General features: G+C 37.1%; 2 protein-coding genes across 4 annotated transcripts; one reads left to right on the top strand and one right to left on the bottom strand.

Annotated features, from left to right (window-relative positions):
• Window positions 1-61420: 61420 nt before the first annotated feature.
• On the top strand, window positions 61421-101824 carry HSF2 (heat shock transcription factor 2). 3 transcript variants are annotated; one of them, XM_061131461.1, is made up of 14 exons: window positions 61421-61615; window positions 78918-79026; window positions 79192-79319; window positions 80162-80286; window positions 82508-82583; window positions 85651-85712; window positions 86636-86723; window positions 88453-88601; window positions 89028-89267; window positions 89910-90015; window positions 94119-94172; window positions 97320-97401; window positions 97830-98003; window positions 100245-101824. In XM_061131461.1, the coding sequence occupies exons 1-14, from the start codon at window positions 61523-61525 to the stop codon at window positions 100247-100249; spliced, it is 1491 nt and encodes a 496-aa protein (XP_060987444.1). In that variant the 5' UTR covers window positions 61421-61522; the 3' UTR covers window positions 100250-101824. The 3 variants fall into 3 exon arrangements, with proteins under 3 accessions (XP_060987444.1, XP_060987441.1, XP_060987442.1); XM_061131458.1 differs by lacking the exon at window positions 100245-101824 and having other exon boundaries at window positions 97830-98859; XM_061131459.1 differs by lacking the exons at window positions 94119-94172; window positions 100245-101824 and having other exon boundaries at window positions 97830-98859.
• A 2502-nt stretch (window positions 101825-104326) lies between these two features.
• On the bottom strand, window positions 104327-135979 carry SERINC1 (serine incorporator 1). Its single transcript, XM_061131867.1, has 10 exons — window positions 135841-135979; window positions 120556-120717; window positions 117668-117837; window positions 111739-111818; window positions 111394-111531; window positions 109461-109630; window positions 109261-109351; window positions 107589-107733; window positions 107244-107474; window positions 104327-105868 (listed from the first exon to the last, which is right to left on the bottom strand). The coding sequence occupies exons 1-10, from the start codon at window positions 135877-135879 to the stop codon at window positions 105733-105735; spliced, it is 1362 nt and encodes a 453-aa protein (XP_060987850.1). The 5' UTR covers window positions 135880-135979; the 3' UTR covers window positions 104327-105732.
• Window positions 135980-144179: the final 8200 nt, after the last annotated feature.

Genomic DNA, 144179 nt, shown 5'->3' with positions numbered 1-144179 from the left:
TTCTCACAGCTGACACTTGCTCCTATGCCATCTCCTGGTCTTTCCTCCCTTCCTCAAAACTGACAGACAGTAAGATATGAGGATGGATGGTGTCCATCGCCTCGGGGTTGAGATCGGCAATAGCAGTGTGCTGGAAAACAACCAAGGATTGAGTGAAGTTACGATATATTTATCCAAAATGAACCAAATGCCCCAACATAAAGGTACTTTCTCTGAAGTTAGTTTTGCTAAATCATTGAAGGGTTTTTTATTCTTCTTCCATGGGGGAAGCTGCTTACTGAAAGAATCTGTGTATGTGTTTAGTGATGTGTCTCTACACGTATGAGGACAATGATGTGACAAGGTTCTGTGATCTCGAGTGATACACTATCATAGTATATGGCCATGATTAAATAAAACTAAAAATTTATCTGTATTAAAATTGTCAAAAGGATGAAAACCACATACAGAATTAAGCAAATGCTGTTTATTTGAACCTTACTCTAGTGAAAAAGTCAGCTACTATGTTTAGTTCTGGTAGGCTGAAGGGACTTGAAAGGAGAGTAAATTTTATAGAGCAAAAGGAGGCTATCTTAAGAAATCTTTGGTTGGCCAGTGTTCTATTAAGGTGGGATTTTCTATTGGGTGGGATTTGGCGAAGTAAGATGAGGAGACTTTCCGATTCCCTTTTGGCAGCCTTAGATTGGTTCCCTACACTGGCTCATAACTTAAAGCTTTCCAGGTTGGTAAAGGCCATACGAGTTTTCCTCTTTCAATAAAAGACTGTCTGATGTTTAGAGGTCAAGCAATTCACAAAGGCAAATTATTTTTCTAGTAAACTCACTTTTAATGATTTTTTAAGAAAAATATGTTTATTTCCAATGTGATTTTCACAGATTTTTAGATCAAACATCCTGTATTGGTTTTTGGTGGTGCTGTAACAAATTGCCACAATCTTAGTGGCTGAACACAAATTTATGGTCTATGGCTCTGTGGGTGAGAAGTCCTACACATGCTTTTCTGGACTAACATCAAGGTGCCAGAAGCCTGCAGCACAATCAGAGGTTATAGAAGAGAATCTGCTTTCTTGCCTTTTGCAGGTTTTAGAAGTTGCCTGCATTCCTTGGCTCTGGCCCCTTCTTCTTCTTTAAAGCCACGGCCCATTGAATCTCTCTCATATTGCCTCTATTGTCCACAAGTCTTAAATTTCTTTTTATTTAAACTAATTTTTATGGAAGTATAGTTGCTTTATCATGTTGTGCTAGTTTCTTCTCTCTTACTGTACAGCAAAGTGGATCAGTCACGCATAAACATATATCCGTTCTTTTTTAGATTTCTTTCCCATTTAGGTCACCACAGAGCACTGAGTTCCCTGTGATATACGTTAGGTTCTCATTAGTTATCTATTTGATACATAGTAGTGCATATATGTCAGTCCCAATCTCCCAGTTCACTTTTAATGATTTCTATTACCTTTATTGCCACATACACTTCGTATCTATAAGCTTTTACAAAAATAGTGGTTATTTCCATTGTTCAGAACTCCTTACTCAAGCACTATATAGAAAGTTTCTGAACAAAAATACCATTAAAAACAGTGCAATAAAATGCTTCTGTTAGGTCCGTACCATTTCTGTCCTTTATTGAGTCCATCTTTGCATAAAATGTTCCCTTGGCATCTCTAATTTTCTTTAAGAGATCTCTAGTCTTTCCCATTCTATTGTTTCCCTCTATTTCTTTGCACTGATCACTGAGGAAGGCTTTCTTATCTCTCCTTGCTATCCTTTGGAACTTTGCATTCAGGTAGGTATATCTCTCCTTTTTTCCTTTGCTTTTTGTGTCTCTTCTTTTCTCAGCTATTTGTAAGGCCTCCTCAGACAGCCATTTTGCTTTTTTGCATTTCTTCTTCCTGGGGATGGTCTTGATCCCTGTCTCCTGTACGGTGTCACAAACCTCCATCCATAGTTCTTCAGGCACTCTATCACATCTAGTCCCTTGAATCTATTTGTCACTTCCACTGTATAATCATAAGGGATTTGATTTAGGTCATACCTGAATGGTCTAGTGGTTTTCCCCATTTTCTTTAAGCCTGAATTTGGCAATAAGGAATTCATAATCTGAATGATAGAGATCAAATTGCCAACATCTGCTGGATCATCAAAAAAGCAAGAGAGTACCAGAAAAACATCTATTTCTGTTTTATTGATTATGCCAAAGCCTTTGGCTGTGTAGATCACCACAAACTGTGGAAAATTCTGAAAGAGATGGGAATACCAGACCACCTGACCTGCCTCTTGAGAAACCTGTATGCAGGTCAGGAAGCAACAGTTAGAACTGGACATGGAACAACAGACTGGTTCCAAATTAGGAAAGGAGTATGTCAAGGCTGTATATTGTCACCCTGCTTATTTAACTTATATGCGGAGTACATCATGAGAAACGCTGGACTGGAGGAAGCACAAGCTGGAATCAAGATTGCCGGGAGAAATATCAAAAACCTCAGACATGCAGGTGACACCACCCTTATGGCAGAAAGTGAAGAAGAACTAAAGAGCCTCTTGATGAAAGTGAAAGAAGAGAGTGAAAAATTTGGCTTAAATCTCAACATTCAGAAAACTAAGATCATGGCATCTGATCCCATCACTTCATGGGAAATAGATGAGGAAACAGTGGCTGATTTTATTTTGGGGGGCTCCAAAATCACTGCAGATGGTGATTGCAGCCATGAAATTAAAAGACTCTTACTCCTTGGCAGAAAAGTTATGACCGATCTAGACAGCATATTAAAAAACAGAGACATTACTTTGCCAACAAAGGTCCATATAGTCAAGGCTATGGTTTTTCCAGTAGTCATGTATGGGTGTGAGAGTTGGACTATAAAGAAAGCTGAGTGCCGAAGAATTGATGCTTTTGAACTGTGGTGTTGGAGAAGACTCTTGAGAGTCCCTTGGGCTGTAAGGAGATCCAACCAGTCCATCCTAAAGGAGATCAGTCCTGAGTGTTCAGTGGAAGGACTGATGTTGAAGCTGAAACTACAATACTTTGGCCACCTGATGCAAAGAGCTCATTTGAAAAGACCCTGATGCTGGGAAAGATTGAGGGCAGGAGGAGGAGGGGACAACAGAGGATGAGATGGTTGGATGGCATCACTGACACAATGGACATGAGTTTGGGTAAACTCCAGGAGTTATTGATGGACGGGGAGGCCTGGCGTGCTGCAGTTCATGGGGTCGCAAAGAGTCGGACACAACTGAGCGACTGAACTGAACTGAACTGAACTGAAAATGCTAATTTTTGGAAAAATGAAATAAAACAATAGTTTTGGTTTAATCATATTATGGATTAATAAGACCACTAAAATATTAGGAAAAACAGATACAGTTCATTATTTTCACTCCTACTGCATGGCATTTGAAAAATAATAATAATCTCAGAACATGGATCTCTGATGAACTCCATTTCTTACCAAGTCCTCAATTTGTTGTTTCTTTGGTTTTTACAGCCAAAGTCCCTGGGTGGTTGTTTTCTTTTGTTTGTTTTCCTTAATTTATCAACAAAGAACAGCATTTTTTTTTTTTTTTGGCTTTTGTTGAAAATGTATTTTAGCAATTTTTTTAGTGTTCCTTTTCACATGTCAGGATAACCATAATCCTTTCTACCATTTGTTAGGAAGACTGTTGCAATTTCCATTTCCTTTCTTTAATTGCATCAAATACTCTGATCATCTTATTCTGCATTTTGGTCAGTAGTGGCTTCTTTATGCCCTTCAGCTATGTCTTTTCCCACAACCACTCTAAACCTTTTAACTTTTTACAGTTGTAAATGCTGAATTATTCCTGCCTTTCACCATAAGTCAATTCCTCCTAGACTCTTCAATTATCCCCAGACTCCTACTTTGAACATTTTCCAATTGGATTGCACAAAAGTAGTACAGTTGATCCAGATTTGCTTTTTAATACTAACAAAGGCACTCTGAGTTTCCACCCCAGATGAGGCCCTTTGCTGAGTACTTTTTATACATCTTCTCATCCAGTCTTCCCAATAATTCTATAAGGTAGGAATTTACAAATAATTCAACTTAGACTCTGTGATTTCAAGAACTAGAAACTTTCATTTCATGCACAGATAGTATCTGGGGTGTGTGTTAGTCACTCAGTCATGTCTCTTTGCGACCCCATGAACTGTTGCCTGCCAGGTTTCTCCGCCAATGGGATTTTCCAGGCAAGAATACTGGAGAGGGTTGCCATTTCCTTCTACAAGTAACTGGGGAACCAGTGTATAATCAGTCTGATCCCACAGTCTGTGCCCTGCCTTAAAGCTTCATCAAGCTATTCCTGACAAAATTTAGGCTCCTGGGCCCAGCCCAGATCTTTTGAATTAGTATCTCTGAGGGAATGAATGAGCAATATACATTTTTAACAGCCTCCAGAATGATTCGTAGGCACATACCTTTGAGAGTCACTGAACTGCGAGCCCACATTTTACATGCTCCTGTCTGTATCTCCATCACCAAGCACAGTATCTGGCTAATAGAGAGTAAGTGATGATGAACTGAAATCCACTGTGCCTACCATAAGTAAAGTATATTGGCATTGACTCAGCATCTTTGGCTCTTTAGGAAAAGGTTCTATAAAAGTACTAAGAGAGATTAGTACTTTTACATTTCAGTTGGGTACTCCTAGCACTGGTATTGTGCCAGTTTAGTGAGCACCACCCTCATTTGACTCACACCACAGTAAGGCCTTGCAAAGGCTTCTGTTATTGGGAGATCATTGGAAAGCTGAGAGAATATCACAAGATTGTTCAAGATTTAAAATTATGTAAGCCTAGATTTTTAAAAGGGCTTCCCAGGTGGCTCAGTGGTAAAGAATCTAACTGCCAATGCAGGAAACACAGGAAAGGTAGCTTCGATCTTTGGGTCAGGAAGATCCCCTGGAGAAGGAAATGGCAACCCACTCCAGTATTCTTGCTTGGAAAATTGCATAGACAAAGAAGTCTGGCAGCCTACTCCTCTCTCCTCTGTACACGGGGCCACAAAGAGTCAGACACCACTTAGCAACTGAACACACACCCACAGATTTTTAAAAACCTCTTGTTCAAGATGTCCTATTCTAGCTAACGGTTGCATACTACTAACTGCTAACAATATCCTGTGGTCTTCCATAGTCTGATAATAAATTGATAGTTAAGAACATTTACTTTGACCCATTAACTGAAGTAACCATCTACTAAAGACATAATTAATTATGTACATAAATAAAATTACATCTAGCCAGCAAAAGCCTTTGGCTTAAAGTAATGGGAGAGCTGGTGACTATAAAAGACAATATTTTAAAGTATGCTTCTTATTAAAGGAAAGACGAGGGTTTTATCTTTGTGGTATTGGGGGCTGTACTGCTGTTTCTCTTTAACATTCTGCTTTATGGAAATCAGGAGGTACTAAGTTGATCATCAAGATAATGATAAAATCTTTTCTAGGTAATTTGGAATGGTAGAAAAATCAAACCAATGAACTCTTAAAGTTTCAGCTCTGTTTATCCATTCAGTGTCCTGCTGGCTAGGTTTCATGAGAGATGGGAAATTGGCACATAAATAAAGTAATATATATTATTATAAATATATAATATTTTCTATTATAACTATAAATGTATATTTATTTTATAAATGTAATAATATATATATATATATGGGATATTCCCCGGTGGCTCAGACAGTAAGGAATCCACCTGCAATGCAAGAGACCTGGGCTCAATCCCTGGATTGGGAAGACCCCCTTGGAGAAGGGAATGGCTACCCACTCCAGTATTCTTGCCTGGAGAATTCAACAGACAGAGGAGACTGGTGGGCTACAGTCCATGGGGGTTGCAAAGAGTCAGACACGACTGAGTGACTATCTCTCTCTCTCTCTCCCTATCTATCTATCTATATATTTCTTCCACTGCCTCTTTCCTGCTTTAAGATGAATACAGCAGATGATAAAGAGGGCTAAAGGAGGCTTCATAGTCAAGATTATGGCCTCTGAGTAAGAAGCAGTCCAAATATAAGCAGGAATGACTCAATAACAGCATGAGGCTCCCTTGACCCCTCTCCTGGAGAAATCACAGTCTTGGTCTTCCTCTTAAAGCCTCTACATTAGGCAGCTGACAGTAATCGGTACTACTCCCTCCGAAGGAGTTATCGCCTTTAGATGTTTTTCTGGTCCAGTTAAACGTCCCCTCTTCCTTACCTGCACACGTAGTGAAGAAGACACTGAGCTCTTTCTCCTTACCTCATTTTCACTAGCACAATGTATACGAGAGGATCATTTATGCAAGTCTCTTTCAAATTAATGATCCAAAATTTAAATTTAAAATTCTACCTGGAATTTAAATCATTGTAATTTCATCTCACATCTAATTGACTACGATAATCACAGAACTTATTAAATTGCTCTCAGAGAGTTTATACTGTATTGAAGGTTGAGTACCCCAGCTTATCTGAAGCCCCCTTAATCAGTGGCTGCTGCTGCTGCTGCTGCTGCTAAGTCGCTTCAGTCATGTCCAACTCTGTGCGACCCCATAGACCAGGCTGCTCCATCCCTGGGATTCTGCAGGCAAGAACACTGGAGTGGGTTGCCATGTCCTTCTCCAATGCATGAAAATGAAAAGTGAAAGTGAAGCTGCTCAGTCGTGTCCAATTCTTAGTGACCCCATGGACTGCAGTCCACCATGCTCCTCCGTCCATGGGATTTTCCAGGCAAGAGTACTGGAGTGGGGTGCTGTTGCCTTCTCCACTTAATCAGTGGAGACAGTTTATATTCATTCTCTTGAACTTTCTCAACAGTTTCACACTCACAAAAATTCTCCAAAGGTTTATGTGGTTATTTCCCCGCTGGCCCTTTCCTTCCTAGTTAGACCACAGGCCACATGTGGTTCTAAGAGTTGTTGTTTTTTTCCCCCATCATTTCTTCAAGATGCTTCAGAAGCTGCGGGTAACTTTTACCTGCTTCTCTTCTGTGCAGTAGTCACTACCAGCTGCTTTGCTGATTCATTTCTTGAATCCTTTAGCTCCCAGGATTTGACCAAAGTGTTATTAGTCCATTGTCATGGGATGAGACACAATTAAGTTGCATCCATGTGCTAAGGGAAAAGGAGTGAAGAAGTGTCTGAGGCTGAATAGTCCTAAAACTTAAGGCAACCACTAGGCAAAACTCTTCAAATGCAAGCTTTCCGGGCATCAGATATATGCAACATGGCTGCTAAATACTACAGAAATTAAATTAAATCATCAGAGTAAGGACAGACAGATCAAAAAAATAAAAAATCTGCCGAACAAAGCTCAGATACCACAGAGGAGACATCATAAATCAGAGATGAAGAGGAGACAAGGCTGAGGTACTTGAGTTTGGGGAAATATACAATTTGTTGTTTAGTCACTCAGTTGTGTCTGACATTTTGTGACCTTATAGACTGTAGCCCACAAGTCTCCTCTGTCCATGGGATTCTCCAGGCAAGAATACTGGAGTGGGTTGCCATTTCCTTCTCCAAATATACAATTGAGATACTCATTGAGTATAAATTACACATGGATTCAAGATTATATTTAGTCATTAAACATATATTTTAATCTATGGAAAGGAAAAGGTTTTATAAAGTAAAAGCAATAAAAATAAAAGTTTAAGGTTTTTGAATAACCCAAAATTTAAAACTTTGCAACATTAAATAATAAATAAAATACTTTGCAAATACAACAAAAAGTCCATGATTACAAATAAGAAAAAAAAACTTAGCCCTCATTGATAAATGAACAAAGGTGTGTGCTAAGTCACTTTAGTTGTGTCCAACCCTTTTGCACCCCTAAGAACTGTAGACCACCAGGCTCCTCTGTCCATGGGATTCTTCAGGCAAGAATACTGGAATGGATTGCCATGCCTTCCTCCAGGGGATCTTCCTGACCAAGGGACTGAATGCATGTCTCTTAGTCTCCTGCATTTCCAGGCAGGTTCTTTACTACTAGCACCACCTGGAAAGCCCAATAAATGAACAAAGGTAATGGATGGACTGGATGAAGAGCTGACTCATGAAGAGCAATGAAGAGGGTCGCAAAGAGTCGGACACGACTGAGCGACTGAATTGAACTGAACTGAATGGATGGACAATGTATAAAGAAGAATTACAAATGAATAATGAATATTCAAAAAATGCAAAAAAGACCAAGTAAAATGTAATACTACCTTATTTTAACCCACCAAATAAGGAAAAAGATTATACTCAAGCTTGTATATTTTCAAGAGCTTAATAATGTGAGCATGCTCATAAGTGCTGATAAAAATGACAACTAGTAGAGCCTTTCTGAAAATAACTTGGCAATGTAGTTCCATGACTAATAGTTTATCATAAGAAATAAAGTACAAGACAAATATTTATGTACAAAAGGGTCTAACATTATTTATAACAAAAATTACTGTTGCTGTTCAGTCACTAAGTTACATCTAACTCTTTGCAACCCCATAAACTGCAGCACACCAGGTTTCTCTATCCTTCACCATCTCCCAGAGCTTGCTCAAACTCATGTCCAGTGAGTCGATGATACCATCCAATCATCTCATCTTTGCTCTCTTCTCCTGCCCTCAATCTTTCCCAACATTAGGATCTTTTCCAGTAAGTCAGCTCTTCACATTAGGTGGCCAAAGTATTGAAGTTTTCAGCTTCAGCATCAGTCCTGCCAGCGAATATTTAGACTTGATTCTTTAGGATTGCCTGGCTTGATCTTGCAGTCCAAAGGACTCTCAAGAGTCTTTTCCAACACCACAGTTCAAAAACATCAGTTCTTCAGTGCTCAGCCTTCTTCATGATCCAACTGTCACATCCATACATGACCAGTGGAAAATCATAGCTTTGACTATATGGACCTTTGTCAGCAAAGTGAAGTCTCTGCTTTTTAATGTGCTTCCTAGGCTTGTCATTGCTTTTCTTCCAAGGAGTGAGCATCTTTTAATTTCATGGCTGCAGTCACCATCTGCAGTGATTTTGGAGCCCAAGAAAATAAGGTCTGTCACTGTTTCCCTTTTTTCCCCATCTATTTGCCATGAAGTGAGGGGACCAGATGCCATGATCTTAGTTTTTTGAACTTTGAGTTTTAAGCCGGCTTTTTCATTCTTCTCATTTAGCCTCATCAAAAGGCTGTTTAGTTCCTCTTCACTTTCTGCCATTAGAGTGGCATCATCTGCATATTTGAGGTTGTTGATATTTCTCCCAGCAGTCTTGATGCCAGCTTGTGATTCATTCAGCCCAGCATTTCACATGATGTACTCTACATAGAAGTTACATAAGCAGGGTGACAATATACAGGTTTCTCAGGAGGCAGGTAAGGTGGTCTGGTGTTCCACAGTTTATTGTTTCAGGCAGTAAAGAATCTGCCTGTAATGAGGGAGACCTGGGTTCGATCCCTGGGTTGGGAAGATCCCCTGGAGAAGGGAATGGCAACTCACTCCAGTATTCTTGCCTGGGAAATCCCATGGACAGAGGAGCCTGTTGGGCTACAGTCCATAGGGTCACAAAGAGTCAGACACAACTGAGTGACTTTCACTCACTCACATTCACACAGCCAAAGGCTTTTGCATAGTCAATGAAGCAGAAGTAGATGTTTTTCTAGAATTCCCTTGCTTTTCCTATGATCCAACAAAATTTGAAAACAACTAAAAAGTCTAACAATAGAGGAAAATTAAATAAATTATGATACATCTATAATGGAATGTTACATAGCCAATACAACTATGTCTAAAAGAGTTAAATGAAATGCTTCTATTATGATGATGATGTAAAAAAATCACAAAATTGCTTGTAAAATATTAACTCAACTCTATTTTTAAAGAACTATTTTTAAAAGTTAAAAGAAAGTAAACCAACATGTTAACTGGCCATCTCTAGGCAATGGAATTAGGTGTGATTTATTTTTCCAATTCTTTATCCTGATTAGTACTTTCCACATTTTTCCACAAAAAAAAAAAAAAAAGCCAAGATATAGCCACATGCCAAATAAGGAAAAAATTTTGCTATGTTTTTTAGGTCAATAATAATGTATTTGAGAAAAAACAAGTAAGGTACAAATTTTAGCTCAGTTTGGTCTTAGAAGTCTGCTTTAATAGTGAAAGCTGTATAGACTATTTCAGACATACAGTGTAAAACATACACATCAAACACATTAGTTATTGGCTAATAAGAGAGCAAGAGTAGGAATAAAAGGGAATGAATAAAATATAAAAATAAACTATTCTAATAAATACATAAAACAGCTTCTTTCAATCATTAGCAAATATGTCCCAGACTTGACTGTATAAACTAAATTGCAATTTTAAGATTGTGTGTATGTTTAGGTTTCATTATTTACTTTCCAAAGGTTAATATCTACCTTGTAAAGTTAGATTTGTAAACTTTATACAATGAAGTATAAAAACAATGCCAGACCTCATTTACAGCATAAAAGAGTTTCCAAACTGGTTTCTACCATGAAATTTTTTTGTGTCTTCCTTTCATTTTTAGCCTTGAAAAGCGGTGGATCTACTTATAGAACTTTATCTGAACTAATAATATTTTTCTTCCTAAAAGACATAACAGCTCACTAGAAAAGAGTCTCAAAGGAAAACAGTCTCACAATAACTATCCTATAAAGAAGTACTAAGAGAAGCAGGACATTTTGAATGTCATTCAGCCAACTGCGTGATTGTCATTCATTCAACATTTCATTCGAACTCTGTAACTTTGTGCATATTCTTTCCAAACACATGTTTGATATGTAAACTAAAAATCCAAATCAGTGAATACTGAGCTACAAGGTTTGGTAAGAATTTTTGTTATATACAAATTAGGAAAGTAGCTAATCATATTTGACATTAAAACAATACAAAAGTTTAAAAATAAAGGAATAAACTATTTGTGAACAGAATACTACTGCTTTATGGTAGGCATTAAGTACATCCAGAATAAGTTAAACTAGTAAGAAGTCAAGAATGTTGGTTTTATTTTATTTTTTCCAAGATTATGTGGTCTGTACCATTCACTGTGTGTATTGAAAACGCTAGTTTAGAGATGGTCTTAGATACTGCGTTTTGTACCATATGTTATTTTACTCTCTTTTTTCATGAAAGACATTTTCTAGGGACTTGCATATATGGTCTTTTTTTCCTTTGTACATTGAGCTTCATCACAGCTCTTCTAAATGTAATCTCTTATCCCTTCTGAGTAAATCAGGAATCAAGAAAAAAATATTTAATTCCTTTAGCTGCTCCCCATTGTCTATAGGATAATGTTCAAATTCTTTCTTTCTTCCATTTAAAGTCATGGACCTTGTTTTCTTTTACTTTCCTGCATATCTTTTCACTCAGGCAGAAAAGCCTCACTCATTCAACTCTCCATTTTGTTCATATTCAGATCTGTATCATCCTTCAGTAGAAAATTGTGATGATGGTCCAAGTGTAAGTTGATAGAATAAATAAAAGGAATGAGACAGAATAGACACTCAGAAGTTATTTGAAGGTAGAAACCACTTAAATTTCTTTCTTGCAAAGTCCTAAATTACAGAGGCAAAGAATATGAAGGGAGAGGATAAGGAAATCTGAAAAATGAAAATAACACTGTCTTGTACTATTGTTTAAGACTTCAGTTTAAAATCTCCTTAGAGTGAAAATATTTTTTTATATTTTTTCTTTATATACTTATATGTTTTTCATAGCTGTAGGCATTCAACAACACTTGAATGAATGAACATTCATTTTTCCTTGATTGCCACTTTATTACTATTTCCTTTTGTCTAAAAAATATCTATGAATATTCACATTTATAATAAAATATTTTATTTATGACAATTTGAATGGAAAAAGTTGAGATGCCTGATAATATCAAGCATTAGAGAAGATAATGGTCAAACACAACACTTGTATGAGGGCTAGGGTAAGTTGAAACAACCACCATGGAAAACAGTTGGGCATAATTTTATAAAGTTTATAAATTTTTTAAAAAGTTTAAAAAATTTATAATTTTATAAAGACAGAACGTGTATAGCCCGTAACCTAGAATTTCCACTCCTGGAGAAATTTTTACATAAACACAAGAGAAGCTCTCACACATGTCTTCCCAAAAGCTCACAGTGGCAATGTTTACAGTAATAAAATAGAATTAGAAAAATCCAATGGTCATCTAAAAGAAGCTAGATAAACTGTAGTGTGCTCACACAAGGAAAAATAAAATAGTATAGATACATAAACTACAATTTGCAACAATATAGATGGCCTTTTACATACAATAATTACAGTATGATGTTATAGCTCAAAACAAGCAAAAATAATACTATATCATCTAGGCATAGTACATTTTTTAAAATTTGAGACAGAATGACATATCTCTGTCGAGTCTCAGGGTGGAGAGAAGAGGACGGAAGCAGCTGGTTCAGATGTAAAACACTGGTAGCATTTTTTAAAACTCAGTGATGAGTTCCTTGGTGCCCATTGTATAATTATACTTTAGAATTCACATATAAGTTATATCTATTCTTGTTATGTAGCAAGTACCATATTTTTTAACTGATAAAAAATGTTCAAAAATGGCATCCTAAAAAGATTTTGTTTTATAAAAAAACTTGTTACAGTTAAATGTGAACATAATCTGAAGGGCCTACCCTAGTGAAATGGCCATGTAATAACAACTAACAGCAACATCTGACAGCGTGAGACTTGGGATTATAATGAATTTACTGGCTTCATTACTTGTTTTTACTTCATTAACTTATTTGCTCCATCAAAGTACTCTAAACAATAAACTTGGTTTTTCCAACATATGGGAAGAATTAGATGGAAAAATCTTTTATTCACATTGTCATGCCCAGAACAATCTCTTTGTTCAAGAAGAACACTGGCTTTTTCCTCGAATCTATCAGGAAAAAGGAGGAGGGGAAAAGTTATGACAAACATCAGTTCAAGTAATTTTGTTCAATTTTTCTATGCATTTTCGCAGCAACTTTGTTACAAGGAACTTTTCCAGAACTTTATGTTGTCTGATTGTGATACAAAACCTTTACATTCTGATTTAATATGAAGTTTATTAGAAACTGCAGTGTACCTTGAAAATCTTGAGCCTATTCTTTCCTGTTTTCTACCAAAAGATTTTGTCACTATTCCTTCATCTCCTTAGCTATTCTAGCATACCACCATCATACCTGCCAGTCTTTTTTTCCCTCTCCCTTAGGAAATCGTTCTAGTCCAGAAATGATGTTTGCGCTATAAGGTCACATCAAAAGTAAAGCATACCCTTGAATAACAACACAACACTTCTAATGGAAGTGATCATTATATCTAGGAATTTTAAATATCCACTTTTCTATTACAAGAATAAGTTTTGTGTCCCCATGTTTTGGGGGATTGTGTCTTTAATTTTATTCTTGAAAGTAAAAGATATGAGTGAATGACTGAACCAAAATTTTTCAAGCAATACAAATCTACTACAATGACTAGGAATTAGAAGAGACCCAGGAAAGTTTGCTTCATTTGCATCTCTAAAGTTTTTACTTACTTGCTATAGGAGAGAAATCAATAAGAGGATTGCATGGAAATTAAGCAACCAAGGGTTAGAAATTTCTGAATCTCCTAAATGTCTTGAAGAGTTCTATTCCTTCTTATTTCTTATGCACAGTAGCCTCTCCCTTTGTCTCATTCAAATTTACAGATGCAAATTAAAGAGATACTAGCCCCATAAACGTTAACAAGTGCCAAATCAATAAATATTTCCTGAACAGTATAGTAGATTAAAAATAAAAGTCTGCACCCCGTGCCATAATGTGTTTGAGAATCAGAAGTCTTGTTTTAAGGCATCCTTCCATACCCAGAATCTCTGACCAATGGTCATACAGCCTCCAGTGACAGGCAAAGCATCACCATTAGCATCACCATTAAGGGGGCCCATTCCATCACTGGACAGCCTTGTTAGAAAATTCCCACATTAAATTGTAATTTATAGCTTTATAATTTTCCTACTTTTGCTTTTTACCAACCTATTATAATAACAAACCTGTCCTCATGTTTCAATAAAGGTTTCAAATTAATGACTATTTAAAATGCCCTCTTTCTCGCTTTCCTTCCACTGTAACATTCCCCTTAGGGATGTTTTTTTCAACAAAGTTCTCATTTTGTTCTCCTGCATAGCATTTTTTCAGTGTAACTCTAAAAATATGATACCCAGAGCAGATATACTATTTTGGGTGTAAATTATCTTACACCACAGACTCTAGACTTGTATTATTACAACCAAACCTAATACTAGCTTTTGGTAATTCAGTAATTATTCACTCAGCAAATGTTTACCAAGTAGCTAAGTGCCATGCTTTAGGCTAGGCCTTGGGGATTCAAAATCAAATAGTCTCTGCCCTCAGATAACTGTATTATACTATAAGCACATGGGAACTTTATGATCAGTTAGAACCCTAGTTCTTTTTCATTGGTATTTCTACAAGCAAATCACCATCTTTGTCTATTAATAAAGTAAAGAAATTTTTCTCCAGCACTGATGAAGCTCTGACTTCAATCACAGCATTCCCTTTAAGAATGATAATTTTTAATTCTGGTTCGCTTTTCTGTATATTCTATTTATTATTCCTTTAAACTTTTAAATCAACTATTAGGGAAAAAATCACTCTTTCCCCTTCTTAAGTGGCTTTTATAAAAATGAGTAGCTTGGAGTCAAGGACAGACGCCTATTTCTACCTCTCTGCTCTATGTAAATCACCAGGCAACACACCTTGGGTACAATGTTTTTAACAGATCAGAATGTATCACTTCTGTCATCAAGCATATCAAGTGCTCTCCTCAAGTTATGCTGTGCCCATGCTTTCCTGATTTATCATATTAGCAACTCTAATACAGAAGGATATAAAATAAATTATGCCTTGTTTCCAATGAACTTATTTTGAAGCCTTATGATGTCACAATTCTCTAAAATTCTCCAAAGTGCTCACAGTTTTTTTTTGTTTGTTTCTGCATTCTAAACTTTTGCTAGAGACTATGTTCTTAAATTTTATTCTCAAGATTTAGGAAACTTCCATTTTTAAGTATATATGCTGACATATTTATTAAAGCATAAAGATATAACAAAAATAATTCACAATAATACATATAGTTGAGTCACATGGAAAACATTAAAACTTAGTAAACATTATTAAAGTTATATATAAGAATAGCATATTAAATTGAGACTGAAAAAGATATTTTCAAATGGATACATTGTGCCAAAAAAAGAGTCTGATAGAAACCAATATATTAGAAAGAGATAGATAATAAAGTTGAATTTGCTCAGGGTGTCACTAGACAGAGCTGGATTCTGAATCCTTATACTGGATTTAAACATCTCTTTTTATCTTCTGGAAATTTAACAATGAGCTGTCTACAGTTTTCTGTCACTTTTCATCTCCCACCCCTTCCCAGCCACGACCCCCCATAAACAGAAATGTCTGAGAAGAGGACACCTCTGCAGCCTGCACAGCCGAGATTGTCCAGCTTTTCTTTTGGTTCCCAGCTTCTTTAAGAGAAAACTTAGTAGCCCAATAACCAAAGCACATACAACTGAAGTTTCTCTGATTGAAGGAACAGAACCCCTCTTCCAGAACCTTGTCTCTCATACTTTCATATGCATATGAATCTCACTTGAGAATTTTCCTAAACTGCAGTTCCCAAATCAGTAGGTCTGTGGTGGGGGTCCAAGACACTGTTTTCTAACAAAGTCCAAGGTGATGCCCATGTTCTGACCCATGAACCAGACCTTGTAGAGCAAGACCCTGGGCCATCTTCACAGTGTTCCCAAGTTTCCCCCAAAGAATTATACTTCATGTAGCTTTAGTATTTCCACCTGTTTTCTCATAACTGCCATCATCTCCGTGTATGGTAGGCACAACTATGCTCCCACCAATGACATGTCCTAATATTTAGAACTTGTGAATATGTTAGGTTTACAGGGCAAAGGGGAATTAAGTCTGCAAATGAAATTAATGTTGCTAATCAGCTGATCTTAAAATAAGGAGGTTATCCTGGTAGATCCAATGTAATTGCAAAGTCCTTAAAAATGGAAGAGTAAGTCAGAGGAAGAGAGACCTGAGTCTTGAAAAACTGTCATGGTGATACAGCATTGCTGCCTTTGAAAATGGAGAAAGGGGGCCAGGAGCCAAGGAATGTGAACAATCTCTAGAAGCTAAAAAAGGCAAGGAAGCAGATTTTTCCCTAGAGCTTCCAAAAAGGAACATAGCCCAGCTAATACCTTGATTTTAGCCCAGCAACTGGTGTCAGACTTCGACCCTACAAAATTGTAAGGTAATAAATTTTGTGCTGTTGTAAGCCCCTAAGTTTGTGATTATTTTTTACAGAAGCAATAGAAAAACCAATATACATGTCTCATGATGTTTTTCACTGAGTAACTAAAGAGTCAGCTCTAATGATCTGTTATAATATCATGGCTCGCTCTCTCTTTTAAAAACAAGTAGAAAATACTTGAGTGACACTTTTTCCCTCAATTGCTACTTCATTGTAAGCTATGAGTTATATGTTCGCTGCAGAGTTCTCTCTATAGAAGTCAATGATTCCTGCGTATAACAATACAGTATACTTTATTGTACTAACTCAGCATCTGGCTTTTTTTTAGCCCAATTGTTTTGCTGGTTTTAGAGTAAAATTTACTACTCATACTAATTGCCTTGACTCTGACTTTAAATATAACATTTCATTGTTTTTTAGTGTTCAAAAATGTGTCACCATTACTGGTTTTAAAAAAAAAAAATTTGAAAACCCATAAAATGATTTTTGTTAGTATTCTTCTTCATGGAATTTAAAGAGACATTTGCCGCATTTACCACCAAATTAGTTTAAATATCAGCATAATAAGTTTTCCATGATTCTAAGCTAGTTAGAATTTTGGTTGAAAAGAACCAGTACAAGTATAGAAATTGAAAGCATCAGGAATTGGGCCTCTTATGTGAACAATCTTTAGCTGCCCAGAGATGAGGGGTGGGAGTGTCAGAGGACAGTTACCATTTTTTAGCAATAATGTATTTTCACTTAAGGTATGTACTTTTTTTAGACATAATACTATTGCACAGTTAATAGACTACAATATAATGCAAACATAACTTTTATATGCACTGGGAAACCAAAATATTAATGATTCACTTTATTGCAATGGTCTGAAACTGAACCCACAATATCTCTGAGGTGTGTCTGTACGTGAGTGAGGAGCCCACGAGGTCACAAATTCTCTATAAATAATTCTGACTCCAATCTAACTAAATTGAGGACATTGACACTGTTTTCCTCCAGATCTCTTGAGCCCTAGTTTAAATATCCTGCTCCTCCTGTTAAATTACATTTCAACCAGTATTTTAAAATAGGCAGTATTTTGACAAGTGCCTGTATGTTACTGCCTCAAGAGCAAATTATTAGTTAAACAAGCAATTAGATCAAATACAGCAGTCAAGAAACACAATCAACTAAGTATTTGCTAAACAATCTTGCCTGAGGTTGAACAAATATATACCCCAGCTGACATGTTTGATTCTGTCCTCCTAGATAAAAACTGGTACTTTTGACCTGATATTTTTGTGCTATTAACTGTGATCAAAGCATCTTATGACAAATTGTACATGGATCATTGGAAAAAAGAAAGTCTGCTGAAAACTAGTTAGATCAATTCAAGGAGAGAAAGATTTATTTATTTTAGACATAAAATTAATAATGTTGAAAGGTTTCGTGTTTTCCGAGTTTATTACATCTGTAGTGAAAACAATATGTTTAACACCACGTGTTGAATTTTGTTACTTTCTATGATCTCATGTTGCCTTTTTTTCTATAGGGCAATACAATTAATATTTTATCTGGTTTTTTTTCTTTTTTTTTTTTTAATTTAAAACAAAAAATTTATCATTAGTCTTTTTCAACCTGTGACTTCATGTTTTCCATTTTTTCTTGTTAAGTAACAAAATTTTAACTAGTTAAGTGTCATTTCCAATTTAATCGTGAAAGCAACCAGAAAAGCATAACCAAACTCACCTAAAGACTTGGATTGCAAAGTTTTCTTTTCCATGAAGGGAAAGCTAAGTAAGGTAAGTGGCTACGTGTAACTCGAACTGTGAAACACCTTCTCTAGATAAATAAATGCTTATTTATACATAGCTACAGAAAACTGACGCATATGAAGAAAGAATCAGAAGTACTCTCAACAAAGAATTTCTTTAATTTTTGATACAGGCCAAGCTCTTCATCTTTGAGAAATAGTTTGTACAGAGAAGTGTCCCAAATTCTTCCAACAGTGCAGTTCTAGCTGCTCCAAGTAATACATCTTGTCCTTTGTACATGAGAAAGTGTTTAGTAAAACCAGATGGCCAACTGTTTTCCTGTCCTGAAGCACTTAAAACTGGCAAGAAGACATTTGAGGTCAAAAACCTTACAGATCATAATGACATGAATAGACACTTGAAAACTCTGTTTCATCCATAATTAGATTATTTCCATTATTCTCCACCCAACTCTTATTAAATCACAGTTTGTTATCTGAAAAATATTATTCTAACACACATAGAGCTCAAATCTCCTCCATCTCCACCTTTGTGAAAGTCTGTACAAGACCTACACCATCATTTGAAGCACTCAGGAATCAGTGAGGAATTAAAACTAGTTTTCAACTCAGCATTTAATCAACCTACCTTTATTACTGGATATCCTGAAGGTCATCCATGAATATTTAACTCAGAGAGGTCCACCCATGTGACAGGACCCAGCTTGACTGTAAAATCTATATGCAAAGACAAATGGATATTTTAAGCCAGGGCTTCCCAAAGGAATCACTTAGTAATCTTATTAATAAAATGACTCTGACTCAGCAGGTCTAAAACAAGGCCTGAAGATATGCATTTCTAATAAGCTCTCAACTGATACCAGTGCTTCTGGAATGTGGCACATTTTGCATAACAAATTTCCTGGGCTAGACAATGTTCAGAATTCTACTGCTGCATTCCTCCCAACTTTTCCCATGATCTCTTCCCAGCCTACTTATTCTCTTCTCCATGACCCACTTTTACTACACCACATCCCAATACCCCTTTTATTAGCTATTGGTGCAGCCATTCAGGTTGTCACTTTATCTCTCCAGCTCCACATTTTTCTTCTTAGTGGAGGAAACATTTCATCTTTTCTCTTAGAGTCTCTTGCCTCTAGATTCTGTTCCTTCACTTTGACATCACCTCCAAAGCTTCTTGTCCAGATAATAAGAGTGAAGAGAAAGAATAAAAGAAGACCCTGATGTACCAAAAGGAAGGATAAGTTAAGAAAGATGCCTTTGGAGAATCTGAAATCCATTTAAGAGTTAATCAGATAATTAAACCTAAAAAATTTGGTATCAAAGAAAGCTTACATGTGATCAACCAGTGATTAGAGAAAGGAAGGTAATCCCGACAGACTAAATAATGGGGCTTTATCAGAAATAGGAGGAATAAACTCTGCTTTAAAATTTGGATAGGAATTAGATTGGTGGAGTGATATGAGGATAACATTCAAAGGAGAGAAAACAGTGTTAGCAAAGGTGCAAGGGTGGAAAAGTTTAAGCAAAAGATTTGAGGAGATCAGTGAGTATACCCATCAGAGAGATACAAAAAGTTAATATAAAGTTACTGAATGCCAAGTTAAAAAAAATTAATTCTATTCATTGGTTATGGAAGGCACTGAGGTTATAGCTCAGAGTGACGTGACTAGAATAATCTCCCCACATTGCCAGGGACAGTCCTAGTTTACACCACTGACTAGATGTAATTATCATAATTATTAATATCCTCCCTTTCATTGTTCAGAGTGATCCAGTTTGAATAGTAAATTACATAGTTGCCTTAGACATAATGAAATTAGTATTTCACTCAAAGGGATTAGAATAGTGGTATACAGGGTATAGGCCCAAAACGTGTGGTTCACAAGTGGAGGATTGTACGGAATGCTAAAAGAGTATATTTTCTTGGTGCGGTTATGCTGATTGTTACATGTGGATCAAAATTTTATTGTACTCACATATTCCATGCCTTGGATTTGTAAAATGTAGATAAATTAACCAAAGTGTGTTAGTCTCTCAGTCGTGTCCAACTCTTTGGAACCCCATGGACTCTAGCCCACCAGGCTCCTCTGTCCATGGAATTCTCCAGGCAAGAATACTGGAATAAGTTGCCATCCCCTCCTCCAGGAGATCTTCCCAACCCAAGGATCAAACCTGGATCTCCCACATTGCAGACAGATTCTTTACCATCTGAGCCACAAGGGAAACCCCAAATTAACAAAGTACCATGTCAATTTATAGATTCCGTTTATTTCATGAACTTTCAAAACTTGTGTTTTGAATTTTTCAAACTACAAAATTCAGAACGAGAAGATCAATGAAAGGTTGTACAGAAGTAACCTCTGAATTAGAACATAATAGAACATATCGAGAAAAATTAAGAAGGCAATGGTAGTTTGGGAAACATGCATGAAAAGAAATAAGTCAAATGAAGAATCAACAGGACTTAGAACTTACCTGGTTACAAAAGGCCAGGGACAGAAAAACATGAAGGACAATTTTGAGTTTTAGGCTTAGATGCCTGACAATAAGAAACATAAAAGGGATTAAGAGAAAGTAGGAGGAGAGTTTAGAAGATGAGTTGATGGCATGATCTTCAAAGGGACATATCAAATAGGCACTTTAATTTTTTCCTAGGAACTGGATCCTTCCCATTCATTTTTCACTTATAAAAGTCATATTTAAATTGTCTGTTATCATTTACATACCTTTTGATCTAGAGAAAGCTCAGTAAAATGATCCCTCCTGCTTCTGTGGAAATACCAGATTTCTGGTTTATAGGCCCAACATCAGAGACACGGAGGGTCAAAATATTTATGTGATTAACTTGACGTTGCTTTTTGAAAATAAAATCATCAATACCAGGAAAAATTATGAATTTCAAGGAATGGTTTACAGTATGTCATCTTAGATATAAAAGCCATGTCTGAATTCTATATAAGAAAGCAATTTTCATTAAAAATCGTAAATGGAAAAGAAAAATGGCTTGATGTACATAGGCAAGGATTAGTCTGTGTTCTTTTTTACCTAGATTCAGTTTACATCAGCAATATATTCTTGCTTTCTTCTCTCTTCTTCCATTTCCTAAGCCAGATATAATTGGGGCTTGTTATTACCTGAACAAGAAGCATATGAGGGATTGAGTGAGTAAAGTGTTGGAACGAGTGCTTTAAATCTGTCTTTCTATTCATTTGTCTACCCTTATGGCTCTTGTCAGTTCCCTAAGTCCAGATTGATGAGACTTCAAATCCTCTAACCTGGGCCATATGTTTCCTCTTGAGTCCGACCAGACACCTGACATCCATACTTAAGTCCACCCTCACCCTTGTTTTCCCTCCTAGGTTCTAATGGCATTTCAAACAAAATCTTTTGTACTCTTGGATGCTTCTGGCCTTCTTACCACCCGAACCTTAATGTTAAAGCAGGAAAAATAGCTTAGGGAGCACACACTCAAAATAGATGAGGAAACTAAGCCCAGATAGTTTAATTAGTCAAAATCATACAACAAATTTCTGGCAGAATTGAGTCTGAAGTCAAATGTTGTGTCTTCTAGTTCAAGGATTTGTTTACCACAAAAACCTATTTCCTTAGCTGTGGTCTCAGCACTGAGACTAAATTTAATAATAATTGTATTTTGATCTTTACCATTTATATATATATTTCATCCTATCATCTGTATCTTCTTAGTAAGCTTCATTTACAAGATATTGGTAATTCATTTTCACCTGAGATACTCCTATCGTAAAATATAGTAGCTCCTAAAGCAAATCACTAAAATCAAATTAAATTCAAGCAACAGAGAAATAATATATTACCAATTTGAAAGGACATGGGAAACCTAAACGATGCTCAGTAACTATTAGAATGAAAAGTCAGATATGGCTCAAATACACTATCAGCTTAGTAATGTTCTTGGAGAACTGCTACCATCAAGGAAAAGTTTCATGGGGGTTTTACAAGAAGTCAGAACTTTAAGATTTCCCAGAAGCACAGAACTAATTCAGTTGTAAAATACTGATTCAGAACTGTTTTCAAAGAATAATTCCCTATTCTAAGTTGCCAACGCTGATGCTCTAACAAGCTGAAACCCATTCTGTGTACAGACTTCAATTCCATGTAAAGATAAATTAAACAAGCAGCAACACAAATGCTATAACCCAACCATGATCACTGCTACCAAAAAAGAAAAAAGAAAATCATAGAATTCCAGAGTCTCAAATGTACATCTTGTTCCAGCAATAACCCACATGAATTTTGTCCTTTCCCACTGAAAACCAAAACACTAATTTAAGTGCTTCAAAGCTAGTATGGTTTTTGTGCAAAAGACTTATTGGAAGCCTGACAGGGAAATAAATCAAGAGATGGTGGGGAAAAAAAATGTTTTGCACAAAAGAGTAAGGGTTTAGAATCCAGGTCAATGTATTCTTTTCCTCACCTTTTTTTACTTTCCGTTGTGAGTCCCAGAGGAGAAGACTAGGCATAAATAATGAGACAGGAAGAATGAAAATTTGAACATCTAATCTCTCAAAGCCTCAGTAGAAATATATCAATAGAAAAGAAAGATAAAAGCTGAGGCTTGCTTGATCTCCCAGTTACTCTCAGGAGTGGGTGCTGGGTTTTGCTAAAAACTCTTTTATGTGTGCATCTTTAAATAGAGAAAATAGAAATAAAAATAACAAGGCTTCTTATAAAATGCTTTTATAAAATTAATAAAATCAACTTCAATCAGAAGAATTATTAGTTTGCTTTTTTTTTTTTTTGCATTGAGGAATATACTATATAAACTTCTGAGTTAAGGAAAGGTAAGAAGATATTTCACATTTATGTCCAACATCAGGAATTATTATATCTCTCTTGGATGTTTTCTCCATCAGTAAATTAGAGTGGCGTGGATGATCTTTTTTCTGACAGTTTTAATCCTGCAAATATTCATAGTAATGGCAAAAATCCCAGGTGTATATGAATCCCCCCTGCTACACTTCTGAAAAAAATCTCAGGATGAAAAGTAACCCAATTCATTGAAAATCTATTGTGTTCCTGGTTTTGATGCTGATGCGTTAAATGCAATATTTATAGCAACCCTAGGAAGTAAATATTATTGACCTTCTGTTAGAGACTATCAAGACTCAACCGAGCCAATGAGGAGTATGAGAATTCAAACCTAAGCGTTTCTGACTCCAAAACCCATTCTCTCACCATAGCACTGTGCTGCTGCTAGTAACTGCAGGTAATCAAACAAGTATGTGAATTAGACAATGATTTATTCCATTTACTGAAAAGACCATATAAGCTCATTTAATTCCATTGGCTGATAACTACAGAAAAACTACTTGCATAATAACTTTAATAGGTAGGCTACTCTGAGACAGCACCATGATTATTTTTTCCTTAAAACATCACTGATGACATACAAGTAATAAATTCTTCTAAGTAACTTAGCAAAATCCCCATGCTATTCAGTACGTATTTGTGAAATGCTTTTAATTGCTCTCTTATTTCCCCCTACATTTCCTTATTAGAATGAATAGTTGGTGATAAGATGATTTCACAGATGAGATTCCAAAGAACTGTTACAAGATGAAACTTGAAGTTGATTTCTATTAATAGATGTGTTTGCTCCAACCTTCAGTTTTGCACAAGCGTGTAAGAAACAGCCAACCAGAAATTCAAATACAGCCTGTGACCAAGGATCAGTGTGTGTCTCTTCACGACACTCTCAGCACATAGAGAGAGCTAAGTCATGTTGACCTGATTGAAATCAAGCTGTCATCAAGTGAACTGTCTGGATAGAACAATCTATGAACTCTTGATGGCCTCTCCAAAAACCCAAGAGTTCTCTGTATGCATTAGTTCCAAATATAATCATATATTGAGTTACCAAAAACCTCAGACATGCATGAAAATGTTAGAGAAGGGCCTCAAATCTACTTTCAATCCAGAATCACTTTCTGACTTACAGGAAGAGGATGACAGTGTTGGTTACTCATTTATCTTACTGAGAAGGCAATAATCCACATAACATTCAATAATCAGAATCTCTTAAAATAAGATATTCCTCTCCTTTAAGACTCTGAACTTTACTTTCTTCAAAAAGAAGTGTTTGGTGTTAGATTCCTCTTGCTCAAAGGCATGTTACTGCTGAGTGAAATAACAAAACTATATTATTTAAGCATGGCAGCCTGCTAGGCAGCACATTTCTGAGGGGTTATCACAGACTATACTTCAGGTGGCTCTTGTAAGGCCCGAGGTCAAAAGCAAAATGATTCACAACAATTGCGTAAGTCAATTAGAGATTATTTTGTTTGGCTTTCATATTGCTGTTATAAAATGGAATTAATATAGACTAATAAAGAAAAAATCTAGTAGGTACTTTCTCCTTAAGTTCACAATGTTTCGTTAAATGTACCACAAGGTAGAAACCATGAATATAATTCTCCAGCTTAAACAGAAATTCTGTAGCTTGTATTGGTTTCTGGCCACATACTAAGTAAATTAGCCATTGATACCAAGAACATTGTCAAAGTCACTAATGTGACAAGTGGATTCGCCACTAATGAGGCAAAAAGACCATGTATGCAGTGAGGCAATGGAGAAGGACATGGCAACCCCCTCCAGTATTCTTGCCTGGAGAATCCCCATGGACAGAGGAGTCTGGCGGGCTACAGTCCATGGGGCCGCAAAGAGTTGGACATGACTGAGCGACTAAGCATAGCCCAGCACAGCACCTAGAAAATTCTGAATTAGTATGATAGCTTTTAAGTTGTGAGTCTGCTTTCTTTCACAGTTAAATATGTTATTTAAGGCATTTCTTTTCTTCATTTGCTTAAAACAATTTCAGGATTCATCTTTGTCAATAGATGTGGTCTCAACTCTGTTGAGAGTCCATTTTCCTCAGGTCTACCACAGGTTCATCCCATGAAACAAAGCACTGACTACCTTTCCATACTATCCTTTCAAGGATGTTTCTACAGAAGATAGAAATAACATTTCTTCCCCTGGAGCAAAGGGTAGGCATGCTACTTTCTAGTGTAAAATATTCAGGTCCCCTAAACTTATGAATCCTCTTCTGTAATGAAACATACTATGTGTAAAGGTGTCATTTGGCCCTCTTTGCACCACCCTATGGGAATAACAGCTCAAGGAACCAGCACCCAAAATACTGATATTTCTATGAGTAATAGCTGATATTCTACAAGTAATAGCTGATATTTCTTTGAGCAATATACTGATATTTCTATGAATAATAAGTTGTCCTTCATCTCTAACTAAGGAATTTCATGTCTTACGCCAGCATCCTTAAATCTGTAGCAGATTAAGATTTTAGTTAGCAAATAGAATAAAATTTCAGATTCTTCACTGTTCTTGAGAATTACAGTCATCTGGGGAGACATTTAAAAACACCATATCCAGTTGCCATCAAATCAATTAACTCAAAATCTCTGGAAATGAACCCTAGATTTTGTCTTGTTTAAAACTCTTAAAGTAATTCCAATATGCAGCCACATTACAGTGATCTAATGGATAGAATTTGCATTCAATGTCTTCTAAAATCTAACTCAAGTTTGCCTTTTCAAATTCATTTTCCAAGTAGAAAATAGGACACAAATAAAAGAGGAGACTAAGCTAGGAAAAGAGAGACATCGTCACACGAGAAAACTGAAATATGGAAGAAAGGCTAAACAAATACAATGGGGAGATTCTGAGGGCAGGAAGAGAAACACATAAAAAAGAAAGAGTTGCACCCAGTATTGTTTGCTACTAAAGAAGTCATTAGAAAAGGAGGAGATATCTGATGATTACTAGAGCCCAACAACAAGTGAAAGAGGAAGACAGAAGTAAAATCTCAGAAAAGAACAAAAGGAATGATTCCCCGAAGGAGGACAGGATCCTGGAAACTATTAAGAAGTGGTTTCTTAAGCTACAAATACTGACTCCATCGTAAATGTAATTGGGAAACAAACTCTTGAGGACAACAATACTAAATTGTTAAGAACATAAAAATCTGCACAGATTTGAGAGGAGAACAAAGGGATTATCACAGTAAAATACTCCAAGAATTATTAGGTGAGTTTCAGAGCAGTACAGTGCCCTGAACGCGCATGCCAGAAATATGGGTGAAATTATGACCCCAGGGGATGGCAAAGCCAAGAAGGAGCACATTAAAGCAGAGCCAGGCAGGACCAAAGCAGATGAAGTCTGAGTTAGATGTTGTTCTGATGGAAGAGTAGCTCCTGGGTAGGATTAATCAAGCCAAAACATATTGGGGAATAAATATTTGGCAAGCAAGGTTTTGGCAGTCCTGGAATCTCACTATACCACCATTAGCATCTACAAATAACCTGGATGAATAGGGTAGAAATAGAAAGAATAAATTAAAAAGGAAAAAGTGAACAGATCAAGCAAACAGTATTAGAAAAAGAAAAAAAAAAAACACTTAAGAAATTGATTAAAAATTCAGTTGAGATTCTCTGAAGATGCACCAAACAGTAGAGATAAGTGAAACTAGAGACAAATATTCTACAACTACAGAAAAAGATTCATGGGAAAATAGTGTCACGCAAGGTCTGGAACATTTAAATACAATGTCCTAAAGAATAGGTCCTGAGAGGTACAGGTTTCAGAATTATCAGAAGGGTCTTCAGTTGAGAAATCTATTAAAAGTGATTCTCGGGCAGGTACCAGGCAAATCTTTCCTAGCAACAGGTCTCTGGAATCAGGGAGTTCATATTAAAAGGAAAGAACAGGTACAGGTCTGAAAATGCCTGCTGACAAGACATCCATGACTATAGCTCTGGACAGAGTCCACACTCATTAAGCTCTGGAGTACCAGAAGCACATGATTCAAAAAGAAAACAAAAATTGAAAGAGTTTATATACTCAGAAGGTAAAGAAAAATACCTCAAATGAGAACCATGGGTCAAGGTTGCCACCATAATAGCTTCTAAGCTTGGAGAAAAAAATACAGAGTACATGAATACTTGGGTATGTGTGTGTGCCAAGTCGCTCTGTTAGGTCCAACTCTTTGCAACCTCATGGACTATATAGCCTGCTAGGCTCCTCTGTCCATGGAATTCTCCAGGCAAGAATACTGGTGTGGGTCACCATGCCCTCCTCCAGGGGATCTTCCCAACCCAGGGATCAAACCCGCTTTTAAGTCTCCTGCATTGGCAGATGGGTTCTCTTCCACTAGCACCACCTGGGAAGCCCACGTGGATACATTCCACTCCCCAATTCTGGCCATGGGATTGTGACAAAATTACAGTTTTATCTCATGCTAGAAGAGATCTTAGGCTTTCATGTTTCCCATTTAAGGATCTGAAAGAACTAATGGTGGACAGGAACTGCAGCAAGTCCAAACAGAGTAAAATCTAACTTTCTCCTCTCAAATACTACTTGGACTTTGGCAACACTATGTGAAAGGCCCTGGAGACACACTTTTGCTTGGGATTATGCTCTAGAAGATGGGAGCTGGCCCATTTTCTAAATTGGGTGAGTGAGGGCTTGGTGCTCAGATGAGTTTTTATTTTGTTAACTATTTGAACACTTTTTTAAAGACAAGGATATGGAGACTTAACTCTTACAACTCTTACATGTTTTTTGGTGAAGAAAACCTAGCCACAGATGCTAAAGAAAACCTGACTCAACCCAGGAACCAGAGAGAGAATAAAAAATTGAGGGAGACTTAAGGTCCTTTGATTTTACACTAACCTCAGCAATATAATTTGACCCAAGACTTTATGTCTTCAGAATCTCCCTGGAAATGTTATACAGAGAAGGCAATTATATTCAAATTTGGGACATCTGTGTTGATAACACTCTCTATAGTTCCCAGAGTATCTTTTATTTTATTTTATTTTTTTACTTTTTAGCTATGTTGCACAGCATCCAGAATTTTAGCTCCCCAACCGGGGATCAAACCTGCACCCCCAGCAGTGGAAGCATGGAATGTTAACCACCAGACTGCCAGCGAAGTCTCGACCATAGTCTTAATGGTTAAGACATTAAAACTTAATGATTTTTAACCCAGTGGGTTAAAAACAACAAAAACAGTAACTCCATGGAATGTGGCAAATAGAGAATGGGGAGAACTCAGGATACCCGACTGACACATTTGGGAACAAGAACCAGACAAGGAGAGCTGAGATCCTTCCCCTGCTTGCCTCCTTTTGGGGAACAATTTAGTTACAGAGAGTACACATTATCCTCTCTCTTTAACACAACTGAACCATTACATCTCTGCCCCGGGGGAGGAGGCCTGCCAGAGTCCAGACAGGCCTGTGGGTTGGAAAGTCTGGATATTTACGGGATTCAATATTTATGGGGTTCAGTATCTTTGCTACATACCCAAGATGAGTGTCCCAGCAGCTCTGGCAATAATACAACATTTAGATTCTCCCTGGCTAGACTTCTTCATCTGTCCCAACTGAATCAGAGTTAAGAGGAAAGACTCAGATGGAGGTTACGCACTTCTTCTCTCCAAACCCTAGATCTCTCTGATTCTAAATGTTGAACCAGCACCATAATGCCTCACACCAGACAGCTCTGGTACTCATCTGACCCAAGTAGATATTTGAATGTGACCCCTGAAACAGCATAATCACAGCAGCAATAAGGAAAAGTTATTGTATAAGCACGGATAAGATTTAGTGATAGGTTGGTACCAGTTTATTATAATTATGACTGGATAAAATTGTATAAGCTTCCCAGGTGATGCTAGTAGTAAAGAATCAGCTGGCAAATACAGGAGACACAGGTTCGATCCCTGGGTTGGGAAGATTCCATGGAAGAAGGCACGGCAACCCGCTCCAGTATTCTTGCCTGGAGGATACCAAGGATAGAGGAGCCTGGCCAGCTGCAATCCACAGTGAGTCAGAAAAGACTAACTAAGAAGTAGCAGCAAAATTGTGTAAATGAGATATGTGAATGTGACCCCTGGAACAGCATAATCACAGCAGCAGTAAGGAAAAGTTTACTGTGTAACCATGGATGGGTTTAGTGATAGGTCAGTACCAGTTGGACCCAACCAAACTCCTGCCTGGCAGCACCACTATCAGCGTCAGTGGCACGTGACTATGGACAGAGAATGCAAGCTTTCTGATTCAAGCCCCTTACTTACATTCATCAAAGAATATAAAAAGGAGATCTAAATGCATGGTCCACAAAAACAGAGTAGAATTCCTGTTTCCTCCTTAATTCTCTCACTCCCCCCAAGGTTTCCAGAAACTCTCAGTCACTAAATTCCCAATTTTTTAACCCAGAGATTTTTCTTTCTGCCTCCTCTTGTGTCTGGTTCTTCTTCTCTATCCTGATGCAGGCCTTCCCGCGTGCTCCGTGGTAAGGAATCTGCCTGCAAATGCTGGAGACTCAGGTTCAATCCCTGGGCTGGGAAGATCCCCTGGAGGAGGAAATGGCAACCCTGTCCAGTATTCTTGCCTGGGAAATCTCATGGATAGAGGAGCCTGGAGGACTCTAGTCCATGGGATAGCAAGAGTCGGGCATGACTGAGTGACTAAACAACATCTGATGCTCCTGAAATTTTTCAACAGACTTTGACATCCTGAAGGATGCCATCGTAAATGTCCATGACTTTTCTCCTTAAGAATCAGCCCACCAATTTTATCCTTTCCATATCTGCTCCTGTCCTCATTACTTGGCACCACAAACAACCTAAAACCCTTTCTGGAAATGCCAGGATCTCTTTGGGAAGTGGTTGAGGGGAAGAGACTAAGTGAGCAAGCGAGAATCCTCTTCAGGGGAAATTAAAGAGGTATAACTTAAAACACACAATTTTGCTGCAACTTCTTAGTCACTCAGTCGTGTCCAGCTCTTTGCAACCCTATGGACTGTAGCCCACCAGCCTCCTCTGTCCACAGGAGACAGAGGTAAGAATACTGGAGTGGGTTGCTATGTCCTCCTTCAGGGGGTGTTCTCAACTCAGGGATCGAACCCACGTCTCTTGCGTCTCCTGCATTGGCAAGCAGATTATTTACTACTAGCACCACCTGGGAAGCTTATACAATTTTATCCAATCATAATTGCAATAACAAACATAATTAAAATTTATTATATGCAAGGACCACTATTACATGGACTACTTCTCTTGATGTACCAGTTCTTTGAGACAATTGTTAATACTATTTCTGTTTTAGAGAGAAGGGTACTAAGTCTTAAGGGTACTAAGGATACTAAGGTTTGGGCATTAAGCACTGCCCAGTGTCATAAAGCTAGAAAAAAGAGAAGCCAAAACTGGAAGCTGGGTCTGCTGACCTGGGGACCCTTGACCGTCTCATATCTTGCGTAATCCCTGACAGCTTTTCTCTTCTCTTTCCATTACCTTCCCCATGAATTCCAATTTTTTCAATTTTTCAGTGCAAAATAATAGGATTCTGAAAGTGTTTGGAGCATCATAACAGTATATGGAAGCACAGACATGGTGCCAGCACGTGGTCTGCCCTGGAGTAACATTTGCTCATTAGACATGATGTGTGTCTCAGTTGCTCAGTCCTGTCCAACTCTTTGCGACCCCATGGACTATAACCTGCCAGGCTCCTCTGTCCATGGATTTCCCCAGGCAAGCATACTGGAGTGGAGTGCCTTTCCCTTCTTCAGAGGGTCTTCTAAACCCAGGGATGGAACTCTGATCTCCTGCATTGCAGGCACTCTAACGTCTGAGCCACCAGGGAAGTCTTTGACTTATAATATCTAAAGCAAAATCAAATAACCTCCATCCAGTTCTTAGACTCCAAATCAGTCGCCTCTGGTTTTCTTTCTACTATAAAGTATATAATTCCCCACATCCTTCTATCCCAAGGTCACGACATCAATCTGGAGTCCACTCTCACAGAATCTGTTGTTGGTGTCTCCTACTGATTTTTTTTTTTTTAAAGAAAGCCCTCCTTATCAATCTTTTCAGGACCACCATCATGCCTAGTCTAGACTCCCATCAATTTAGATCAGAAAGCACCATAGTAGCACCTTAAGTGGATTCCCGTTTCTAGTATCCCGGTTACAATAGATTTGACACATTACATATCAGCTTTACACCAACACTTCAATGGCTCACCATCACCTTTAGACTAAATTTCTCATCATTTTGTCACAATCTGGCACCGACATCTCAAATCTAAAACCCTACTGACCTGCAGATCAAAGACTCAGCTACAAGCTGCCTTGCTCATACTTCCCTGATGGTGTGCTTATATTTCTTTCTCCTAAGTGAAATGCAAGTTACCATTAATAAGCAAAAATAGGTTTATCCTCACTCACAATTAGAGATACATTAGTTAAAACAATGAAATACAATTTTAATGCAGCAGATAGACAAAGACAAAATTAAAAGGTTGATAACATTCAGTATTAATAAGGAGGTGGGGGAAAAGGCACTCTAATTCACTGACAACACAAATTACTTCAGTGTTTGGAGGCTATTACTAGCTTCAAAACTTAAGGGCATTCACAAAATGCCCTTAAAGGGCACTCTCTCAAAAACTTAAAAGGCATCCGTTATGACTCTAAGAACTTGTGCTATAAATCTAACACAATTAGATTATATGCCTATATATATATATCATATATATGTATATTTGATATATATATATATATACATAAACACGAGAAAAAGTGAACGTGAAGTCACTCAGTCGTGTCTGACTCTTTGTGACCCCATGGACTGGAGCCTACCAGGCTCCTCCATCCAGGGAATTTTCTAGGCAAGAGTACTAGAGTGGGTTGCCATTTCCTTCTCCAAGGGGATCTTCCTGACCCAGGGATCGAACTCAGCTCTCCTGCATTGCAGGCAGACACTTTACCATCTGAGCCACCTGGGAAGCCCGCACAAACATACATATAAACAAATTTACTTACTATTAAAAATATTACATAGGAAACAATCCAAAGGTCAAATAACAAATAAGTGACCAGTTAAATGGGGTATCTCTGGTAGCTCAGCTGGTAAAGAATCTGCAATGCAGAAGACCCTGGTTCAATTCATGGATTGGAAAGATCCCCTGGAGAAGGATAGGCTACCCAATCCAGTATTCTTGTCTGAAAAATTCCATAGACAGAGGAGCCTGACAGACTACAGTCCATGGGGTCACAAAGAGTTGGACCCAACTAAGCGACACTCACTTCACTCACCAACTAAATAAATTGTGATGCATCTACACAATGGTACACTGCACTTTTGGAAGCTAACAAATACATATAATTGACCCATATGGGCTAATATGGGAAAATATTTATGATACGTTGTTAAGTAAAAAGAAAAAGTTGCTGCGATAACATCAATGAATCCCAAGGGAATTATGCTGCATTAAAAAAAATCTCAAAAGTTTACAAACTATACAATTCTATTTACAGAACATTCATGAAATAACAAAATTATAGAGATGAGCAGGTTAGTGGTTGCCAGGGATGAGAAACTGAGGTTGCAAGTGTAACAGGGCAAGGGAGCCTTGTGGTGACAGAAGAGTTCTGTACTCTATTTCTGGTGGTAACTGCAGGAGCATTTGTGATTGAATGGCACTGAAGTACTCATGCAAACACACTCACACGTAAATGGTTGCATATATAGCTAGTAAAGCCTGAATAAACTCTGCGGACTGTACCAATATTTATTTTCTGGTTTTGACACTGTACTACAGATGGTAACATAGGGGAGGAGTAGGTGAAGGGTGCATGGGACCTTCACCTACATATCTGTGCCATTTCTTGTGAATATATAATTATGCCAAAATATAAAAAGTTTTTATATATATACAGGCACTCTTTTCTGTGTTCACATAAAATATCATATAATAGTGAGTGTAACAGCTGGGCAAGTATTACCATAATGGAAGGCTGAATAATGTTAGTACATTGAGAGAGGTCATTTTTTGTGTAAAGACCGTTAGAATTGTAGAGCATACTAATATAATCTTCCAATCACTTAATAAATATTTTTGTAAACAAAAATAAAAAGAACAAGTTGCAAATAGATGAGTGGTTATATCTCATTGGTGTAAAATATATGAATATTTATGTATAAAAATATCAGGGAATACCCTCAGCTAGCTCTTCATACTGGCTGCCTCTAGGCAATGTGTGAGGAACAGCTGGGAATAAGAAGGGGGAATGTTTTTTATGTTATCCACTTCTGTATCGTTTAACTTTCTTTTGTATTATTATGTATTTCTTCTATGATTTGCATATCATGTATTTCTTCTATTGATCAGGAGGATAACGGTTAGGAAGAAACTTAAAGGGAAAAGTAAGGGAAAGAAGGAATTTCTTCCTCTGAACCTTTGTTCATCCCATTTCTTCAAGGCTCAACAGAGGGCCTGAGGTCTCAACAGAACTCTGAACTCCAGAAGTATTTTAGATATTGTCTACACTATGGATTTGGGATTTAGAAAAGTCTTGCTGAAAATACTAGACCCTGAAATAGGTGGGTTCTCAAGAAATGTTTATCATGGCAATAGTAATACTTCGTATTTCTCAAAAATGGATTGCTCACAAATTATCTGCACCACATTATCTACCATAGAGAGAAGAACAAAGAAGATGCTAATTTGAAAAACATGGACGTTACTTAAGCAATGAGTTTTAAATTAAGTTTTAGTCTTAAACTTCTGAGTCTTATTAGTCATTCAAAAGAAAACAAATAGCAATCTTAAAGAATTATTCAAGTGTAATAAAGAAACATTTTAGGGTTATTTGAACACTGCTACTTCTTTTAGAAAAACAATGCTGTTTTAAAAATTAAAACTCAGATTAACACCTAAAAAGGGATGCTTGTCCAGCCAAACCAGTCTAGTGCTCACCAATCCACTACCTTACCATTTCTTGCAAAAGCCTGCCCTGCACTCTTGTGGTAGCTTCTGTCCTATGCAACAAACAGAGGAAAATTAATCCAAACTGTATAAGCCATGCATTCAGACGTCCTGTATCTTTCATTGATGTTAGGGAAGAGATGGGACTGACTTAATGTCAGTAGCAGTACACACCTCCAAGAGCTAGTCTGAAGTACTTGAATGTAGACCAGTTTGCATTCTATATCAATAGTTGTATGCTTGATGATGTCACGTGATGATCTTTGGATACTTATCATTCACTTGCAAAAGCTAAAGAAATGGATAAGATATATTAAATTTTTCTTCACTGAGGGCTAGAAATTAATTTTATAATAATACCAAGAAAAAATGTATATATACCTGCATTTTAGTATACTCCAGTTATTATATACATGCCACTATCTCAAAGATATGACAAAATGTCATCTCAGTTATTAAAGTATATAGATAGAGAAGATTTGGTTTTATTCAGATGCAACATAAAATCAAGAAAAGCTTTAGGGATTTTCTGTTGATTTTCCAACAACAAAAGAAGCTGTGTTTTGTGCACCATCTAGAGGAACTATGTAAAATTTATAATGAACATAGTATTGGTAATAGAAACTGAGTGAACAATGCATCTTTGAAATTATACATAGATAATATTTTCATCTACCCAAGATGATTTTCAGGTATTCTTACTGAAATATGACTTCCAATCTTATCAAGATGAAGTAGATGCCAGTGGAAGTCTAGCATACTTATTTTTGCAGTTACTAAGAATGTTTTCTTGAACATAATTTAAACTAATTTCCCTTACCTGTGTGTGTGCTCCGGTGCTCAGTCATGTCCAGCTCTTTGCGACCCCCTGGACTGTAGCTCGCTGGGCTCCTCCGTCCATGGGATTATTCAGGCAAGAATATTGGAGTAGGTTGCCATTTCGTACTCCAAGGGATCTTCCCACCTCAGGAATCAAACCTGCGTCTCCTGCATCTTGTGCATTGGCAGATTCTTTACCCCTGAACCACTTAGGCAAATTCCTAGTTTCCCTTAGTAAACTGGAAAGCCGATAGCCACATTTTCTTCTAACATTAAACCAAAGTCTATTTATTTCAAATTAAATGTAACACTTATGTTACCAACAAAAAGTTTAAAATACAAGGAAAAACCTTCCTCTCTTTTATTCTCCATATAAAAAAAAAAAAACCAAATCTGTATTACTGATGGGGAAACTGAAATGTAGATTATAAAAACTTCCAAACCTAAATATTTTATTACCGAAAAAGAGACAGAAAAATAATTTAATTTCATCACCAAATATTTTTATCAAGTATCTTTTTGGGCCTCATAGCTTCTATATAGCAGAGTATGTTAAATTAATTAAAATTTAAATAATAAATTAAACAATAAATTGTTTAATTATAATATTTATATAAATTAAGTATATTATATTAATATATTTAATATATTAAATGTATGTTTAGATATTTGATTGATTAAATATATATTAAATATAATATTTATATAAAATAAATTGTAAATTATTTAATTACAAATTATAGATTTATTATAAATTAATTAATTAAAATTAATTAAAAATTAATGTTACATTACCTTCTATGAGTAAACATTTAAATATTCAACTGTGTCTTTCTGGCATATATTCAGCTTATTTTCTAGGAAAAATTAATATTACTTATAAACACAATTTTTTAATGAGCATAAGCTCCTTACTCTTACTATGCTATACTGAAAATACTCTATGTCTTCATCTCTTCTCACTATATACTCTCTCCCTAATTAATCTCATTCAAAACTAAAGCCTCAGTTAATAGTTATATGCCACTCACTTCAGATTAATATCTGTAGTATAGATCTTGGGCTTCCCTGGTTGTTCAGACAATAAAGAATCTGCCTGCAATGTGGGAGACCCAGGCTCAATCTCTGGGTCAGGAAAATCCCCTGGAGAAGGAAATGTTAACCATTCCAGTATTCTTGCCTGGAGATTTCCATGGACAGAGGAGTCTGGCAGGCTACATTCACAGAGTCGCAGAGTCGGACACAACTGAGCGACTAACACTTTCACTTTTTCTTTCAATACAGGTCTTATATAATACATCTACATACTCAAAAACCAACTCAGCGATATTCCATTGTAAAAATGTACCACATCTTTATCCATTCCACTGTGGATGGTTGCTTCCATGTCCTAGCTATTGAAAATAGTGCTGCAGTGAACACTGAGGTGCATTTGTCTTTTTGAACGATCATGTTCTCTGGATATATGCCTAGGAGTGGATTGTTGGATCACGTTAGCTCTATTTTTAGTTTTGTAGGGAACCTCCATCTTGTTCTCCATAGTGACTGTGCAAGAGAGTTCCCTTTTCTCCACACCCTCCCCAGCATTTATTGTTCGCAAATAGCTAGTAGGGACCTAGATGGGGGGATGGGTGGGAGGGGCGGGCCAGGAGGGAGGAGATATGTGTATCCATATAGACGATTCACCCTGTTGTAGAGCAGAAAGTAACACTGCATTGTAAAGCAACTATACCCCAATTTTTTAAAAAAAAAGCCATCTCAGCATCTCTCTTTGTATATCTCAAGGACACTTCAACTCAACATGTTCGGAACCATCATGTTCTTTCCTCACAAGTCTGCTTCTTATGCAGCTCCCATTTATTTAGGCTATGACAACATGAAACTTGAAAGTCATCCTTAAAAACTGCCTCTTCCCTGCCCTTCAAGTCTACCCCACTGTCCAGACCACTAAATAACTCAACTCCTGTCCATTTCCACTTCTGCAGTCCTAGTTCGAGCAACCAACACTTCTGAACCGGGCAACTGTCCTAACATCCAAATTTATCTCCCTTTGTAAATAACTTTTGCTTTTTCTAGAACATACTTCCTCCTACCGCATTTTAATCTAACCACCTCATTCTCAGCTATTCCTCAGAATTGAACTCAAATTCACTTTCTCAGGGAACCCGCCCTTTAAGATTAGGCCACATTCTGGCTCTTATCTGCCTGCTTTGGCATCCTTACAAGCATAGAAAAACTCTCTGGTTCTGCTCATTATATTTTCAGTGCATGGAATAGAGTGAGTAAGCACTCAATATTATTTCTTCAATGAACAAATAGATGAATGACAAAGGCTACTTTTGTCTTCATTCCAAAAAAAAAAAAAAAAAATCAAGATGAAAGGTATATTTTATGTATCTCTTCTCTTTCCCAAGACTGAGTAAAAATAAGACAGAGGTATACTTAAAAATGATATACATGAACAATGAAAAAGAGTATCGAAAGTAGTGCACTCACCAAACGATTGCAACAAATTCTGGGGGGGAAGCAAATGGTGATGAACTAGTGAGTCATAAAGTAAAGCAAATGAAGATGCTATAAGCATGCACACACAGTGGGCTGCAGTAGAAACCCAATCTGCCCAGTGGAATCTAGATGACTGAATACACTGAAGTTTCAACTACAGTGGAAAGTACAAGTGAGGCCTGGCCAAAAAATGAAGAGATTCATTGAAAGTCTTTAGAGAAAACATATTATGTCCCCGCACACCCTCCTCTCTCACCAAGCATCTTTCTCAAAAGGTCCAACGACCTAGCACTCACACTCATCCCAAAAGTGGGTGAGAGAGAGAGAGAGAGAGAGAGAGAGAAAGGAAGAAGAGAATGAAAGAAAGAAGGAGGGAAGAAAGGAAAGGAGAGGGAGGGAGGGAGGGAGGAAAAGAGAAACAATGAAAAGGAAGAAGGGAAGTAAAGAGGGGGAGGGAGGGTGAGCGGGTGCAAGAAAGGAAGAAGTAACCACTCCTCTCCATAAAAATTGAATACAATGCTTGAGAAGAAGTAGGGCAGCTTGTGTGGGAGTTGCAACTCTGACATTTGAGTCCCAAATTATAACCTGCCACTCCCCACCCACACACCTTAAAACAAAGCTTGTCAGGGCAGTAACTGCCTTTGACAAAAACTCACTCAGCTGGTATAAATGAACAAGCAAGAACCACCAAATATCTGAAGGAAAAAAAAACCTGTACTATGAATGAGAAAGATCAAAATAAGCAAAAAATGACTCTGGGTAAAACAGGCAATTTATCAACAAGGGGATTAAAAATAAAAAAACGTATTGCATCCTAAGAAATATTCGCTAAGATACCATATCTGTTGCATTTTTAACAAATAAAAAACAAGGACAGGATGCTATTAAAACTCAAATATCAGAAAACAAATGTGTTACAATATATGTCAAATTAAAATACAGATACTAAAATTCTCCCACTGTAGTAGAACTAAAAGACAAAATATCAAAAAATGTAAAACAAAACAGATAATTATTCCCAAATGCCCAGCATTAGAAAGAAAGAACAGAGATCATAGAAGAGATATGATCGTAATAATAAATACTAACAATCATCCTAGAAGAAATCTCCTACAGCTAAAGTATCTCAGTGAAAGTCTGCAGAATGAAATACCCCATAATAGGGCTTCCCTGGTGCCTCAAATGGTAAAGAATCTTCCTCCAATGCAGGAGACCTGGATTCAATCACCGGTTGGGAAGATCCCCTGGAGGAGGGCGTGGCAACTCACTTCAGTATTCTTGTCTGAATCCCCATGGACAGAGGAGCCTGGAGGGCTACAGTCCATGGGGTAGCAAAGAGTCGGACACAACAGAGTGACAAAGCCCATAATGTGTCTGGCTCAACGGCTAAAAGGAAGACATTCAGACTCATTTCATTTTAAAACCTCAAAACCATAAATGAAGAGAATATACTTAAAACTCCCAGTGTGGAAATAAAAATAAGTTCCTTAAAAAAGGAACAAAACACAGACAGTCATCAATATTATCAGCCGTACTAGATAATAGAAAACAGTGGACGAATGTTTAAAATTCTGAGGGAAAATGATTTTCCACCTAGAAGCCTATATACTGCAAAATCACCCATGATATGGGAAGGCAGGAACAAAAATACTTTGGCATGTATGCAATCAGAAAGGTTAGCCACCATGGTGCTTTCTGATGAAATTCTTTTTAGGATATACGTCAAGAAAAAGAAGGGATAAGCCAAGAAAAAGTAAAATGCCCGCAAAGAGCAGCTCCTACTCAGAAGGGCAATGACAGTAAACCGCAAGGTAACAGTGGGACACCAGAACAGCAACTCACACGGGCTATGCCAGGAGGATGATGGAAATCTCCAACCAGGAGAATCTGGTGGGGGAAAAAAGCCCACCGTATCATAGAAAACATGATGGGCAGTTTGAACAGAATGTAAAATGTAATAAAGGCAAATGATTCAAGGGGAAAAAAACATAAGCAACTAGAAACTCTACAAGAAGGAAATAAGTGTAAAAGGCAATCTAAATATAAGGCACTTCTTGACTCTTCAGTCAATAATATTTATATTTTACACAGTCATTAATAACATTGTCTACTGACTTTTCTATTTTAGAATCAACTTATGGACAAAGTAGGGAAATACTGTGGTTATAGAGTAGAAAGTAAGGGGTGTGAAACTTGGAAAAAATGTAAGTTCAGTATCAAAAAGTGAAGGTGGAAGAGAAAGTAGAAAAACTGAAAGACATCAGGGCTACTGTTCATGTTTACTGAGAGGAGTCAAAAGATACTCGGTATATACCTTGCAAATACTCTATATGGTTAGACAAACAAGAAATCAAGGTAGTAAAAAATCATACTGCCTAACAAAACTAAGACCTTCCCAGGTGGCATTAGGGCAGAACCCACCTGCCAATGCAGAAGATGTAAGAGATACAGGTTCGATCCCTGGGTTGGGAAGATCCCCTGGAGGAGGGCATGGCAACCCATTCCAGTATTCTTGCTTAGAGAATCCCATGGACAGAGGAGCCTGGCGGGCTACAGTCCAAAGGGTTGCAAAGAGTCAGACACAACTGACATGACTTAGCATGCATGCACACAAACTAAACTAAATACAACACAGTAAATTAGACTTTTTTGAGAAAAATATATTGAGAAGCAGGGGAATACTGGAAAATACTGGAATACTGCTAAAAATGAGCTAAATCCTAATGTATCATAGCAAGAAGTCAATAAAGAATAAGATGGATAAATATATAAGCAGACTTTAGACATATCTTAGAGAAGATGTATTAACTTTGTGAGAGCTAAAACAACCACTATACCTGTTTCATCATCTGTAAAATAAGAACAATAATAGCACATACTATTGTGAGGTGATTATTGTAAATATTAAATGAGTTAATACACATAAATCTCTTATCATTCCTTGGTGTCTTCAAGGTATTAGTTCTATAGCCTCCTCAGGTACCAAAATCTGTGGATCCCCAAGTCCCTTATGTAAAAATAATGTGATTTTTGCATATAACCTACCTCATCATCCTCATGTACACTTTAACTCAACTCTAGATTACTTAAAATAGCTGATACAATGTGAAGGCCGTGTGAATAGTTAAATGTGCATAACAAATTCAAGTTTTGTTTTTTGGAGATTTTTGGAATTTTCTCTGAATATTTTGCATCTAGGATTGACTGAATCCATGGATCTTAACATGTGACTACAGAAAGAACTGTATAGCCTAATATATTGTAAGCACCACATACGAATGTGTGTATGTATATTTGAGGCCTCTTGATGAGTAATACTGGTGATATGTGGAAGAGAGTCACAGGGCTCTTAATTTGCATTACTTACCCTTCATATTATTTTAATTCTTTAAAAAAGAATAAGTATTGCTCTGATAACAGAAAAAGTACTTGTTTATAATAACTTTCAAAATCATGATTTACCATTGATTAAGGTTAATTCCAAAGTTTAGAGGCACCAAATTTAGATTTATATGATGAATTTTTAATATGTGCTGTAACAGTAGTAAAGATCTCTATAAAGTCAAATTGGATTAAAGGATCAACATGAGGGCAACTAACCCAAATTCTCATCCTTCTATGTATGATCTCCATGTAAAAATGTTTGGGTGCTCTATTCCTCCTTGCTATGTACATCGATTGTTCCTTTCTTTTTTCCCTTCATTTCCTTTCATTCCTCCCCACCCCAACCCCCCATGCCACCTACCCACACCTTTTTCTCTTTCATTGTCTTTGTTCCCTCTCTACTGGTGGCCCTGCCTCCGTTTTAGAATGTTAATGGCCTGTCTTATGGTGCTTACTTATTCCTCTTGGGATTATTTAATACTCAGTGGATTGGTGACCATGGAAATAGTTATTTCAGAAATTAACATGTATCCATCTCTATAACATAGTTATTGTAATACCTATTATAAATGCGATTTATTCTATATTATAATTCTGGAATGATTTCTTGGGATCTCAGAAATGACCACACTTTTAAAATTTAAGAAAATAGCCTTTTAAAAGTGCTTAAGTAATATGAACCACACTTTAAGAGTATTACAAAACTCTGTGAGTCATTGAAATATTCAGAGAAAGCATGTGCCTTTAACATCATCTAGACACTTTACCTACAAATAGAATCATTTGCTATGTATTCATGTTTTACCACTAGTTAATATAAAACTGATACTAACCAAGGGGAGAAAAATCTGATCCTAGGGAACACAACTCTGAAGTACTATATTCAGAGATGTAGTTTTTTTAAGAATGGGCAATTCTAGTGCTGTGATTGTGGAATTTAGGAAATTAATCATATTAAACACCATTTGGGGCTTTTGAAAATGAGATTCAGCTTTCTTTAATAGACAAATTTTTCTTACAAGTAGTTTTTTTAGGCTATATATATATATATATATATATATATATTTTTTTTTTTAACTGAGAAAAACTAACGGGTTCATTTCCCGGTCTCAGCAGTAATGCATTGTGAACAGCAGAGGGAGCCGAGGGCACAGGCGAGCCTGTGAGTGTCGGTGAGTGTAGTATCTCACCACCACGGCTGAACCACGCTGGAACTCTTGGCAGGCATGCACAGGCAAAACGCTGAGAGGCGGATAATGCATACTGATGGAAATAATCGAGAGATTTGTTTATTCTCAAAAATAGTATGAGACATTCGAACTACTTTTAATGAAGCACGTTTTTGCCAAATACTATTTCTTGGTAAAATATAATTAGGAAAATATTTTGTCAATTTCTTTTTTAAAATATTTTGGAAGCACCACTTGCAAATTTCTCACTGCCTCAATGACAGTCATCGTGTCATCAATAAGTGCAGAGTCTGGAATCCTCAGATGAAGTCTTGCAACCCTTGGTGGGAAGTTTAGTTCAGTTCAGTCTCTCAGCCGGGTCCGACTCTTTGCAAGCCCATAGACTGCAGGATGCCAGGCCTCCCTGGTCATCACCAACTCTCGAAGTTTATTCAAACTCATATCCATTGAGTCGGTGATGCCATCCAACCATCTCATCCTCTGTGATCCCCTTCTCCTCCTGCCTACAATTTTTCCCAGCATCAGGGTCTTTTCGAATGAGTCAACTCTTCACATCAGGTGGCCAAAGTATTGGAGTTTCAGCTTCAGCATCAGTCCTTCCAATGAACAGCCAGGACTGATCTCCTTTAGGATGGACTGGTTGGATCTCCTTGCAGTCCAAGGGACTCTCAAGAGTCTTCTCCAACACCACAGTTCAAAAGCATCAGTTCTTCAGCGCTCAGCTTTCTTTCTAGTCCAGCTCTCACATCCATACCTGACTAATGGAAAAACCATAGCTTTGACTAGATGGACCTTTGTGGGCAAAGTAATGTCTCTGCTTTTTAATATGCTGTATAGGTTGGTCATAACTTTTTTTCAAGGACAAAGTGTCTTAATTTCATGGTTGCAGTAACCGTCTACAGTGATTTGGGAGCCCCCCAAAAATAAAGTCTGTCACTGTTTCCATTGCTTCCCCATCTGTTTGCCATGAAGTAATGGGACTGGATGCCATGATCTTAGTTTCGTGAATGTTGAGTTTTAATGCAACTTTTTCACTCTCCTTTTTCATTTTCATCAAGAGGCCCTTTAGTTCTTCTTCACTTTCTGCCATAAGGGTGGTGTTATCCGCATATCTGATGTTATTGATGTTTCTCTCAGCAATCTTGATTCCAGCTTGTGCTTCATCTGGCCCAGCGTTTCTCATGATGTACTCTGCATATAAGTTAATAGCAGGGTGACAATATATAGCCTTGACGTACTCCTTTCCCAATTTGGAACCAGTCTGTTGTTCCATGTCCAGTTCTAACCATTGCTTCTTGACCTCCATACTAATTTCTCAGGAGGCAGGTCAGGCGGTCCGGTATTCCCATCTCTTGAAGAATTTTACACAGTTTGTTGTGATCCACACAGTCAAAGGCTTTGGTATAGTCAACAAAGCAGAAGTAGATGTTTTTCTGGAACTCTCTTGCTTTTTCGATGATCCAGCTGATGTTGGCAATTTGATCTCTGGTTCCTCTGCCATTCCTAAACCCAGCTTGAACATCTGGATGTTCACGGTTTACATACTGTTGCAGCCTGGCTTGGAGAATTTTGAGCATTACTTTGCTAGCGTGTGAGATGAGTGTGATTGTGCAGTAGTTTGAGCATTCTTTGGTATTGCCTCTCTTTGGGATTGGAATGAAAACTGATCTTTTCCAGTCCTGTGGCCACTGCTGAGTTTTCCAAATTTGCTGGCATACTGAGTGCAGCCCTTTCACAGCATCATCTTTTAGGATTTGAAATAGCTCAACTGGAATTCCATCACCTCCACTAGCTTTGTTCCCAGTGATGCTTCCAGTGACTTGACTTCTTGACTTTGCTTCCCAGTGACTTGACTTCTCATTCCAGGATGTCTGGCTCTAGGTGAGTGATCACACCATCGTGATTGTCTGGGTCATGAAGATCTTTTTTTGTATAGTTCTTCTGTGTATTCTTGCCACCTCTTCTTAGTATCTTCAACTTCTGTTAAGTCCATACCATTTCTGTCCTTTATTGAGTCCATCTTTGCATGAAATGGTCCCTTGGTATATCTGATTTTCTTGAAGAAATCTCTAGTCTTTCCCATTCTATTGTTTTCCTCTATTTTTTTTTACATTGATCACTGAGGAAGGCTTTCTTATCTCTCCTTGCTATTCTTTGGAACTCTGCATTCAAATGAATATAGCTTTCCTTTTCTCCTTTGCCTTTCACTTCTCTTCTTTTCACAGCTATTTGTAAGGCTTCCTCAGACAACCGTTTTTCCTTTTTGTATTTCTTTTTCTTGGGGATGGTCTTGATCACTGCCTCCTGTACAATGTCACAAACCTCTGTCCATAGTTTTTTAGGCACTCTGTCTATCAGATCTAATCCCTTGAATCTATTTGTCACTTTCACTGTATAATCATAAGGGATTTGATTTAGGTCACACCTGAATGGTCTAGGGGTTTTCCCTACTTTCTTCAATATAAGTCTGAATTTGGCAATAAGGAGTTCATGATCTGAGCCACAGTCAGCTCCCAGTCTTGTTTTTGCTGACTGTATAGAGCTTCTCCATCTTTGGCTGCAAAGGATATAATCAATCTGATTTCAGGGTTGACCATCTGGTGATGTCCATGTGTAGAGTCTTCTCTTGTGTTGTTGGAAGAGGGTGTTTACTGTGACAGTGCGTTCTCTTGGCAAAACTCTATTAGCCTTTGCCCAGCTTCATTCTGTACTCCAAGGCCACATTTGCCTGTTACTGCAGGTATTTCTTGACTTCCTACTTTTGCGTTCCAGTCTCCTATAATGAAAAGGATGTCTCTTCTGGGTGTTATTTCTAGAAGGTCTTGTAGGTCTTCACAGAACCATTCAACTTCTGTTTCTTCAGCATTACTGGTCGGGGCGTAGACTTGGATTACTGTGATATTGATTGGTTTGCCTTGGAAACGAACAGAGATCATTCTGTCATTTTTGAGATTGCATCCAAGTACTGCATTTTGGACTCTTGTTGACTATTAGGGCTACTCCGTTTCTTCTGGGGGATTCCTGCCTACAGTAGTAGATATAATGGTCATTTGAATTAAATTCACCCATTTCAGTCCATTTTAGTTCACTGATTCCTAAAAGATTGATGCTCACTCTTGCTATCTCCTGTTTGACCACTTCCAATTTGCCTTGATTGATGGACCTAACATTCCAGGCTCCTATGCAATATCGCTTTTTACAGCATCAGGCTTTACTTCCATCACCAGTCCCATCCACAACTGGGTGTGGTTGTTGCTTTGGCTCCTTCTCTTCATCCTGGAGTTATTTCCCCATTGATCTCCAGTGGCATATTGGGCACCTACCGACCTGGGGAGTTCATCTTTCAGTGTCCTATCTTTTTGCCCTTTCGTCCTCTTCATGGGGTTCTCAAGGCAAGAATACTGAAGTGGTTTGCCATTCCCTTCCCAGTGGACCACATTTTGTCAGAACTCTCCACCATGAAACGTCTGTCTTGGGTGGCCCTACAGGACATGGTTCATAGTTTCACTGAGTTAGACAAGGCCGTGGTCCATGTGATCAGATTGGTTAGTTTTCTGTGATTGTGGTTTTCAGTCTGTCTGCCCTCTGATCATGTATGGATGTGAGGGTTGGGCTATAAAGAAAGCTGAGCGCAGAAGAATTAATGCGTTTGAACTGTGGTGTTGGAGAAGACTCTTGAGAGTCCCTAGGACCGCAAGGAGATCCACCCTGTCCATCCTAAAGGAAATCAGTCCTGAATATTCATTGGAAGGACTGATGTTGAAGCTGAAACTCCAATACTTTGGCCACCTGATGCAAAGATCTGGCTCATTTGAAAAGACCCTGACGCTGGGAAAGATTGAGGGCGGGAGAAGAAGGGGATGACAGAGGATGAGATGGTAGGATGGCATCACCAACTCAATGGACATGGGTTTGGGTGAACTCTGGGAGTTGGTGATGGACAGGGAGGCCTGGCATGCTGTGGTTCATGGGGTACAAAGAGTCGGACATGACTGAGTGAACTGAACTGAACTGCCCTCTGATGGAGAAGGATAAGAGGCTTATGAAGCTTCCTGACGGGAGAGACTGACTGAGGGAGAAGCTGGGTCCTGTTCTGATGGGCAGGGCCATGCTCAGTAAATCTTTAATCCAATTTTCTGTTGAAGGGTAGGGCGTGTTCCCTCCCTGTTATTCAACCTGAGGCCAAACTATGGTGGAGGTTGAGGATAATGGGGACCTCCTTCAAAAGGTCCCCTGCACACACTGCTGCACTCAGTGCCCCCAACCCTGCAGCAGGCCACCGCCGACCCACGCCTCTGCTGGAGACTCCTGGACACTCACAGGCAAGTCTGGCTCAGTCTCTTGTGGGGTCACTGCTCCTTTCTCCTGGGTCCTGGTGCACACAAGGCTCTGTTTGTGCCCTCCAATAGTCTGTCTCCCCAGTCCTGTGTAAGTCCTGGCAGCTCTATGGTGGGTTAATGGTGACCTCCTCCAAGAGGGCTTATGTCACACCCAGGTCTGCTGCACCCAAAGCCCCTGTCCCTGCGGCAGTCCCCTGCTGCCCTGTACCTCCACAGGAGATGCTCAAACACAGTTCTGTCTCAGTCTCTGTGGGGTTCCTGGGTCCTGGTGTGCACAACCTTTGTTTAAGCCCTCTGAGTGTCTCTGGCAGGTATGGAGTTTGATTCTAAATGTGATTTGTCCCTCCTACCATCTTGCTGGTGGGAAGTTAGTTCAGTTCAGTTCAGTCACTCAGTCGTGTCCGACTCTTTGCGACCCCATGAATCGCAGCACGGCAGGACTCCCTGTCCATCACCAACTCCAGGAGTCCACTCAAACTCATGTCCATGAAGTCAGTGATGCCATCCAGCCATCTCATCCTCTGTGATCCCCTTCTCCTCCCGCCCTCAATCTTTCCCAGCATCAGGGTCTTTTCCAATGAGTCAGTTCTTTGCATCAGGTGGCCAAGGTATTGGAGTTTCAGCTTCAACATCAGTCCTTCCAATGAACAGCCAGGACTGATCTCCTTTAGGATGGACTGGTTGGATCTCCTTGCAGTCCAAGGGACTCTCAAGAGTCTTCTCCAACACCACAATTCAAAAGCATCAATTCTTTGGCACTCAGTTTTCTTTATAGTCCAACTCTCACATCCATACATGACCACTGGAAAAACCATAGCCTTGACTAGACAGACCTTTGTTGGCAAAGTAATGTCTCTGCTTTTTAATATGCTCTCTAGGTTGGTCATAACTTGTCTTCCAAGGAGTAAGCGTCTTTTAATTTCATGGCTGCAATCACCATCTGCAGTGATTTTGCAGCCCCCCAAAATAAAGTCTGACACTGTTTCCACTGTTTCCTCATCTATTTCCCATGAAGTGATGGGACCAGATCCCATGATCTAAGTTTTCTGAATGTTGAGCTTTAAGCCAACTTTTTCACTCTCCTCTTTCACTTTCATCAAGAGGGCCTTGAGTTCTTCTTTGCTTTCTGCCATAAGGGTGGTGTCACCTGCATATCTGAGGTTATTGATATTTCTCCCGGCAATCTTGATTCCAGCTTGTGCTTCTTCCAGCCCAGCGTTTCTCATGATGTACTCTGCATATAAGTTAAATAAGCAGGCTGACAATATACAGCCTTGACGTACTCCTTTTCCTATTTGGAACCAGTCTGTTGTTCCATGTCCAGTTCTAACTGTTGCTTCCTGACCTGTATATAGGTTTCGCAAGAGGCAGGTCAGGTGGTCTGGTATTCCCATCTTTTTCAGGATTTTCCATAGCTTATTGTGATCCACACAGTCAAAGGTTTTGGCATAGTCAATAAAGCAGAAATAGATGTTTTTCTGGAACTCTCTTGCTTTTTTGATGATCCAGGAGATGGCAATTTGATCTCTGGTTCCTCCGTCTTTTCTAAATCCAGATTGAACATCTGGAAGTTCACGGTTCACATATTGCTGAAGCCTGGCTTGGAGAATTTTGAGCATTACTTTGCTATTGTGTGAGGTGAGTGTGATTGTGCAGTAGTTTGAGCATTCTTTGGCATTGCCTTTCTTTGGGATTGGAATGAAAACTGACCTTTTCCTGTCTTGTGACCACTACTGAGTTTTCCAAATTTGCTGGCATATTGAGTACAGCACTTTCACAGCATCATCTTTCAGGATTTGAAATAGTTCAACTGGAATTCCATCACCTCCACTAGCTTTGTTCATAGTGATGCTTTCTAAGGCCCACTTGACTTCACATTTCAGGATGTCTTGCTCTAGGTGAGTGATCACACCATCATGATTATCTGAGTTGTGAAGAATTTAAGGGTTAATTGAGGCCAATTCAAATGGCATTCTACACTCTTTCCATGAAGCTTTTTCTAATCCAACCCATTTTGACTTTTAATTTCACTATACTGCTAGACAGTGATATTTAGTTAATATTTATTCTCTTAATTATGTGTTTTCATTTTGTATCTTCATTGGATCACATATTCCTTTTGGCACATTCCACAAAGTATTGTATACTTGCCTGATTTGTCCATGAAACTAATGTAATTGAGGATACTTGTGAAACCCTGGAAGAAACATCAGCTAAACTAATCAATGTAGTCCATGTCTTAGAAGTGAGTAAGTGACTAGTATGACATGTAAGTCTGCACATTTGTGGAAACTGAAATTATAAATAAGCTCTGAAGAAAGCTGAGAACTGCTCAAATAAATAAATAGCTGTCTCAGGGTTACTTGACAGTCCGGGAACATTTGTCAGATATTTACTGTTAGGTATCTATCCACAATGAATTCATTATTTAATTGACATTTTCACAACAACCTTATGAGATTTTGTGAGGGAGGCTCAGACAGTCACACTGTCATTAATAATGACAAAGCTGGGGTTCAAATCCATGTCTACCAATCGTCAAATACGTGCTCTTCTATAGCATCTTCCATTAATAGAAGTAAGATGAATTGAAATAATTTTTTGGACTAAGCATTTATATTACACAGGCAAAATGATTATGGAAATACAAATAAAGGGAGAATAAAAATCAAAATGCATATTTCTAGAGTTATCCAAGGAAATTTAGCAAGAATTATCAAATGTCAAAAATTAACTAATATAAAATATTAGAACTCTGTAGATTTATTGTAAAGTCTCAAATCATTACACTGAAATTTTTCAAAGATGAAACAAATGGTTTTTTTTACAGATGGTGTGGAAAATCTTAGACACGTGTTTATTGAGGGAACAAATAATAACAGTAAAGTTCTTTGATTTTTAAAGGTCAACCTAAACTTTTTATTGACCCTGTTAGTGGATCATTTCTTTGATAACTTGGAGTAGGGTTAATAAAGTTTTTTCTTTTTATATATCAAGTACTGCTTATTCATTAAACCTTTTCAAGCTCATGACAAATATCACAGAGTAAATTTTAATTTTAATATCAAGAAATAATTTTCTATTCACCTAGGCTTAGAACAATGCCTTAATATGTCACCATAAGCCTTTGGTTATTAAAATGAAAATATTTATAGCCATTGACCAGAGCACCTGACCTGCCTCCTAAGAAATCTGTATGCAGGTCAAGAAGCAACAGTTAGAACTGGACATGGAACAACAGATGGGTTCCAAATCGGGAAAGGAGTACATCAGGGCTGTATATTGTCACCCTGCTTATTTAACTGATATGTAGAGTACATCATGAGAAGCGCTAGGCCGAATGAAGCACAACCTGGAATCAAGATTGCTGGGAGAAATATCAATAACCTCAGATATGCAGATGACACCACCCTTATGGCAGAAAGCAAAGAAGAACTAAAGAGCCTCTTGATGAAAGTGAAAGAGGAGAGTGAAAAGTTGGCTTAAAACTCAACATTCAGAAAGTTAAGATCATGGCATCTGGTCCCATCACTTCATGGCAAATAGATGGGGAAACAGTGGAAACAGTGGCTGACTTTATTTTGGGTGGCTCCAAAATCACTGTAGACGGTTACTGCAACCATGAAATTAAGACACTTGCTCCTTGAAAGAAAACTTATGACCAACCTAGAGAGCATATTAAAAAGCAGAGACATTACTTTGCCCACAAAGGTCCGTCTAGTCAAAGCTATGGTTTTTCCATTAGTCAGGTATGGATGTGAGAGCTGGACTAGAAAGAAAGCTGAGCGCTGAAGAATTGATGCTTTTGAACTGTGGTGTTGGAGAAGACTCTTGAGAGTCCCTTGAACTGCAAGGAGAGCCAACCAGTCCATCCTAAAGGAGATCAGTCCTGGCTGTTCATTGGAAGGACTGATGCTGAAGCTGAAACTCCAATACCTTGGCCACCTGATGCAAAGAACTGACTCATTTGAAAAGACCCTGATACTGGGAAAGACTGTAGGCAGGAGGAGAAGGGGACGACAGAGGATGAGATTGTTGGGTGGCATCACCGACTCAATGGACATGAGTTTGAGTAAACCCCGGGGGTTGGTGATGGACAGGGAGGCCTGGCGTGCTGCAGTCCATGGGGTCTCAAAGAGTCAGACACGACTGAACGACTGAACTGAACTGAAAATGTGTTTATCAGTTTGTCCAATCATTATAAATCAACTAGGTTAGTAAATATTTTGATTAAAGTTGCTTTGATATAAGTGGTTGGACTTTTGGGGAGAGCTCAGGTTTTGGCGTAGTTGAAGGTCACAGACTTCCACAGAAAACAGATTAGCACTCTCAGAAGCAGGGCTTCCAGCAATAACAGTACACAAGGAGGAAGAGTGAATAGAAAGAACCAAAGGAGGAGAGGGAGCTGGCTGCAGACCTGATGGGAGTGGATGGCCAGCAGGTCCATCTCAGTGTTCAGTGGGTGGAGTGAACTTCTTCCTTACTGGGGCCAGTACTGTTGCCCAAGAAAGGGAACCCAGGGAGTAGTTGGGCTGCTGTAATGCTCACCTAAGCTATAGCCTGCTAAAACTGCCATAAAGAAATATTTATTAATAATAAGATTAATAAATAAAAGTTTAATAATAACCCCACTGTCACAAAATAGTTATCTTCAACAACAGAAATTTATTTTCTCATTCTTCTGGAAGCTAGAAGTCCAAGATCAATGTGTTGGCTGTTTCGGTTTCTTCCAAGGTCTCTCTCCTTGGGTTGCAGATGGTCACCTTCTCGTTATGTCCTCGCATCATCATGCCTTGGTCAGTGTGTTGTCTGTGTCCTAATCTCCTCTTCTTATAAGGATACCAGTTATACTGGATCAGGGTCCATCCATCTGACCTCGTTAATTAGCTCTTTTAGTGCCCTGCCTCCCAACAGTCACTTTCTGATGTCCTGATAATTAGAATTTCAACAGAGAAATCTGGGGAGGTGGGAGACACAATCCAGCCTCTAACACCTAGTAGCAAGATCTGAATGATCTATCTGCTTGAAGCAAAACTCAAAATGCATCCGGTTACCTAACTGAGCACTAAGCAAAACAGGAGAATCGAAACATGATTTCGTTTGTGTTTGGGGTTTGTTTGTTTGTTTGCTTTTGCAGATTTTGATATTTTCAGAAAGCATCAAAGCAGTCATCATGGAAAAAGCAGAAATTTCTTTTACTTATTATACTAGTCCCAATAATTATCCACCGAGGGTCTAAGCCGGTCTGAGGTCATCCTGGCTAGGGACTAAGGGAGCAGCCCAGGTAAGTGGATGGGTAGCCAAGGCAGGGCTCTGGCCTAACATGGGAATTAGAATACAAGTCATAAGACTATTGGTGACTTTCAATCCCGGCACAACAGATAGGAGATGTGGGATACCAAGCTTTGTATCTCTGTATTGGATTTCTGTAGAGTTCTCAAAGGGTAGATCCTAAGCAAAGTGGTGGAAAAACATCAGCTTCAAAGTGAAAAAGTTATATGAATCAAAACACTAAATAGGTGTCATACTGGTTGTGAATCTGTCAGAATATGATCACACCTCTTTGGGTCTCAAATTCAATAAGTGAAAAAAAGTGAAAGTGTTAGTCACTCAGTGGTGTTCGACTATTTGTGACCCCATGGACTGTAGCCTGCCAGGCTCCTTTGTCCAAGGGGTTTTCCAGGCAAGAATACTGGAGTGGGTTGTCGTGCCCTTCTCCAGGGGCTCTTCCCCCTCCAGAGATCAAACCCGGGTTTCCTGCATTGTAGGCAGATTCTTTACCATCTCAGCTACCAGAAAAGCCCTCAAATTCAATAAACATCTCTGTAAACATTAATTCTTTTTCTTTACTCTTTTTGCATAGCTGAGTTGGACTGGAGGAGATAATTACCAATTGTAAATTTAATCTAGTGAAAAATAAACCAGAACTAAACAGGGCCAGTTGCAACATGGAATGTATCTTCAGCTACCCATGCTCACAAAATCACATGTAATAAATCTACATTTTCCTGGCTTTGCATTAATATATTATGCAAATATCTTAGAACAAAGGTATCTCCTTTAATTTCTGCCTAATAGTCAAAACTTCCCTGAACACCACATATTAGAGTATTCTCTGTCAAGCTTAAACATTTGCTTATTGCCATAGAAACATGGTGTTGATATTTCTGGTTGCTAGGAGCGTCACAGCATTGCGTACGTATACAATAGCATTCTGTCAGCTTAGATGTGAGGCTTTTTAATCAGCAGGACTTTCTTTTTCTATGCCAGTACAATAATAGGACGTATAGATTTGCCATGCAAATTTTACATGGATATCTGAACTCACTAATCCAGAGAAATAAAAGCACGAGTATTTAAAAACTTATGTTTAAGGTTTTTTTTTTTTTTCCAGCAGCAGCAGCTTCCAGAGTGAATAAATAGATAAAAGCCTTGAAATAAAACAGATGCCCACCAGTAACAGAATGGCTGAATATATTGTGTTGCACACGTATCACAGATACCACGGAGTCATTAAAAGAAATAAATTACAACTATGCCAGATGACGAAAGAATTTCCACCCTGTGTTGTCAAGCAAGAAAAGCAAAATGCATAAAACTATGTTTCTATAGCAATGTTCATAGCAACATTATTCACAATAGTCAAAAGGTAGAAGCGTTTAAAATTTGATTACATAACTCGTAATATTTTGTAATTTAAAAACATTAACATAACCTTAATTTCAAATCTTTTACATTTACTTAAGAATACATTCATAAAAAAATACATTTCATAAAATATGTTCAAATTTGGATTTTAAATGCAATCATGCTTGGAATACAACTACATTTTTTAATCCTTTCATCATTATTGTTAGAACACACCTTATGTAAAAACCTTGATAACAACCTAATGATTCTTCTGAAATAAAGGCAAGAAAGAAAGTTCATACAATAAACACATAAGGATTTATGAATTATATATACTTTTATTTTATTAGTCATCTAAAACACTTCCTATTCAACAGTCACCAGACATTAATAATGAAATTTGGTCTTTTGGATGTTTTGCCAACTTAGTGACTTTATAAGACTATAGTTTTACAATTATCCTTCAAATGTCATTATGAAGCTATATTTGTCAAGGTAGGAAGAATTCTACCTTGGTTTTACAGTTTGTTAATTTGATTTGTGATCTTCAAAGGTTTTAAAATATGTATGTGGGCCTCTCTTTTTACTTTTGATCTAGGCTCCTGGAATATTCTGAACAAGTCTGAAAAGTACTCCGAATAGAGGATTTAGGAGTGCCCTAAGGTTAGAGCCCCTACACAAGGGCAGAGGTTACTGGCTTACTATACTTTGTTGCCCAGTATAATTTAAGGCACAGAGCCTACTGGCTTTCTGTTTCTAGTCGATACACATATCCTAAAGTTGTCATTTCACCGAGGAAAAATCATTTCCACATCCATTTTTCTAATTAACAAAACTTCTGGTGTTGGTTAATTTTTTTTTAAAATAAAATTAGGATAAAGCCTTTGGAGAGTGGGCTTTGCTTAATCTTTCAAGTGCTAACTAACCACCCCTGAAGTCTGCATACCTAATTAGGGTAATTCAAATGTTAACTATCTGCCCTTAGGTTGTAAATTACACCAAACTATCATTCTATATATCATTGTTCAAACAGCAGTATTTTAAAGTAAATTATAGCAAGTGTAACAATCACCATATATAAGGACATTCTAGTCATGAATTCTGCCACTAATTAGCAGCTCTTTAATGTGATCCTGCATTCAAACAAAACAAAACTTTTTTCTGAAAGGTCAGAAGTCATTCAACTCTATCCTCAGTTCGGTTCAGTTCAGTCTCAGCCGTGTCCAACTCTTTGCAACCCATGGACTGCAGCATGCCAGGCCTCCCTGTTCATCACCAACTCCCGGAGTTTACTCAAACTCATGTCCATTGAGTCGGTGATGCCATCCAACCATCTCATCCTCTGCCATCCCCTTCTCCTCCCACCTTCAATGTTTCCCAGCATCAGGGTCTTTTCAAATGAGTCAGTTCTTCCCATCAGGTGGCCGAAGTTCAGGACTGATTTCCTTTAGGATGGACTGGTTGGATTTCCTTGCAGTCCAAGGGACTCTCAAGAGTCTTCTCCAACACCACAGTTCAGAAGCATCAATTCTTTGGCACTCAGCTTTCTTTATAGTCCAATTCTCACACCCATACATGACTACTGGAAAAACCACAGCCTTGACTAGATGGACCTTTGTTGACAAAGTAATGTCTCTGCTTTTTAATAAGCTGTTTAGGTTGGTCATAACTTTTTTTCCAAAGAGCAAGTGTCTTTTAATTTCATGTCTGCACTCACCATCTACAGTGATTTTGGAGCCCCCCCAAAATAGTCTGTCACTGTTTCCACTGTTTCCCCATCTATTTGCCATGAAGTGATGAGACCAAATGCCATGATCTTAGCTTTCTGAATGTTGAGTTTTAAGCCAACTTTTTCATTCTCCTCTTTCACTTTCATCAAGAGGCTCTTTAGTTCTTTGCTTTCTGCCATAAGGATGGTGTCATCTGCATATCTGAGATTCTTGATATTTCTCCCAGCAATCTTGATTCCAGCTTGATTCAACTCCATCCTAACAGGCCTCAGTTTGATCTCTGCTGTTCGGAACCTGCACTGGGAGCCCAGAGACTAGAAAGGACATTTCCCTTTCCAGTTGGTCCCTTGATGCTGCTCATAGGACTCAGCTTCAAATTAAACAGATAACAAACATTTGCTACCTCTTCCTACACACCTTTCAAATCACCACACACATCTCTGACAGTGGCTACCTCCTCACTGAAACCGATTTCTCCCATTCAATCTTATGTTCAAGATGTGGGTACATTTCTGTACACAAGCCATACGTGTGTGCTTAGTCACTCAGTCGTGTCTGACTCTTTGCGACCCCGTGGACTATAGCTTGCCAGGCTCCTCTGTCCATGGGGATTCTCCAGGCAAGAATACTGGAGTGGGTTGACATGCCTTCCTCCAGGGGACCTTCCCAACCCAGGGATGGAAGCCAGATCTCCTGCATTACAGGCAGATTCTTTACCATCTGAGCCACCAGGGAAGCCCAAGGATACTGAAATGGGTAGCTTATCCCTTCTCCAGGGGATTTTTCCAACCCAGGAATTGAACCAGGGTCTCTTGCATTGCAGGCGGATTCTTTACCAGATGAACTACTAGGGAAGCCCCCACAAGCCATAAAACCTACCTCATTTAATCATTGAGGGGGCTCAGATCCCCACCATCAAATGATTTGAATAAAATGAATAAAACCCCACTGTCTAAAATGAATAAAATCCTACTATTCGAATAAAACCACACTATATATCTGCCTGCAATGCAGGAGACCTGGGTTCAATCCCTGGGTTGGGAGGATCCCTTGGAGAAGGAAATGGCAACCCACTCCAGGATTGTCACCTGAAGAATTCCATGGACAGAGGAGCCTGGTGGGCCATAGTCCATGGGGTCACAAGGAGTAGGACATGACTGAGTGACTAACACACACAGTATCTAGAAAGATAAAGTCCAAACACCTTCTATCCTGGCTACCACTTTCACTGGGAGCAAAACCAGTCCCAGGTGAACGGAAACTAGAACCTTAGTGGAAGACCTGAGTCATAGGCTGTGTGCCAGTCTACTATATTTTTTCTAATGCTTATAGTCCTTTTATATTCTCTTTCTTATCATCATCTTTCAGCATGGTTTGGGGCCTCCACCAGGATATTGGCTTGTGGGGTTCATATATTCCTTCTGTTTATCAGCTACCTATTGGGGTTCTGGTGAAAGAGTACCTTGCATCCAGAAAGGCTAAGAAATGCATTAAAGCTGCAGATCTTTCATTTGTGCTAGCTGCTATATAGGCTTCCCAGGTGGCGCTAGTGGTAAAGAACCTGCCCGGCAGTTCAGGAGATGTCAGAGATGTAGGTTCAATCCTTGGGTGGGGAAGATCCCTGGAGGAGGGCATGACAACCCATTCCTGTACTTTTGCCTGGAGAATCACATGGACAGAAGAGCCTGGCAGGCTACGGTCCACAGGATCGCACAGAGTCAGACCTGACTGAAGTGACTTAGCGCACAGCACACACTAGCTGCTATACAAGTCACCTGGTTTAGTTTGATGAGTCCCTGCTTCCTGTACAACATCAGTAGCTTGAAGAAGCTGGAGTTAGGGTGACCCACCTTCCAGGTGCCTGGGGGTGAAGTAGTACCTGGGGCATAGGATTTGCAGTACTTAAACGGTGAAGTCCTGGGCAAATCTGGACCAGTTTGTCACTGTTGTTGGGTGACTGGTTAGATTCTATCATAGGTGGCATACAATGGAAGTTTCATGTGGAGTGGCGCCAACACAAGGCTGGTACTAACACATCTCCGACTTAAAAAACTCCTCTAGCCAGTCCCTTTTACATTCAAGTTGAAGTCCTAGAAAAAAAAAGAAGCCTCTTCTCTGACCTTCTTGAAAATTTTAAGAAATTAACTTTCATAGTGTGCTGGCCCTGTACTTATTCGAAAACCTATTAAAGGGTCTTTAAGCATTTTGCCATTATCACCAAAGGTTTGCTTGTTTCAAAGACAGATGACCTGAAGCCTGGGACTCTATGACATTCCATTTAGTTCTGGCATTTCCAAGATTCTGATATTTACTCCACTAATTGCTCCCTAATCACATGCCTTTCAGTTGAGCTATCCTTAAGCTCCTCTTCTCTTCATTCTCTTCTCCTAAAAACTAAAAATTTGTACAGACTGAGCCCTACTAAGTTGTAGGGTGTTTCCTTATTATTGGGTAGAGTATATCTTATGTAAAACGTATCAGAAATGAAAATTATTCATTAACATATTTATTGAGCTCTTCCTGTATTATAGCACCGTGTTTACTACTAAAGATACAAGACTGAATAATGTAAGCACAATCTGTCAAGCTAGCAAGGGTTGCTGGGAAATAGATACCATGAAGATCAAGCTCCTCATGCTATGTGGGCACAGCAGAGGAACAAGTCATCCAAATTTGGCGGTCATGGAAGATTAAAAGGAGGGTTAGCACTCATCTGCTGATTATTGATTAATTTGATTAATCCAACAAATACTTGCTGAGAGTCTTATGTGTACCAGCTCTGTGATAGCCATTGTAGATGAGAATGAATGTAATCTTTTAGTCTTTATGTTGGAAATGTTTCCTAGTTTAGTATGACAAAAGTACATGTAAATAAATAACTACAATATGATGTAATCAGGGAGAGTTTGACTGAGAAAGGCAACTTCTCTGCGGAATTGTACTTGACCTTGAAGGTTAGGAATAATAGGGAAGAAGAAGGACTCTCCACACCGAGGCAACAGCTCATGGAAATATTGGGTTGGCTAAGAAGTTCATTTGGGTTTTTCCATAAGATGTTACAGAAAAATTCGGATGAACTTCTTGACCAACCCAATACGTGGAGGTGTGAAAGCACATGCTCAGTAAGGTAATTACAAGAACTGGGTGTGGTTAAGGGTAAGACTGGTAGATCATGACTGGAATGGTAGGTGACACCAGATCACAGAAGGTCATTTGATGCCTTCTCAGGGGATTTGGATTTATTCTGAAAATTATAAGAAGCCACAGAACAGTTTTAAGTCAGAAGTGACGTTTTTAGATTTATGTCTTAGAAAGATGAGGGTGGACTAGAGGAAGAAGCAATTTATCTGATTCACAAAACCACCCTGTGAGGTAAGTATAACAGGTATTTTTACTCACATTTTATTTATAAGTGTCTAAGACTTAGAGGTGTCGAGTGATTTGTTTAGGGCCCATAGGCCATTTCAAAATTGATAAAAAATAAACAATTTCAGACAGGAACATAGATGGAAACTTATATGCAGTTTACCTTTGGCTTCTGTCTTGCTTTCCTCGAAAATAATTGCAAGCTAGTTCTGGTTGCATTGCTGACTCCAACTAGTTTTCTATAATGAATTAGATAGAATTTTTACAATTTGAATCAAATACTTTGAAGCATAAAAGCTTACCACAATATGTTTTTCTATTTCTTAGGCAAAGGCCTGGGTCATTCATATTTTCTGATGTTATTCTATATCTTCTAAATCTTACACTCCAGGTTGCAAATGAACCATGGGAATTTTCCAACTTCTCTAATTTTTAGTCTACAGGAGGCGATTCATTTTAAGAAAGTTCCATTTATATCCTCTAATATTTAAACATCTCAAAACTGTTGACACTGGTTCAAATATGTTTCTTCTGCTATCTGTGGGATGTTGTAGGAGTCTAATAATTGTGGTTTGGTTTTCTTCTCTTCTCAGTTTTATATTTAAGTGAAAATAAGCCATTAATGATTTTCTTTTCCCCCAAATATTTCTAATTAGTACTTAAAGTTTTCAGTTTATTAATTACAATAAATATTAAGGATTATGTTCATAGAAAAAGAAAACATATTAGTTAAAACTATTCTGGAAAGTCTGGATTTTGTTGACGTGAAGGGTGAACAGCAATAAGTCTGTAATATTAGCAAGGAAAAGTCAGCTTACTTATTTTTCCACTATAACACTGGTTCTCAAACTGTGGTCCCAAGGCCAACACCATATGCATTACCTAGGAACTTGTTAGAAATACAGATTCTTACCCTGAACTCCAGATCTACTGAGCCGAGGAAGGTGTGGAGTAGAGTGGGGGAACAAGAGAAGAGGCAGTCATTTTTTTATCAGATGCCCTCAGTGATTTTGATGAGGCACATTGGTATAAAAGAAAAAAGCATGTATGTTTCAAACTATAAAATACACAGTTTTCATTCAAACTCCAGACATTTGATTTTAGACACATTATCTATTTCCTGGTCCTCTCATCACATTACCTGGTTAATAATTTAATCCCTTAGCAGGCCTCATGAACATTATAAGTGACACTTGATTATTTGCTCTATTGACAGTCTCCCACTTCCAAGTGATTTGGATACATGCTTAAGTTTGAGAACCACTGGTCTATTAAGTGTAATATATTGGAGGCAGACGAGTCAACGTAATTTGAGAGGCCCAATGCAACATGATAATCAGGGTCCTTTGTTCAAAACATAAGAATTTCAAGATGGTGACAGGAGGAGCATTAAGTGAAGTATGGGGTCCTACTAAGCATAGGCCTACAACTACACAGGTGGAACACCCAAAGAGGAGTCTTTGCTTGTGTCTAACCACACCGTTTTGTTTTGTTTTCAAATGGAAATGTACAGTGCCATGAAAGAAGGCCACATTTCCTACTCAGACACTACCTCCTGTGCTGTCCATCTCCACAAACAGACCCTGCTCTTTGGCTTCCCATCGTCTCTGTGTGGTCTTCTTTTTAGCAGGCCCAATGCATTTGTACTTCAAGACCCAATTTAAGGTCCCCATCCTCTGAGAAGTCTTCCCTTATGACCTTAACTCACTCAACTCTGTCCTTCTAAACTTGTCGTTACTGGTTTTATTACAAATGTAGCTCTTTTTAAAATGTTAATGATGATCACTGTGTTCCTCTTGTTTCTTACATCAGAATATAAACATCTTGAGTAGTGAGATGGTGTCATCATCGTACAATGGAAAAAACATGGGATTCCGAACTCTATAAAGCCTAGGTGTAAATACCCTCTATTGTTCACTAGCTGTGATACAGGTAAATTTGCTTTTGAGTCTCAGAATCTTCATTGGAAAAATGGGATAATAAGACCTACTGCACTGGGTTGTTGTGAGGACTAAATGATATATGTAAATCCCTGGGCATATATGTGCTCTGCTAAGGTGCTTCAGTCACTGTTTGCTACCTATGGACACCAGCCTGTGCAGGGCATTCTCCTGGCAAGGATACTGGAGTGGGTTGCCATTCCCTCCTCCAGGGACCCTCCCAATCCAGGGATCAAATCTGTGTCAGTTATGTCTCCTGCATTGGCAGGCAGGTTCTTTACTGATGGTGCCACCTAGAAAGTTCCCTTTTATAAATGCTTATAAAATATGATTTCATTTATTGGATATCTCCCTCCACACATCTGATTTTGTTTTAGCAAACAGATAGTTGCTAAACACAAAAACAAGTTTCAATAAATATATGCTTGTTGGAAATTATATGTATTTTATTTTTTTCTTCTATTAAATTACATGTATCCAGGAAGAAAATCAATTCTACATTGAATTACTTATACAATGTTCATTATCTCCAACTTGTTTGTACATTCTTATATTCACATTCTGACTTTTATTAAAAAAATTTTAAAAACTGTACAATCCTTTATATTTTCACCTATTGTGTTATCGATGTTCCCTTACAGGGGTGAAAAGAGAGTTTTATTCCCAGTGAGGATAAGAGAAAGACTGGAACAGAGTAAGAGATTGCCTAAATTACACACACTACCAGTGTAATTAAATATCCACTAATGTGTCCTTGAAACTGGGTCTAAACTCATATGCTGACTCCTTGCCTAATATTTTTTCCACCATACCAAATCTGTAAAGGACATACAGGAACAATTGTTTTAAGAACGTATCTGTAAAGTACCCACAGGAACAATTATTTTAAATGATTAAAAGAGAATAAATGATACTATTTCTTTTCACGTTGGGCACATACTGGGCATTCTGTGTCTGTTGAATTAAACATGTAAGTTGCCTATTACAGTTCTTGGATCACTGCAGTACATGCTCAGTAAAGAGTATGTAATTTAAATTCCTATTTTTGATAAACGTATTTTAAAGGAATATTTTTTTTCCTGATGAGAATTTAAGGGAAAAGGGTCATTATTTTTAAGACAGTTTCAATTTGGGGCCTAGCAAGTCATGCTTGAAAGCTGTTTTTTTCCCCACGTGAATTATTACACTTCCTCCTGCCTGACTAGCGCAGCCTACAACCTTGCCTACCAAACTTATGACTCAAAGGCTCCTGAGAACTTTCTGCAGCCTTCCAGCCATAGCCCAATCACCCGAAGATGCTCCCACGTGAAACAACCAAACACAATCCCTCAAGCCCAAGGTCCGCTAAGGCGAGAGCTCGCATATAAAAGGCGAATGAGAGGGCAGCGCCCCCCTTTTGCTCCCACCCCTCCCCGCCGGCAGCATCCAATCGCGTTTCTCTGTTGTGCGGTCGGCCCCTGGCATTGGCCGGGAGCGGGACCCGCGCGGGACCAGTGCGCACGGGCCGAACTGGAGACTTGTCCGTCACGTGCGGCTGCCCGGCCACCCCGCCTCACAGCGCGCCTGGCGGGGCCGGGGAGGGGGCGGGGCCCGGGCGCTGCTGCGCCTGCGTTGTGGGCGTTCTCGGGGAGCAGCTGCCGCCGCCGCCGCCGCCGCCGCCGCCGCCTGCGCCTCTACCGCCGCTGCCGCCGCGTTTGGGTGTAGAATTTGGAATTCCTGAGCCTCGTTAACAATGAAGCAGAGTTCGAACGTGCCGGCTTTCCTCAGCAAGCTGTGGACGCTTGTAGAGGAAACTCACACCAACGAGTTTATCACCTGGAGTCAGGTAAGGGTGACGGCACCGCGGCCTCCGAACCCCCTGACTAACGTCCTCCTCTCTCGCTCTCTCCCGCGGGGCTGTCTCTCGCGGCCTGCGGCTCGACGCCCTCTGCGAGGGCCCGCGGCGCGGGGGCGGCAGGGTGGCGCGGGCCTCGGCGCGCGGCCTCGCGGGGGACCCCGGTATTGTTCGCGCGGGGAGCCGCGGGGGTCCCGGCCGGCGCCGCGGGCTCAGGCCGCGGTGGGGGAGGGGCGGCCCGCGCGGGGCTCCGCGGCCCGGGAGACCCCGTAACGGTCCGGCCCGGGCGGCGTTCGGAACCGACCCTGCGGAGCCAGGGCGGCCGACGAGCCCAGGGCGCGGGAGCCACGTTACTGCACACTCATCCTCCGTCCTCCCGCCCGGCTCGGGGCTGCGGCTCGCTGGGGGCCGGGCAACCCGGCCGGGATCCTCGACGCGGGGTTTCTGCGAGGCAGTCTTCACCTCCGCGACCTGATTCTCGTCCCTGAAAACCGACACACAGCCCGCCTCGCATCTGAGATCATTGTGGGGACTGCATTGCTTATCAGTAGGTTTAAAAAACACCGTGTTATAGAAAATGACACATTGTTCTTTGACGATTCTGAGCCATTTGTGTCAAAGGATTTTTTAATGATTATTTTAATGAAAGTGCGAATAGACAGGTGCTGAGTAACATAGTGAAGAGCAAAATCGAATCACTAAATTTCACTAAACACTTGCCGCTAGTGTAGTATATAGATGCCTTGATAATTGATTTGATCCCAGTTCTGCCACTAAACAGGCTTCTTATCTCACCTGGCCCAAGTGTCTGATGAATGGTTTACCTGGTTACTCCAAGACCCCCCTCTAGTTCCACATACTGATTCTAATTAGAATGATTATTACATAAACAGAGCGTTTGCGTTAGAATATTAAGCTATGGAATCATTTTGTGAAGGGGAGTGGAGTTCTCTTATGGTAGATACTCATCTCTTTTGGATATTATCTTGTTTTAGAGGTCTGGAAAAGAGTAAGTGAAAACTACCTGCACAGTGCCTGACACCTGTTAGGTGCTGAGTAAATGTTATCTTACCTTTTGCTCCCTTCTTTATTTCTTTCCTCTATTTTCAGTTTTATTATTTACTTTCATCTTGACAGAGGACAGTATATTGAGTTTGGCTACTCAATATACCATATTCTGCCTTATATTGCTGTCATTTGTTCATTTTCTTTATCTCTCTCTAGGACCTAATTTTCCTCAAGGTCAATATCAGGAACTGGATGTTGTATATAAAACATTTGATGAATTCTGTGCAATTGTAAAAAGAAGGGGTGAAAATAAGGAAGCCAGCCGCCAGTATACACTTAAAAATAAACATGTCTCATGCTTTTCATCAGTCATAAGGATTAAAAGTTGACAAGGATGGATCAGCACCGACTGTTGTTACTCAGCTTTGTGCATGTAAGAGATTGAACTGAGAGTCTGCCCACTCCCGGCTGACTTTATCACACCTATTTGTCTTGGATGTGCCTTGTTTTTATTGCCAAGAAATGGTACCTAAATATATTTGTAATTGGTCTTAATTAAGGCGTATTAGGTCAGTGGCAGGTCTAATAGATTGGCATAGGTCAGAAATGTTTTAATAGTTTTTTGGGGGGGACAGTATCAAATGTGTGGAGTTTAATGCTGCTAGTACTCAGTTGCTCAGTCATGTCCGACTGTTTGTGACCCCATGGACTGCAGCCCTTCAGGCTCCTCTGTCCTTTGGAATTTTCCAAGCAAGGATTCTGAATCGGGTTGCCATTTCCTACTCCACGGGGTCTTCCTGATTCAACCCGGAGATCAAATCCACGTCTCCTGCATTGGCAGGCAGATTCTTTACCACTACTCCACTTGGGAAGCCCCCGGTAGAGTTTCATACTAATCCATAAAAGCATCATTTTATGAATTCTAAGCCAAATAAACAAGCCACTTAAAAATCATTCTTATTTTTTCCATTAAGTCTAAGCTTCTTTTTTAGCTACTCATTTTCTAATACATGGTGGGACAATTAAAACAAATTCAGTGAGGAAAGGGAACAGTATCTGTGTCAAGGGACACAGTAGGTACTTAGTGTTTGATGAAACAGTGAAATCCATGGACTATGTAGTGGAAGTGGTAGGAAAGATAAAGGTAGAATGATGCTTGAAAAGAATTCTAAAAGATTATCTGGTTTAGTCTCATCATTATATAGATGAGGATTGAGACTTAGGCAGGTTAGATTATTTATCTGTAAATACAAAGCCAACCATTATTGGAGGTAGGGTTCTAATATAGATTTCTGATCTCCCAGATCATTTTCCATCAATAGCACTGCATGTAATACAAATTGTTAGAATATTTAGTCTTATATCAAAATGTTACTTCCACAAGTCAGTGGACAATTCTGGATTAATGTTGTCTAGGGCTAAGCGTAGGAAAGCTGTCTTACACTCCCACAGATTTTTCCAAAAACAGTATTAACAATGAAAGGTAAAACTTGAATTGAACAATGATGCTAGATGGAAAAACCAAAATAATTTACTCTCATCTTTTAAAAGTTGCTATTTATGGTTGTTTCTGGTTTCCTTCAAACTTGTTTTGCTGGACTTCTGTTGAGGTAATTTAGCATTTATACTATCTGAGTGAAAATCATATTAAGACTTTTTAGAAATAGCAGATGTTTTGGAAACCAGGCAGTCTTTTATGCAATTGTTTTCACTTGTGGAAAATAATTTACTCCTGTAGCTTGAGTATAAGGCAAGGGGAGAAAACTCTTAGCAACTGCAGTTTGAAAAGTTTGGCTTAATATTCCTGAAGACTTACATAGCTTTAATTTTCGTTGAAATTTATAATATAACAAAAATGAAATATCCCCATTCATGTCATTTATTAAAAAAATCAATATTCTCACCAATCAAAATTATACTGTTATAGACTCAGTAGAAATTGTACATCCCCCAAGGTTCCTCATTGATATTTCTCTTTCCTTTCTTTTTTGTTTGTTTTTACATTGCCTATATATGTAGCTATTTTGGCTCTGATAGGAAGTCTGTTAACAGAATCAAGGACAGAGATAGTGCTGTCGGACAAATTAAAACTGTTTTAAATGTGACAGAGCCCTAAACAGAAAGCACAGGTTTAGCTTGGTAGCAACTGGGGAAACTTGATATTCAGGGACAAGAGGTTGTGGAAGTTGAATGGAAGTTCTTGCCATTGATAGTGAGGAACAGCATTTACTGTTACTGATACATGATACTCAGTGTGTGTTGAAGTGAAGCAGTATTAGAAAAGGAAAGAACTGGAGGTCGTTGTTTTACCAGTGTTGTTAGCTTTGTCTCAGTTCTTCAGGTTGCTTGAGAATACCAAGAAGTGATTTCCACCAGACTTCTTACTTATTTGTTTCACCTTTTTGTGCCCTATGGCAGTTTCTGTTTCCCTATCCATCTCAAGTCAGCAGAAACAAATCAAGGAAATAGGAGGGAAATGAAGCAAAACTAAAATTTGTCCAGTGTCTCCTACTTGTTTCAGATGAATTTGAATCTAAGGATCTTAGATAACATCCTACCAATGCTATGGTATTGTTTTGAACTTGCTAGCAAACATTGTATTATTACAGTATTCTCCAGTGAAAACAAGAAAGGCCACAAATATGGCAGAATAGAGGTTAAATCCACTTTAGATGAGCCTTTTGAAAAGTTGACCGATTCATTGGCAAGTGCTTTTTTATTGTATACGTAAGAGAGAATGGGACTTCCAAGGTGATGCTAGTGGTGAAGAACTCACCTGCCAATGCAGGAGACAAAAGAGACAAGAGTTCAATCCCTGGGGTCAGGAAGATCCCTTGGAGAAGGGCTTGGCAGCCCACTCCAGCATTCTTGACTGGAGAATCCCATTGTCAGAGGAGCCTGGCAGGCTGCAGCCCATAGGATCCCAAAGAGTCGGACACAACTGAAGCAACTTAGCATGCATGCATGCAAGAGAATGAGCTAGAAACTCACAAGGAATGATTGGTAAACATTAAGAAATTATAGACTGGTTGTTTGAAAAATAATACCAATTTCTGTTTTGAAAACTGTTCTAGAATAATGGGACTGAAGTATTATTATTAAAAGTATTTTGGACATTTTTAACCAAGAGTACCAATCTTAGCAGAAACAGTTGTTAGTACTCTTTGGAAACTTTAGGTAAGGCCTAAAGAGAGGCTACCATCCTTCCCACCCTTCTGAGTAGTAGTGGCTTTTTGTACCTTGTAAAATGTATCAGGAGAGTTCTGTGTTACATTGCTTAAACTTCACAAGTTTAAACAGCTGTAAGGTGGAATTTTTGCATTCAAAGAGTTTATTTACTAATTTTGAAGTAGAGACTGAAGGAATACCATAAACAGAGACACAGAACAATATGAGTGAGTTAGGGTTGTGTATGTTTGAGAGAGAAAGCAGATATAAACTAGAGGCATTCATCTTTTCATTTGTTATATATAATCCAAGAGTTGAAATTATAAAAATATAATTTGGTCCACTGTGACCAAAGACTCATCATTCAGTCACTCCCAAGTAGTAGTTGTGAATCTGTTATGACAAGACAGTGTGCCTAGGTAGTAGCAATTCATTCAGTAGTGAAAAAAACTAGCAGTCTTTATGGAGCTTTCATTTTAATGAAGGACACTGATAATTAAAAAGTAAGCAAACACAGATACTATAATAATATAATTTCAGTTAGTGATAAGTAACGAAATAAAGCAGCGGAAGGAGAATGTTATCAGTTTAATTAGGAGACAGAAGTCACAAGTATTTTGAACAGAGGAAAGTTTAATAGGATTAACTAACTATATCAAGAGAATTAGACTAAAGAAAACTCTCAAGAATATAAGAATAGTAGTTTTAAGAAGCAACCATCACTGATAGGCTTAAGATCCAGTGCCCAAGTAAGAGCCCTTCCCCCCAAAATTCTGAGACCTTGTCGGAGAGAGACTATCTCCATATGATATCTCACTGAATGGCAGAGAAGTCACTGATACCACACTCATGGAACTTACTAAAAATCCATCCTTCAGAGCTTGTGGGAAATATGCCTTTTAGGGCAGGGGTTGGCAGATTATGGTCTGTGAGCCAACCATCTGTTTTATAAGTAAAGTTTATTTGGCATACAGCCAAGCTCCCTGGATTTACTTATTGACTGTAGTTGCTTTCTTGTTACAGGGGCAGAGTTCTGACTTTATGACATGCAAGCCTAAAATATTTATTATTTAAACCTTTAAGAATATGCTTATCTGTCTATGCTCTAGGGTACTGAAGAAAGGTGTTCATGGGGAGATGTCTGGCCAGAGTTAGAATTTGAAGCCTCCTGAAGGAAAGGGAGTGCTGGGGGAAGCTGGCCTTAGGGTGCTTCCACCACCCATGCACTATGAGAGCTATGTGCTGGAGAACCTACACAGCAGGAACATGCTAAGTTCACACTGGAACCAGGAGGGGAAGCCCCTTCCTCTTGTAATATCTGTCTAGTATCTTCTATGACAAAGCTTAACATCTTCACAAAAAATAAAGATACGTAAGACTCAGCTCCGTATTTGCAGAGCAGACACTAAAGAATGAATTTGGAGCAGTAAATTCATGACTAATCTGTAAAATGACTGGAATTTATTATATTTTAAATAGAGTGATGAGGAAAGCCTCTTTGGGGGAGGTGACATTTGAGCAGAGATCTGAATGATTAGAAAAGATAGGCCAGATAGACAAAAGGGAATGGCAAATGTAAAGACCTTGGGCATGACGTGTTCATACAATTGCAGAAGGCACATGTGGTTGGATTATCTTTAGATACGAGAGAGAGGTCAGAGAGGTAGGCAGAAGCAGATGGTATAGGGCCTTAGGGCATGGTAAGGAGATTGGAAATGAGGGAACTAGGTAGAAGACATAGTTTTCCACTTTGGTATCAAAAATAGTGTGGCTGAGACTAGGATAATATCAGTGGAGGTGGTGAGAAACTTTTGGATATAATGTCTACGTTGAAAGCAAAGTCACAGAACTTACTGATAAATTTGTCTGGAGTTGAGGGATAGAAAAGAATTAGAATGACTCATATATGTAGTCTGAGCAAAGGATAGATGATGGTACCATTTGCTGAGATGTGGAAAGATTCGGAGAAGTACAAGTGGGATTCTTTTTGGCCACGTTAACTTTGAGATTACAAATAGATTTCTAGTATTACTTTAAGAGAGTTCTGTTTTGCTTGCATTTTACTGACCATACTCAGTCATATGGTCATACCTTATTTCAGAGTAGGTAGGGAACTGCAGTGCTGGAAAGGAGAACAACATGAATGACTTGATATAAAACTGGCAATTCCAGGTGGAGTTTGAAGCATGCGGGTGGTAAAGCCATGGGACTGGATGAGATCATCCAGCAAGACAAATGAAGATCGAAGGACCTGAAAGATAGGGTATTCCAATATTTAGAGAGTATAAAGACAAAAAAACAAAACAGCAAAAGAGATTGAGAAGGAATGGTAAGAAAGGAGGAAACACAAGGGAGTGAGGTCATATCAGTTAATGGAAGGAAATAGTTTCAAGAAAGAGATGATCAACAATTTCAAATGCTGTTATGAATAGTCTTATATATCTCTTATGGTGTACATAAGCAAACATTTCTCTAAGGTAGTTTGAAGAGTGGAATTTATGGAAAATAAGATATGAAATGTTCAACTTCAAGATCAAATTATTTTCCAAAGTCAAATCATCTTATACTCCTATGAGCCATGCATGAGATTTTCCATTAATTTGTCTCTTCAAAACTTGGTGTTCTCATTTTTCTGAGTTTTTACCTATCTAGTGAGTATAGAATATTATTTCAGTGAGGTTTTATTTCCCTGATAATGTGTTCAAACATCTTTTCATATTTATTGGCCATCTGTGTTTCCTGTTGTATGAAATGTTTGACCATTTTTCTGTTGGTTGGTTTATCTGTTATTATTTGTAGAAATTTCTTGTAATTCTGTGTATTTTTTGAATGTATGTGTTGCTTATGCCTTCTCCTGGTTGTGGCTTGTCTTTTTTTTTTTTCCTTTATTTTGATAAGTTCTTAATTTTAGTATGATAAATCTGCCTTTTTGTGGTTCACAGTGTTCATTTTTTCAGGATGTTTTTGCTTACTTACCCCAAAGAGAGAGAGATACTTTTCCATCTCTCTTTTTTTTTTCTTTTGAAAGTTTTAAAGGTTTGCATTTTGTACCTAAATCTTTAATTCACCTGGAATTGATTTTTGTTTGATCCATTTCATTGTTTTCCACATAAATATTTGGTAGTTTTAACCCCCTTATTGAGTAGTTTCTTCTTCCTCTAGTGATTTGTGTTGCTACCTGTCTTGTAAGCAAAATTATATGTAGATAAATTGTGTTTTTGGGGTCTAGGTTCTCTATTTTGTTTCATTGGATAATTTATCCTTTTTCCCATGTCATATGTCTTATTTACTGTAGCTCTATAAAAAGTCTTGCTTTTGGGAGGGCAACCTAGTCTTAGGAGTGTCTTGACTACTCTTTCTCTTCTATATATGTTTTAAAATCATGTTCTATTAAAAAAATCTATTAGGAGTTTTAATTGAAATTATACTGAGAAGTATAGATCAGAGTATGAAAAACAGATATGTTTATGATATTGAGTAGTCCCATGAACCGGGCGTATTTCTAAATTCATTTTTTGCTGAATAAAGTTTTATGTTTATTGCAGTTAGGTCTTGTACATCTTTGTTAGACTTTATAGATATTTTATACTCTATATAGATATTTTACACTCAATAAAATAAAATATAGATATTTTATAATATATAATTATATGTATTAATAGGTATAGATAATATATAACAATAATATATAATAGATATTCTATAATATCATTTATAATATATCTAAATCAGTTCAGTTCAGTCGCTCAGCCATGTCCGACTCTTTGCGACCCCATGAATCGCAGCACGCCAGGCCTCCCTGTCCATGACAAACTCCCGGAGTTATATCTAAATAAAGCTAAAAATAAAATATAGGTATTTTATGTTCAATTTATTTAAAATAAATTGAACTATTGCTGGTAATTAGAAATACAAGTAACATTTGTATATTGATAATAAACCAGTGAGCTAATCGTTTTACTGATTTGGATTCTGTAAGTGTACATCCATAAGCATCTGGATATGACAGTTTTGTTCTTTAAATTATTAGCTGTTAGAATTGAGGGTTTTTAATTTACCGTATTGGTATTGATAACAAAATTAATTGGGTAACTTAGAGGGCACAGGGCATGCCAGGATGGAAAACACAGGAAAAAAGTTGATGTTGGGGGAGTAGGATGATAGGTTTGAAATAGACAATAGGTTGAGAACATTATCTCAGTATTAAGGAACATTGAGTTCTGTAACTCAGTAAGTTAAAGAACATGGTGTATAAATGTTAGCGATTGATAATTCAAGGGGGAAATTTGATATGGTTCGGGGCAGAGGCATAGATGTGATAATTATATGTAATAAGGTTAGTAATTAGATACACTAGTGTGGCTGAGATTGCCTAAGAAAGAGTATAAAGGTATCATGATAAAGGATAGAAACCTAAAAAACAAAGTTACTCTTGATAGGTGGAAGACAAATGAAATATGAGAGAAAGGAGACCCGATGTATAGTTTGAAAGCCATAAGAGCAGAGCATTTAAGGAGGGGAGTGTCTGTAGTGCCAAATGAAATGCTACAGAGAGATGTAGGAAGTTGAGAACTGAAAAGAGGGTATTGAACTTGATGTTTGACATTTTAGCAAAAACAGTTTCAGTAAACTGAGAAAAACTGAAGGCAGTTTTTAGTGAGAGTAAGTAGATGGTCCTGAATTGGAGAAGGAAGTTTTTATGTAGTGAATAAAAAGACAGATGGGGTGGGTAAGAAGTCAAAGGTAGAGAGAAAGTCCTTTTAAGATAGAGAAAGATGTATGCACTTTTAAATTTTGATAGCTACTTGCTAATAACAGTGGTTATTGCTAAACTTAAAATTTTGCTGGTCTAACAAGTGAAAATCATTATTTGTTTTGTTGTACATTCTATTATGTATGAGACTCTACCTTCTTCCCTTGCTTATATTGTCTTTGCCAGATATGTTATTTGCACCTCTATATGTAAGAAGAGTTAGGGATTGGGGGCAGGAGGAGAAGGGGATGACAGAGGATGAGATGGCTGGATGGCATCACCGACTTGATGGGCATGGGTTTGAGTGAACTCCGGGAGTTGGTGATGGACAGGGAGGCCTGGCGTGCTGCGATTCATGGGGTCACAAAGAGTCGGACACGACTGAGCAGCTGAACTGACTGACTGAACTGATGTAAGAAGGACTGAGAGATGTAGTTGTAGCATGACACAAAACTGTGCTGTTAGTATGAAATTGGAGCATCATCCGTGTTGTTGCAAGTGGCAGGATTGCTTTCATTTTTTAAGACTGAGCAGTTTCATTCTGGATAAAATATGTATATGTGTAATATATATATGTATATATATTACAGTTTATCCATCCTTCCTTTGACAGACACTTAGGTTGTTTTTGTGAAGTTATTGTGAATAATGCTGCAGTGAACACAGGAGCACACATATCTCTTAAACATATTGATTTCATTTCCTTTGGGTGTATACTCAGAAGAGGGCCCCTGGATCATATGGTAGTTCTGGTACTATAAAATATATAGTACCATTTTCCATAATGACATTAGCAATTTACATTTCCACCAACAGTGCACAAGGGCTCTGTTTTCTCTACATTTCTCACCAACACTTGTTATTTTCTTAAAAAAAACCTTTTTTTAGTAGTAGCCATCCTGACAAGGGTAGATCAGAACAAACTGTGGAAAATTCTTAGAGATAGGCATACCAGACCACCTGACCTGCCTCCTGAGAAACCTGTATGCAGGTCAAGAAACAACAGTTACAACTGGACACGAAACAATGGACTGGTTCCAAATTGAGAAAGGAGTACATCAAGGCTGTATGTTGTCACCTTGCTTATTTAACATATATGCAGAGTACGTCCTGTGAAATGCCAGGCTGGATGAAGCACAAGCTAGAATCAAGATTGTGGAGAGAAATATCAATAACCTCAGATATGCAGATGATACCACCTTTATGGCAGAAAGCAGAGAGGAATTAAAGAACCTGTTGATGAAGGTGAAAGAGGAGAGTGAAAAAGCTGGCTTAAAACTCAACATTCAAAAAATGAAGACCATGACATCTGGTCCCATCGCTTCATGGCAAATAGATGGGGAAACAATGGAAACAGTGACAGACTTTATTTTCTTGGACTCCAAAATCACTGTGGATGGTGACTGCAGCCTTGAAATTAAAAGACGCTTGCTCCATGGAAGAAAAACAATGACAAACATAGACAGCATATTTAAAAGCAGAGGTATTACTTTGCTTTCAAAGGTCTGTATAGTGAAAGCTGTGGTTTTTCCAGTAGTCATGTACGGATGTGCATGCTGGACAGTGAAAAAGGCTGAGCACCGAAGAATTGATGCCTTCAGACTGTGGTGCTGGAGAAGACTGGAGAGTCCCTTGGACTGCAAGATCAAACCAGTTAGTCCTAAAGGAAATCAACCCTGAATATTCATTGGAAGGACTGATGCTGAAGCTCTGCTAGTTTGACCATCTGATGTGCAGAGGCAACTCATTGGAAAAGACCCTGCTGCTGAGAAAGATTGAGGGCAGGAGGATAAGTGGGCGACAGAAGATAAGATGGTTGTATGGCATCACCAACTCAATGAACATGAGTTTGAGCAAACTCCAGGAGATGGTGATGGACAGGGAGGCCTGGCGTGCTGCAGTCCATGCGGTTGCAAAGAGTTGGACATGACTGACTGAACAACAACAGCAAAATCCTGAGTAGTACAGGGTAATACCTCACTGTGGTTTTGATTTGCATTTCCCTGATAATTAGTGCATGCTAGGAAAAGCTTTTTAGGTTGGTGAATTAGCTTGACTGTAATAGTTATTTCACCATGTGTGAGAATATATGTCAAATCATCATATACACCTTATTGTTTAGTTGCTATATCATGCCTGACTCTTTTGCTATCCCACGGACTGTAGCCCGCCAGGCTCCTCTGTCCATGGGATTCTCCAGGTAAGATGTACTGGAGTTGGTTGCCGTTTCCTACTTCAGGGGATCTTCCTAACCCAGGGACTGAACCCATGTCTCCTGCATTGGCAGGTGGATTCTTTACCATTGAGCCACCAGGGAAGCCCACTCATGTACACCTTAAATATATACAGTTTTAGTTTTAAAAATAAGAAAAGAGAAATCTAAACATAGGGTAAGTCTCTGTGAATAAATTTTTTAATTTTTACCTTTAGGACTTCTGGTTTTTTTGTTTGTTTGTTTGTTTTTAATGGTGCTTTCAGAAGCTTGGTTATAAAAAGTGAGGTGGATTCCAGTTATCAGTGAGCCTCTATTTTTTTCCTTCCAAGTGGAAAGTTTATTAACTAATCCTTTTTCTCCTAATTTTTCCTCCTGGTTTGAATGCTGCCCTTAATTATTACTTATCAAATTCTCAGATGGATTTGTTGCTGCTTCTGTTCTCTCTAGTCTGTCCATTCAGCTATTCCAACTTTAGTATCAAATTTTGAAAACACTATAATTCTGTTATCTGTGTAGGATAGAGTTAACATCTCTCTCTATTGTTTTCAGTATTTTCTTGCCTATTTGTTACCTAATTATCTTTATGAAATGAACTTTAGTGCCTAGTATTTGGTCATGTTAGCAACTCTTCATCTTGTCTCCAAAACTTTTTTTTTAAATTGAGACAATTTAATGTATTGCTCAACTTAAGGAGACTTGACATCTTTATAACACTATTTGAACCTCTGTAATTTTTTCTTAAAGGTCCTGTTTTGTTTTTGAGGTTTTTATTTATTTGGCTGTGTTGGGTCTTAGTTGCAGCCTATGGGATCTCTCTTTGTGGTACACAGATTCTGTAGTTGTGGCATGAGGGCCCAGTAGCTGACACATGCAGGCTTAGTTGCTCCTTGGCATGTGGGATCTTAGTTCCCTGTCTTGGGATCCATCCCCTGAATTTCAAGGTGAATTCCTATCCACTGGACCACCATGGAAGTCCCAATCTTGTGTATTTTTAAAATTTATTTTTGAATACTTGAATTTTTATACTATTGGAATCTTTATTCCATTTTAGTTTGAAATTAACCATTTTTATCATTTGTAACCATTTTAACCATTTTTAAATCTACAGCTCAGTGGCATTAAGTTCATTCACTGGTTATGTGATCATCACTACCATCCATCTCCAAAATGTTTTTCATTTTCCCAGACTGAAATTTTGTACTCATTGGATAGTAATTTCCAGTACCCTCCTTGTTAGCCCTTGGTAACCATTCTTCCTTCTGTCTCTATGAAATTGAATACTCCACATACCTCAGGTAACTGGAATGATACAGTGTTTGTCCTCTTGTGACCAGTTTAATTCAGCATAATGTCTTCAAGGTTCATTCACATTGTGGCACATGTCCTTCCTTTTTAAAGATGAATAATAGTCCACTGTACGTATGTGTGTACCACATTTTGTTAATCTGTTCGTCTCTCAGTGGACGTTTGGGTTTCTTCCACCTTTTGACCATTGTGAATAATGCTACTATGAACATATGTGCACAAGTACTTTTTTTGAATCCCTGCTTTTAATTCTTTTGGCTATATTGGTCATTACCAATACCAACGAAAATGTTTAATTTTTTGAGGAACCACCATACTGTTTTCCACAGTAGCTGCACTATTTTATATTCCCACTAGAAGTACACAAGGGTTCTGGTTTCTCCACATCCTCACCAACAATTATTTTCTAGGTTTTTGTATTTTTTTTTTAAAGAGCCATTCTAATGAGTGAAATGGCATTTCATTGTGGCTTTGGTTTTTATTTCCCTGATGATTAGTGATACCAGGCATCTTCTCATTTGTTTATTGGCCATTTGTATATATTTTTTGGAAACAGTGTCTATTCAAGTCGTTTGTTGTTGTTGTTTAGCGGCTAAGTCGTGTCCAACTCATCATGTCCATGGGCTATAGCCCACCAGGCTCTTCTGATTCATGGGATTTCCCAGGCAGAAGTACTGGATTGGATTGCCATTTCCTTCTCCAGGGGGTCTTTCTGACTCAAGGATCAAACCCAAGTCTCTTGCATTGGCAGGTGGATTCTTTACCACTGAGCCACCAGGGAAGCCCATTCAAGTCCTTGCCCATTCCTAATCAGGTAGTTTATTTTTTGTTGTTGAGTTATAGGAGTTTTTTTTTTTAAATAATTGTTAAGGATATTAATCCCTTGTCAGATATATGATTTGCAAATTGTTTTTCTGATTTTGTGGGTTGTCCTTTCACTCTCTTAATAGTGTTCTTTACATAGAAGTTTGTAAGTTTGAAATAGCCCCATTTGTCTGTTTTTGCTTTTGTTGCCTGTGCTTTTGGTGTTACCTAAGAAATTATTGCCAGATACATTGTCATGAAGCTTTTCTTCTTGTGTTCTCTTGTGTTTTTTCTTAAGATTTGTGTAGTTTTAGCTGTCATGTTTAAGCCTTTGATCTGGTTTGAGTTGATTTTTATATGTGGTATGAGGTGAGGAGTCAACTTCATTGTTTTGCATGTGAGGACCTAGTTTTACCGATGTTGTTTATTGAAAAGGCTGTTCTTTCTCTGTTGAATTATCTTGGCACCCTTGTCAGAAATTCTTGGGCTGTATATATGAGGGTTTATTTCTAGGCTCTTTATTCTATGTCATTGGTCAGTCTGTCTTTATGCCAGTACCATACTGTTTTTGGTTATTGAGGAGGAAGTTTCAAATTGTTTATTTTTATATAGAAAAATACTAGTGATTTTATTTTTTTTTAATTTTTATTTTAAATTAGAACATAGTTGATTAACAATGTCCTGTTAGTTTCAGGTGTACAGAAAGTGATTCAGTCATACACGTATTTATTGTTCAGATTTTTTTCCCATTTAGGTTGTTACATTGACTCAGATGGTAAAGATCTGCCTGCAGTGCGTAAAGACCCACATTTGATCCCTGGGTGGGGAAGAGCCTCTGGAGAAGGGAATGGCAACCCACTCCAGTATTCTTGCTTGGAGAATGCCATGGACAGAGGAGCCTGGTGGGCTACAGTCCATGGGGTTTCAAAGACTTGGACACGACTGAGCGACTAAGCACACACATGCATTCTTCTTCAGATTTTTTTCCCATTTAGATTGTTATATAATATTGAGTATAGTTCCCTGCACTATACAGTAAGTTCTTGTTGGTTATCTGTTTTAAATATAGTAGTGTGTACATGTCAATCCCCACATTCCAATCTGTACCCTCCTTACCCCATAACCGTAAATTCATTCTCTTAAGTCTGTGAGTTTGCTTCTGTTTTAAAAGTAAATTCATTGTACCATTTTTTTTTTTTTTTAGATTCCACATATAAGTGGTATCATATAGTATTTATCTTTCCTTGTCTGACTTAGTATAGTAGTCTCCAAGTCCATCCATGTTGCTGCAAATGGTGTTATTTCATTGTTTTAATGGCTGAGTAATAGCCATTTTATATAGGTGCCACATCTTTATCCATTCGTTTGTTATGGACATTAGGTTGTTTCCATATCTTCGCTGTTGTAAATAGTGCTGCAGTGAATTTACTTGCTGTTTATTTTATATTTATTTTAGGCTCTAGAAATGATGTTAGACAAAAAACAAATTTGAGCAATTTTTCTATTCCAGTTCAAAATGGGTCATAAAGCAGCAGAGACAGCTCGCAACATCAACAACACATTTGGCCTAGGAACTGCTAACAAAGGAAATGGCAATCCTCTCCAGTACTCTTGCCTGGAAAATTCCATGGATGGGGGAGCCTGGTAGGCTGCAGTCCATGGGGTCGCAAAGGGTCAGAGACGACTGAGCGACTTCACTTTCTTTCTATATTTCCTTTTGGAGAAGGAAATGGCAACCCACTCCAGTGTTCTTGCCTGGAGAATCCCATGGATGGAGGGGCCTGGTGGGCTGCAGTCTGTGGGGTTGCAAAGAGTAGGACACGGCTAAGAAACTAACACACACACACATATACAGTGCAGTGGTGGTTCAAGAGCTTTTGTAAAGGAGACGAGAGCTTTGAAGGTGAGGAGCATAGTGGCTGACCATTGGAAGTTGACAGTGACCAATTGAGAGCCATCGTCAAAGCTGATCCTCTTTACAGCTACACAAGCAATTGTCAAAGAACTCCACATCAGTCATCTGTGTGGTCGTTCGGCATTTGAAGCAAATTGGAACGGTGAGAAAGCTCAATAAGTGTGTGCTTCATGAGCTGACCACAAATCAAAAAAATAATCATTTTAAAGTATTGTTGTCTTTCATCCTAAGCAACAACAGTGAACCATTTCTCAATCGGATTATGAGGTGCAGCAAAAGGTGGTTTTTATACAACAACCAGTGATGACCAGCTCAGTGGTTGGACTGAGGAGAAGCTCCAAAGTCCTTCCCAAAGCCAAACTTGCCCCTAAAAAAGATCATGGTTACTGTTTGGTGGTTTGTTGCCCATCTAATCCACGACAGCTTTTTGGATTCTGGCGAAACCATTATATCTGAGAAGTGTGCTCAGCAAATGGATGCGATTCACGGAACACTGCAATACCTGCAGCTGGCATTGGTTAACAGAATGAGCCCAGGTCTTCTCCAGGACAGCGCCTGACCACACATCGCACAACCAGCACTTCAAAAGTTGAACAAATTGGGCTATGAAGTTTTGCCTCATCCTTCATATTTACCTGACCTCTTGCCAACTGACTACTGCTTCCTCAAGCATCGCAACAACTTTTTGCTGGGAAAACGCTCCCACGGCCAGCAGGAGGCAGAAAGTGCCAGTTGTGAAGCATGGTTTTTTATGCTGCAGGAATAAACTTATCTCTTGTTGGCAAAAATGTGTTGATTGTAATGTTGTAATGGTTAATATTTTGATTAAAGATGTGTTTGAATCTAGTTATAATGATTTAAAATTCATAGTATGAAACCGCAGTTAGCTTTTTCATCAACTTAATATTTCCATTACTCTAGGAGAGGGCTCAAAAAATATATTGTTCTGATTTATGTCAAAGAGTTTTATAGTATCCAGCCTTATATTTATGTCTTTAACCCATTTTGAATTTATTTTTGTGTATGATATTAAAGAATGTTTGTTTCATTTTTTTACATGTAGCTGTCCAGTTTTTCCAGCACCATTGAAGAAACTGTCTTTTTCCACTGTATAATCTTGCTTCTTGTGTTGTAGATTAATTGACTATAGGTTCATGGGTTTATTTCTGGAGTTTTTATTTTGTCCGTTGATCTATATTTCTGTTTTTGTTCCAGTACCATGTTGTTTTGATGACTGTAGCTTTGTAATATGGCCTGAAATCAGGGAGTCTGATTTCTTCCAGCTCCGTTTTTCTTTCTCAGTGTTGCTTTGGCTGTTTGGGGTCTTCAGTGTCTCCATATAAATTTTAAGATTTTGTTTTGATTCTGTGAATAACACCATTGGTGATTAGATAGGGATTGCATTGAATCTGTAGATTGCCTTGGGTCCTGTGGTCATTTTGACAGTATTGATTCTTTGAATCCAAGAACATGGTATATCTTTTCATTTGTTTGTGTCATCTTTGATTTCTTTCATCATTGTCTTACAGCTTTTGGAGTACAGGATTTTTGTTTCCTTAGATAGATTCATTCCTTGATGTTTCATTCTTTTTGATACAAAGGTAAATGATACTGTTTCTGTAATTTCTCTCTGACCCTTTTGTTGTTAATGTATTAATTAGTAGCCAGATATCCTGCTGAATTCTCCTGTGGTTTTTCATTTGATTTTACAAAGATATAATTATGTTTAATTGATAAAATATGGCTTTTTTTTTCAAATTTTATCTCATTTTTGTCTTAATTCCATTGACTTTAAAACAGTGTTAAGTAATTATACTGGCTACATAATGTATTTCTTTTTGTTTTTGTGTAGATGAAGGAAGTCTTTTTAATATTTAGCCATAGAGTCTGATGCATTTTTTGTTTTGAGATATACTTCTAAACTTTTGAGATTGACATCAAAATGCTTAATTGCAGTTTGGAGCTTAATTGAAATTTGGAACTTAATTTTATTATGTTTCTATTGCTATTAACAGGAACAAAATGATGGTCTGAGGTGTTACGGAAGGACTGAAAAGTTTTTGAGGTTCATATGTGTCAGCTACTTTTGGAGGATCATAACACTGATACTTTCAATTTTTTTCAGAATGGCCAGAGTTTTCTGGTTTTGGATGAACAAAGATTTGCAAAAGAAATTCTTCCCAAATACTTCAAGCACAATAACATGGCAAGCTTTGTGAGGCAACTGAATATGTGTAAGTAAGAACAACAGTTTAATTGGAGTACTGTCATCAGTCACTGATTAAACCATTTTCCTCCCATTAGGATGATAAAGGAAAATATATTCATAGACGCACCATTAATTTTTAAGTTTTTTACTTTTGTCTATTTAACTTACCTGAATTTTCAATGTATTTCAGATGGTTTTCGTAAAGTAGTACATATTGATTCTGGAATTGTGAAGCAGGAACGAGATGGTCCTGTTGAATTTCAACATCCTTACTTCAAACAAGGCCAGGATGACTTACTGGAGAACATTAAAAGGAAGGTGAGTTATTGTTAACATGATTTAATTAGGGCATTAACATGTAGTATACTTGGTCAAGATGTATTTCATTTGTTGAAAGTAAAAATGTACTGAAATACACAGATTTTGTTGGGGACAATTTAGACTAATAATGCTTTAATTATGCCTTCTGTGTATTTTCTTATTTTTCCTCTGTGTTCAGCTGTACAGGGCTCAGTCTTTAAATACTTTTTTAGAGGGAAGGAAATGTTTACATTCTGACTTAGGATAAGGAGTCAACTGTATTGTGATGGCTCACTCCTTATAATTTAGCTTAAAAAACATAAGCTCCTACTAGAAAGACAGCTGCTTAGAAGGCCTTTTTCTGTAATTCACTGCTGAATATCCTGTGCCCAAAGTTAAGTCCCTTATATATAGTAGATATTTAATAACAACATTTTTGAATGTATATCTTTTGCTGAAATGAGATATTTTGACTAAATCCACAAAGGGAGGTGGGGATAAAAGGGTAGTGAACCATGAAAGAACATGGCCTTAGTGTGCAGCTATTCTGCATAAATTTAATTAAAAGTGGAATGTGATAATAGAGAGGCTTGGGGGAATTACAGGAAATTTGGCAGAAGGAAATTTTAAAAAAAAGCCCTTAAGTTGCTTCTGTTCATGGAAACTTTTCCACATTGAAAATAAATAAATAGATTATTCCTCATCCTCTCTGTGAGCCATGAATGCTGTTCTTCTCCTGGGCTTTTGGAACTGGATCTTACCTTCTTGACAGGCTACAAAACCTTTTATAACAAGAAGACTTTGAGTTATAGCCACAGTGTTTAGTATTTGTTTAATTTCCTACATTTACTTTTTGAAAGGTTTCATCTTCAAAACCAGAAGAAAATAAAATTCGTCAGGAAGATTTAACAAAAATTATAAGTAGTGCTCAAAAGGTTCAAATAAAGCAAGAAACAATTGAGTCCAGGCTTTCTGAATTAAAAAGGTAAAGTATTTCCAAATATAATCATCATAACAGGGGTTGGTGTTTGAGTGTGTGTGTGTTTGGAAGTTTAGAGGTTGGTGCTTTAGGTAACTAGATTATGTTGTTGAAGCCAAGATCAAAAACCATTTTTTTTTAAGTATTAATTCCCTCTATTTTTATTGGTAGCCATAGACTTTACCCCAGTATTATGTTTTCATGATGGAGGTGAAAAGAATATATATAAACTTGGGCAATCAAAACAATTTGATGCACAGTCTTACTGATGAAATAATAGATCATTAAAGTTGGTGTAGGAAATTATGATTATGTTTAAGTTGACTTTCATTTGTTCACACACATGTGAGGACCACAAGCTGTAAAAACTACATATGTCACCCGTCCTTTCTTCTATAGAAATTTCTTAAGACATTTTCTATGTGGCCTATCTTTTAGGAAAAAGTAGGACACAAAAAATAGGGGGAAAAGGTCACAAGAGACTTGGCCTACTTGATACTTTACATAGACTTGAGAAGGCCATAGTCATACTTTTTCTCTACAGAAAAAAAATTTTTTTTTTTTTTTTAAACTGGAATTTTTGGCACCATTATTCTAACGCGACATTAACAACTTGTATATAAAGTAGACCTATATTTCTGTTCTTAATAAGTGGCTAGAACCCTTCTGAATGTAAATAGGCACGGAGGTCTTAAAGAGCCATTATTTTATGTATTGTCTTTCCCATTTGTAACATAGGTCATTACTTTAGCTATTCTTAACTCAAGTATTTTCATTGAGAGTAAACTTGAACTTTGAGTCCCTTTGTGAATAAGCATTAATTTTAAGCTTACTCATTCTGCTTGTTTTATTTAAACTCTTGTGTTGGTTTACTGTGTGTATCTTGTGTCTACTGAAGTGTCCTTTGACCCAGTTCCTTGAATCTCAGGTTTAGCTTTTAAGGCGTGGGATTCCAAATTTATCCTGTAAATCTTCGTGGTAACCATTCTCCTACTTATCTCTAGTAGGCAAATGACAGTATATTTATATTTCTGAGTCAGAGAAAGTACAGTTATTATTCAGTAAGTATTAAAATCTTATTTTCTATACTTCTATATTTAAATTCAGTATCTTTTGTAATAGTTTGGATTGAGGAAGATCGCTTTTGTGGAAGTTAACAAAAGAGCAAAAATTAAAGCATTTAATAGATGAATTCTTTCATGTCTTACTCAAAATTATCATTGCTACTAACATTTAATAACTGCAGTTTTCATAGACGATGAGTGAGGGAAAAAATAAAGCTGTTGCTACTGGACATGTAATTGGTTTGTCATGTATTTGTGTGTGTGTGTGCTTGCTTGTATCTGACACTTTGCAACCCCATGGGATGTAGCGCACCAGGCTCCTCTGTCCATGGGATTTTCCAAGCAAGAATACTGGAGTGGGTTGCCATTTCCTTCTCCCGGGGATCTTCCCGACCCAGGGATTGAACCTCTGTCTCTTGCGTCTCCTGGATCGCAGGCAAATGCTTTACCACAGTGCCACCTGAAAAGCCCCTGTCATGTATTTGGGTATGCCTTAAAACAAGAAACATTTTTTAATACTTTAAAAAACCCAAACATTTATATGATTGTATTTGAGACAGATCTTTAGACTGTTTTCTAGTCTTAATAGTCTGTAGTCCTACATCAGCACTTACCCAACTGTGTCTGTGTGACCTTGAGTCAGTCTTCTCAGTTAGCTGAGTCTCAGTCTCCTCTCTAAAAGAGAGAGAATTCTTTTCTTGACAGATTTTAGAAAAGTTTAAGTAATACACATAAAATGTTTAGAATAGTGCCTGGCATAACAAGTGTTGAGTAAATGTCACTTCCTTTTAAGAATTGTTTCCTAAGCACAAGTCCTGAATTCACATGGTAACCATATTGAAAAGTTAATTTTTTAAATAAGAAATAATGAACCAGATTGTCAGAGGAGTAAATGGCCTACTATTGTATGCATGTAGGTGTGTGTCTTAGTTTTTGAATATATGTATTGCCATGAGTACAGGGTACTACTGTTATGAAGTAAAGATTCTGCAGTTGTGTCAAGGTTAGTTGCCATTCTGTGTAACTGAACCAGAATTTTCCTACTCTCACAAAGATATGTAGTAAAAACTAGTTTATGTCTCTGGTGTTCTTAATTAAAGATATTGAGATCTGGCTTTTCTGACTGAATTTTTAAAATTTTTATTTTTGATAAATGATAACAGTGAGAATGAGTCCCTTTGGAAGGAGGTGTCTGAATTACGAGCAAAACATGCACAACAGCAACAAGTTATTCGAAAGGTGAGTTTTTTCTCTATGACTATAATCTGCATTTAATGAGTACCATTTGTGACCCTCAAAAAACCTCTGTTGAATAGTCAGTGATTGATCTTAGTTTCTTATGTATATTGGGTACACAGAAGTAAAACTATGAAATCAAGCCAAGTGTTACATACTCTTTTTAATAAAAAAATTTCTCATTAGCTTAATATAATCATACTATACTTCCAGCTAATGTTTCTTTAGCTTTTAGTAAGATCTTTTCCCTGATAAAACAACTTTAATATACTTCATTCTTAGGAGCATAATTAATACACTACTAATTTTTTAACATATGTAAAAGACATTTATACTGAGTCAAATTTTTTAATTTTGCTTTACTGTTTTTTTACTCTAAAAGGCAAAGATATGACCATGAAAGATAAATGACTAATATTTTCAAAGCAGCCAAACAAAAAAATTAGTTATCAAAGTATGTCATTATTAGCCTGTGCAGAAAAGCAGTTAAGGTAGTGGTGTACTATAAATCCTAAATTTTAGTATCTGAGCTGAAAATTACTGGGGGAACTGAAAATCTCCTTGCTGCATTGTGTCCTTGTGATTTAATCTTCTCATATCAGCTTTCATACGTTAATAAGAGGTGAAACATAAAAGTAATTAAGGCATCTATTTTTTGCTCATGAGTAAACTGTACTCTCAAGTTTAAGCAACAGGTTTTATGGGGGGAGGGAGGGTGGGAGAGCTTCAGTTTGTTCCTACTGGGAGGCCATTAGCTAAAAATAGGAGTATGACTGAAAGGATCTGGATGTAGTGGAGAGGTTTAGAATACAGAGATGAATGGTAGCTGCACCCTTTGGCCTGTAGTCAAAATAGATAGACTGATTAATTTTAAAAACAAGTTTACAAGGGAAGGTTGAATGTAAGATTCAGTTTTTATTGTTTAGTCCAAGTACTTGTATTTTTAAAATTTCCATAGTTGATTCCAACTTGAAGCCCTATTTAGGAATACCTAGTTTTAAATGATAGCTGTATCTTAACCTGTGCTTTATTTTAAAAAAATCTGTATCTTTTTCAGATACACAATACAAAACAATGTTTTGGTTAAATGTTAACTCTTAATACTTCATAATTTTTTGTTGTTGTTTTTTCCTTCAAAGCAAGGCTAGTTGGTAAAATACTTAATATTTCAGTTTTTTATGAAAGTGAGCATTCTATCTCCTCAAATTTGAGTTTGAACCTATGTGTTTTAGTGGGGTTAGGAAGTTTCCCTAATGCATGATAGATTGCTGATAATTTTTTCCCTATTCCTGGAGTTTGTTTCTAACTCTGCCATTTTTACTCTCTGGCCTTGGATTAACTGGAATAATATATTGGAGGTATCTGTTAGACAACTTGTCAGGTACAGAAGTCCAGTGATATAAATGTTAAATGCCTCATCTTCTTCTGGAAACAGACTCGGTACAGCATAGTGCCAAAGTGTCAAAAGAGAGCTGAAGTTTACAACAAATTTCACGAGAAATTTAGCCAGCGTTTCATGTTCTTATAAATTCCGCTAACTAATGTTTTTAGAATTTTCCCTAACAGTTTTTTATAAATTAACAAAAATAATTAAACTGTTTCATACGTATCGTTAAGGTTAATTGTTGTCTTTTCATCAGCTGTCAGCATTTCCTTTTAAACAAGTAAATTTAGTGGCTAACCTCCTTTGCGTAGACTCTGTTGTCATTTAGTCACTAAGTCGTGTCCCATTCTTGGTGACCCCCATGCCAGGGGGACATCATGCCAGGTCCCCCTGTGCCTCACCGTCTCCCAGAATTTGCCCAGGTTCGTGTCCATTGAATCAGTGATGCCATCCAACCATCTCATCCTGTCGCCCCCTTCTCCTCCTGCCTTCAATCTTTCCCAGCTTCAGAGCCTTTCCACTGAGTCTGCTCTTCACATCAGGTGGCCAGAGTATTGGAGCTTTTGCTTCAGCATCAGTCCTTCCAATAAACATTCATTTTGACCTATCTGTAGACACCACAGTTCGAAAGCATCATAGACTAATGCCGTCTAACTCTTCAATTAAAACATTTGTATTTTCTCTGTGGAAAAGTTAATATTGATTGTAAGGCAAGCCATTTAGTAGCCTCATTTGGGGGAGAGTGTTCAATATTAAAGCTATACATTATGTATTTTCAGTTGTCAGTTCTCTTTAATCATGTAGTTATATTTTATAAGCTTGTACAAGGAACTCTTCTGCAAAGATTCTAGATAGTTGTCAGTCACTTGGCCTTTATTCATAGCATCTCAGTGATATACTGGTTTTCATAGTTGACTTCTTTAACTCCTTTAGGCAGTGCAGTTTCAAGGCGTACCCTGAACCAGTGATTGGCACATTCGCATCAGTATCACCTGGAGCTCTTGCTAGTGAGCAGTACACATCACTGGACCCTATCCGCAGAATTTTAGAGCATTTCTGGAGTGGGGTAGAGAATTTGAATGTCTAAAAGGCACCTAGGCCAATGCTGCTGGTCCATGGACCATATTTTAAGAAAAACCGTCGTAAAATATAAAGAATTGATTGCATGTCTGGATCTGTTTAATAGTTTTTTCTAAATTTAATGATACTGAAAATCAGCTTCCTGATTGTCATCTGGAAGCTTTGACAGATGTACAGTGTCTCAGTAATTTTCTAGAATTAGCCAATAACTTTTATAACTTGAAAACATTATGATCTGAGAGAGTTGGCAATCTCTTTTGTTTCTAATTGTGTTACCCAGTATAAGAAATAATTGAACTGAATATTGGATAGATAAATAGGTGGATGGCAGGGGAGGAAGCTAGATATAGACATATGGGAAGATGGATGTCCTAGGTACCTCTGTGCCTTAAGTAGCAGCAACTTTATCACAGGTTATTCTGCCTGGAAGTTGGTATGTTTTTTTAAGTATCGTTCTAAGATGCATCCAAATTTAAAGTGTTATTAAATGTGAAAGCTTATGTGACTAAGAATAGAGGACATATAGTACCTGAATTACTTTTATAAGACTTGTATTTGGAAGAATTAGGAATCTATGATGGAATATTTCCTGTATTTTCCTTTTAGATTGTCCAGTTTATTGTTACATTGGTTCAGAATAACCAACTTGTGAGTTTAAAACGTAAAAGGTAAGTTTTTATGATAATTCATTTTGACCTACCTATAGACAACCAAACATGTTAGAGTTTAATCATGAGAGGCCTTCATTTGCTTAATATGCCTGTTGTCCCAGATGAACGGTCCTTCCTTGTTTATTCTCTGTCAACATTTCAAGAGTGGTATTGTTTCTACCATTGTCATCTTGCTGTTTTTGAGAGATCAGGATAGGCTGAATGGTCATTTTACATACATATGGTTGATAAAGAATTTGTTTTTCATTTACAGTAGCAAATTATTGTGGCATTAGAAGGCCTCATGAGAAACTGTTAAAAGAGGATACATGCTGAAGAAAACAAAAAATTTTTACTTGTTTAAATTTTTATCTCATGTTTAATCCATTCATAAGGGTCTTTAAAAATCTGTGTATTGACTGTGGGTTGTATTACCCATAAATGTGAATAACTACCTTTGTCACACTTTAAAAAAACAGTGGGCAAAGGAATAGGAGAAGGAGAAAAAGATTAAAAAGATGATCTTGTAAGGCTGAGGATTTTAGCAGACCTTGTTTATCCTTACAGCTTATGCTGTGAAAATAACTCTGCTTCTACTAATTCTTTGTGATACTACCTTTTTTTTTTTTTTTAAAACTCTGTAAGTACCTTAAAGAGTTACAGAGTTCAGTCACAATGAAGTGTATTTGGGGAGAGTAATTTATTATGTTTATTATAACAGATAATACAGAAGAATGGAGAAATAAAAGTCCTAGACACACTTATCCCCCAGTTTCTATTTCTAAGATGTAATCTTTTTTAAGAGTTTCTTTGACCCTTACTGAAATTTTTTATTCATTGTTAAAGTGAGTGTGTTTATATATGGGTAAATTATTAGAAGCAACTTAAACTCCTTGTATATTTGCTCCACCAAACTTCATATATATCCTCTGATTTTTCAGGCCTCTACTTCTGAACACTAATGGGGCCCAAAAGAAGAATTTGTTCCAGCACATAGTAAAAGAACCAGCTGATAATCACCATCATAAAGTAATTTTTCAAATTCTGTTTTCTGTTTATTATCTCAAACTAAATTTTATACAGCTGTATTTCATGCATTTAAAAAAGTTTACTGAACAATATTAACTGCTCATCCTCCAGCTTTTAAAAACCATGCCATTTTTTATTATTTAATTTAGATTATTTTAAGAAATAAACTATTACACATACAGTTGTCTCAGTTGCCTATTTCCAAGTTAGTTTTTCTTTCCCTCTCACTCTCGCCTCTCATCCAGTGATAAATCACTATCTTGAATTAGTATTTATTATTCCCATGACTATTTGATGTGTGAATACATGAACAGTATTTGGTATTACTTTGTATACCTCTGTTGTGAAAGTCTGCTCAGTTGTGTCCGACTCTTGGGACCCAATGGGCTGTAGCTCTCCAGGATCCTCTGTCCCAGACAAGAATACTGGAGTACGTTGCCATTTCCTTGTCCAGGAGTTCTTCCTGACCCAGGGACCAAACCCGAGTCTCCTGCATTGTAGTTGCAGGTATATTCTTTACCGTCTGAGCCACCAAGGAAAGCCTGTATATGTCTAAAATTATTTTGTACATATCCATTTGTAGTGTGGCTTTTTTTACTTGGTCTTTTGCGATTTATTAAACATAGAGATTTAGTTCATCTTAACTACTCTGTGGGATTAATTGAATATTATGATAAGGCAATTATGTACTTGTCCATTGGTTATTTTAAGTTTTTTCTAGCTTTTACTATAAATGTACACAGACTAGACTGCTTGAGTATAGCAACTGCAAAAAATATTTTTGTTTACTTCCATTTTTATTACAAGCTCTCTGGATAAATTGTCAAACTTATACCCAGTGGAAGATTAGTTGAATCCAGGCTTACTAATATCTCATTATCATTGTAACTTTAAAGTCTTAGAATTCTGAATACTGTTTTAGATTTATTATTAGGGTGTTGAGATTTTTGTTCTCAGGCAAGTTAGAGTCACCCAAACATCTGGTTCCTCTTCCCAGCGTTTCTAAATAATCAGTGATACCTGTTTTTAGGATTGAAGATTCATGTAAATGGATGAAGATTTCATAATTTAATTTGATTTATATCTTATGCCTCTATGTTATCTAGTGTTGAAATTGATAGAAATTTGCATTATAATAATTACTTAAGTTTGCTCTGAAGAATTGAATGCTTTTTTATTAATGTACCTATGGTCTGAATATATCTGTAGCTGAATTAAAAAAAAAAAAAATCATTGCCAAAAAGCCAAACTGACATCTAGCTGTAGGATAGTTGAAGTGGTTTTTTTTTTTCCTGTTAAAGAAACCATCTCATGAGTCAGAATAAAACGTGTATAACAAGAGTAGCTGAAGATGAAATAATCCCCACCAGCCCAGTGGCCATCTGGTTATGCTTGAGATTTCTGAAGTCCTAAGCTTTTTAACTCTTTGGGTATAAGAAATACTTTAAAATTTGAAGGTCTTTTCTTAGAAACATTATGAGGTATGTCATCTTACAGTCCCTTACAATGAAAGAAATAGTTAAGTAGCATGCAGATAATAATACCTTATACCTTTGTGAATTGGTACTTCTAATACCAATTTAGTGTCTAAATCCCTCCCATAAGGGCAGAGAAGATATGTTTTGCTTACCGTTGTATCTCAAAGCCCAATTACCATTTTTAAAATGATATGTTCTTTGGTAGTCAAAACAATTTGTTTTCTGATATATTTTCTACCTGATTTTTTTAGGTTCCACACAGTAGGACTGAAGGTTTAAAGTCAAGGGAGCGGATTTCAGATGATATCATTATTTATGATGTTACTGATGATAATGCAGATGAAGAAAATATCCCAGTTATTCCAGAAACTAATGAGGATGTTATATCTGATCCCTCCAAGTAAGGAGATTGTGACATTTATGTAAATAATACTTTTCTTAACAGATCTAAATTTAAAACTACTTTATTCTTTGATAAACTAATATCTCACCCATATTTTAATTGTTGAACTGAAAAATTAAGCCAAATTATTCAACCAAGTACCTCCCTCCTTCCAGTGAAAAGACTCTCAGCAAAAAGTAATGAGAATTAACTCTGATTTTTAAGGTTTGGTGTTTAAGACCTTTAATTGATTATTCTTTGTACTCTTAAATTGTATGAAGTATCAATTTTTGTCGTTAAACTACACACACAAGAAAATTAGACCTTTTGTCAGGTGCTTTGCCGGGGGGCGGGGGGTAGTTTCCCTGGAGAGTGACTGGATAGGGTGAATTTATTGAGTTAGTCTGAAAATGTAATCGCTTATTTCTCACATTGCTAATCTAGCTGTAGCCAGTACCCTGATATTGTCATTGTTGAAGATGACAATGAAGATGAATATGCACCTGTCATCCAAAGCGGAGACCAGAGTGAACCGGCTGGAGACTCCCTGAGTTCAGGCAGTGATGGCTCCAGCCCTCTCATGTCTAGTGCTGTCCAGCTCAACGGCCCATCTAGCCTGACCACAGAAGACCCCGTGACCATGATGGATTCCATTCTAAATGATAACATCAACCTTCTAGGAAAGTGAGTGCTCATCTGGATGCCATTTAAATTTATTTGCATTCTTTTTTACTTCACATGTTCTTTTTCTCTTTGAATGATTTTACTTTCAGATTATGAACCCAGGTAGTCAACCTTTCTATTTTGGTCAGGACTGACCTCTGCAAATGTTAGTTTGAGAAAGCTTTGATTATTCCAAGATCAGTGTTGGGATTTTCTTGTCATTTCATTAGATTTATTTAATGAAATACTTGTTTTTGAATGTCTTAAAAGTGTGTGTGTTTTTGTGTTTTTGTCAGGACTGTGGAATAACACAATCTCTATTAAAGAGCTTACTTATAGTATAAGAAAATAAGTTAGTAGCAAAGACCGGTAATAAGAGGTGAAACATTTTATAATTTATAATACAGAGGAAAAAGATAAATCAGACTATGTTATTGCAGAATTTTTTCCTTTAAAAACTAATGTTTTATATAAAGGCTGTAGGTTCTCAAATAACTGAATTTTTGAATCCTAAGTTCTGAATAGGATCTTTTAAGGTTAAGAATTGGTAAGGATTCAGTAGTTGCTAGGAATATTTTGCCTAGCAAGTTTGCAGTGTAATTATAAACATAAAAGCCAGGAAACCTATATCTGATTTTTTTTTTAAATATCTTTTTTCCTTAGGGTTGAACTGTTGGATTATCTTGACAGTATTGATTGCAGTTTAGAGGACTTCCAAGCCATGCTGTCAGGAAGACAGTTTAGCATAGACCCAGATCTCCTGGTTGATGTAGGTACTTTGAATATTCTTTGTTGTACTATCAGTTTGTGTATGTGTGAATATTATTTATAAATCAGTACATCATTTTCTTGAATTCTACACTGTTTTTGCATTTCATTTATTTTAAATGGTTTTGTTAGAATGGACAGATGGTTTCAGGACAGTGAAGGAGGGTGGTCACTATTTGTCTCTGAGTAGAAGTTCAGTTAATCCCTGTGTAACAACATATCAACTCTTTTCAAAGTACTGTTAAATCCAGGTCTTGTCTGGACTTGTTGCTGTGTTACATTTTGCTCTAGAATAATGTCATTGAATAGAAATTAGTAGAAGTTTGTAGAAAAGATCATGGAGACACTTCTCAATATTTGGAAGTTAATTTTTCAGTCAGATGTACTATATGTTGTCATATTTGCTGTATTTAAACATTTTTTATATTTTGAGTTCCAAGATTCCCCTATTCCAGTCCTCACCAGCACCTGTATAAACTTGATTCCAGTGTTGTCTGGACTTTGAATCCTTGTCTATCATTTTTGGCACTAACCACCTTCCTTGCTTTATTTTGTCTTGTTCCTACCACTCCTGTCTCCCCTAGCTAAAGCTTCCTGTGTGGCCTGGTCTTATCCAGAAAAATCTTGTTCTCTCCTCTATTTCCATTTTGTGTTGTGTTTTTTTCTGGAAAACTTTTTTTTTTTTGTATGTTTTCCCCTTAAAATGCAGCTTCTCTCACATCAGAAGATTCTGCACCTCTGAGCCACCTGGAAAGCCTTGTCAGTGTCAGATGACTGGTATTCTTCCTAAATCATTAGTGCCTCACAGGATGGATTTCACCTTCTTAGAAGATTCCTTTTCCATGTTACTCTCTAGTAAATTTAACATCCATACTAATGACCTGCTTCGAGTTGTTAGCAGTGACTTGACAGCCCTTCTTGATTCTACAGTCTTTGTTCCCAGTCTGAATTTAGAGACCTTTTAGAGTATCTGTCCCTTACATCACATAGAAGGAAATAAAATCCTGTAATTCTTAACTCTCCACAGATCCTCTGTCTTCAACTAGGTCATTTAACTTTGGAACAGTTAACACATTCTTTTGTCCTCACGACCTTACCTAGTCAATTCTTTCCTATTCACAGAGCATAATTCACCTTGCCCTAGTCCTCTCATCAGTTGTACAGTCTCATATACTTTGTTCTTAGAAAGTAAGTATCTGTTTCCTCTTTAAAGCCAGTTTGTAGACCTGCTCTCTGCCACTCTGTTTTTCTATCTCTAGCCTTGATCTTTCCCAACTGCCTTCAGTAGGTACAGGTAATCTCCATCTTATAAAACATTTTGATGTGTTGCTCTGCTCATATACCATTCTGCTTCTCTAATCCTTATACTCCAAAACTGTAGAAGTGAGTGGCTGTGTTTGTTATTTTTTTTATTCCATATTTTCTTTTGAAGTTCTGGATTATCTTGACAGATATATATCTGTCAAGTAAATCTGACTGTAAATATCTGTATTTACTCAAGTACTGTGCTGCCTTGGTTTACCTGTTGTAAATAGGCTGCAACTTTTTTTCACCCTAAATTAGGCCACTGGGCTAGTGGAAGAAGGTTTGTTTTGAATCAGACAGATTTGGGTTCCATTTTTGGCTCATGTTAATTACTAGCTATGTTATTAATCTTAGAAAAATTAACCTCCCTTGCTCAGTTTCCCCATCTATTAAATATGGATAATGCCTGACATGAAGGAATCTTTTGTAAAGATTATACGTAACTGACACTATTATTGTTTAACACTAGTGATTTTCTTCCATAGAACTTTCTATGTTGATTTCAAAGGCACTGGACCTCTTTGTTCTCTTCCTGTGTCCCTGACCATTCTGTTTCTTCTAAGAGCTTTTCTTTTTCTTGCTGTCTTACACCTATGGATATTCCCCAAAGTCCCCAGTCTTTTATCCTATTTTTTTCTGCCTTTTCCTTTTTATGTCTTGCCTCTCAAGGGATTTTGGCTTGTAGGATTGCTCTCAAAAGTGTATCTCCAGCTCTTAATATTTTTTAAAGTAAACTTCACTTGAATTCTAATTCCATGCCTTTGGGATCATCAGTTACATCTTGCCTTAAATTCTTTGTGTTTAACACCAAACTTTTGTTTATTCTCTAAAGTAGCTACCTTTTACCTTTATTTTCTGTAGTGGTATCAGACTTCTCTTTACTGACACAGGATAGTAATCATAGTTATCTTGACTTCTTTATCTCCCCATATACCAAGTCCTGTGTATTTTCCAGAATAGCATTCACAAACCATGCCCACTTTCTGTTTCCACTGTTGCCTTTCTCATCTAAGACCTTCATTGTTTCATTCTTGAATTATGCGGTGTTGTTATAAAAAAAAAAATTACTCATAAGTTGCATTGTTCTCTGAAATGGAAAAGATAAGTATATGTGTGACTAAGTATGCTGAGAAAAGTTCATGGGTTCTTGCTAGAGTTCAGTACTAAGTGACACTGTGGAATCAGTAGGAGAGACTTGACCTTGGAATTGAACCGTGTCAGTTCCTCGTACAAGATCTCCTTTTTCCTACTTGAGACCATGCGTCTGCTAGGAGTACATGAAGGTGTCCCAAGTCGGTGTGTCGGGGGTTGGGGCAAACGAGGAGAGAGCTGTTTATGCTGCGAGGCCTCCTCAGATGTGTTCTTAGTGGGCACAGAACTGGTCAGGCCTCCAGGGCGTGTGCAGGCTGAACTGGTAGAGGTTGGCAGTGATGTGTATAGTCACCTACCTATAGTTAAGAAACCAAGTTTCTTTTTCTTCCTGGATCAGTAGGTGGTATAGAAGTAGGAAAAGTGAATGAAAGGAAAGGAAGAGCTGAGGATATTTTTAGGGCCACAGTGAATGTGGAACTTTAAAGGAGAGGAATGAGTGTCTATAGAGGGTGAAGGACCCTCTGCATTTCATTCTATCCTGCAAACCATTTGGTGTGCTCATTCTCTTAAAATGCTTTAGTCAGTATATTTCATTACTCAGGCCATTCCCAAGACTCTTACTGTGGACAGAATGTCCTGTCCATTCATTGGCCTTGCCTTATTTTTTAAAACCTTACGTATACAACTTAACTATTCAGGTCAGAACTTCTGTGTCATTTGGACTAGTCATTTCATTTGTAGAACTTACTTCACAACCATTTCTTCTCTGTTGTTGCTAGTGCTATGACATCCTCTCCTTTCTAGGTCCTAACCATTTTCCAGGAACTGATACATGTCACATAGTTTTATCAATATTTTTGTTTCATCCTGTGTGTCTCTGTTTTCTTTTCTCTTTCTCTTAGCTCCTTAGTACTTTTGAGCCCCACCATCCATTAATTATTATAATACTGGATTGTATCTGATCACATGTTGCTATTTGTTGTTGTTCTTATCTTGTCTTTTAGATTGTAAGCTCCTGGAGAGCAGGTATAGTGTCATCTTGTATTCTTAATGATGTCAATTATTTCTTAGATGCTCAGTAAATCTCTGTGGAATGGATGACTTGAAGCTTACGACATAAAAAAAAAAATTATGTTTGTAGAGTGGCTGGTCTCAGGAGTGCAGTGAGCAGTGGTCTTAGCATCTATGGCTTCCCTTGCTATGTGGCTTCCCTTGCTATGTGAGAGAATCAACATGGAGTTATGCCATTTGACCAGAGGACTACCTGAGATGTGATTTAGGAACCATTCTCATAGAGCAGATTCTGTACAATTATCACATAATTAGCAGGTAGTCAGTCAGTGAAGGATCATCGTAAGGGCAAGGAAATCAGCCCTGCTTACCATTTAAGGCTGAAGGCATTTAGGGAGGAAAATAAATGAAGGAGAGAGAAGGTGGGAAAACCACCATTTGTCTCAAGTGATTTACCCTATTACTATTATAGGGTAGAAATTCTTAAAACATCTAATGCATGGGCTAGCTTGCTCTGCTTTTGTTTTTCTTTCTGCTTTCTTGCTTTTCTCTTCCAAACTTGTTTTACTGTGTGGAAACTTCCTAGTGCAGGAACTACATCTCTTCACCCTACATAGCTGTATAAAATTTTGAACACACAGTTACATTTTTTTAAATATTTTTTAAACTTATCATCTTTCTTGTTTGGTCTTTCAGCTTTTCACTAGTTCTGTGCAGATGAATCCCACAGATTACATCAATAATACAAAAGTAAGTTTTAATTCATGTTGCTCAGGACCCATAGCTGTAAGAATTTGAAAAAAAAAATCCTAGTAAGTAGAGAGCAGTATCACTCCCAGTTACAAAAAGCATTTTATATTCTTACCTAATACATGTAATCAAGATAATAAAATTCTAAATGAAAAATTAGCTTTTGGTTATGGGGTGAATCATTGCCCAGTTCTTCTGTGCCTTGTGCTGTGAATGTGAATGTGAATGTGAAAGTAGCATTCAACATGCTGGAAGATAAACTGACTAAATTTGGCATACTTAGGTATATCACTGAAAGAAATTATTAAAATATGATTTCTTCATGTTTTAATGTCTTCATTTTACATTCTTACCCATCTATAAATAACATCTCAGCATTTTTGTTGGAAATTTAAGGGTGTTCATACTGAAAATGAGCTCCTTCATTTTACTCGCATATAGGGAAAGCACCGGGATTTGTACTATTCGTAGGGAAGGCAAGTGGAGTCAGGGAAGTACGGGTTTGGGGCTTTTTTTTTAAGGGAGTTTTTATTTTCTTAAAAATAGTAACTATAGTTGGGATTAGCATGAGTTTACAGATTCTTTAGAACTGGTTTTCAGTGAGTGATGAGGATAATATCAAGTTATTAGAGCAGACATTTAGAAATCAGTCTGTTACTTTGTATGGCTTATTGTCTTGAGTAGGTGTATACTTCATTTATCTTGTATTTATACCAAATCATTTCATAATTCCTGTTTTTCATTGAATAAAAAGGAAATCAGTTCCCCTGAAATTTGTACAAATTCTTCAGTAGAATCAAAATTTAATTTTTATTTTTGTTTTAATAAAAAATGAACATATATCAAATAAATAAAAGGTATTAGAGTGAGGAGGTGGAATTTTTCTAACTGTTGCCATGTGTGAGGATAGCCTCACCACATTTTCAAAGTTATAGCTTGGGTAACTTGAAAGTTGAAGGTACTTGTGAATTTTTGAACTAGGAATTTGGTTATATATTCAGTATTTGGTTGGTTTATATCAGGGGTTGGCATACTTTTTCTCTGAAGACTAAATATTTTTGGCTCTGCAGGAAGCCAGGTATTCTCTTTCACAACTACTCAGCTCTGCAAAATCAACCATAGACAATACATAAAAGAATAAGTGTGGCTGTGCTTCTGTAAAACTTTTTAAGAAACAGGTAGAATGCTGAATTTGGCATGTGGACTATAGTTTGCCTAGGTTTATATTATAAGAATCTATGGACCGTGATACGATTGTGTTTTAATAAATACAATATTACTGAGCGTTACACCTTAAGTTGAGTGAACATGGATCATGCATATATATTTAGTGAATGTGCTATACTGTTTGTTTATTGTTAGACATTAAGGCATTCTCTGTTCTTGGATCATCATCTTGTTCCCAAAAGCTTTCAGAAATAACAGTTAAATGGCAGGCTTGCATACTCTCTACAATACTGTTTGTTCAGTTGCTAAGTCATGTATGACTCTTTGCAACCCTATGGACTGTAGCCCACCACACTCTTCTGTCAATGCGATTTTCCAAGCAAGAATACTGGAGAGGGTTGCCATTTCCTTCTCCAGGGAATCTTCCTGACCCAGGGATCGAACCGTATCTTCTGCATTGGCAGGTGGATTCTTTACCACTGACCCACTTGGGAAGTCCAAATTCTATAGTATTCTACAATACTGTCGAGAAATTAAAATTGAGAGTGACTTTTTATCATGTTTTAGAATTTCAATTAATTTTAAATAATTGACACATCAGCTCTCATTCCCTTGCCGGTGACAAGTATTGTACAATATGTATTAAAACACTCTTTCCTAATGAATCAGTATGCAGTATTGCAATCTCAGTATAGCAATCTATGTGGCCACTAGGAGTAAGCAAAAATTTGCCTGGGAGATGGAACACATTTGCTTTCCTGGTTATCATATTAGAATAACAATAGTGGCATCCTTGAAAAATGCCTATTTAGGGCTTCCCAGGTGGTGCTAGTGGTCAAGAACCCACCTGCCAGTGCAGGAGACATAAGAAACCTGGGTTTGATCCCTGGGTCAGGAAGATTCCCTGGAGGAAGAAATGGCAACCAATTCCAGTATTCTCGCCTGGAGAATCCCATTGACAGAGGAACCTGGCGAGCTACAGTCCACAGGGTTGCAAAGAGTCAGACACAACTGAAGCGACTTAGCATAGGAAGTAGAAACATAAAGAAAATATTACTGCATTAGTGCTTTCTTTATTGTGAATGCTAAATGAGAAGAATTTGGGGAGAAGTTTAAGTAGTTTTTATTATGTCATGAAGTCATTATTATCTGTGAATTCTGGAAATTGGTACTGCTTAATTTTATGTTGATATCAGGGAAATTATAGGAATTAGTATATTTGCTATACAATATATAATTTACAAGCATGCAGATATCTGGGACTTAACAGATATTCAGGAAAAATTGTGAACCTCAGCACCTCAGTTTGAACATCATTTAAAAGAGCACTGAAGAACTTAATGTTAAAGATTTAATTCCCTTACAGTCAGGTGTAAGGAGAAAAGATAGTGTCAAAAGAAGTAATTTAAATGACAGAAAAGAACTGAAAGAGCCACAGAAAGGAAATGAAGAAATACCACCTCACATTTGAGGCTTCCAAGTATAGAGATAAATAGTTTTAAGGATGTCATCGTGTCATCCTGGACTACTGTAAATATGTTTACTTATGCCAAATATTCTGTTTGTGAGCGAAAAGAAATGTGTAATACATTTTAAGTCAAAACTGTTTAAAATTGTTTAAAGAATTAGCTCTTCATTAGCAATTTGAAACTAGCCATCTTTGATTCATTACCATCTTCTACTCTTGAGAGATTCTGTCTATTCTACTGTTGAAATGCCCTTCCTTTTTTGTACTTACTGGCATCTTAGTTCAGGTTCTTTGTTTCATCCACTTGGTGACAGCAATAGTTTTCTTAGCCAATTTGATTGCATCTACTCAAATCTCTCTCTCTAGTTCACCTCTCCTGATGCTCCCCTTTCCCATGTATTTCAGAGAACATACCAGTATTCATATACTGTACCAATTTTAAATGTTTTGCTATTTTTCAGGAAAATAAAAAATAGGAGACAAGGATTTTTATACTATGTTTTCTCTTTTAGTCTGAGAATAAAGGATTAGAAACCAAGAACAATGTAGTTCAGCCAGTTTCAGAAGAGGGAAGAAAACCTAAACCCAAAACAGGTAGGTATAAATGTAGTATTCGTTTTTTAAAATTAAGATTTCTGTGTAGAAGCTAATGTGAGCAAAGGAAGGTTTTGCCATGCTTAATTATTGAACATGGATATGTATTAGTCTTGGTTGTATTCATAACATATCAAGGTTCCAGCATATAAAGGAAACTGGCGTGGTGATAGTTCTTAAAGTTTGTCATTTTCCCCCCCTATTCAACTTCAGAAGAACTGAAAGAACTCTCGTTTCTTAATTATTGAATGCAAAACTACATTTTCTGACTTACATATTTTTAAATTTACTGACACAAAGTATCATGTTTGACTGTATATCAGGGTAATGATTGCACATATGCACATCTACTTCTGTTTTTTTCCACCTTCAGCTTGAACTCTGTATAAGCTGGTGGTAAAAGAGCATTTTTCTTATCTTTGTTATAGATAAGCAGCTTATCCAGTACACTGCTTTTCCACTTCTTGCATTCCTCGATGGGAACCCTGCTTCTTCTGTTGAACAGGGGAGTACCGCATCGTCAGAAGTTATGTCCTCTGTAGATAAACCCATAGAAGTTGATGAGCTTCTGGACAGCAGCTTGGACCCAGAACCAACCCAAAGTAAGCTTGTTCGCCTGGAGCCATTGACTGAAGCTGAAGCTAGTGAAGCCACACTGTTTTATTTATGTGAACTTGCTCCTGCACCTCTGGATAGTGACATGCCACTTTTAGATAGCTAAATCCCCAAGAAGTGGACTCTGTGTGTATATATTCATCAAAATGATGAACTATTTATTTTAAAGTATCATTTGGTACTTTTTTTTGTAAATTTCTTTGTTTCATTTTATCTGATAACTGTGGAATCAAAAGCACCTTTTGCTTTTCTCACTAACCACACACTCTTGCAAAGCTTTCAAGTGTTACTCAGTTACGTAGGTACATAAAGATTTGATGTGTTAAAACACATTATTGGCATATCTTTAAGTTGGATTCAAATGGCCATTTTTCTCCAGTTATACTAAATTGGATTTCTTTTTTACATGTATGTTCATTAACCCCAGTTAAACTTTTCGTTTGTTTGTTTTACTTGTTTGATGCTGTCTTGTTTGCATTGAGTGTAAGTCACTATAACTAATGGTAGAACTCCTAAAGCTTTCTCTGTTCCAGTTGCTTTTATTGAGTATTTTTCACATGGCTTCTTTATAAAACTGGGAACATAAAGTGCCTGTATCTTATAAAACTTCATTTGTCTCTCTTGGTTCAGAGAAGTTCATCCATGTTCAAAAGGAAGGCAACATATACTTGAGTGCTTGCTGTCTGATAACAGTTTCAGCTGCATATATTATAGAAAGAAGGGGATGGGATGGTGTCAACCCATCCAGCTCATGGGCCTAGTTTTAAGTAAAAGTTTTCTGGTTTGTTTTGTGTTTTTTTGAAGCATACTATTTAGTAAAATAAATATAATGAATGTTGCGTACTAGTGTCTGTTACGTGTCTTCTTTGGAGTGACATCCACATGTGACAGTCTTTCCTTTTCATATGAAGTAGGTAGATGTAAACTGTGAACTCTGTCTGTTGTCCATTATTCTAAACATGAATCATACCAAGCTCTTTGTGCCTCATCTCAGAGGATCGGTTGTATTGCAACAAGGAGGAAAATATAATAACTCCAAATTTAATGTGTTTTAAGTTCTTTGTTTAAAAATTATACTGGCTTACTGTCTATGTTTCTAATAAAGAATTTAGAAAAGTATGCTTCCAGTTGTCCAAATTAGGTACGAACATTATCACTGGATGCAAAGTGCCTTTAATTTTCACCTTGAGAGAAGATAAGAGAAATAGTTAAATCACGTTTTTCCCTTTGAAACATTTGCTCAGAAGGATTAGACTTAATGCAAGGCCAGAGAACTATCACCTGAAGAATTCTACCTTCGAGCAGAGAACTGGAAGCAGTGAGCTAGTATCTGAATGTTTTTTTTAAATAGGGCTGTTTGATGAGAAATTACAAAGATGGCTTTCCTTATTGGCTATAGACTCTTAGTATCTTGGAATTTCTCTTACTATGATATAAAAATTCAAATAAAGCCTAGCACAGAAGGGTAAGAAACCTTTCCTTAGCAGATCCTAAAATAACTTGGCTCTGACAGTGGGATCTTGGTGAACAAATTCAAGAACTCAAAACAGTGTTCTGCATAAAAGTGCAGAGTTAGAGAGGAGAGATAACTTCAGACTTTTTCTTTTTCCCTTCATCACGAGGATATGATTAAGTTTCTTCTCCTTTAAGGATAACTCTAGAAGTATTTTAAAAATAGTTTTGAAAACCTTATATCTCCTAGTACTTTTTAAGGTGACATTTAAACTTTTTTATCTTAAGTAGCCAGGAGGAATTTAGGATACTGTTAATGTTGCCATTTTTAAAAAGTTATATGCTTTTAAATGTATATCTTAAAGTATCTAAATACCATAGAGACTTGGTGTTCATCATTATCCATTCCACTTCCTCCAAAAAATTTTATACTATTTTTATTATGCATGATAGTCATACATTTGACGGTAACTGTTGCACTGCTCTGCAACTAAATTTGAAATTACTTTCTGTAACCTTAAAATTCCAAGCATTAAAGTTTGTCTCCAATTATAAATACACAGTTGATCAAAACAGTATAAAGGTATGTGGCAGAGAGGATTAACTGATTGCTGAACCGTCTCCTATCATGCAGTTACATTATCTCCATCTTTGTAAAGAGGGTAGCTATGTAACTGAATTCTAATAAATCAGGAAGAGCAGTGTTCAGAACTTACAGGTCTGATCTGTGAAAATTTCCCCCATGCAACCCTCCTCACGTTTTACTCATCTGCTAGCTTGATGCAGAGGAGTATGTGGCTTCTGAGTATACACACGAGGAGGAGGAAACTTGGCTTCCTGGATCAGCGCTTAAAGGAGAGCCACCCATCAATCCTGGATATTCCTTTAGACTTCAGGTGAGGGGGGAGCAAACCTTTATTGTGTTCCGCCTCTGAATTTTGGGGGATTGATCTGTTAAGAGATTTCACTGTTCACTAATATAGTTTAAATTTTGAACTGTTAACATAAAAACTAAAATTTTATCAGAAATACATTTTTGTGGGGTGAACAGATCTCAGGGATTTTTTTCCCAAAATGTTTTATTATCTGGGGATACGTTTATAATATCAATATATTAAGAGCATCCATTTGTTTTTATTAAGTCCTAAGAAACTTTTAATACAAAAAAAGAGATGAAAATAGGAATTTTGTTAGCAATGTTACCAAATATGAAGTCCTTCAGATTTCACTTAAGTATTTAAAAAATTTTATTAGCTGGCAATTTAATTAGATCATCCTTATTATTTCAGTGAAAGAAATGTAAATCATCTGAATTGCAAAGGATTTTATAAACAAGTGTCATTCTTTTACCAGTATTTAAAATTGTCTCTGCTTGGGTGTTTAGCAAGTTTATCTGAAGTGCCTTGGTATTAAGATTCAGGATGAATTAAGAGGAGTAATTGATTTGTTTCAAGTGTGAAAAGAGTAATTGTTAAAAGGGATGATACCTTGTCCTGAGACATCTTTTCAAGCACATCACTTTAGGAAAATGTACACATGGAAATTGAAGACCTGGAAACTGCTTCCTTTCAAAATAACATAAACTTGTGTTTACTGCGAAAAGTCTCTGTGTGTTTTGTGGAAAACAGCACAGTATGATTTAGAGGTACGTACCCCTCATCTTCATACCACCCCCAAGTTTCTTTGCCTCAGTTGGGATACAAGTAAGCTCATAGGAGAGCTAGTGACTTAGAGATAAATGTTCTTGTAGGGGTGTTTGACTATGCGCTGCCGGCTCCTCTGATAGCTCAGCTGGTAAAGAATCCCCCTGCAGTGCTGGGTTCGATCCTTGGGTTGGGAAGATCCCCTGGAGAAGGGAACGGCTAGCCACTCCAGTATTCTGGCCTGGAGAATTCCATGGGCTGTATAGTCCATGGGGTCACAAAGAGTCAAACACGACTGAGTGACTTTCACTATGTGCTTCATAGGGTTGGTATACTCAGTTCAGAAGCTGAAGTGTGAGAACAGAAGGTCCACAGGCTGGGAAGATGACCAGATGACACTCATGATAAACATACATAAAATGCTACATTTGAGAATTAGCACCTACATGAAATAACAAGCATAGGTAAAACTACTTTGAGAATCCGTTGAAGATTAGGTCATAGAGTAAATTTCAAGAAATGGCTTTCAGAGAAACTACAATACACATAAGCTAGACCTTGACAGTTTTAAGCAGTACTGGCTTGATACTTTGTAGTGTCCCTCAATTTGGGGTCACTTTTTGTTTCTTCCCATAATTAGATGGGATTATGAATCTTAGGGAAGATCATGTTAAGTGCCATTTTCAGTACATGATAGGTGCATGCTATCAACCTGATTTTTCATTGATACTAACTCTGACTTAGTAGACTGAGCCCCAAACTTACTGGAATATCTACCACACAGTCTCAAAACCACCCCAAGCAGCCCAATTTTGGATTTGTCAGCCTCTGTAATTGGTGAGCCAATTCCACATAAATGCATATGTATTATAAATACACACACATTTCCATATGTACAAGCTAGATTTAGAAAAGTTAGAGGAACCAGAGATGAAATTGCCAACATCCACTGGATCACAGAAAAAGCAAGAGAATTCCAGGAAAACATCTGCTTCATTGACTCTGCTAAAGCCTTTGGCTGTGTGAATCACAACAAACTGGAAAATTCATAGGAGATGGGAATACCAGATCCATTTACCTGCCTCCTGAGAAACCTGTATGCAGGTCAAGAAGCAACAGTTAGAACTGGACATGGAACAAGAAGACTGGTTCAAAATTGGAAAAAGGAACGTCAAGGCTGTATATTGCCACCCTGATTATTTAACTTCTATGCAGAGTACATCATGAGAAACGCTGGGCTGGATGAAACACAAACTGGAATCAAAGATTGCTGAGAGAAATAGCAACAACATCTGATATGCAGGTGACACCACCCTTATGGCAGAAAGCAAAGAGGCACTAAAGAGCCTCTTGATGAAGGTAAAAGAGAATGAAGCTGGCTTAAAACTCAACATTCAAAAAACTAAATCATGGCATCTGGTCCCATCACTTACTTCATGGCAAACAGATGGGGAAACAATGGAAACAGTGACAGACTTTATTTTCTTGGGCTCCAAAATCACTGCTGATAGCGACTGCAGCTAAGAAATTAAGATGCTCCTTGGAAGAAAAGTAATGACAAACCTAGACAGTGTATTAAAAAGCAGAGACATCACTTTGCTGTTAAATGCCCACATGTCAAAAAGCTATATAGTTTTTCCAGTAGTCATGTATGGATGTGAGAGTTGGACCATAAAGAAGGCTGAGCCCTGAAGAACTGTGGTGCTGGAGAAGACTCTCAAGAGTCCCTTGGACTGCAGGATCGAACCAGTCAATCCTAAAGGAAATCAACCCTGAATATTCATTGGAAAAGACCCTGATGCTGAGGAAGACTGAGGCTAGGAGAAGGGGATGACAGAGGACAAGATGGTTGGATGGCATCACTGATTCTACGGACGAGAGTTTGAACAAGTTCCAGGAGATGGGGAAGGACAGGGAAGCCTGGCATGCTATATAGTCCATGAGATTGCAGAGTTAAGACATGACTGAGCGACTGAACAATTACTCCTGTCACAGGACAGAACTGAAAAGGGTGTAACACTGGCCAAATAGTGACATCTATTTAAGTCTTTCTTTTTTAAAATATTAAGCTGCATGAACTGTATTACTAGGAAATTAATCTCATTGGTAGCATCATTTGCAAGTGTCCTATTTTCTATTTTGTAGTTTTGTCTTTTGCTTATGGTTTCCTTTGCTGTGCAAAAACTTTAATTAGGTCACAACTGTTTACTTTTGTTATTTCCATTATTCTAGGAGACTGATCTTTTCCCCAGAACCACTTATTGAAGAGACTGTCTCTTCTCCAATGTGTATTCTTGCCTCCTTTGTAGTAGACTGTCCCTCAGGAGCATTTGGGTTTACTTTTGGTATTTCTAACCTGTTACATTGATGTGTTTTTATGTCAGTACTGTATGGCTTTGATTACTGTTAGCTTTGTAGTAGTCTGAAATCAGGGAGCATGATGCCTCCAGCTTCATTTTTCTTTCTCAAGGCCATTTTGGCTATCTGGGGTCTGTTGTGTTTCCATACAAATTAAAAATATTTCGTTCCAGTTCTGTGAAAAATGCCATTGATAATTTCACAGGGATTGTGCTGAATCTGTAGACTGCCATGGGTAGTATAATAATTTTAACAATATTGATTTTAATCTGTCTTAAAACATGGTATATCTTTACATCTATTTGTGTCTTCATTTCCTTCATCAGTGTCTTAAGGTTTCAGAGTACAGGTCTTTTGCCTCCTTAGGTAGTAGGTTTAGTCCTAGGTGTTTTATTCTTTCTGATATGAAGGTAAGTGGGGCTATTTCTTTCTCTTTCTGATACTTTGCTGCTATGGGATAGAGCATTTTTTTTTTAATAAGGGTTTTTTTTTTTTAATGTCAGAAAAAAGTAGCATCAATTGGCATCTCAGGAAAAAAGGCCTGGAGGACACAGAAGTCTAGAATAGCTATCAAATGAATTAAAATTATTCTCCAAACTTAACTGGTCTAGTTTTTTAGGAGAATAACACTTAAATTACCTTTGAGATCCACTTCAGGGGTTATTTACAGAGAACCAAAAGGGTAAATACCACCTTAAAAACAATTCAGTTTTTTCAAAACAGAAAATGGTCACTAATGTCTCCCTCCAATGTCAGTTTTTTAAAAAATACACACAGGAAGAAAGTAGTTCAGAGTATTACACCACCTAAATTGGCTAAAATTATATCCTTTAGAATTTAAAAGAATATACCACACATTTTCTCTGAATTCATTTATTTAAAGATAAAACAGCCATTTGAGATCATGGAATACAATACCAACACAATAAAAGGTGAGGAATTGTTATATTTCGCTTACATTGATTTCTTAAAAGAAGCAAATGTAGATTTTAAGATTTAAGACACTAATGACACAACTAAGAGTTTCTATCGAAGTTAACAGTGATACTGCTTGATTTTCAAGTTGAAAGATTTTTAATAACCTATATATTTCAATTAGATGGCGGCAAATAGAAAAGCATCTTTTGAGCTGAATAGTATACTGTTAAGCAGGAGTTTATTTTACAGCAGTCATCATTCTCCTGGCCTCAGTTTGTGTGTAGAAGGCATACTAGATACCAGCAATTCACATCACATAAATGATCTACCACTCACAATGGTGCAAAATCTATTAGGCATGTATTTGAACAGAAATTATTGTTGAATGCCAGAAAAAATGCCATTTGTGTTTGACAGATGTGGGATTTCCCAGTTTTGCCACTGATCAGCTATCTGAGCTTCAGTTTCGTCACTTGTTAAACTTCTGACAGAACAGGAAGAAACTGCAAAATAGGCTTTAGTAGCCTTCAGTTTATCAGCTCTGATTTTCAACCTCCTTCTAACCTATGATTATTCTTCTCAAAATCTTTGTCCAAATCCTTCAGAGTCCCTAACTTCTCCACTGAACACATTTTAACACATCTGCATGTGTTTATAATGACCAAAACAAAGTTCACTATGTTAGTATGGAAGACTACCCCTATTCAGGGAACATTACAACCTACGTGGGTATTCAATTTAATACCCACCACCAGCAAATCTCTGAAAGTTCTGTGTCTCCGTCTCCTCCATAACCTACACTGTTGTCAATCAAATACTCCATACCTGTACCTGTATATGTTCCTTACCTTCATATCAAGGGAAAAATCTGAAAAGTCTTTAGAAAACTGACATTTGTGACTTGTTTATACAATTTGAGGACAGCCATGTTCTTTGCAGTATACTGTAGGACAAGGCATCAAATATTTCAAAAGGCAGCCATACATATTTCGTATTTTTCTAAAACAGCTTATGTTCTAACACAATTTAAAAATCAAACTGCCAAGCAGTTTTGTTTTTACTCTTTTCACAGGTACAGAGCAGAGAATAAACCTAACAATGTCCACTTCTCCTAACTTACCACCACCAACATACTCATACAACTCTTGATTCATTCTAAAACGCATATTGATGCGCTTGGCAAGACTATAATGAATAAAATGGCAAGCGGTAAATCTAATTCATGCCAGAAGACTGGAGAAGTTACATGGGAAGCACACACATACACAACTTCACAAAAGTTGGGAATACTGCTGATTTCAAATAAATGATGATCAAAGTGAGACTTTGATGCCTCAAGTCCCGTTCAGTCAAAGTCACGATTTGTAAGAACAAGGGGCGCCACCAGAGTCCACACATACAGCACAACGCCAATCCAACTAGAGGAGATTTTCACCCAGACAGCTGTCCACTGGCTTTTCATCTCACGAGAAGGCTCGTACCTGAGAGTTCGAGGGAAACAAAAAGCAGAGGGAAGTTGGATTACTGGGCATCAAGCTACCACGTTTCCTTATTTCAGAAGTATTCTTTTTATATAATCTGTGGTGACAGATATATAGTTGTCGGACTATCTCTGTTGTCTTGTTTTCCACACCACTTTGACAGCTAATAAGAAGGTTAAAAAAAAAAATCTTTAAAGGAGTAGACGACATAGGCCTCTGAAGTAGTTCCTTTACATAATACTCAGAGAATCTTTATGTATCTCTGGCTCACTAATTAATGAGATAGCAGAGAAATGGAGTGTGACCTCTGGATACCTGAAACATTATTTAACAAAGACTTATCAATTCTAAACCGTACAAAGAATATAATTTGTTCAAAGTATATACAGGAGCTCCCTCCACCTTCTCAGATTTAGGAAACTGGGAAGGAAATACATCCCAAATTTAGCTTATTTTTATGTTGATGAAACATACCAAAATACTTTTCATCTTTAATATTTACTATTATTACATGACAGCCAAAGCCGTGAATTACTGAGAATTATTTGGAATAGTTCTTGTACCTTAATATGCTGCAGTGTAGAATTTTTAAGTGTATATATATATTTTTTTTTTTTTTTCAATAATAAATGCCAATAGAGGCTGCTCTCAAACAAATGAATAATTTTTTTTTTTAAAACATCTTTTGCTGGTATTCAAAGTTTTCTTACAAATTGTTAAGGATATTATGCATTAAAGAGTATTAAAAATAGAACTACCCTAACTATACAGTGCAACTTGAATCTTAAATCTTTTAGCAATCCTTTGAACTAAATCAGAATTTTTAAAGACAAAATATAAACCACTACCTTCCTCTTAACAAAATAGATTTATCAGTTTTGAAGTGATATAAAAGCAAAAATGAGTTTTAAAGAATTCTAAGAATCCATCTATGTTAATGTATTCACACCTCCATTTTGAAATCCTCAAAGCTTTTAATGACAAAGTTTGAACAAAAACAGGTAAAAAAAAAACACCAAAAAAAGGTATCTTTTTCTACACTATATTGGGAACTAGTCAGTATTAGAAATCATTGTGTTTGATCCCTGTCAACATGTACTTCCCTAAGCAATGTGGTAGTTTCATGAACTTTATTTCAATCTCTTTTAAGACCTGGAACTATTTCAATCTCTTTTAAGACCTGGAACTATTTCAATTATTGTTAATGCTAAAGCAAGGAAATAAAGTCTGCATTTCTCATACTGATCTCACCATTTAGTTGTAAATTTTGAAATATATTGGAGGATAAAAAGTACTCAATACCCCATTTTTACAATGGAATTACAAAAAAGCCACCCAAATTTCCACATGCGAAGTTTTCATAAAATAAAAGTACCTGTACCAGTTGGTAAGGGTCATCATGATATAAAGTGAAGCCAGGAACAGCATGAAGTGAAAGAAGGAGTAACTGTAAGTGACACCATCCCTTTCATTATCTACGGCTCGGTGAACATCATCACCATCCTCAAGTGATCCATCATTTCTGGCTCCACTATCTTCTATTAGTGTAGATTCATCACTTGTTAGAGTCAGTTTATTAACCTGACTATTGTTTGAAGTACGGATGCTACATGAATGACAGTTTAGAAAGAGAGAAAAAAAAGGAATTTAAACACAACATTCATTTATGAATAATAGCTGGACTTCTCTTCAAAAAAATAAAATCCATAATTTTTCCTACCTTGAATAAAATACACACAGTAAAAAGAGGAGTAGTCCAATAATTCCTTGAGTATGCCACCACTGTACAGACTGCCCCTCCTTTGGGATAGTGCTTGTTGTGTTATATCCAATTATGTTCAGTAGACTTGGGTTACATTCTGTTTCTATAATGTAAATTAAGGTCAAATTAAAATGTTAGAAAAGTATAAAAAATTTTTCAGAGCACAATTGTAGTTCTTTTTAACTCTTTATACACTTGCAAACTCAAAAAATTGTGAGAAAAGGGCACAAACAAAATAAGACAACTTGTATTTATTAATAATGAGACCTTTTACATTATATAATGCTAGTTTTATCCAACTGGTTGGAAAGCAATTTCATTTTCAGTCTCATGCAGTTGAGACATTTAAGCTTTTTACTGATCAGGAAATTGGTGAAATTTAGTAAAGTAAATTTTTTACTTTATAGTAAAGCTCAAGCAGAGTTAAGAATAAAATTCAGGTATCCTAAACTAAGATGCACTGCCTTTCCTGTTATATACTATGAAATAACAATAGTGATTTTATGAAGTTTATCAACTTGTCAAACTACATTGTTATATAAGCAAGATAGTTTACACACAAAATCAGTTACTAGAATTTTAGCAAATAGTTTGTGGAAATGAGTACATAAATCATAGCGACCTAATGGTTATTCAGCCTCTTGACTCTTATAAGAAAGAATTAAAATGGGGTTGGTATTCACTTAAGTGTCCCAAATATGTTTTTTTACCTCCCACAATGCCAGATATGTCAATTGCCACCTTATCACTGAAAAATGATTTTTACCTTGAAGCCACTTGTATAAGGATAATCCCTAAAGTAAATTACTATTAATTTTTTTCTAGACACTTACCTGGACAAAAATAAGCAATCTTTCTCTAGTATACTAGAAAAACTCTTTTTCTCCAACTAGTGATAAAGCACCTATGATATTTATAAATGGAATGAAATTTAAGAGTCAGGAAATTTTTTTCTGTCAAAAATTCTGTAATTTTTTTTATTCTGAGGAAAAGAGACCATTTTCTCCCTTTTCAAAAAACAGTACAGTTGACCCTTGAACAAGCAGATTAGCAGTACCAACCCACAACACAACTGAAAATCTGCATGTTACTTTATGGCTGGCTTCTATACTCCAACCTTTCACATTAGCAATTTTGCATCCGTGGATTCAACCAAATGCAGACTGTACTGCAGTACATCTATTTTCCAATTTGTTTCACCCCAAATAACATATATGGGCTTATACTTCTATGAAATGCAATAAAACTGGCCTATAAAAAGATTACAAAGACCAATTATACTCACCTGTAAGGTAATCACAGGCAAAAAGAACTTTAAAAAAATCTATACTAATTAAAATAGAATCAACAAACATTTTAAGTTTTTAATTTTACATATACTATCACATGCACTGTACAAATCAGGTATATTTCTTATAATTTTCCTATAATTTCTTATAGTTTTGTTAGTGAAGGAAGAAGCTTAAGTGAAAAAATATAGCAGTACATCAAAGATGAAAATAGTATTATATGAGAATGGAAATATTATTTCATTCCTCTATGAGCTTAATTTTACAAAACAACCATCTCTGAAAAAGAGAAAAGCTTGCAGGATTCATTAAAAGAAACAAATCAGGCAAACAAAACATACCCGGTTCATTGGTCATAGCAGACCACGTCAAATACATTGTGTAGACTGTAATCACTGAAGACTGTAACAAACCAGATCTTGGTTGTGATTCCTACAAGAAAATAATTAAGCAAAACAGAAAAATATTGTTATCATTCAAGATTTAGGAAACCTTAGGAAAAAAACAGAAGCTTCATAAAAATGAACTAATCCAAGCTTACTTGGATTTTTGGCAGTATAGACATTATAGAAGCACCAAGGCAGAGGAGCATGTTGACACTGATGAATGCTTTATTTTCTGCACAACTGGCTGGATGAGTATAGTAAACAAAAAACAGGACGATAGCAACTAAAGACAGCAGATAATTCAGGGCTGTAGCTGATAACAAAGCTGTGAAAGAAATACATTTTGACAATTAGATTTTATCACTAATATTAGGCATGTGGCATACAGCTTGCTTTAAAAACAATCTTATTTTACTCAAAAATATTATTTTAAGCAACATTTTATCAGCATTTTAAGCAACATTTTATCAGCATTACACAGGCTATAAAAGCAGGTAAAGATTTAATTCTGGCCTGTACCACATTAAGACTTTTGTAGCCTTTACACATGCGTGTGTGCGCGCTCAGTCATGTCTAACTCTGCAATCCCACGGACTATAGCCCATCAGGCTCCTCTGTCCATGGAATTTTCCAGGCAAGAATACTGGAATGGGTTGCCATTTCCTACTCCAGCCTTTACACATAGCTCACTATTCTGATGCATTTTAAGGGTAATAAAATAATACGATCTTAAAGTAATATTTACATCCAGAGTGTCCAAAACACAGTCAGATACATTAGCCATTATTTTCAAAATACAGAAAATTAACTAGGAGGAGAATATTACTTAAAGTTTTTAAGTTATATCATTTAGTTGTAAACACGGGCATTAAGAAAATTATTTTGTTAATGCTAAGCCTTATCAACTAAAATCTTAAAAAAAAAAAAACTATTCAAGTTGTCATTATTTAATAAGACAACCTAAGTTTCTTCTATCTCACACACTTTTAATTTTCATGTTAATGTATGCTTAGTATGTATGTATTTATGTAGATGTGACCAACAAATGCTCTATCAGACAAATATTTATTGAATACCTACAAAGGCCCTGGGGATACAGTAGGCAACAAAGCAGAAACTCTTGCATTAGATTTAACAGTAAAAAATGAAACATTCTGTGTAAGTAAATTTTCTAAATGATTAAAGCTTATTTTTTTGAATATCAAATTCTTTAACCACTGAGATCAAATATCACAAACTAGTTGTATGAAAGAAAATATGAATATAGCAGATATGCTGATTTATTTTCACTGACTTAAAATATATGTATTTTTAGCTGAAGCTGACTATTTCACGTAAAAATCCAGATTTATGGCTTCTTTTAAAAAACTTCAGAAAAATTAAGTGACACTGGGTTCACATTTCCACAAGGCAATCACTGGATGGAACTAAGCAGTATAATGGCCTTCACACTCTCTAATTCACCACAGTCCCTTTTTGCAAGAGGATTGAAAATGCACTTAAACTGTTTCTCCCCCCCTCATTTGTGTCACCTGTTGTAAGCACCCGAATTTTGATTCCTGTTTTAGAGTACAACCAAAGGACTCAAGCTCATCATTACAAACACACATTAAATACACTACTGTAATAACTCCCTAAGGTGTCACACATAAAGGCATTCTTTGCACTTACAGAAAATGCTTCAGAGAGGTTTCTTTTTCCTGCTTGCTGATGTTTCAGAATTGTACCACTGTTTATCTATTACCACTGTTTATCTATTTCTAGTAGTCCTCATCCCTTTAATATTTTACTTTTTAAGCTTTTACTTAGAAACTTCCCAGGAAATTAGGCTATAAAATATACACACACTCAGCAACATGCTTTGCTGTTTTAGCCATTCCCAGTCTTTTGGATGCGTCTCATTCTTGGGTATGTTCCTAGTTGACATGCAACATATAATGTGACAGGATGCCACTCACAAACATGAACTAAAAAACCTCCTCACAGTAAATTGTACCATAAAAATCATGATTTCCCCATAGTCTACTACCTGCTTTCAGTTTCAACGTTCAACTATCTTGAAGATGTTCTGTAAGACAAAAAACCTACCTGCATACCAACATCTCGAGTTCCCCTCTTCCATTTTTTCAACCCATGATTCATTCCACGAGTGGGCAAAATCAATGAGTAAGACTAGCTGTATGAGAATGAAGCAAAAGGCGCCTGCCATGCCGACATAAAACCACACTGAAAGGAGAGGGATAAAAAATCACAAGTGAGCAACTGCTTCACTTCTTACTGTTTCCACAATCAATACACCAAAAGAAAAACAAGATCTCACATAGATGTCTTCAAGGAAAACACAAAACAAAGAGTTACAGTTCCAGGCAACAATTATTTTCAATTTCCTTATAAAATATCAACATCACACAAAGAAAAAAAAAGATTTCTTACCAGTTGTAAAAGTTCCTTCTGGAATGAAGAAGGCCCCAATAATAATTGCAATTGCTGCAGCAAATTTAAAGAACCAGAATCTACAACAAATTATTTTTTATTAGTAAATATTCATTCAACAAATGGTTTCATATATGAAATCTTTTGAGAGCTGCTCTTAAAAAACAGCTACACTAAAAAAAAAAAAAAACAGCTACACTTTATTGTGACTACTCTATTCCTTCTGAGGATATCCTGAAAATGAGAAGACCATCACATGTCAATTATTTTGTTGTGTTGTTGTTATTTGGTCACTCAGTGTCCAACTCTTTTTACAACCCCATGGACTGCAGCCTACCAGACGCCTCTGTTCATGGGATTTTCCAGGCAAGAATATGCAATGGGTTGCCATTTCCTCCCCCAGGGGATCCTCCTGATCCAGGGATTAAACCCACATCGACGCTGGCAGGCAGATTCTTCACCCCTGAGCCACCAGAGAGCCATGGCTATTTTAACTGATTCTAATAAATGAGAATATTAGATTCACTTCACAGGTTTACTTCAATGAGTGAGATAATATATGGAAGTGTAAATAAGTTACACTGCACAAGGAATAGTTTTTGAAAACACAAAAGTCTGGAAAACAGATTTCCAGTAGCAAGCCAGATGAATTGAAAAAATCAGAGAAGACATAATATCTTAAGAATTCTAACACAGAAAGAGCAAGAACTGCAAAGCAGGTGTCCAGAATCCAAAAAAACCCAGAAGTAACAGATTAATAACTCCATCTGAAGACAACTAGCAAAGATCTGAGGTGTCTGCTACTTCATAAGTGAAAGCAGCAATGCAAAACTATAAGGAATATGAACATTTCACCTCCCGAAGATAACAATAATCCTGCAATCATTGATCATAAAGGCATAAAAATCTTGCAATCTAGAAGATAAAGAATTCAAGATAGCTGTTCTGAGGAAATTCAATGAGCTATAAGAAAATACAAAAATAATTCAATGGAAACAAGCAAAAAACAATAAATTTAACCAAGAGATAGAAATGACAGAAAAGAAACAAATATATTCTGAAGCTTAAGAACTCAAGAAAAGAAATGAAAAAAAAAAAAAAAATGCAATAGAGATCTTTAGGAGTGAAAGTGGCTCAGCTGCATCCGACTCTTTGTGAACCCATGGACTGTATAGTCCATGGAATTCTCTGGGCCAGAATACTAGAGTGGGTAGCCTTTCCCTTCTCCAGGGGATCCTTCCCAACCCAGGGATCAAACCCAGGTCTCCCACACTGCAGGCAGATTCTTTACCAGCTGAGCCACAAGGGAAGTCCAGAGATCTCCAGAAGGGTAGAGCAAATGGAAGACAGAACAAGTGAACAGGCATTTTGATATAACCCAATCAGGGATGAACTGAGGAAAAAAATGAAAAAAAAAAAAAAAAAGGGAAGAAAGCCTCAGTAATATATGGAATTTAAATATTAGAATGATCAGGGTTTCAGAAGAAGAGAAGGGGACAGAAAGTTAACTTAAAGAAATAATATCTGAGAACTTCCCAAACCTGGACATGAACATCAAAGTTCACAAAGCTAGTAAGATCACAGTATCATCTCAGTGCAAAAAGACCTTTAGGATAAAACTGTCAAAAATCAAAGAATACAAGAGAATCCTAAAAGCAGCCAGAGGGGTCCAAAAAAAGAGATTCTGATCTACAAAGTAATTTCCATTAGGCTCTCAATGGATTTCTTAGAAAATCTATAGGCCAAGATAGAGCAAGAGTGACTTTGAGTGACATACTCAAAGTGTTGAAAGGAAAAAACCACCAGCCAAGATTACTCTGTCCAGCAAAGTTATCCTTCAGATATGAAGGAGAAGTAAGGCTTTTCCCTAAATCCAAAAAACCACTAAACCTGTCTTGTAAAAAATGGTAAAAGGAATTCTTCAGATTGAAATGAAAAGACACTAATTAATGACACAAAAGCCTACAACACACTGGTAAAAGTAAATACACAGATTCATAAACGTCTAATTCTTTAACAGGATAGTGTGTTAAGTAAACAATAGTAAAAAGATTTTAAAAAGTATTAAAAAACAATGAGTATTATAAAAAGAGGTAAATTGTGACGTTAAAAAAAAAAGAGGAGGAATAAATATGTAGGGTTATTTTATGCATTTAAAGCTGCTATCAGCTTAAAATTAACTTTTATCTATAATGTGTTTTACATAAGCCCATGGTAACCACAAAGCAAAAAGCTAGAGTAGATAAGACAGAGAAGCAGAATATACCACTAGTTTACAAAGAAAACCACCAATTTACATAGTTGTTAACAGAGAAAAAAGAAATGATGAAAATATGACCAACCAGACAACAATGACTAACATGGCATTAACAAGTCCTTACAAATCAATAATTATGCTAATGAGTGAATTTGTTAACCAAAAGGCAGTGGCTGAATTAAAAAAACTGAAAAAGACAAACGGAATCACATTTGTGGAAGTGAGTAGTTAAAATGTTCATACTACTCAAAGCTACCTTTCGATTCAAAGTACTCTCTATAAAAATTTCAATGTCTTACAAAAACTCAGGAAAACACAATCCTAAAGTTTGTATGTAACTACAAAAGACCCCAAATAGGCAAATCAGTCATGAGAAGGAAGAACAAAACTGGAAATATCACACTTACTAATTTCAAACTATACTACAAAGCTCTACTAATTAAAACAGTAAAACCATAAAAATAGACACATAGATCAATGGAACAGAAGAGTAATAAACCCTTGCATTTTGATCAGCTAATATTTGACAAGGGAGTCAAGAATATTCCGTAGGAAAGGACAGTCTCTCCAACAGTCTTGGGAAAGCTATTAATAACCACATACAGAAAAATGAAACCAGACTCCTTTCTCACACCATTCACAGAATCGACTCAAACTGAATGGAAGACTTAAACACACTGAACACATTATTGACTGGAGATGTGTTAACAAGTCTTCTGTTACCCGAATGTTACTGACTGGAGATGAATCATATGCTTTTAAGACAGCCACAAAATTAACATCACAGTGTTAGTTGTTAGAGCTTAAAACTGATAAGGGCTCATTACAGAACTTATGATTGTTTTCATTCACGTTTCCGTTAGGCTTCTGCTCCAATTTTGTATATGTTATAGATACATGCTTATGACCATAGAATTTTCAAAAATGATGCATCACGAAATTTTGAGCAGATACTTTCTCTGACTGTTCAAGCAACGTAACTACTAGTATCTCAGAAGATGACAGTTCTTCAGAATATAGTTCTGACTCAGACGATATGAATATTAGATCAACAAAAAGACAAAATAAACCTTAGTGATTGATTCTGACAGGGAAAGTGAAAATGAAATGCATGGTGCTTTTTTACAGGTGTGTCAGGTGTAACTATTGAATGTAATAATCTGCAAAGTGTTAATTAAATAACAGAATTAATTTCAGGTTAACAAAAATAAAAATCGCCAGGCACAGGCCTATGTTTCCAGCAAAAATCCCCTAGTCAGTGAGTTAAGACCTAATACCATAAAAGTTACTAGGAAGATACTGATACTGGGAAGAAGAAAATAAGGAAGAAACTCCCTGACATTAGTCTGGGCAATGAGTTTTTCGGGGAGACAACAAAAGTACAAACAACAAAGGTAACATCAAACAGGTGGGAATACTTCAGACAAAAAAACTTTCCACGGAAAAAAAGGAACAATGAACAAAATGAAGAGACGAACTATAGGAGAAAATATCTGCAAACCATGCATCAAAATGTGGTTAATATCAAATATATATAAAGAATCCATACAACTCAATAACTTAGAAAAAACAATTTAAAAATGGACAAAACTAAATATTTTTCCAAAGAAGGCATACAAATGGCAAAACACGCATATGAAAAGGTGCTAAACATCACTAATCATCAGAGAAATGTAAATCAAAACCATACAATGGCCACCAAGATGGTAAGAAATAACAAATGTTGGTGGCAATGTGGTGAAATAGGAATTCTTAAGCACTGCTAATGGGCATGTACACTAATTCAGCCACTATGGAAAACAGTTATGAAGGTTCCTCAAAAAATACAAAACTGGAACTACCATACAATCTGGCAATCCTACTTCTAGGTATATCTTCAAAGAAAGTGAAAATAGGATACTGAAAAGGTATCTGCACATCCATGTTTATGGCAAAATTATTCATAACTGCCAAGATACAGAAATAACCTAAGTGTGTAGCAACAGACAAATAAAGAGACTGTAGTATATACACACTATGGAATACTATTCAGCCACGAGAAAGAAGGAAATCCTATCATTTGCAACAACATGGATGGACCTTCAGGGAATTATGCTAAATGAGATAATCCAAACTAAAAAAAATATATATTACCAAAATGTGGAATCTGAAAAAGAAAAATGTACTTTAAAGTTGCTAAGAGAATAGATCTTAATTGTTCTCATCTCAACTAAGTAATAATTATGTGATATGACAGAGGTATTAGCTAATATATGATGGTAATCATATTGTAATATATAATACATATGAAATTAACATTTTGTACACTTTAAACCTAACAGAATATCATCAATTATATCACAAAAAAGAGCCATTAGCAATGATGTAAGTGTTTAGTACATACTTTGAGAAGAATGTTATCGCAGGAAATGATTGTGATAGCCATCCTGTAATGTATTTTGAGAATTGTTTAAAAATATATTTAATAAAGATGTTTTAACAGTGCGAAAAAATTAAAAATCAAAACAACCTATGACTAAGAGAATTAAAAAAAAAGAAATCAACCTAGCACAAAACATCATTTATCATTAATACTTTATTTCATTCTTCCTGTCTTTGATAGTGTATGTTAATAGATAAGCAATATCAGATACTTAAAACTATTTTCATTTATGGGGTGGAACAATGATAACATTCAAAACTGTCAGATGCATTGCTCTGTATTAAAGGAGACTGACAAAAAGGTACCCTGAAGTGTCTAGGTTGTCCATTATAACCATTTAGAAAATCAACCACCTTGTTTCAAAGCAATAAAGTTTCTCATTTTGGCTGCACTGTACATATAAAGAACTGAGTTCAGTTTTATGTAGCGAGATTGGCCTGGTGCTAAGTCACTTCAGTCATGTCCGACTCTGTGCAACCCCACAGATGGCAGCCCACCAGGCTCCCCCGTCCCTGGGATTCTCCAGGCAAGAACACTGGAGTGGGTTGCCATTTCCTTCTCCAATGCATGAAAGTGAAAAGTGAAAGTGAAGTCGCTCAGTCATGTCCGACTCTTCGCGACCCCATGGACTGCAGCCCCCCAGGCTCCTCCGCCCATGGGATTTTCCAGGCAAGAGTACTGGAGTGGGGTGCCATTGCCTTCTCCCGAGACTGGCCTACAGAAGGCTAAAAGGAAGAAGAATAAACTCATTATTAGTCAGAGATGTGATAAATCTTCTTTTTAGGATGAAAACATAGTTGAGCCTTGAACAATGCTAAGGCTAGGGACTCCAACTCTCTCTGCATGGCTGAAAATCCACCTCTAACTTACAGTCAGCCCTCTGTATCAGAAGTTCCTCATTTGTGAATTCAGTCAATCAGAGATCATGGAGTGTGTAATACTGTAGTTATTAACTGTTGGAAAATAATCTCTAAGTGGACCTGCACAGTTTAAACCTGTATTGTTCACAAGGGGAAACTTGACTAAATATTATGCATGCAATAAGTGACCCAAGTCTACTATTTAATATTTGTATTTCCAAATTCTGACACATTCTCTGGTACAGACAAGAGGATTTTCTTACTTTGTCATTCATGAACAAAATAATTCTGCAGATTGTTCAAGTTTATTTTAAACTTTCTTTAGACAGACTCAAAATTACTGAGAAGAGACAATGCAGACTGTAAAGTGAAGTTTATTAAAATACTCACCCATTGTGTACTGCGGCTCTAGGGTCACTGCTGCTCTTCACTTTGATCATTAATAGTGAAAGAAGAAGGTAGAACATAGCCAAGCCAAAGCACAAACGGTATACAGCTTTATAGCCAACCAGAATACTACAAGGGACCATTCCTTTCTCATTCTCACAAAATCCAGGAATCTGAAAAAATAAGAATTTCTAATCTAGAATTTTTTCAAGGAAAAATGACAATTCTGTGTAATTAAATTAGCTTAAGGTTCAGAAAATTGAAGTTTGCTTTACAGTTTATGCTGAAATGTAATCAAGGTAAGTCTACACACTTTCATTAACAGAGGTTTAACTCTTTTTTCACTTATGTGCACACAGGATAAACTACAAATGTCAATCCTAAAGTGAATGCCTATTTTAACTTGCAGACTTATTCAAACTTATTCTAAGTTTTTTAAAAACTTACATTCCACTGTGATATGCTGAATCACATGTATAAAAGAAAATCACAATCAATAAAAGTTTAAAGAATTACAGAGTAATTGAATCAGTTTCTAAATACTAAGAGAACAATGATGGCTTTTCAAAGCCAATGCTATTTAAAATCATTCTGAGATCTGGTCCCTGATTCTACAAATATTTTTGATAATGGATAGATCTGAAAGTAAAGTGAAAGTGAAAGTCGCTGAGTTGTGTCCAACTCTGTGACCCCACGGACTGTCCATGGAATTCTCTAGGCCAGAATACTGGAGTGGGTAGCCTTTCCCTTCTCCAGGGGATCTTCCCAACCCAGGGACAGAACCCACATCTCCCACATTGCAGACGGATTCTTTACCAGCTGAGCCACAGGGAAGCCCAAGAACACTGGAGTGGGTAGCCTATCTCTTCTCCAGTGAAGCTTCTCGACCCAAGAATTGAACCAGGGTCTCCTGAACTGAAGGTGGATTCTTTACCAACTGAGCTATCAGGGATAGAACTGGATTAACAGCAAAATGGCTGGCTGTATTTTAATTTTTCTAACTTAAAATCTTGAAAAAGACTGAAGACCATTTCAGAAAATCACATTGAAAACAGAGTACAAGGAAGGATTTTTAAAATATTTTTAAGTGAAATAAATGAGTGAAACAAGCTAACAGTATCAACTAAAACCATTCACAAGAAGTCAACTGGTTCCATGACAAAACCATATGAATGTCTTTTGCTTATATCCAGGACTTAAGTAAAATTAACTGAGCATCTATTTATGGCATTTACAATGCTACTTCACAACTGTGATAAGCTCATTTCCCAAACTTACATGATTTTTCCTTACCCCAAAGTCAATCATAAGCAGATAATCATGGTTTAAAATGCAAGTTATCTAACATAAATACTTTCTCAATCTCAAATTTTCTATTGTCATTCATCTTTCCTTGGAGGAAAACTTTTATATGCCATCTCTTGATCACATTCTCTCTCATCTTTTATGCGTTAGATCCCTTGAGACTTCTCAAAAAGCAAATGATTAAATCTCAACTCAGCCTCCCTCTAAGACTTGCCATCTTCATCACAAAGATCCTCAAATTAGTAGTTTATACTCAATGGATTTGTTTCCTCACAGCCACCTAACTTACCCTCCCAGTCCTCCTAGGTCCAGCACTCTTAAAACTACAGCTTTTTTTTTTAAGACACTAGACATACACTGGTTGTCATCCTCACACTCCTCTACACCCTTTTTACACAGACATTATCCTGTCATTCTTAAAACTGTTCCTAAGATCTACAAAACATGTTTTTGGTTCTCTTTTTTCACTGTTCCTTTAGAGGTTCCCTTTCTCCACCAACCCCCTTCTGTCAAAGTTCTAGCTCTGCTCACTCCAAATGGTCCTCCTCTTCAGCATATGCTGCCACAGTTTGAATTGCATCTCTATCCTTGATTTGTGTGACACACTCACTTTCTACTTCCTGTTGGACACATACAGAGATACAAATGTAGTGAAGTGCCCCCAAGCCAACATGCTGTGAACTAGATTATGTTCTCGCCATCTCCTTTCACAACCTGACTCCCTGGTGGGCAGCGCGGAGGGAGGGCAGGTGGTAAGTTTAATAAAATACCTTTTCTTTCTTTTTCTTAGTTAACAGTAACATTTTCCTCTCAGTTATCTAGGATCAGAACCTCCTTACTGTTATTCCATCACGGCTATATTTAAACTCAGACCCAGTCAATTCTGTACTCAGGGAATCTATTTCAGGCTCTCTATGCCCTTCTTGGTTACATCATTTTAATAGCCTCTACACTTAACAGCTTGCCTTCTTTCCTAATTATCAGATAAATCTTCCTAAGGCATAATACTTGGCTCAAAAAGCTTTTATCCTCATTCTGCTTCCTGTTTTTCAATTTCTGTATAGAAAAATGTATTGATTCTTAGAACGCCCCTGTTTCCATGAGACCCACAGCGATCCTGACGTTTCCCCGGCTGGAAATTACTTATTTCCTCTTATTATCACAGCACACTCTCTGCGCCACCATCACAATTTCATAAACCGCTTTTACTGTTTGTCTTTCCTAAATAATTATGAGCTACTAAAACTGGGATTAACTATTGTTTTCCTTTTTTACAGTATTCTGTTTCCAACACATTGGAAGCAATTTTATGCATAAACATACTAAAGGTTCAGGGTTCCCAGGTGGCGCTAGTGGTAAAGAATCTGCCTGCCAATGCAGGAGACCTAAGAGAGGCAGGTCAGCAAGATCCCCTGGAGGAGGGCATGGCTACCCACTCCAGTATTCTTGCCTAGAGAATCCCACGGGCAGAAGATCCTGACAGATTACAGTCCATAGGGTCACAAAGAGTCAGACACAACTGAAGTGACTTCGTAGGCACACACACTACAGGTTCAGTTAATCATTTAAAAAAAAAAAAGACTTACCTTATTCAGCTGTTCTTCCATTCCAGGTATCAACATTACACAAGCTACACACACTCCAACAAGCAAAAAAAGCGCATAGATCAACCTAGTTACAGTGGAGTTATTTCCACTAGGACAGCATCGGCACAGCAGACACGGGGCGCTGCCACACAGACATGGGATCTGGGAAAAGAACGTTAAAAATCAGTATAGTTTAAAATGATGCAGTGAAAATTTACATTCTATCTACTCAAAAAAGGATGAAGTTAAATTAATTAACAAGTGATTTGGTTCACATGTTATGTAGAAACTATAAAACTTGGGAACTTCTGGGTAAAAATGAGGCAAAATAAAGCAAAAAAAAAAGTCTGCCCTTTATATCAAGCAAAATGAGTAAACTCAGTTAAAAAGAAAAAAAGAAAATAGCAACAAGACTCAAAGTTTAGCCGAGAAACAAAATGGAATATTCTTAATTACAATCAGATCTCCAACTCCTACCTTTTAACCCCCAGAAATCAAGCTGAAACCACAAAAGTCTGAGGTTTCTCAGATACTTCAGAGAAGGAAAAGAAGTAAATTGGTATTCTCATCTTTTCCCTTTTCTGACTTGGTGGTGGTGATAATCACCAAGTAAAAGTTCCTATTAGAATTAGGAAAAATAGGATTAAGTGGACAAGTGGGGTGAGCTAGCGTTCTCCAACATAATTCCACACTAAACTAGCAGTAGATCCCAGGGGAAAAGGCTTTCTCCCTGAGGCAAATACCAGTAATGGAATTTAACAATATCTCAGAAAGGCAAAGAGAAAGTATTCTTGTAACAACTGACCTTAATCTAGGCTGAGCTCCACCATACTACCAGATACAACAGGAAGGGAGTATTGTAGAAGTCAGACAGACTACAGTAACCAATATAAGGTAGCATCAGAAGTACTTATACTAAACTTCGATATGGTAAAAATAAATGCCATGGCAACAACACAAACAGACTTTAGCAAAAAATTAACAAATATGCCCCAACCAAAACAAACAAACAAAAAAGGCATTTGAAAAATCCAATCTGAAATAAAACGTAACTCAGTAAGAAAAGGAAACTCCTTAAAATTGGTTCACCTGAAGCAAAAAGGAGAATTCGAAAAGAAAAGAACAGAACAAGTTGAAAAGGAGGACTGCAGGGCTGAGGAGAAACAAGAAGGGGAAAAGCCTGCTTAAAAAACTAATTATCACAGAACAAAACAAAAATGCTGAATATAAAAATATTGATAGATAAATTCTGGATAAGTACCATAAACTCAGGCCAAGACACAGTAATAGTGACCAGACTTACCCTACTGCCTCCATCCATGGGGAAAAATAAAATCAAACAATGGTTTTTCAGAGAGTTAACAAGAGGCAATTTACAATACTTAATTTCTGAGAGAGAGGAAACCATGTGAAGTCTATGACTGCCCAATTTTTCTGCCTGGGAAGTTTCCAGTGTAGGCCAGCAGTCTACTGAACTGAGGAGACATAGCTGGGACAGAGTTGAGAGTTTAGGGAAGTGAAGGCAGATAAGAGTTCATAGGACATAAGAAAATAAAGAAGAAAGCTATACTGAGATTGAGTTCTGGAGATCTGCAGAGGCTTCAATTTCTGTCTTCAGTAGAGCACTAATCAGCAGAAGTATTTGATTAAATTCTTCTAGGGGGCAGGGCGGGGTGGTATTAACAACCAGAGTGGGAAAGACGTTATAATCCATGAGGCCCTGAGTAAAATTATAAGACTTTTACTACACAGTATTGGGGGGGGGGGGGGGGGGGCAGGGAGGTGCAGCGGGCCAAAACTGCCATAAGGCTAAAAAAGCCACTCCAATCTCAAAAAGCCTAAAAGCATACTTTGAAAAGATTCTCTTCAAATAACTCACCTATGTCTAAGAATAGCAAGGATTAAAAAAAAAAAAATAACATATCCGGCTCCCATCAAGGTAAAATTTACAATATCTAACAGCTAATAAGAAATTGGTAAGCATGCCAGTATGGAAAATACAGCTTGTATGAGGAGCAAAGTCAACAAATAAAAACCAGCCTGAAAATTACACAGATAACTGAATTTAATTATAAAAATGGCATTCCAAAATCACTGAGGATGGTGACTGCAGCCACCAAATTAAAGGATGCTTGCTCCTTGGAAGAAAAGCTATGACAAACATAGACAGCATATTAAAAAGCTGAGACATCACTTTGCCAACAAAGGTCCATATGGTCAAAGCTATGGCTTTTCCAGTCGTCATGTATGGATGTGAGAGTTGGACCATAAAAAAGACTTAAGTGTCAAAGAACCGATGCTTTCGAATTGTGGTGCTGGTGAAGACTCTCGAGAGTCCCTTGGATTGTAAAGAGATCAAAGCAGTCAATCTTAAAGGAAATCAACCCTGAACATTCACTGAAAGGAATGTTGATGAAGCTGAAGCTCCAATATTCTGGCTATGTGATATGAAGAGCTAACTCATTGGAAAAGACTGATTCTAGGAAAGATGGAGGGCAGGAAGAGAAGTGGGGGGGGGGGGGGGGGGCGGGCGGCGGCAGAGGATGAGATGGTTGGATGGGATCTCTGACTCAATGGACATGAATCTGGGCAAACTCAGAAACAGTGAAGGACAGGGAAGCCTGGTGTGCTGTAGTCCATGGGGTTGCAAAGAGCTGAACACGACTTACTGATTATGTTATTTTAACTATACTTCATTTGCTCAAGTAGAGGAGAACACAGCATGTCAAGGAAGGTTATGTCCGTATCAAACTTCTGAAAATGAAAAGTAAAGTATCTGAACCAAAAAGTACACTATAGAAAAGGCAAATGAACTTGAAGACATAGCAAAAGGAACAATCCAAAATGAAAAAGAGATAAAAAGACTAGAACAAAAACAACAGAGAATCAGTGTTGTGAGACAACTTCAAACAGCCTAATACACGTCAAACTGGGGCTTCTGAAAAAGAGGAGACAGGACAGTCCTTTTGAGGAAGTAATTGCCAAAATGTTCCTAATGAAAACTGTAAACTCACAGATCCAAGAAACTCAACAAAAATGTAATGAAACCTACACATCAAGTTATATCATAAACTGTTTAGGGCTTCCTTCCTGGCTCAGTGGTAAAGAATTCACCTGCCAATTCAGGAGATACAGGTTTGATCCCTGGGCAGGGAAGATCCCAGGTGCCGTGGAGCAACTAAGCCCACGCACAACCACAACTACTAAGCCTGCGCTCTAAAGCCTGGAAACTGCCACGGCTGAGCCGGTGTGCTGCAGCTGCTGAAGCCCGCAAACCCCAGAGCCCTGTTCGCTGCAAGAGAAGCCACCACAATGAGAAGCTTGTACACTGCAATGAAGAGTAGCCCCCGCTCACCCCGACTAGAGAAAAGCCTGTGCCGCAACAAAGACCCAGCACAGCCAAACATAAATGAAATTAAAAGAAAAAAATGGTTTAAAAAAACAAATTGCTTAAAAACAATGATAAACAGAAGAATCTTAAAAGCAGGCAGAAAATGAAGGCACATTATATAAAGAAGAAAGATATCAGACTTCTAGTAAGAAATATTACAATGCAAAAATCACTACTGAATGAAAACTGTAAGTACAGAAGTTCATACTCAGCAAAAATGTCTTTGTAAAGACATTTTTAGGCATAGGAAAAAAAACAAAACTAACAAATCTAAACTATCAGAAATGTGAAAAGAAAGTTACACCAGAAATGTGGATCTACATAAAAGAAATGAACAAAAAGAAATGGTTAACAGTGTGTTTTTTTTACATATAATAGGTTACTTAAAAAAGATTATTATCTTTTTAAAGCAAAATAGCAATGTATTCTGGGTGGTTATAACAAAGATGGCAGTAAAATATGTGACAGTTACAAACAGGCTATAAAAGGAGACGTTCAACTATACTACTGTATACTTAACTTAGAAACAGAATGGATATGACACAAAAGCAGTGCAGTAAGTTAAATACGAGAAACCCTACAGTGACTTCTAAACATGCAAACAAAGGAACACAGCTGGTAAGCCAAAAACACAAAAACACACTAAGATATCGCTAATGCAAAATAAGGCAAAAACCAGGGAAAAGAGACCACGAACAGGTAGGATAAACAAAAAACAAATAGAAAGATGTTGATTTAAGCCCAAACGTAATCCATACTCACATTAAGTATAAAGAGGCTAAACACTGCCTAATAAAAAGCCCATTGTCAGATTAAAGAGTTAAGATCCAACTCTATCTTTTCTACAAGAAACCCATTTAAACATAAAGACACACACACAAAAAAAAAAAAAAAAAAAAAAAACATAAAGATAGAACTGGTTGAAAAATACACACACACACACGTGTGGGTATATATATGTGTGTCTGTGTGTATATACACACATATACACATAAACATACATACCAGTATCAGACAAATTAGATTTCAGAGCAAAGAATTTCATCAGGAACAAGGAGGGCCATTTCATTATAAAAGACATACAGGGAGATACAGGATATTCGTTAAGGAGACATACAACATACAATCCTAAATATTTCTGCATGTAAAAAAGAACTTCAACATGCATCAAAGAAAAATTATTAAAACTGAAAAGAGTAAAAACAAGTCCACATCTATGTCCTTTCATTAACTGAAGTAGGAAAAAAACTCAATATACATGTAGAAAAGCTTAAATAACATCATTAATTGTCTCTGACATTCAGGGAATATTCCATCTAACCAAAGCAGAATAAAAATTATTTTCAAAAACTAAAAGAACACCTAACCAAAACAGAGCATATTCTGGGCCTTAAAACAAATCTCAGTAAATATAATCATACATGTTTTTGTGGCCCACAATGGAATTAAATACTGATCAGTAACAGAAGGATTTATTTCTCCAGAAACTAAATAACAGTCTAACTCACAAGCAGAAGAGGTAAAAAAAGAAACAGAATGAAAATAAGGTATCACATTTTTGGAATGTACCAAAAGCAATGTTTAAAAGAAACCTACAGTTTTAAGTGGCTATGTTAGATAAAAGTAAATAAATCAATGACCAGAGCTTTCATCTTAAGTTACTAAATGAGCAAATTATAGCCAAAATAGGCAGAAAAAAGAAATGATAAAGATAAATCCATGAGATAAAAAACAGTAAAGAAGAAAGTCAGTGAAGCTAGTTTTAGAAGACCATTATAATTTAGAAACCTACAGTCAGACTGATCAGGATAAAAAAATAGCAAGAAAGTGAACACGCAAATCATCAAAACCAGAAATGTGAGAGAAGACATTATTATTGAGTCTGTGAGCATCAAAGGATTATAAGAGAAAACTATGAGCAATTTTATTCAATAATTCAACAGCTTAGATAAAACAGATAAACTCCATGAAAAATCCAAACTACCAAAAATCATTCGATGAGAAATATATAAGATGAATGGTCCTGTAACTATTCAAGAAATTGAATTAGTTAAAAACCTTCACAGGCATAAGGAGCTTCACTAGTGAATTCCATTAAACATTTAAAGAATAAATCAAACCAACTCTACCCAAATTCTTCCAGAAAACTAAAGAGGCAAAAACCTGATACAAAATCCAAAGATATCACAAGGAAACAACATAGTGATATCCTTTATGAACATTACAAAAAAAAAAAAAAAAACCCTAATATCCTGTCAAGTCAATAATACAAAAAGTATACAAAGATCTGTTTCATTTTCACAAATGAGAGTGGAAACCATGACTCCATCCTAAAGAAAAGAAAAAAGCAAAGTGACTCAAAAAATCAACAGTTCTTCTAGGATCCATAAGTTAGGTGAGGTCACACGCTAAGTCACTGCCCCCAAGACTGAAAGACAGACAGGAAAATACAGGGAATCATCGCTTATTATAGTGTCCACAAGTGGAAACTGATTTGGGAACCAGTGTGTAGGAAGGAAATCCTGAAAGATAATCGAAGAACTGCTGGAGTCTCATCGTGGACAAGTCGGAGAGTTAAAAAAAAAAACAAACAGGAAAACCCAGTTAAAGGGCCCTGCAAATTTGTGAATTTTACTACTAGTTCAATCAGGTTCTCATAAAACATGAGAGAAAAATTCCTTCCAGCTTCTTGTAGGAAAGGAGACATCCATTTTAAAATATATTAGAACACTCTTCTCTGAACACCTGACCTCAAGAGAAACTAGTTAAATAGAGTAGTCTAACTTATTTAACTAGAGGATAAATAACCTAGGGGAAGAGAAATACTAAACTCGAGCTTATTCAAGTCATTCTCTCCCATTTAAAGGGGGAGAGAGGGGAGGCTGAGGAACATGTAGGAAGTTCACAATCCAGAGGCATAAGCTTACTGAAAGACTAAAATCTAATCAGAGAATAATGGAATGTTTCTCTTTCACCCACACCTCACCAGGACACAATCAAGTTCCTTTTTCCTGGTACATAGTGTCTGGCTATCAGGAAAATTACTGACATTACAAAAGGCAAAAAACACAATTTGAAGAGACAGAGCAAGCATCAAAAACAGACACAGCAGAGATGTTAGATTTATCAAACCAAAAATATAAAACAACTATAATATGTTAAGGGTTCTAATGAATAAAGTAGACAGCATACATGAAGCAGAAATGAAAATCCTTAAAAAAAAATAAGCTAGAAACAAAAAACAGTAGCAGAAATGAAAAATGCAGACATGGTTGAGGAAATAATTTCTAAGCTTAAGGCTGTATCAATAGAAATTTCCCAAACTGAAAAGCCAAGAGAGTAAAGACTGACATTCAGTTCAACAGAATATCCAAGAATTGTGAGATAACTGCAAATGGTAAAACATAATGTGAATATCACAAGGAAAAGAAATGTTTTTTAAATGACAGACTTCCCCCAAATTAACAGACATACACACCCCACCCTCCACAAAAAAAAACAACCAACAACAAAACCCCTACACCTAGATAAATCACTTTGAAGCAACAGAAAATACAAAATTCTAAAGGAGCCAGAGGAAAAACACCTTACCTCCAGAGAAACAAAGGATGAATTATTGATATATTCAAATTTTCCTCAGACACGATGCAAACAAGAGTAGAGTGAAATATTTTAGTGTTGAGAGGGAACAACCCACCAACCTATAGTTCTGTACTCTGCAAATTATCCTTCAAAAGAAGAAATACTTTCTCAAATAAAATGGAATTTATTGCCAAACTCTAGACTTGCTTGCAAGAAATGTTCAAAATTCTCTAGAGGAGGAAAATAATATAATTCAGAAACTCTACATATAAAACTACTTTTATAAATAAAAGTAAAATTAAGACTTACTTTTCTTATTCTTAGTTAAGCTAACTTGTTTGCTCAAAATAAGAGCAACAATGTATTGTTATATATGCACATTTATGTTAGACACATACTTCTATATACATGTGTGTATACACATAGGTGTGTGGGTGTATTTAATGAATGACAGTAATGTAGAAGGGACAGGAGACAGGAATTAGGATTGTTTCCCTATTATAAGGTATTAACACTAGCCATAAAGTGGTACAGCATTATACAGAAGTGTGTAGTATCATAGTATGCTGTTACTTCAAAGTGGATAAGCTGTAAATGTGTATTTCAAATTCTAGAGTGCTACAGGCTGAAAATCACATGATGAAAATCTAATGCACAAGGTGATGATATTATGAGATAGGGCCTTTGGGAAGAATTCGGTCAAAAAGGCAGAGCCCTCATGAATGAGATTAGTGCTCCCATAAAGGAGGCAGAGAGAGATCCTCACCTCTTCAACTATATGAGGACACATCAAGAAGTTGGCAGTCTGCAACCCTGAAGAGGGCCTTCACCAGATACAAAAGATGGCCATGCAGGCACCCTAATCTTGGACTGCCAGCCTCCAGTACCGTGAGAAACAAAGTCCTGTTGTTCACATGCCACCCACCCTGCAGTATTGTTACAGTAGCCCAAATGGACTAATAAACTGGGCAACAACTGAAAAACAGGTAAATAGCACTTTATAAAAATTAAAAGATGTTTAACTGATATGCTAAGAAGGGAGAGAAAACGGAATCATATACAATGCTTAATTTAAACACCCTCCTTCCCCAAAACACAACAGGAAAAACAAGGGCAACAAATAGAAAACAGTAACAAATATGGTAAATACTAGTTCAAATCTATCAATAATCACCTTGGAGACCAGAGGCCTAAATTTATTCAATTAAAAGACAGACTGACAGAGTGTTCAAAAAACAAGACCCAATTATACTGTCTACAAGAAACTCACTTTAAAGACACACAGAAGAAAAGTAAATGGAAGGGGGAAAAAAAATACAACATGTGAACACTAAATGACAGTAAGTGTAGCTGCATTAGTTTCAGGTAGAACAGACTTCAAAACAAGGAAAGATATCTGGGATAAAGAAAGACATTACATAGTGATAAAGGGATCCAATTCTCCAAGAAGATGTTAACAATTCTTAATATGTATGCACCTGATGGCAGAGCATCAAACTGTGAATGCAAAAACTGGTAAAACTGCAAGCAGAAACAGATGACTGCACTGTCATAGTTAGACACTTCAGTATCTCTCTCAGAAATGGACAGACTGAGCTAGAAGACAAGCAGCAAGGACAGCTGCACTCAACACCACCAATCAAATGGATACCTGACATCTACAGACTACTATACCCAATAACCAGAGAACACACATTCTTCTCCAAGAGGACATGGAATATTAACCAAAACTACACTGTTGACAACAAAACACTATCAAACTTGAAAGAGCACTGACCGCTCTCAGACTACAAATCAACTAGAAATCAACAGCAACATGGTAACTGGAAAATCCCCAAATTCTTAAAACTTATTACAAAGTTTTAAGTTTTAAAACTTAAATTCTTAAAACTTATCTAAAATAAACACAGAAGTTTATTTTTAAAAATTTTTAAAAATCTGAATTAAAGTAACACAATTTATAGAAACTTATGGAATGTAGTGAAAGCAGTGCTTTTAGGCACATTTGCAGCACTGAATGCATTTACCAGAAAAGAAAATCTAAAATCAATCATCTAAGCTTCCATTCTAGGAAACTAGAAAAAGAAATGCAAACTAAACTGAAAGTAAACAGAAAAAAAGAACTAGACTAGACACCAATGCAATCAAAGACAGAAAATAGAAGAAAGACCAATGAAAACAAAACATGGTTCTTTGATCAATAAAATCAATAAGCCCCAACCAGGCTAACTAACGAAAAAAGATAACACAAATCACTAATGTTAGAAATCAAAGAGAGGATGTCACTGTAGGTCCTGTGGACATGAAGAGGATAATGAAAGAATACTATGAACAATTCTATGCCCACAAATTTGAGAATCTACATAAATGGACAAAATCCTTGAAAGATACAAGCTGCTAAAACTCACACACAAGAAACAGACAATTTGAATAGACCTCTATTAAAAGAAACTTAACAGCCTTCCAAAACAGCACTAGGCACAGGCAGGTTCACTGGTGAATTTTACTAAATATTTAAGGAACAATTACATCAATTCTCTACAATCTCAGAGAACACAAGTAGAGGGAATATTTTCTAACTTATTCTATAAAATAAGCATCATTCTAATAACACAACCTGACAAACACATTATAATAAAAGATTAACCTTTCTCATGAATAAAGGCATAAATTCTCAACAAGATATTAGCAAATTAAATCCAACAATGTAGGAAAAACAATTACACACCACAACCAATGGGATTTGTCCCAAAAGGCAAGACTGGTTTACATTCAAAAATGAATTAATGTAATCCATCACATCAAGAAGATAAAAATTATATGATCACATTTTGGATACATACAATGAATTTGACAAAACCCAATACTCATTCACAGGCTTCCCTGATAGCTCAGATGGTAAAGAATCTGCCTGCAACTCAGGAGACTCTGGTTTGATTCCTGGGTCAGGAAGATCCCCTGGAGAAGGGATAGGCTACCCACTCCAGTATTCTTGGGCTTCCCTGGTGGCTCAGCTGGTAAAGATCTGCCTGCACTGTAGGAGACCTAGGTTCGATCCCTGGGTTGAGAAGACTCCCTAGAGAAGGGAAAGGCTACCCACTCCAGCGTTCGGGCCTGGAGAATTCCCTGGACTGTATAGTCCCATGGGGTCGCAGAGAGTCGGACACGACTAAGCAACTTTCACTTTCACTACTCATTCACAATAAAAATTCTCAATAAACTAGGAATAGAGGATAACTTTCACAACTTGGTAAAGAATATCAAAACACCTACAGCCAAAGTCACAGTGACTTGTGAGAAACTGGGAGTAAAAACTTAGAAGCAAATGAGATGTCCTTCAGGAGGTAAATGGATAAATAAATGATGATACATTAAGACAGTGGAATATAAGTCAGTGGAAAGAAGAAATGAGTCATTAAGCTCTGAAAAGACATGGAGAAACCTTAAACAGATACTACTAACTGAAAGAAACCAATCTGAACAGGTTACATACATACATATATCTACAGTCACAGCTGTATGACATTCTGAAGAGGATGAAACTATGGAGACAGCAAAAAGATCAGCAGTGGGGAGCTGGTGGAGGGATGAACTGGCAAAGTACAGAGAGAATTTTCAGGGCAGTGAAACTACTTTGTATGCCTCTATAATGGTAGACACGTCATTATATATTTGTCCAAATCCACAGAAGGCCCAACACTAATAATGAACTCACGTAAATTACAGACTTTGGGAGATGATGATGTGTTAGTGTAGGCTCAGTAACTGTAACAAACGCACCTCTCTGGTGGGGAATGTTTGCAACAAGGGAGGCTATGCATGTCTGGACACAGGGCATAGATGGGAAATCTCTATCTTCCTCTCAATTTTTCTATGAAGCTAAAACTGGTTTCTAAAAATAGTTTTAAAAAAGCATACAAAAGGTTAATACACTGTAATCAGGTGGGGGTGAGCTGGGAGAAAGCAAATTTGGTTAAGCTTTTGAAATTCAATAAAATTAGTTTACCATATTAACAGACTGAAGAAAATTACCACCAGGGCCATCTCAAAGAATGCAAAAAAGTAATTTGAAAAATTCAATACCCATTCATTATAAAACAAATTTAAAAACTCACCTAGAGCCAGACATGCTGGAGTGTGAGGTTAAGTGGGCCTTAGGAAGCACTACTAAGGACAAAGTGGCAGTGATGGAACAACCCTAAAAGACGATGCGGTCAAAGTGCTGCGCTCAATCTGCCAGCAAATTTGGAAAACTCAGCAGTGGCCACAGGACTGGAAAAGGTCAGTTTTCATTCCAATCCCAAAAAAAGGCAATGCCAAAGAATGTTCAAACTACCACACAATTGTACTCATCTCACATGCTACCAAGGGCATGCTCAAAATCCTCCAAACTAGGCTTCAACAGTACATGAACAGATGTACAAGCTAGATTTAGAAAAGGCAGAGGTACCAGAGATCAAATGGCCAATATCTGCTGGATCACAGAAAAAGCAAGAGAATTTCTGGGTGTATTATTATACCAGTCCACCATGTTTCTCAAGAAAGCAAGAGGCATTTTTAAATATGAAGAAATTCACAGATTTCAATATCCATGAATTCTTTTGGAAGAAATCTATTAGATGACCAAATGTGATCAATTATGAGATGATACATAAAAAAAGCAACAAAACTGAGAGAAGCTATGGTTTTAAAAAACGAATGCTCAGAACTATGAATCCCCTTAAGAGTACAACAGTGGTTTTCCATCAGAATCACCGTTGAGAATAGTAAACCACAATGCTGGGACCCAGTCAGCATTTCCAATAAGTTTAATCCAGGATATACTTTAAGAATGACTGGTTTAGTTCTAAGATTAAACAACTGAGGGAAATACGGTTATAAAACAAAACAGTCATATAAAAAATAATACAAAGAAATTCTAGTTAAAGTTGGCAAACTGAATATATAAATTACTTTAGAAACACCAATAAAATGAAAAATAAAAGATTTTTAACCAAAGGAATAAAATTAAAAGGTAAACAAACCAAAAAAAAAAAACCAGAATAATACTGAGTTAACAGGTTAGAAAGTTAAATTCTAAATCATCAAAGGAAAAAAATTAAGCAATAAAATTTGTACAGGATCATCAAACAGATCAGAATAGGTGGTACCACATACCTTCATAAGAGGTTGAAGGCAGAGGTGAAAATAAAATGATTAGTTGAATTCTTTTTTTAAAGTGCAATTAAGACCCTTAGATTTCATTTCATTTCTTATACTGGCCAATTGAAGATGATAAGGCAGGATGTTTCAACTATAGCAATATTGACATCTGGGGCCAAATAAGTCTCTGCTGTTGAGGTGCTATCCTGTGTATTGTAAAACATTTAGCAGTATTCCTGGCTTCTACCCACTTGACGCTACTGGCACCTTATTCCAAGTTGTGACAATGAAAAACATCTGCAGGTATTGTCCAATGTTCCCTGGGGGACAGCTGAGAACCACTGCTCTAGAAACATCTCTTGAGATAACTCTTTCAGAACCTCTCCTGATGAAGAAGTGTTTAACATTCAGCAATTCCTTTACTTTTACATTTTTCTGTTAAATTCAGAAAAAATTAATTCTGTTTAAAAATATATGTTCAGCACACTACCACTCCTTAAAAAGGTATTTCTGTTTATTCATCCATGTGTATGCATGCATTGAGAGAGAAGAAATGTGGTGGGATTTTGTTGGTGACATTTACATTTTGAACTCTGCATGGCTTGGCTATTTATATCAACTATGAATCATTTCTACAAAATCAAGTCATTGTACTAAAAAATAAAAATCTAGCAAGAGACTGCACAAAACTAGCAGTCAGGAATCACAAGCTTCTCAATTACTTAACATCTTGGGCAAAAAATGATAGTTATTGTGTACAAAATACAGTGATTCAAAAAGTCAACACTACTCACTAGCATCATTTTAAGACTGGGGTGGGGAAAGCACTTAAGTAAGCATCAACTGCTGGTGATGCTGTAGTTAGAGGGTTAGGTGGCAGTCCACCTATGTTTATAAAAATGCTTAATCACCAATCAGATAGATAGCCATGCTTGAACCAAGGATTATGATCTAATTCTAGACCACTAAATAGCAAAAACACAAAACAAAAAACCCCACAAAATGAAATTTTAAAAATTAACACTCCAAACTCTGTGATACACAGTAGTATCACAAGTAATTTTTTACACTTTTTCCATAGTTCAGACATTTTCTACTGTTTTCCAAAACAAACAAAAAAAACTTTGTAAAAATTGATTAAGTCTAAAGAAACCTGAGCAAAGAAAAGAATGAGGTTCATTTTCATTCTGGCTTAACTGATCTAAGTTAACGACCTGAATACTTTTGAATACCTGACTAAATTTCAATGTGTCAAAACCTCTAAGTAAATGAGCATATTGACTGTTAAGACCGTGGAAGAAAGGGATTTGTAAAATACAAGGCATATTCTCTTTTAATCACTATTGAACTGCACTAAAACTGAACAATTCAGAAATAATGAGAGACACCAGGAAACAAAGGGGAAAAAATAACCAGAATCGCCTAGAACCACCTAGCCTCTCTAACCACCAGAGACCTAATTACTGGAAGGTAAGAAAGTGTCTCCTTGTTACCATCTTTCCAGTGCACCTTCATATTAACAGTAACTAAAAGGCTGTGTCTGTAGAAGTGTGACTAAGGAGAAGGAGAACTTAGTTGTAAAAATTTTAATAGGAATGTAATTTTTCCCACATTGTTCACTAAAACGATTTAAAACACGTTTTTATTAATCCCCCAAATCTATTTTTAACCATAATCGTCCTCGAGGCAAAAAAGACTGATCATCACAGGCCTAGAAATTGAAAACAAAATGGAAAACGTGTATCCCTCCTTTTAAATCTTTACTATATAAAGAACATGCCCATTTGCTAACTGGACAAAATCAGACTTTACAAATAGAATTACACAACATCTCACCTCCCTCAATTAAAACAATTCTATAATAATCATTTTGCAATACATTAAGTTTATTACCTTAATTATGCCTCTTATAAGATACTTAATGATTTCAAGTAGATTCTCTACTTTCTTACTGAGATAAAAATATACCAGCTTTGAAAGAAAGAAAAATATACCAGTTTTCCACGCCCAGCTACAAGGGAAAAAAAACTGCGTTTGTGTGTGTGTGTGTGTGTGTAAAATCAAGACAATGACCTGGGTTGGAGTAACCTCTATGTAGTATTTTACTAAAATTTAACATTTACAGTTCAAGCTACATTGAAAACTTTTTAAAAAGAGATATGCAAAAACAACAGAAATGCTACCTAATGTATATAATGGAGTCATCTGGGAAGTCAGACAAGCAACTGTTAGAAACAGAATTTAGAAATCATGGGTTAAAGAACTAAAATTTGAACCCAAATATCTCGCCCCATATTACAAATACCTTTATTAACTGTAAAGTCAATTTTTGTCTATTGGGGGACGGGGGAGTGTTTATATCAAATTCAAATTTATTTGTACCACCCGAATCAAAAAATCCTGCCACTATAATGAAGAATGGTTTCACTCTAACAACGCTATCTAATCAAAATGCAACGTACACCAAATTAAAAGTGAGGTGTCAAATTACACAAGCATCTTTCTGTCAAAAAACAGATATCTGATACCACAGAACTGACCAGCTTTTTCAAACACTTATTTGAGAAATACATCATTTTCTCATATCATTAAGCTCGAGGACTCACTCCCAGAGTTGGGGCTGTTTAAAAAGCATGTAACTCTATCAGTATTACTGCCGTGCCCCACATATCCGTCATTTAACTGCAGTCTGCGCGACAGAACAAAGAGGCCTCCGGGAATGGCAGTGCTGCAGTCTGAGGTCGCTGGGAGGAGATGACGAGAAGAGATGGGGTACTCCACAAAACGAAGCGGCCTAAGACCTTTGTAGGAAAGGCCCAGGCAGACATAAGACATAAAGCACAAAAAGGGACCTGGAAGAATAGGGAATAGCCTTCATGAAAAGCGGGTGGGGGAGGAAAAACTACTAGCGCTCAGCTTGGAATCTCCCATCCGGGTCATTCACTCATGTTCACTGCTCCTCGTGGCGACCCGGGGTCGGCTCTTCTAAAGGCTCAGAGCCGCCAAGCTGTGTCGGAGTGGCCAATGGAGATAAGGAGAAAACGGGAAAGAAAGGCCTCCCTGTTGGGTGGGGTAACACGGTCCCGCCGGGCCTCACCCAGGCCTGCTCGGGGGCTTTTCTCTTTCATCTCTCATGCTAGCACCCCTCAGGCCGCTAACAACCAACTTACCCAGCTCGCCATGGAGCACAGCCCCAAGACGCCCCCCATCTCCACAACGTCGCAGGAGTAGCGTATGCCAACAAAATGGAGACAGCAGCTCCCCTCGTCTTTCCCAGCTTATTTACTAACTACAACCCACTTCCGGCGCAGAGCCCACCCCGCCCCCTCAGTTGCGTCACTTCCTTCGCGGCCTGGGCCGGGAGGGGGATGGCGTCGTGCTGGGTTGCGCACGCGCGGCCCTGGGTTCCAAGCCTCTGTTGTTCGGCGATAGTTCTTCTAATTCAGGTGGCAAAGAGCGTCTTGTTTTTCCACTTTCGCATCTTTTTCCCCCAACTTACGTTCTTAATTTATTCCTGAAGCCCACTTATTCCTACTCATTTGGGTGCTTCCAATTCTATCACTGTTTGCGGCTGTAACATTTTAATTTCTTGTCCTGTTAAGATGTTACAAGAAGTTGGCACATTTAAAATTTGTACATTAGTTAAGACTTACGAATAACAACGCAAACATGTTATTGATTTTATTGAATATCACGAGGTGTTGAGGAGACATTTATCACCCAATAAGCTATAAACATCTTTAAAATTATTTTGACCTACAAAAAGGGTAAAGTGAAAAACGTTATAATCGTGAACTTTCCTGTCTTCAAGAAATAACATTTCAAACCATTGCTCCCGATTGCATCGCTCCTCATCCTCCACCAAAAGATGGTCATAATGAATGAATGTCAGAGAGGAACCAGCAATCTGTGCTACAATGTCTTCAATTTACTGACTTGCAAATTGCTCTTCAAAGTGGTTTTAACCAATATAAACTTTATCCAGCAGTGAGAATTGTGTGTCACATTTTTATCAGCACCAGGGGTTCTCACACTCTAATTTAACTAATAAAAGAGAAGTGAAATGTCTCATTATACTATCAGTCTGCATTTCCCTGATAACTAGTAAGGTTGAAAACTTTTTATTGACTATTAGGACATTCTCTTCTGAATAAAATGCCTTTTCAAGTATTTTGCCCATTCATCAATTGGGTTATCTATTCTTTATTGATTTGTAGACAGTTTTAGTCTATTTTTGGATACAAATTCTTCGTTTTGTGTGGAGCGATTACATCCCCCAATCTGGACTTCCTTTTTCTTTTTGTGATATCTTTTGAAGATTTGGCAACCCACTCCAGTATTCCTGCCTGGACAGAGGAGCCTGGCAGGCTACAGTCCATGGTGTTTCAAAGAGTCGAACACGAGTAACACTTTTTGACAACACCTTAGCATGTTTTAAAATTTGTTATAATCAAATTTAACAAACTTGATCGTAAAGTTACATGATTTTGTTGTTTAGAACTCCTCACTAGTATCAAGATTTTAAAGACATTTTCCTCCGTATATTTTCTTCTAGTTTTAAAGTTTTGCTCTTAAATGCTTAGGTTTTTAATCCACTTAAAGAACTGATTTTGGTGTATGGCAAGAGGTGAAATCCAATCAGTGATATGATGGTAAACTGGCTCTTTAGGGGAAAAATAGCCCTGATACATAGCATTTGCAGATTTCTATTGTAAATACTCCCACTATGGCAATTCCCATCTATCAGTGTTTGAAGAAGACACTTGTGGAATTCTTGACCATTTAGGAATTGTTTGATCTCGTGCCAACATACCACCAGGTCCGACTCTATTCTAGTTTTTCTTATAGATAACCAATTGTCCTAGTATAAATTAGAGAATAATAATCTTTTCTCGCTCATCTGTGATATCATTGCTGTCATACATCAATTCCCATACACATGTTTCTGAACTTTATGGATTGGGTTGTCTATACATAGTTTACTAACACATTGATTTAATTATAGTTGTGTCTCTAATAGTTTTAATTATGGTTGCTTTAAAATAAATCTTGATATCTGGAAGGTTTCTATACTTTATTCTTCATACTTGTTTTGGCTGTTCTTGATCCTTTTCTTTTCTCTACACATTTTAGTCACGTGTTCGAGTTTGGATGATAAGTCATATAGTCTCAGGAGTCATAAGAGTGATTGTCGCTGTTCAGTCGCTCAGCTGTGTCCAGCTCTTTGTGACCCCGTGAACCCCATAAAAGTTGGGTGTGTAATGAATTTGACTGTAAGTTTCTTAGTGGTTAGAGAGTTTCTCAATGAGACATTTTTAGCATTCTAGATTGGACAACACTTTATTATGTAAGATTAAACTTTGTGAGACTGATTTGTTAGTGTTATTAACCCCCACTTACTGTGAGAATTATCCCCTCCTCCTAATTGTTTTGATACCCTCTAAGGAACAATATACCCACTGGTTGTAAATCAATAGCAAAGTAAATAATTATTAGCTATAATTAACAAATTGTCTACTTGCCGGCTGTGAGAAAGTTAAAAAGATGGCTTTTTAAGATTTGTATTCAAACACAATCCAATACATGTTTTCAATACAAACCAGCAATTCAGGAGGAGCAGTTTCCCTAGGCTACTTTTTATAGCACATCAAAGTTATAATGCCAAAGCACAAATTACTTACAAAGTAAGTAAATTAGGAGTTTTAAAAGATGCTAATTGCTTAGTTCTCTAATGGCGTGACCTGATTCAGGAGTCGAATTTAAAATATCTCAAGTGAGCAATTTTCAAAAATATTAGAATAATAATTTTTTGAGATGGTAATAGGTAGCCACTGTCAAAAAGATTTCAAGTAAGTTTAGGTGGTATTGCACACTATATTCTTGTGATTAATGTTGCACATTAACATTGGAAACTTATTTTACTTTTAAAAACCTTTTTTCCCCCCATGAAACATGTATTAATATCTATCATGAAGGATGGACTGCCTAGCCTCCTGGCCATCCTCCTAAAATATAATTTTTCATAATTGAGCTTTTTGACCATTAGATCAAAAGACTAGATCTTTCTGAGCACTAGAGAGCTCAAGGTTATATTGGTGCCAAGAATGTGAGCAGGCTCTATGTTGCCAATTAAGGACAAGATATAAATTTTGGCATTAAAACAAATGGAATTGAAAATTAATAGTCTCCTGTATTAATAATAAGAACAAGACACAGGTCAGAACAGACATGGACAAGAAGTGGGCTGAGAGAATTCCGGAATATTACAGTCAGGGTTAAGGTTTTCCTCAGGAAACATTCTGGATTCATTATCATATATGAATGAACAAAGAATCAAAGCTCCCAAGTAGAGGAAGATTGTGATAATTGTAACCTGAGAAGAATGGAAAGCAGGGTTACCAAGGTTATCCTGGTAATAGTAAAAGTTTCAATAATACATTAATAAAAATCAACTTATGCCAAGGTAATACCCAGGATGAACTTGGCACAAAATTTACCCTAATGTAACCAAATAAGTAAGTTACTCTGAAATCTAGACCTATTGACTATCAGTCATTGAGTATTATGAGAATATCTACCCAAGTAATAATTTTGCTTTCAGAAAGTACCTTCATGGGAATAAAACCGTATCTTCAGTCTAAAAGAAAATACTTAGTTTTATGTTTTCTATGGCAATCTATGCCTAGGTTTCAAGTCAGAAAAGGATCAAAATACATCTTTGCTCCTTAATATTCTGAAAATTACTATCTAATATGTAAGGAGACCCTTTTTATTATCCCTAATTCTCAGATTATATTAAAATACAAGTTTAAGAAAAACAAGAGTAGGCCGTGCTTCAGATTAAATTCATACAGCATAGTTCATGACTGATTTTTTTTTCTCCAGAATAAGTGTAAATAATGATGTACATGCGTGCTAAGTCGCTTCAGTCATGTCTGACTCTTTATGACCCTATGAATTGTAGCCTGCCAGACTCCTCTGTCCATGGATTTCCCAGGCAAGAATACTGGAGTGGATTACCATGCCCTCCTCCAGAGGATCTTCCCAACTCAGGGATCAAACCCATATCTCTTAAGTCTCCTGCATTGGCAGGGGGGTTCTTTGCCACTAATGCCACTGGTGAATAATGACAGATCTTTTTAAAAATTAGTTATGGATGCCTTATAGTCACACACCACTCTTTCTTGAGGGTTCATTATTACAGTGATATGGAACTGACATTCTAGGTTTCCTGGCACTGTACCTTTTGGAACTACCTTGCACTAACTCCTGGGCTGCTGCAGTTCTTGATCCCTAAAAATTAGCACTGTTGAAACTCTTAAGAGGTTGAGATTTTCCCTTTCTTACTATCTCTGCAAAACATAGACTGTGAAGAAATTGGCTCAGTATCTCATTCAGGGACTGGCACTTTTAGGAAGCATATGGAATGTACAGAGTTCCAGTTGCAGATTATCAGTAATGACCTCAAGGACAATTTCCACTGTTATCTTGGCTGATTGCTGCTGCCACGATCCACTCACGGTCCACTGTTTTAGCGGTCATCCACAGACAATTCTTCCCCCACTACTTGTTGCTGGAGATGCCCATGTCCAGAAGCCAGCAGTCTGTAGCCTTCTGCCCTCCCCTGTCATTCCTCACCCATACCCATGACGAAGTAGGATGGTATCTCGCACATCACTTTAAAAGTTCCCAGTTTAACCTGGATGAGTGTCCCTCTGCCAAGGTCAACTGAAGTCAGACTTACGTTTGGTCCCAAGGTTGTCCTGCCTTTGTACAAATTTCTGCATAAACTTTAAAGGTAATTTCTTAATGGGCTACAGCTACGGAACACTGCAAATAGAACAGATTTTAAAAGGAAAATAATCGGGTTATATTTCACTGTACATTATGGATTATGCTATTTAGTTCTCCTGTCCTCAGTAGACCAACACTGAAACTATTGATGGCTAAAACATCTTGGACACTTGAAATAAATTGTCTTAAAGGATGAATAAAATTTTACATCTAGAAGGAGAGAAAAGGCTTATAAAGTATTTTATGGTTGTAATTCTAAATGTAAACAGGTTTAAATATTTTACTATATGTTCTATAAGAATAAGCCAGAAATAGATTAGGACACAATAACCTATAGGGGTCAGCATAAACTTAGAATTGTAAGAGACTATATCCTGATTAAAGATATGGTTTTGTTAGTGATTTTGATATTTAAAATGATAATAATAATAATATTAAAGGCACACTCCCCTAAATTATTAACCTAATACTAAAAATATAAATGAACAATTTTCTTTCCACACAGATTTTTTTTTTCTTCCCCAAATCTAAGCCAGTAATTTTCACAGATAGTCAGATATATTTAAACCAGTGAAGCACATGACTGCAAAAATATAATATTTATTTCAAGTAGAACATATGCACATTTAAAGACAAAGAGCAAATATTCCCCATCAAAATAATGAAGTAAGTAGAGATTAAATGTTTTAAAGAAGGACTGATGCTGAAGCTTAAACTCCAATACTTTGGCCACCTCATGCAAAGAGTTGACTCATTGGAAAAGACCCTGATGCTGGGAGGGATTGGGGGCAGGAGGAGAAGGGGACAACAGAGGATGAGATGGCTGGATGGCATCACCAACTCCATGGACATGAGTTTGAGTAATCTCCGGGAGTTGGCAATGGACAGGAGGCCTGGTGTGCTACGATTCATGGGGTCACAAACAGTTGGATATGACTGAGCCACTGAACTGAACTGAACTGAACTGAACTGAATGTTTAAAATGTTTTTTTATAAACACTAGGAATGATTACTTGATGAAATGCTAGTGGCACTTCTAAAACATTCAGCATCTCAACAACCCTTAGCCGAAATATGTTTAAGATTTACTGATCTCACATAGAAGTTGATCAAATATAATGTTACATATAATGAAGATATATTAAAATATTAAAATCAAGCATTCATGTGCCAAAAATGTAACTTGCTATGCTATATAAAAAAGCTAACTATTTCTGTTTAAGCATCCATCAGATTTTTGAATTTTATTAAATATATTATTAAGGTAATGTCTAAATCAGTGCTTTGCAATAGGAATATAAGGCACATCTGTAATTTAAAATTTTCTAATAGCCACATTAAAAAGAGACAACACAGATAAAATTAATTTAGTTCAACCCAATATACTGGGCTTCCCTGGTGGCTCAGAGGGTAAAAGAATCCACCTGCAATGCAGGAGACCCAAGGTCAATTCTTGGGTTGGGAAGATCACCTCGAGAAGAAACTTGCAACCCACTCCAGTATTCTTGCCTGGAGAATCCCATGGACAGAGGAGGCTGGTGGGCTAACAGTCCACGGGGTCACAAAGAGTTGGACACAACTGAGCAACTAACACTTTTCCTTTCAATATATCCAAAATATCATTTCATGATATTAAAATAAAATAAAATAAACTATTAAACATTAAAATAAATGACATTAAACATGACATTAAAATAAAAACTATTAATGTGTTTTACAATATTTTTCTTTTTTTCTTTTTTATTTATTTATTTTTTTTATATTTTTTTCATAAGTCTTCTAAATCTAGTTTATAACATACCCTTACAACACATCTCAATTCAGATCAGCCACGTAATGAGTTCACTAGCTTTCTACTGGACACTGCATATCTAAAGCTGAGAGAGAAAACTGAGGCAGTTATTCAGGTGATCCAGTCCAAGCTAAACAAACAAGCCAACGTACTTTTCTTTGCATAAATTATTTAGATACTTCAAGATAAAGTAGGTTTAAGCCTGTGTATTTACTTCAGGTGTTGAATCTGTTTCATCTAACTGATATTTTGTATAAAAATCAAATCTGTTAGAAAGAAGGGTAGATGTTAAATTCTTTCAAGTATTTTGGCTATCACACTGCTTTTTTTTTTTTTTTAATTGTTTTGCACGGAGTGTTCCCTTGTGCTGTGTGTGCTAAGTCACTTCAGTCACGTCTGACTCTTTGCAATCCAATGGACTATAGCCAGCCAAGCTCCCCTGTCCATGGAATTTTCCAGGCAAGAATACCAGCGTGGGTTGCCATTTCCTCCTCCAGGGAGGGTGTTTCCTTAGCAGTTCTCTTTTTATCTAATTTTATTTATTTATTTATTTTTGACGGTGCTGGGTCTTCGCTGCTGTGAGAGCTTTTCTCTAGCTGTGGAGAGCAGGGGCAACCCTCTAGTGGCCTGTGGTGAACAGGCTTCTTCTCACTGTGGTAGCTTCTCTCTGTGTGCGAAGGCTCTCAGTAGCTCAGGCTTTAGTATTTGCGGCTCCAGGGTGCAAGCTCAATAGTTGTGACACATGGGCTTAGTTGCTACAAGGCGTATGGGATCTTCCTGGATCAGGGATCAAAACCAAGTCTCCTGCATTGGCAGGGGGATTCTTTACCACTGAGCCACTGGAAAGACCTAATATTGCTATTTTCAATTCAGTCACTCAGCCGTGTCCGACTCTTGCTGACCCCATGGACTGCAGCCTGCCAGGCTTCCCTGTCAATCACCAACTCCTTACTCAAACTCATGTCTATCGAGTCAGTGATGCCATCCAGCCATCTCATCCTCTGTTGTCCCCTTCTCCTCCTGCCTTCAATCCTTCCCAGCATCAGGGTCTTTTCCAATGAGTCAGCTCTTCGCATCAGGTGGCCAAAATATTGGAGTTTCAGCTTCAGCATCAGTCCTTCCAATGAACATTCAGGACTGATTTCCCTTAGGATGGACTGGTTGGATCTCCTTGCAGTCCAACGGACTCTCAAGAGTCTTCTCCAACACCATAGTTCAAAAGCATCAATTTTTCGGCACTCATCTTTCCTTGTAGTCCAACTCTCACATCCGTAGATGACTACTGGAAAAACTATAGCTTTGACTAGACCAACCTTTGTTGGCAAAGTGATGTCTCTGCTTTTTAATATGCTGTCTAGGTTGGTCATAGCTTTTCTTCCAAGGAACAGTGTCTTTTAATTTCATGGCTGCAGTCACCACCTGCTGTGATTTTGGAGCCCAAAAAAAGAAAGTCTCTCACTGTTTTCATTGCTTCCCCATCTATTTGCCATGAAGTAATGGGACCAGATACCATGATCTTAGTTTTCTGAATTTTTAATTTTAAGCCAACTTTTTCACTCTCCTCTTTCACTTTCATCAAGAGGCTCTTTAGTTCTTCACTTTCTGCCATAAGGGTGGTGTCATCTGCATATCTGAGGTTATTGATATTTCTCCGAGCAATATTGATTCCAGCTTGTGCTTCATCCAGCCCAACATTTCTCATGATTGTACTCTGGATATAAGTTAAATAAGCAAGGTGACAATATAATATCGATGTACTCCTTTACTGATTTGGAACCAGTGATTTTTCCAAGTCCAGTTCTAACTGTTGCTTCTTGACCTGCATACAGATATCTCAGGAGGCAGGTCAGGTGGTCTGGTATTCCCATCTCTTTAAGAATTTTCCACAGTTTGTTTTGATCCACACAGTCAAAGGCTTTTAGT

The sequence above is a fragment of the Dama dama genome, chromosome 28, assembly GCF_033118175.1.
Source record: "Dama dama isolate Ldn47 chromosome 28, ASM3311817v1, whole genome shotgun sequence".
NCBI lineage: Eukaryota > Metazoa > Chordata > Mammalia > Artiodactyla > Cervidae > Dama > Dama dama.
Note: the sequence above shows the minus strand (reverse complement) of the source record. Positions and strands in the feature narration are given on the sequence as shown.

Coding starts and splice junctions, on each gene's coding strand:
- HSF2 (XM_061131458.1), top strand. CDS start 61,523: ATGAAGCAGAGTTCGAACGTGCCGGCTTTCCTCAGCAAGCTGTGGACG. Junction 79,027..79,191: donor TGTGAGGCAACTGAATATGT/GTAAGTAAGAAC, acceptor AATGTATTTCAG/ATGGTTTTCGTAAAGTAGTA. Junction 94,173..97,319: donor ATTACATCAATAATACAAAA/GTAAGTTTTAAT, acceptor TTTCTCTTTTAG/TCTGAGAATAAAGGATTAGA.
- SERINC1 (XM_061131867.1), bottom strand. CDS start 135,879: ATGGGGGGCGTCTTGGGGCTGTGCTCCATGGCGAGCTGG. Junction 111,819..117,667: donor AGAGCCGCAGTACACAATGG/GTGAGTATTTTA, acceptor AATTTGTTGTAG/ATTCTGGTTCTTTAAATTTG. Junction 109,631..111,393: donor CTCGAGATGTTGGTATGCAG/GTAGGTTTTTTG, acceptor TTTCTTTCACAG/CTTTGTTATCAGCTACAGCC.